Source organism: Oncorhynchus tshawytscha, unplaced genomic scaffold, assembly GCF_018296145.1.
Source record: "Oncorhynchus tshawytscha isolate Ot180627B unplaced genomic scaffold, Otsh_v2.0 Un_scaffold_1072_pilon_pilon, whole genome shotgun sequence".
Lineage (NCBI taxonomy): Eukaryota > Metazoa > Chordata > Actinopteri > Salmoniformes > Salmonidae > Oncorhynchus > Oncorhynchus tshawytscha.
In genome coordinates, this window is record NW_024609709.1 from 35754 (window position 1) to 170000 (window position 134247).

A 134247-nucleotide genomic window follows, 5' to 3' on the forward strand; every position below is an offset into this window, starting at 1 on the left:
GAGTCTTAATACTGATCCTGTAAGGTGAGTCTTAATACTGATCCTGTAAGGTGAGTCTTAATACTGATCCTGTAAGGTGAGTCTTAATACTGATCCTGTAAGGTGAGTCTTAATACTGATCCTGTAAGGTGAGTCTTAATACTGATCCTGTAAGGCGAGTCTTAATACTGATCCTGTAAGGCGAGTCTTAATACTGATCCTGTAAGGCGAGTCTTAATACTGATCCTGTAAGGAGAGTCTTAATACTGATCCTGTAAGGTGAGTCTGAATACTGATCCTGTAAGGTGAGTCTTAATACTGATCCTGTAAGGTGAGTCTTAATACTGATCCTGTAAGGTGAGTCTTAATACTGATCCTGTAAGGCGAGTCTTAATACTGATTCTGTAAGGCGAGTCTTAATACTGATCCTGTAAGGTGAGTCTTAATACTGATCCTGTAAGGTGAGTCTTAATACTGATCCTGTAAGGAGAGTCTTAATACTGATCCTGTAAGGAGAGTCTTAATACTGATCCTGTAAGGTGAGTCTGAATACTGATCCTGTAAGGTGAGTCTTAATACTGATCCTGTAAGGTGAGTCTTAATACTGATCCTGTAAGGTGAGTCTTAATACTGATCCTGTAAGGTGAGTCTTAATACTGATCCTGTAAGGTGAGTCTTAATACTGATCCTGTAAGGTGAGTCTTAATACTGATCCTGTAAGGTGAGTCTTAATACTGATCCTGTAAGGTGAGTCTTAATACTGATCCTGTAAGGTGAGTCTTAATACTGATCCTGTAAGGAGAGTCTTAATACTGATCCTGTAAGGTGAGTCTGAATACTGATCCTGTAAGGTGAGTCTGAATACTGATCCTGTAAGGTGAGTCTTAATACTGATCCTGTAAGGTGAGTCTTAATACAGATCCTGTAAGGTGAGTCTGAATACTGATCCTGTAAGGTGAGTCTGAATACTGATCCTGTAAGGTGAGTCTTAATACTGATCCTGTAAGGTGAGTCTTAATACTGATCCTGTAAGGTGAGTCTTAATACTGATCCTGTAAGGTGAGTCTGAATACTGATCCTGTAAGGTGAGTCTTAATACTGATCCTGTAAGGTGAGTCTTAATACAGATCCTGTAAGGTGAGTCTTAATACTGATCCTGTAAGGTGAGTCTTAATACTGATCCTGTAAGGTGAGTCTTAATACTGATCCTGTAAGGTGAGTCTTAATACTGATCCTGTAAGGTGAGTCTGAATACTGATCCTGTAAGGTGAGTCTGAATACTGATCCTGTAAGGTGAGTCTTAATACTGATCCTGTAAGGTGAGTCTTAATACTGATCCTGTAAGGTGAGTCTTAATACTGATCCTGTAAGGTGAGTCTTAATACTGATCCTGTAAGGTGAGTCTTAATACAGATCCTGTAAGGTGAGTCTTAATACTGATCCTGTAAGGTGAGTCTTAATACTGATCCTGTAAGGTGAGTCTTAATACTGATCCTGTAAGGTGAGTCTTAATACTGATCCTGTAAGGTGAGTCTTAATACTGATCCTGTAAGGTGAGTCTTAATACTGATCCTGTAAGGTGAGTCTTAATACTGATCCTGTAAGGTGAGTCTTAATACTGATCCTGTAAGGTGAGTCTTAATACTGATCCTGTAAGGTGAGTCTTAATACTGATCCTGTAAGGAGAGTCTTAATACTGATCCTGTAAGGTGAGTCTGAATACTGATCCTGTAAGGTGAGTCTGAATACTGATCCTGTAAGGTGAGTCTTAATACTGATCCTGTAAGGTGAGTCTTAATACAGATCCTGTAAGGTGAGTCTGAATACTGATCCTGTAAGGTGAGTCTGAATACTGATCCTGTAAGGTGAGTCTTAATACTGATCCTGTAAGGTGAGTCTTAATACTGATCCTGTAAGGTGAGTCTTAATACTGATCCTGTAAGGTGAGTCTGAATACTGATCCTGTAAGGTGAGTCTTAATACTGATCCTGTAAGGTGAGTCTGAATACTGATCCTGTAAGGTGAGTCTTAATACTGATCCTGTAAGGTGAGTCTTAATACTGATCCTGTAAGGTGAGTCTTAATACTGATCCTGTAAGGTGAGTCTTAATACTGATCCTGTAAGGTGAGTCTGAATACTGATCCTGTAAGGTGAGTCTGAATACTGATCCTGTAAGGTGAGTCTTAATACTGATCCTGTAAGGTGAGTCTTAATACTGATCCTGTAAGGTGAGTCTTAATACTGATCCTGTAAGGTGAGTCTTAATACTGATCCTGTAAGGTGAGTCTTAATACTGATCCTGTAAGGTTAGATCACTCCTGTTGGCCATGACAACGTCATCCGGTAATAGTGCCTTCAGAAAGACTTCACACCCCTTGACCTTTTTTTCACGTTGTTGTTACAACCTTATTACATTGAGATTTTGTGTCACTGATCTACATACAATACCCCAATGTCAGTGGAATTGTTTACAAAGGAATGAAAAACTGGTTATGGTAAGCCTAAATAATCACAAGTTGCATGGACTGTGTGTGCAATAGTGTTTAATATGATTTTTGAATGACGACCCCCACACACAGTTAACTGTAAGGTCCCTCAGTCGAGCAGTGAATTTCAAGCACAGGTTTACCAATGGTTCGCAAAGAAGGGCACCTATTGGTGGATAGGTTAAAAAAAAAGAAGCAGACATTGAATATCCCTTTGAGCATTGTGAAGTTATTAATTACACTTTGGATGGTGTATCAATACACCCAGTCACTACAAAGATACAGGCGCCCTTCCTAACTCAGTTGCCGGAGAGGAAGGAAACCGCTCCTCCCTCTCTTACTCAGTCTCTCCTTACACTAAAGAGGCCAGGCCTTTCACAGTGATACTCATGACTAGAGGAAGGTATCCAGGCTGTTCCTTCATCTCTGTCCTCAGTGTGTCCTCCTCTCTCTTCAGTGTAACTTTAGAGTGACCAAAGAGACTCTCTGTCCTCTGATACAGCTCCTCCTCAGTCAGAACAGCCAGACCTGCATCTCTCAGAGAGAGGGTCTCCCCACTCCCTGCTGCCACATGCTGCACCTGGAGGACAAGCAGCACAGGAATATGATCAGATACTGCTATGTCATGTCTAAGATGCAATGACAATTTCAAAATGGAGTGTTTATATTTGTCCTGTTACACACGTGTTGGTAATGGAAAGGTGTTTGTTGCATATCCCAACTCCCCCTGGGACACCCACAGGGAGTGAGGTCACGGCCAGGGTTACTGGCCCAACGCTCTAACTGCAAGGCTACCTGCCGCCCTTAATCTATTCCAAACAACTATTGAATTAATTGAACCTTTATTTAGCTAGGCCAAGTGGTGAACAGGCCAAGTGGTGAACAGGCCAAGTGGTGAACAGGCCAAGTGGTGAACAGGCCAAGTGGTGAACAGGTCACACAGTACTATATTTTTGAAGAAGTACACAGACTTGTTTACCAGACAGTGTAGTATTTATTTTTTACCCCCTTTTTGTCCCCAACTTCGTGGTATCCAATTGTTAGTAGTTACTGTCTTGTCTCATCGCTGCAACTCCCGTACGAGCTCGGGAGAGACGAAGGTCGAGAGTCATGCATCCTCTAAAAAACAACCCAACCAAGAGCGCATCCAACCCGGAAGCCAGCCGCACCAATGTGTCGGAGGAAACACCGTACACCTAGCGACCTGGTCAGCGTGCGCAGTGCCCGGCCCGCCACAGGAGTCGCTAGTGCACGATAAGACAAGGATATCCCTACCGGCCAAACCCTCCCTAACCCGGACGACGCTAGGCCAATTGTGCGTCGCCCCATGGACCTCCCGGTCGAGGCCGGCTGCGACAGAGCCTGGGCTCGAACCCAGAGTCTCTGGTGGCACAGCTAGCACTGCGATGCAGTGCCTTTGACGACTGCCTCCACCCAGAGGCCCATAGGTTGTTTGTAAGTGTACAGTATTTTTGAAGAAGTATAGACTTTTTTACCAGGCTAAGTGTAACAAAAGGAGAAGTGTGAACTCACCAGGATCTGCAGGGCCTGTAAGACTGGAGGACTGCAACAGGATCCCAACACAGAGAGACACTCATCTGTCATTCCTGAGAAATAAAGATTCACAGATGGTGTGAAACAGGAAGTGGTTTTCAAGGCATTGTGGGTTCTGAGAAAATAAAATGTTCATGAAGTGAGATGCCAGTTTTCCTGATAAATGCAGTGGCTGGAGACTGTTGTGACGAACTGAACTGGCACTTAATATTCAACTAGTCAACTAATATTCACTGCTCAGTGTCTCACCATCCATGGCACTGATAATGAGATGAGTGGCATTGAGGAGGGTGGGTGTCTGGCTGGAATCACTGAGGAGGGAGTGTGTCTGGCTGGAATCACTGAGGGAGGGTGTCTGGCTGGAATCACTGAGGAGGGAGTGTGTTGGGCTGGAGTCCGAATGCTCTAGAAGGTTCAGTATGGCCTGGACTGTCTGCATCTGAGACACTTCCTTAACCTCCCCCAGGTCAGCTGTCTTACCTGTGCACATCTGGTCCAGCTGTGAGAAGAGACATTATTAGACAGAATAGGCGAGATGTGTGGTTTGTTTTTTCCTGCTAAACTTAGTTGAATGTACTGACTAAGTCTCTCTGGATAAGAGTGTCTGGTAAATGACTCATAAGTGAAGGTTCGAGACAGAAGATATTTAGGATACTATGGGTGATTATAATGATGACAGACCGAACGTAATGAGAAGTTAGTATGTTCAGCATTTTCAGAAAGCTGCTGATTCTTGCCAGTAATCCGCTCATAGAAAATAACTGTAGGACTGTGTGTGTTTGTGCCCTGTTTCTGTACGCCTCACTCACCACACTCTCCAGCACACTGACTGCCTCTCTGTCCTCCATGGTTGTCTTGAGGAGCTGGAGCAGAGAGGAACGTGTGTCTGCTGACAGGACTGACAGCAGCTGGAAATGACCCCTCAGTTTCTCCAGTTCTGTCAACACACAAACACTTTGCATCTAGCGGAAGTTTGACTCAGCTGCCACCGTATCACAGAGATTTCACAACCAGAACACTATCATGTGTTTGATTTATTCTGCAACCACAATGGGACAAATGTATGAATATATTTTTTTAAATGAATTGTTAGAGGAAACAGTGATCTCTCCAAGGCAGTGCTATAACCTTTTACATGATCCTCCTGATGAGCTCTTGTTGATATGACCAATGTATTTATTTATCTAGGCAAGAAGGTGAAGAACAAATCCTTATTTACAACAGGATACGCTAGACATTGGCCCTGTACACACATGTATGTACAACAAGCTTTTCTGGACCAAAATAATTACACAAGTGTTGTGGACTGTGGAGCCACGGCACAATGATTGAGTAAACATTTCTGAGCAGACAATTTATCACAACAACCATTGTGTTAAATGTGTTGTAAATCAGTTCTACAACCTGAGTGTGACGGGATCATTGAGAGTTTCACATAAAGAACAACATGTAACATTCCATTCAGTATACGCCTTGCACCACTAGACCAGGGACGCCTTGTACCACTAGACCAGGGACGCCTTGTACCACTAGACCAGGGACGCCTTGCACCACTAGACCAGGGACGCCTTGCACCACTAGACCAGGGACGCCTTGCACCACTAGACCAGGGACGCCTTGCACCACTAGACCAGGGACGCCTTGCACCACTAGACCAGGGACGCCTTGCACCACTAGACCAGGGACGCCTTGCACCACTAGACCAGGGACGCCTTGCACCACTAGACCAGGGACGCCTTGCACCACTAGACCAGGGAGGCCTTGCACCACTAGACCAGGGACGCCTTGCACCACTAGACCAGGGAGGCCTTGCACCACTAGACCAGGGAGGCCTTGCACCACTAGACCAGGGAGGCCTTGCACCACTAGACCAGGGACGCCTTGTACCACTAGACCAGGGACGCCTTGCACCACTAGACCAGGGACGCCTTGCACCACCAGACCAGGGACGCCTTGCACCACTAGACCAGGGACGCCTTGCACCACTAGACCAGGGACGCCTTGCACCACCAGACCAGGGACGCCTTGCACCACCAGACCAGGGACGCCTTGCACCACTAGACCAGGGAGGCCTTGCACCACCAGACCAGGGACGCCTTGCACCACTAGACCAGGGACGCCTTGCACCACCAGACCAGGGACGCCTTGCACCACTAGACCAGGGACGCCTTGCACCACTAGACCAGGGACGCCTTGCACCACCAGACCAGGGACGCCTTGCACCACTAGACCAGGGACGCCTTGCACCATTAGACCAGGGAGGCCTTGCACCACTAGACCAGGGAGGCCTTGCACCACTAGACCAGGGAGGCCTTGCACCACTAGACCAGGGAGGCCTTGCACCACTAGACCAGGGAGGCCTTGCACCACTAGACCAGGGACGCCTTGCACCACTAGACCAGGGACGCCTTGTACCACTAGACCAGGGACGCCTTGCACCACTAGACCAGGGACGCCTTGCACCACCAGACCAGGGACGCCTTGCACCACTAGACCAGGGACGCCTTGTACCACCAGACCAGGGACGCCTTGCACCACTAGACCAGGGACGCCTTGCACCACTAGACCAGGGACGCCTTGCACCATCAGACCAGGGACGCCTTGCACCACTAGACCAGGGAGGCCTTGCACCACCAGACCAGGGAGGCCTTGCACCACTAGACCAGGGACGCCTTGCACCACTAGACCAGGGACGCCTTGCACCACTAGACCAGGGACGCCTTGCACCACTAGACCAGGGACGCCTTGCACCACTAGACCAGGGACGCCTTGCACCACTAGACCAGGGACGCCTTGCACCACTAGACCAGGGACGCCTTGCACCACTAGACCAGGGACGCCTTGCACCACTAGACCAGGGACGCCTTGCACCACTAGACCAGGGACGCCTTGCACCACTAGACCAGGGACGCCTTGCACCACTAGACCAGGGACGCCTTGCACCACTAGACCAGGGACGCCTTGCACCACCAGACCAGGGACGCCTTGCACCACTAGACCAGGGACGCCTCTGCACCACTAACGCCTTCTACCACTAGACCAGGGACGCCTTCTACCACTAACGTCTTCTACCACTAACGCCTTCTACCACTAGACCAGGGACGCCTTCTACCACTAACGTCTTCTAATACTAACGCCTTCTACCACTAGACCAGGGACGCCTTCTACCACTAGACCAGGGGCAGGAAACTTTATGAACTCATCCTGAGGGGTCGCAGTGGCTCGTGGGTCTGCCTACCCACATCCATTCCCACACATGCAGTCAGATTTTGCCCTAAGCAACAATGTTTGCAGTTTTTAATATGATATCTGAGTGAGAGTGACTAACCAAATCAATGGGGGTGCTTCTACACCTGCATTGCTTGCTGTTTGGGGTTTTAGGCTGGGTTCCTGTACAGCACTTTGATATATCAGCTGATGTCAAAGTTTAGACAGCTCGCTAGACTAATTTAGCAACCTAAAAAATGTTGATCCACAACCAATTGTGTATTCTACCTCTCAACAGTAAGTTGAGACCCCGACTGAGTTCCCCTGACAGAAATCGAATGATAATAACAATTTAAATTGGTACGTGGGCCTACAAAAGGAGGGGAACTTGCATGAGTCTCGTTACCTCTCTGAAAGCAGCTCTTCTTTGGGGTGTCGTCGCGAGCGCCAGACACCCCCACTAAGCTCTTCTTAACAGGCCCATCCACCTCGAACCCCCCAAGAGTGTCAGACATTAGGCACAGGTCTGAGGAACAAGAGTGTCGGACATTAGGCACAGGTCTGAGGAACAAGAGTGTCGGACATTAGGCACAGGTCTGAGGAACAAGAGTGTCGGACATTAGGCACAGGTCTGAGGAACAAGAGTGTCGGACATTAGGCACAGCTCTGAGGAACAAGAGTGTCGGACATTAGGCACAGCTCTGAGGACAAGACAAGGAGACAGTAGTATGAACCTATTAATACAGCCACTCATTCAAATACATTGGACATACTGAACATTAACAGAGACCATGCACTTGATAAGGCTTTGTAATATACAACCTACATGGTCTGATTTTGGGTCCAGGTGAGGGTTGACAGTTTAAAATAAAGGCTCCCTCACCATAGTGTCCGTTGAGTTTGATCTCCAGCTCTATAATGCCGTAAGCGATGACGGTGTGGGCAGGAATCTCCAGAGACACGTTGCTGTCTTTGTGCAGGCTGCTGTTCTCCTTTACAGACACCTGTGGAAAGTGGTACTTAAGTCATCTTTGGGGGTGTCTGTACTTTACTATTCATATTTTGACAACTTTTACTTTCACTTCACTACATTCCTGAAGAAAATAAGGTACTTTTTACTCCATACATTTTCCCTGACACTCAAACGTACTCGCTACATTTTGAATGGTCCAATTCACACACTTATCAAGAGAACATCCCTGGTCATCCCTACTGCCTCTGATTTGACACACTCACTAAACACCAACGCTTCATTTGTAAATTATTTCAGAGTGTTGGAGTGTGCCCCTGGCTATCTGTAAATTATTTCAGAGTGTTGGAGTGTGCCCCTGGCTATCTGTAAATTATTTCAGAGTGTTGGAGTGTGCCCCTGGCTATCTGTAAATTAAATTCAAAAAGAAAATGGAACCATCTGGTTTGCTTAATATAAGGAATTTGAAATGATTGATAGTTTTACTACTTAAGTATATTTTAGCAATTACATTTACTTTTGATACTTAAGAATATTTAAAACCAAATACTTTTAGACTTTTACTCAAGTAGTATTTTACTGGGTGACTTTCACTTGAGTCATTTTCCTTCAAACCAGTCAAGGGAAGTGAACAAGTGCACATGACGACATAGAATAAGAGCCTAACATAAGGCCGTGTTAATACATCCTGATCAGCCATTCATATGACTGATCTACTGTAGTAGTCTATCCACGCTTCACTACTCGTTTTGCTCCACATACATTAAAAATCATTCATCTGTGGCCTTGCTGGTCCAGCAGTAATGCTGCAGCCTCCAGCACACATAGGCCTGTCTGCAGTGTTGTCATAGGTCCATCCAGCCTCCAGCACACATAGGCCTGTCTGCAGTGTTGTCATAGGTCCAATCCAGCCTGCAGCCTCCAGCACACACAGGCCTGTCTGCAGTGTTGTCATAGGTCCATCCAGCCTCCAGCACACATAGGCCTGTCTGCAGTGTTGTCATAGGTCCATCCAGCCTCCAGCACACATAGGCCTGTCTGCAGTGTTGTCATAGGTCCATCCAGCCTCCAGCACACATAGGCCTGTCTGCAGTGTTGTCATAGGTCCATCCAGCCTCCAGCACACATAGGCCTGTCTGCAGTGTTGTCATAGGTCCAATCCAGCCTGCTGCCCTTTGAGTCAACCTCTTCCCTATTTTCCCTGCTTAAAGATTCATCTATACAGGGTAAACTACATGGTTAACTTCAACACTTGTAATATATAATATCCCAGCCTAACAAATAGAGATGATTAATGTAACAAATCCTACAACGCTCTTCATCTCTCTCCATCTACCTGGGTGCTCTTGGGCCCACAGAAGCTCAGCAGCTCCCCTAACTGCCCCCCCTCCTGGACCTCCTCTATGACCGAACACGGCTGGGTCGTCACAATCCTCTCCTTCACCACCGCAAACACCTCCCTGGACTTCTCACGGGTCTGCTGGATCAGACAGTGGGACATGTCCAAAATCCTGCAGGAGAGGCAAATAAATCAGATAGTTGTCATTTGAGGAGGGCAAAGATGATTCAAGTTATGTTTCTTGGATGATTATAAAGTAGCTTGGAGAAATCCAGTCTGTTTGGGACAACATTCCACTCCTCATTGTGCCAAACATGACAAGCAGTGGCAAGGAGTGGAATGCTGTGGGGTGGGGGCTGTGCTTTGGCAAAGTGGGTGGGGTTATATCCTGCCTGTTTGGCCCTGTCCGTGGGTATCATCGGGTGGGGCCACAGTGTCTCCTGACCCCTCCTGTCTCAGCCTCCAGTATTTATGCTGCAGTAGTTTGTGTCGGGGGCTAGGGTCAGTCTGTTATATCTGGAGTACTTCTCCTGTCTTATCCGGTGTCCTGTGTGAATTTAAGTATGCTCTCTCTAATTCTCCCTCTCTATCTCGGAGGACCTGAGCCCTAGGACCATGCCTCAGGACTACCTGGCATGATGACTCCTTGTTGTCCCCAGTCCACCTGGCTGTGCTGCTGCTCCAGTTTCAACTGTTCTGCCTGTGGCTATGGAACCCTGACCTGTTCACTGTGATTACTATTATTTGACCATGCTGGTCATTTATGAATATTTGAACATCTTGGCCATGTTCTGTTATAATCTCCACCCGGCACAGCCAGAAGAGGACTGGCCACCCTTCATAGCCTGGTTCCTCTCTAGGTTTTGGCCTTTCTAGGGAGTTTTTCCTAGCCACCGTGCTTCTACACCTGCATTGCTTGCTGTTTGGGGTTTAGGCTGGGTTTCTGTACAGCACTTTGAGATATCAGCTGATGTAAGAAGGGCTATATAAATTAATTTGAATGTTAGCACAGACAGACTGGATTTCTCCAGGCTACGCATAAAGCGGTGTTCAGCTTCATTAATACATTTACTGGTCTTATAAATCTATTTTTCTTTTTTAACTATAGCATACATATGGTGTTGGGCTGTCAGAATACAGTCCGCCCATATGGTGTTGGGTAGTTAGAATACGGTCAGCCCATATGGGTAGTTAGAATACGGTCAGCCCATATGGTGTTGAGTAGTCAGAATACAGTCCGCCCATATGGTGTTGAGTAGTTAGAATACGGTCAGCGCATATGGTGTTGAGTAGTTAGAATACAGTCAGCGCATATGGTGTTGAGTAGTTAGAATACAGTCAGCGCATATGGTGTTGAGTAGTTAGAATACAGTCAGCGCATATGGTGTTGAGTAGTTAGAATACAGTCAGCGCATATGGTGTTGAGTAGTTAGAATACAGTCAGCGCATATGGTGTTGAGTAGTTAGAATACAGTCAGCGCATATGGTGTTGAGTAGTTAGAATACAGTCAGCGCATATGGTGTTGAGTAGTTAGAATACAGTCAGCCCATATGGTGTTGAGTAGTTAGAATACAGTCAGCGCATATGGTGTTGAGTAGTTAGAATACAGTCAGCGCATATGGTGTTGAGTAGTTAGAATACAGTCAGCCCATATGGTGTTGAGTAGTTAGAATACAGTCAGCGCATATGGTAGAATATAGTCAGTGCATACAGTTTGCAAAGAAACACTGATCATGAGGAAAGATGCTGTGATATACAGTGCATTCGGAAAGTATTCAGACCCCTTGACTTTTTCCACATTTCGTTACAGCCTTATTCTAAAATTGATTAAATAGTTTTCCCCTCGTAAATCTACACATAATACCCCAGAATGACAAAGCAAAAAGTTGTTTTTTTAAATAAAAAATGTATAAAACATTAACTGAAAAATGCACAGTTAAAGGTAATCAGACCCATTACCCAGTACTTTGTTGAAGCACTTTTGGCAGAGATTACAGCCTAGAGTCTTCTTTGGGTATGACGCTACAAGCCTGGCACACCTGTATTTGTTGAGTCTCCCAGTCCCTGCTACTGAAAAACATACCCACAACATGATGCTGCCACCTCCATGCTTCACTGTAGGGATGGTACTTGGTTTATTCCAGACGTGACGCTTGGTATTCAGGCCAAAGAGTAAAATCTTGGTTGTAGCATCATACCCAAGACTCTAGGCTGTAATCGCTGCCAAATGTGTTTCAAGAAAGTACTGAGTAAAGGGTCTGAATACTTATGTAAATATCATGTTTTTATTTTTGAAAGTTTTATTAGCAAACAAAATTAAAAAGCTGTTTTTGATTTGTCATTATGGGATAGTGTGTAGATTGATGAGAAAAACAAACTATTGAATCAATTTTAGAATAAGGCTGTAACGTTTTTAAAAAATGTGGAAAAAGTCAAGGGGTCTGAATACTTTCCAACTGCACTGCACAGTCGTGGCCAAAAGTTTTGAGAATGACAAATATTCATTTCCACAACGTTTGCTGCTTCAGTGTCTTCAGATATTTTTGTCAGATGTTACTATGGAATACTGAAGTATAATTACAAGCATTTCACAAGTGTCAAAGGCTTTTATTGACAATTACATGAAGTTGATGCAAAGAGTCAATATTTGCAGTGTTGATCCTTCTTTTTCAAGATCTCTGGAATCTGCCCTTGCATGCTGTCAATTAACTTCTGGGCCACATTCTGACTGATGACAGCCCATTCTTGCATAATCAATGCTTGGAGTTTGTCAGAATTTTTGGGTTTATGTTTGTCCACCCGCCTCTTGAGGATTGACCACAAGTTCTCAATGGGATTAATGTCTGGGGAGTTTCCTGGCCATGGACCCAAAATATAGAGGTTTTGTTCCCCGAGCCACTTTAGTTATCACTTTTGCCTTATGGCAAGGTGCTCCATCATGCTGGAAAAGGCATTGTTCGTCATCAAACTGTTCCTGGATGGTTGGGAGAAGTTGCTCTCGGAGGATGTGTTGGTACCACTCTTTATTCATGGCTGTGTTCTTAGGCAAAATTGTGAGTGAGCCCAGTCCCTTGGCTGAGATGCAACCCCACACATGAATGGTCTCAGGATGCTTTACTGTTGGCATGACACAGGACTGATGGTAGCGCTCACCTTGTCTTCTCCAGACAAGCTTTTTTCCAGATGCCCCAAACAATCGGAAAGGAGATTCATCTGAGAAAATGACTTTACCCCAGTCCTCAGCAGTCCAATCCCTGTACCTTTTGCAGAATATCAGACTGTCCCTGATGTTTTTCCTGGAGAGAAATGGCTTCTTTGCTGCCCTTCTTGACACCAGGCCATCCTCCAAAAGTCTTCGCCTCACCATGCGGAATGCGTGCAGATGCACTCACACCTGCCTGCTGCCATTCCTGAGCAAGATCTGTACTGGTGGTGCCCCGATCCCGCAGCTGAATCAACTTTAGGAGATGGTCCTGGCTCTTGCTGGAATTTCTTGGGCGCCGTGATGCCTTCTTCACAACAATTGAACCGCTCTCATTGAAGTTCTTGATGATCTGATAAATGGTTGATTTAGGTGCAATCTTACTGGCAGCAATATCCTTGCCTGTGAAGCCCTTTTTGTGCAAAGCAATGATGACGGCACCTGTCTCCTTGAGGGTAACCATGGCTGACAGAGGAAGAACAATGATTACAAGCACCACCCACCACCCTCCAGCTTCCAGTCTGTTATTCGAATTCAATCAGCATGACAGAGTGATCTCCAGCCTTGTCCTCATCAACACTCACACCTGTGTGAATGAGAGAATCACTGACATGATGTCAGCTGGTCCTTTTGTGGCAGGGCTGAAATGCAGTGGAAATGTTTTGGGGGGATTCAGTTCATTTACATGGCAAAGAGGGACTTTGCAAATAATTGCAGTTCATCTGATCACTCTTCATAACATTCTGGAGTATATGCAAATTGCCATCATACAAACTGAGGCAGCGAACTTTGAAAATATATATAGTTGTGACACAAATATACAAGGAATAGGGTGCTATTTGAGATTCAGCCTGTGTGTTTTCCTTTCACTAACCACTGACTCTACTGTAGGAAGAGGTGAACTGAGTATACCCTAGGCCTACTGTAGGAACAGGTGAACTGAGTGTAACCTGGGGTTACTGTACGTACAGGTGAACTAAGTGTAACCTGGGGTTACTGTAGGTACATATTAGAGAGAGAGAGAGGAACTCACTTGTCTTTGGAGTCGCGCAGCAGCTTCTGTACATCCACCTCCTCTTTCTTCAGGCTGCCGAAGGACGACTGGAGTTTAGATGTGTCTTTCCCCTCCACTTTAAGGTTTACAGCAACCAAATTCGACTCAAAGTTTCCTGATTTGTTGTCACCAAATGTCCCTTGGTACTTTAGGAAATCAGTCTTGACCACAACTGTAGGAGAGGGAAGCAAAAAAAATTAAAAAATTATTCTAGCTCTGTCAAATTGTTTTTTGATCATAGATTTTAAAGTAGATTTAAGATAAAACTAACTCGGCCACTCAGTGACATTCACTGTCTTTTTGGTATGCAACTCCAGTGTTTATTTGGCCTTGTGTTTTAGGTTAGTGTCCCGCTAAAATGCGAATCTGCCTGTGCTTAGCTCGATTCTGTGTATTTTTTATCCTGAAAAACTCCCCAGTCCTTAACGATTACAAACATACCCATAACATGATGCAGCCACCACTATGCTGGAAAATATGGAGAGTGGTATTCAGTAATGTGTTGGATTGGATTTGCCCCAAACATAACAATTTGTATTCAGGACAAAAATTGAATTGCTGTACATTTTTTTGCAGTATTACTTTAGTGGCTTGTTGCATACACACTTCCTTCTTTTCACTCTGTCAATTAGGCTAGTATTCTGGAGTAACTACAATGATATTGAACCATCCTCAGCTATCTATTATCACAGCCATTAAACTCTGTAACTGTTTAAAAGTCATCATTGGCCTCATGGTGAAATCCCTGAGCAGTTTTCTTCCTCTCTGGCAACTGAGTTAGGAAGGGTGCCTGTATCTTTATAGCGACTGGGTGAATTGATACACCATACAAAGTGTAATGAATAACATCACCATGCCTAAAGGGACATTAAATGATTTTTTTTTTTTTTACCCATCTACCAATAGGTGCAAAATCTCCCTGGTCTTTGTGGTTGAATCTGTGTTTGAAATGCACAACTCGACTGAGGGACCTAACAGATAAACATAATTCCACTGTGACACCGTGGATTGATGGCAGCATTCGCGTGAAACTGAAAGCGCGAACCACTGCTTTTAATCAGGGCAAGGTGACCGGAAACATGACCGAATACAAACAGTGTAGCTATTCCCTCCGCAAGGCAATCAAACAAGCTAAGCGTCAGTATAGAGACAAAGTAGAATCGCAATTCAACGGCTCAGACACAAGAGGTATGTGGCAGGGTCTACAGTCAATCACGGATTACAAAAAGAAAACCAGCCCCGTCACGGACCAGGATGTCTTGCTCCCAGGCAGACTAAATAACTTTTTGCCTGCTAAGAGGACAATACAGTGCCACTGACACAGCCCGCAACCGAAACATGCGGACTCTCCTTCACTGCAGCTGATGTGGGGAAAACATTTAAACGTGTTAACCCTCGCAAGGCTGCAGGCCCAGACGGCATCCTCAGCCGCGCCCTCAGAGCATGCGCAGACCAGCTGGCTGGTGTGTTTACGGACATTTTCAATCAATCCCTATACCAGTCTGTTGTTCCCACATGCTTCAAGAGGGCCACCATTGTTCCTGTTCCCAAGAAAGCTAAGGTAACTGAGCTAAACGACTACCGCCCCGTAGCACTCACTTCCGTCATCATGAAGTGCTTTGAGAGACTAGTCAAGGACCATATCACCTCCACCCTACCTGACACCGTAGACCCACTCCAATTTGCTTACCGCCCAAATAGGTCCACAGACGATGCAATCTCAACCACACTGCACACTGCCCTAACCCATCTGGACAAGAGGAATACCTATGTGAGAATGCTGTTCATCGACTACAGCTCGGCATTTAACACCATAGTACCCTCCAAGCTCGTCATCAAGCTCGAGACCCTGGGTCTCGACCCCGCCCTGTGCAACTGGGTACTGGACTTCCTGACGGGCCGCCCCCAGGTGGTGAGGGTAGGCAACAACATCTCCACCCCACTGATCCTCAACACTGGGGCCCCAAAAGGGTGCGTTCTGAGCCCTCTCCTATACTCCCTGTTCACCCATGACTGCGTGGCCACGCACGCCTCCAACTCAATCATCAAGTTTGCGGACGACACAACAGTGGGCTTGATTACCAACAACGATGAGACGGCCTACAGGGAGGAGGTGAGGGCCCTCGGAGTGTGGTGTCAGGAAAATAACCTCACACTCAACGTCAACAAAACTAAGGAGATGATTGTGGACTTCAGGAAACAGCAGAGGGAACACCCCCATCCACATCGATGGAACAGTAGTGGAGAGGGTAGTAAGTTAAGTTCCTCGGCGTACACATCACAGACAAACTGAATTGGTCCACCCACACAGACAGCATCGTGAAGAAGGCGCAGCAGCGCCTCTTCAATCTCAGGAGGCTGAAGAAATTTGGCTTGTCACCAAAAGCACACACAAACTTCTACAGATGCATAATCGAGAGCATCCTGGCGGGCTGTATCACCGCCTGGTACGGCAACTGCTCCGCCCACAACTGTAAGGCTCTCCAGAGGATAGTGAGGTCTGCACAACGCATCACCGGGGGCAAACTACCTGCCCTCCAGGACACCTACACCACCCGATGTCACAGGAAGGCCATAAAGATCATCAAGGACAACAACCACCCGAGCCACTGCCTGTTCACCCCGCTATCATCCAGAAGGCGAGGTCAGTACAGGTGCATCAAAGCTGGGACCGAGAGACTGAAAAACAGCTTCTATCTCAAGGCCATCAGACTGTTAAACAGCCACCACTAACATTGAGTGGCTGCTGCCAACACACTGACTCAACTCCAGCCACTTTAATAATGGGAATAGATGGGAATGATGTCAAATATATCACTAGCCACTTTAAACAATGCTACCTAATATAATGTTTACCTACCCTACATCATTCATTTCATATGTATATACTGTACTCTATATCATCTACTGCATCTTTATGTAATACATGTATCACTAGCCACTTTAACTATGCCACTTTGTTTACATACTCATCTCATATGTATATACTGTACTCGATACCATCTACTGTATCTTGCCTATGCCGCTCTGTACCATCACTCATTCATATATCTTTATGTACATATTCTTTATCCCCTTACACTTGTGTCTATAAGGTAGTAGTTTTGGAATTGTTAGTTAGATTACTTGTTGGTTATTACTGCATTGTCGGAACTAGAAGCACAAGCATTTCGCTACACTCACATTAACATCTGCTAACCATGTGTATGTGACAAATACATTTGATTTGATTCTGATTTGATTTGACATTATGGGGCATTGTGTTTAGGCCATTGACAAAAAAAAATCTAAATGTAATCCATTTTAAATTCTAGCTGTAACACAACAAAATGTTGAAAAAGTCATTGGGTGTGAATACTTCTGAAGGTTCTGTATGTATCATGATAGGATCCTCTTCATAATCTTTCCAGTAGCATGGACAACAGAGTTGACGCTCAGATCTTTCACAAGGAACACATTCACACAGTATCACACTGAGGGAGAGAGGAGCCTATACCTGCAAACAAACAGGTAGCAAGTACAGGTGTGCAGCCTATCATTTCAACTGAGGGGCTGATCTTGTGTTTACCTGGGGTTAAGGGTGTGTCTCCAGTCAGCACATCACTGAGGGTAAAATCAGTGGGCAGGTACTTGGGTTTCTGCCAAATCCAAAAACGCTTGCGTTTCACAACCAGTGAGAGAGGGACCAGTTTGTCTGAGTCAATCAGACTGGACACAGGGATCAAACTGCCATCATCAATCTCCTCCACAAAGTTTCTTGTGGCCGTGGAAAACATCTTCAATGGGAGACGGACACAGAGATGGTCGAGGATGATGTCTCTGTTTGCAACTGATAACAAACACGACAAGAACACAAGATTAATAATACGATAATATTCACATTGAAAAAGTTCCCATTAATTTACTATCTAAAAAAATAAAACGTTAAAGCCATGACCTATGAGCCATATGAGTAGCAGACTGGATACGCTAAGAAATCAGACATTACACAGAGTCAAAACACTGTGGTTGTTATTCGTAAACGTTCATAGACGTCTATCTATGCGTTCATAATTCACGACTCAATATGTTCAAAATTGAAACTACTTCTACCTACAAGAGCAATATATTTTACCGTTTATCCTGGCTATGTCCTAGCCGAACGAGAAAGCCCGTTCCAAGTTAGAGTTATCGGTCTAGATAAAGGTAGACATTTCTGTCTCAACAGCGGAATAAGTACCGTGATAACAAAGAGGTTCGCTCCACCCCTTTCTCCAGCCACGTGCACTGGAAGTGTTTTGGGGGAACCCCCTCACGTTTGGTTCTATCTCTCTGTGCTTCCATCTCCACCTCCTGTCCAGGGCACCACCAGCTGCACAGTGAAACCAAACATGTTCTCATTGTTCTATCTGTGGTAAAACATTACAAAATAATGTAGCCATGATGATAATATTTTATTTCATGTAAAGGAACTTTCAATGCATAGCTAGACAAGCTTGGCTCCACGAAGACACCTATGATACATGTTAAAGTATAATTAAGTTAATTACGCCCCATCAAGAGCCCCCTTATTTACATAAGTATTCAGACCCTTTTGCTATGAGACTAGAAATTGAGCTCAGGTGCATCCTGTTTCAATTGCTTGTCCTTGATATGTTTCTACAACTTGATTGGAGTCCACCTGTAGTATATTCAGTTGATTGGACATGATTTGGAAAGGCACAAACCTGTCTATATAAGGTCCCACAGTTGACAGTGCATGTCAGAGCAAAAACCAAGCCATGAGGCCGAAGGAATTGGCTTTAGAGCTCCGAGACTCTGACAGAGCTCCAGAGTTCCTCTGTGGAGATGTGAGAATCTTCCAGAAGGACAACCATCTCTGCAGCATTCCCCCAAACAGGCCTTTATGGTAGAGTTGCCAGATGGTAGCCACTCCTCAGTAAAAGGTACATGACAGCCTGCTTGGAATTGCCAAAATGCACCTAAAGGACTCTCAGACCATGAGAAACAAGAAACCAAGATTGAACTCTTTGGCCTGAATGCCAAGCGTCACTTCTGGAGGAAACTTGGCACCATCCCTACGGTGAAGCATGGTGGTGGCAGTATCATGATGTGGGGATGTTTTTCAGGGACTGGGAGACTAGTCAGGATTGAGGGAAAGATGAAAAGAGCTAAGTACAGAGAGATCCTTGATGAAAACCTGCTCCAGAGTGCTTGGGACCTCAGACTGGGACGATGGTTCACCTTCCAACAGGACAACAACCCTAAGCACACAGCCAAGACAACGCATGAGTGGCTTCGGGACAAGTCTCTGAATGTCCTTGAGTGGCCCTGCGAGAGCCTAGACTGGAACCCGATCGAACATCTCTGGAGAGACCTGAAAATAGCTGTGCAGCGATGCTCCCCTTCCAACCTGACAGAGCTTGAGAGGATCTGTAGAGAACAATGGGAGAAACTCCTCAAATACAGGTGTGCCAAGCTTGTACCATCATACCCAAGAAGACTCAAGGCTGTAATCACTGCCAAAGGTGCTTCCACAAAGTACTGAGTAAAGGGTCTGAATACTTACAGTTGAAGTCAGAAGTTTGCATACACTTATGTTGGAGTCATTAAAACTTGTTTTTCAACCACTCCACAAATTTCTTGTTAATAAACTATAGTTTTGGCAAGTCGGTTAGGACATCTACTTTGAGCATTACACAAGTAATTGTTCCAACAATTGGTAACAGAGATTATTTTACTTATAATTCACTGTATCACAATTCCAGTGGGTGAGAAGTTTACATACACTAAGTTGACTGTGCCTCAGTAAAAGGAAAATTCCAGAACATGATGTCATGGCTTTAGAAGCTTCTGATAGGCTAATTGAAATAATTTGAGTACATTTGAGGTGTACCTGTGGATGTATTTCAAGGCCTACCTTCAAACCCAGTGCCTCTTTGCTTGACATCATGGGAAAATCAAAAGAAATCAGCCAAGACCTCAGGAAAAATTGTAGACCTCCACAAGTCTGGTTCATCCTTGGGAGCAATTTCAAAACACCTGAAGGTACCACGTTCATCTGTACAAAAAATAGTATGTAAGTATAAACACCATGGGACCATGCAGCCGTCATACCACTCAGGAAGGAGACGCGTTCTGTCTCCTAGAGATGAACGTACTTTGGTGCGAAAAGTGCAGATCGATCCCAGAACAACAGCAAAGGACCTTGTGAAGATGCTGGAGGAAACAGGTACAAAAGTATCTATATCCACAGTGAAACGAGTCCTATATTGACATAACCTAAAAGGCCGCTCAGCAAGGAAGAAGCCACTGCTCCAAAACCTCCATAACAATGCCAGACTACGGTTTGCAGCTGCACATGGGGGCAAAGATCGTACTTTTTGGAGAAATGTCCTCTGGTCTGATGAAACAAAAATAGAACTGTTTGGCCATAATGACCATCATTATGTTTGGAGGAAAAAGGGGAAGGCTTGCAAGCCGAAGAACACCATCCCAACCGTGGGGGTGCTTTGCTGCAAGAGGGACTGGTGCACTTCACAAAATAGATGCCATCATGAGGCAGGAAAATAATGTGGATATATTGAAGCAACATCTCAAGACATCAGTCAGGAAGTTAAAGCTTGGTTGCAAATGGGTCTTCCAAATGGACAATGACCCCAAGCATACTTCCAAAGTTGTGGCAAAATGGCTTAAGGACAACAAACTCAACGTATTGGAGTGGCCATCACAAAGGCCTGACCTCAATCCTGTAGAAAATTTGTGGGTAGAACTGAAAAAGCATGTGCGAGCAAGGAGGCCCACAAACCTGACACAGTTACACCAGCTCTGTCAGGAGGAATGGGCCAAAATTTACCCAACTTATTGTGGGAAGCTTGTGGAAGGCTGCCTGAAATATTTGGCAATGTTAAAGGCAATGCTACCAAATACTAATTGAGTGTATGTAAACTTCTAACCCACTGGGAATGTGATGAAAGAAATAAAAGCTGAAATAAATCATTCTCTCTACTATTATTCTGACATTTCACATTCTTAAAATAAAGTGGTGATCCTAACTGACCTAAAATGGGGAATTTTTGCTAGGATTAAATGTCAGGAATTGTGAAAAACTGAGTTTAAATGTATTTGGCTAAGGTGTATGTAAACTTCCGACTTCAACTGAATGTAAATGTAATATTTGCGTTTTTTAATCAATTTGCTAAAATACTGTGTAAAAACCTGTTTTTGCTTTGTTATTATGGAGTAATGTTTGTAGATTGACGATGGGAAAAAACTATTTAATCAATTTTAGAATAAGGCAGTAACATAACAAAAAGTGGAATGATTTGAATTCACAATTCATGCCTCAGTTGCCTCAAGGGTTGAAAATCAATCTTATCCTGTCTCCTCCCCTTCATCTACACTGATTGAAGTGGATTTAACAAGTCACATCAATAATTGATCATAGCTTTCACCTGGATTCACCTGGTCAGTCTATACGTCGTGGAAAGAGCAGGTGTTCTTAATGTTTGTACACTCAGTGTATGTTGGATTTATTCTTCTGGGGAGTGCCAATATGGATGATTGGTGGCTTCAAAGCCTTTCATTGGCCAATACATAGCATCAGCAATCCAAGGTTTATATACATCATTGGTTGTCATACACAGCCTAAAGCTAACCTACATCCTGATACAGCCATGCTAGTCTAGGACATAAACTAAAGGCTATAATTATGCTATTTGTAGCATATACCCAATGTTGCTAGTCTAGGAGATAAACCAAAAGCTAGAACTATGCTATTTGTAGCCTGACTGCATGTGTGTAATTTAATGTGAAAGGGACATATGAAAGTCTATATCTGCTGATCTCTTAGATCTGATCTCTTAGATTTAGAATTACAAAACAGACATTAAACAGCATTAGGAGCACATCATCCTCGACATCATGAAATATACTTCACGAAGTACACAAGTGCTAGTGTGCACATGTAGATTTGTGTTCACTGGTTACAGTACATCATTGGTTTAAAACAGTAATCTAACCCTGCTGTGTTCACTGGTTACAGTACATCATTGGTCTAAAACAGTAATCTAACCCTGCTGTGTTCACTGGTTACAGTACATCATTGGTCTAAAACAGTAATCTAACCCTGCTGTGTTCACTGGTTACAGTACATCATTGGTCTAAAACCGTAATCTAACCCTGCTGTGTTCTCTGGTTACAGTACATCATTGGTCTAATACCATAATCTAACCCTGCTGTGTTCTCTGGTTACAGTACATCATTGGTCTAAAACCATAATCTAACCCTGCTGTGTTCACTGGTTACAGTACATCATTGGTTTAAAACCATAATCTATGTATATACTGTACTCTACACCATCTACTGCATCTTGCCTATGCCTTTCGGCCATCGCTCATCCATATATTTATATGTACATACTCTTATTCATTCCCTTACACTTGTGTGTATAAGGTAGTTATTGTGAGATTACTTGTTAGATATTACTGCACGGTTGGAACTAGAAGCACAAGCATTTCGCTACACTTGCATTAACATCGGCTAACCATGTGTATGTGACCAATAACATTTGATTTGATCATCTAACCCTGCTGTGTTCACTGGTTACAGTACATAGTTGGTCTAATACCATAATCTAACCCTGCTGTGTTCACTGGTTACAGTACATCATTGGTCTAATACCATAATCTAACCCTTCTGTGTTCACTGGTTACAGTACATCATTGGTCTAAAACCATAATCTAACCCTGCTGTGTTCACTGGTTACAGTACATCACTGGTCTAATACCATAATCTAACCTTGCTGTGTTCTCTTGGCTATAGAGGTGCGTCACTTTGGAAAAGGTGGGTTAGAAAAAGCCCAGAGAGTCTGGAAAAGGGGGGGCAATGGTCGGCCATCCTACAGGTCCTCGGTCGTGTCGTTCCAAGAGGAATGCTCTCTTCATCGAGGTAATGATGCCCCCCCCTCTCTCTCCCTCTTTCTCTCTCTCCCTCTCTCTCATCAGTCAGAACAGCCAGACCTGTGAGAGAGATTATAATACCCAAAAAACACGAAAATGGTTCCAATGGTTTGTCTACCATTCCTTTTTCACTTAATGAATTTTATTTAAAAAATCAAAGTAATTATTTTTGATGTTGGCTTACCTTGGCTGTGGCGGATTTAGGCATAGGCGACATGGGCAGCCGCCCAGGGGGTCATTTTTCCGGGGGTGGCATGGGGTGCCGGCCAGGGGGTCATTTTACCGGGGGCGGCATGGGCAGCCGCCCAGGGGGTCATTTTGCCGGGGGCGGCATGGGGTGCCGCGCAGGGGTCATTTTACCGGGGGCGGCATGGGGTGCCGGCCAGGGGGTCATTTTACCGGGGGCGGCATGGGCAGCCGCCCAGGGGGTCATTTTGCCGGGGGCGGCATGGGCAGCCGCGCAGGGGTCATTTTACCGGGGGCGGCATGGGCAGCAGCCCAGGGGTCATTTTGCCGGGGGCGGCATGGGGTGCCGCCCAGGGGGTCATTTTACCGGGGGCGGCATGGGGTGTCGCCCAGGGGGTCATTTTACCGGGGGCGGCATGGGGTGTCGCCCAGGGGGTCATTTTACCGGGGGCGGCATGGGGTGTCGCCCAGGGGGTCATTTTACCGGGGGCGGCATGGGGTGCCGCCCAAGGGGTCATTTTACAAAAGAAAGACACATTTTTTTTCAATAAACTGTGAATTTAAAAATGTACAAATATTCAGAATGGTGACATTTGCGCGATCGGTTTTCTATTGCTCATTTGCACGTCACATCAATAATATCATGTCGCCATGTGGGATTGTGGGTCAATGAACCTTGTCGGAGTGGGCACCCTAATTCTAGTTTGTGAGCTAGGTAGGCTACTGCCTGGGAAGGTCTCCCACTCAGAAGTATGAGATGGGGAGGGGTGCGGGGGTAGGTTGACCTCAGGTCTCCCTACTGGAAGCCTGAGGTAGGGGGAGCGGGCGAATCTATCAAATAGCGCACCTCTAACTTTGTACAGTACTAATGCAATTAGTAATGCAATTAGTTGTGCAATTCAGTTTGTGTGTTTCTTGTTTGAAGTGTAATAATCAGGTGCTCTTGTTTATAAGTGTGTCTATTTGTGTATTTGTGTGATATAGGATTTGTGCATTTTAGTTGTATTTGTGTTTTGTTATTAACAGGGTAATAGTGTAATAATTCCATTCTCTTTTTTATTTGTGTTTATATACTACAATTTGTTTCTATTTGTCTTTGTTACTTCTTTTTGATATTTATGAGTCTTATTTTTGTATATGTATTTATATTTATATAGTTTTAAATGTTATGATTATTTATTTGTGTCTTTCCAAATGTCTGAATAAAAATTTACAATTAGTTCAGAATTGTGCTTTTAAAAAAATAATAAATTCCTCTCAATTCCACGTTTGGGTACATTCCAATAACGGAATTCCCAATACAATATTATCCCCCAGAATTCCTCAAATTCAATTCCCTCAGACTTTCAGGCTGATCATGTCACTGTTCAGACATCCTAGTTATACTGGAAATATAGAAATACAAGTTGAAATGATTTAAAACAAATTTGTCAGTAAAATGTTGCTACTAAGTGCATTAATTCCATTAACTGGATACATGTGCATCCAATTTCCTTTGATCATCCTTGAGACATCAATTCAATTCCATAATAACATATTTTTAGAATTCCAATTCAATTCTATAATAACATATTTTTAGAATTCCAATTCAATTCCATAATAACATATTTTTAGAATTCCAATTCAATTCCAATTCAAACTCTTTGTCTAAACATTCTAATTCTAAATAAATTCCTGTTAAAGATAGTGCTGACTACTGCCCCCTTTGGAGGAATTGCGTGCCATAGTAAACAGAAAAAAAATCTGTCAAAAATTGCTAATATATGCATATAATAATTATTATTGAATAGAAAACACTCTAAAGCTTCTAAAACCGTTCAAATTATGTCTGTATGTAAAGCAGAACTCTCAGGGCAGCCATTCTCCCAAACTCTCTCTTGTCATCATGAAAGTTGGCCCAACTTTGACGTCATCGCCCCCACCCTTCCCAACCAGCTACAGATCTGGGAACAGTTCCTATCTCTTCAGCGCAGTGTCCTCTTTCAGTGGGGCCTCTCATTGTGAGAATCACGTGCTCCCTCGAGTTTTGGCGGGCTGAAACCTCAGGGTCACGCGAAAATACATGTACTTTCATGCGCGCGTCGGGTCCGGAGCTCTCTTTGTTCCAGGTTTGACCAAACGATGTAGGTTTGTCTGTTCGAGCTAAGGATTGTTTTGCATGTTTAGAACATGCTAAAGTTTGATTCTGCACTTAGTTTGACCAGTTTAGTCGACATATGATATGTAATTTTGAAGTTTAGATGCGCATCCACTTGAATTTTGGTTGCATTTCAACCGGAATTTGTCGTGTTTGATAACCTAAAGACACAGACTTGAAAACCAAACGCAGTTTTTGGTAAGTATAACTCCTTCCACGTCTTCTGATCGAAGAACATCAAAGGTAAGGGAATATTTATGTGTTAATTTTGGGTTTCTGTGGACTCCAAGACAGCGGAGTCATATTGCTAATCTATGAGCGCCGTCTCATATTATAGCCTAGTGAACGAATTCTGTAACGTTAAAAATAAATGTAACACAGCGGTTGCATTAAGAAGAAGGTATCTTTCTAACTATATGTAGAACATGTATATTTAGTCAAAGTTTATGATGTGTATTGCTTGTTATCTGACGTTATCTGCCGGGGCTATCATCATTTCTCCGGACATTTGAGAAGCATTTTTTGAACATGGCGTCATTGTAAACAGAGATTTATGGATATAAATTGCATATTATTGAAAAAAACATAAATGTACTGTATAACATGTCATATTACTGTCATCTGATGAAGATTTTCAAAAGGTTAGTGAATTATTTTTCTTTTAATCCTGCGGTTGTTGATTGCATATTTTGTTCACCGTGGCTATTCAAATTAGCTGTGTCTTTGGTGGTGGTTTGACAAAAATATGTGCTATGTTTTCGCCGTAAAACATTTTAGAAATCTGACTTGCTGGCTAGATGAACAAGGTGTTTATCTTTCATTTGAGCTATTGGACTTGTTAATGTGTGGAGGTTAAATATTTCTAAGAATATTTTTGCGTTCCATGTGCCACGTTCCAGCTGAACGGGGGAGGGGTCGTTCCCAAAAGGGAACCCTAACCCGTCAACAGGTTTTAACTTGAAGATTGTTGAAATTAGAATTGAATTTAGTGTAAATTCTCCACTTCATTAGTGGATTAAATAATTGACTTGGAATTTTAAATTAAATTGTAATTGACCCCAACCATGCTATGTATACTTATACAATGTAACAGATAAGATAGTAGTTCATTAATTGCACCAGTCAATACATACAGTGCCTTCAGAAAGTATTCATACCCCTCGACTTATCCCACATCTTCTTGTTTCAGCCTGAAATTAAGATTGATTAGAAATGGATTGTTTTCATTCAGTCGTTTAACACAATACCCTCTCATGACAAAGTGAAAACATGTTTTTAGACATGTTTGCAAATTGATTGAAAATGAAATAAAGAAATATCTCATTTACATAAGTATTCAAACCCCTTTACTATGGCACTCCAAATTGAGCTCAGCTGCATCCAATTTCCTTTGTTCGTGTTTGAGTTATCACCACAACTTGACTGGCGTCCACCTGTGGCCAATTCAATTGCTTGGACATGATTTAGAAAGAAACACACCTGACTATATAAGTTCCCACCGTTGACATTGCATTTCAGAGCAGAAACTATACCAAGTCCAAGTAACTGTCCGTAGCTCTATGAGATGAGGCATATATCTGGGAAGGGTATAAAACAATGTCTAGAGTGTTGAAAGTTTCCAAGAGCACAGTGGTCTCCTTCACTGGAATATGGAACTACATAGGCTCTGCCTAGAGCTGGACGTCCGACCAAACTGAGCAGCCGGGCAAGAAGGACCTTGGTCAGAGAGGTGACCAAGATCTCAATGATCACTCAATGATGACTCTGACAGAACTACAGAGTTCTTTGGCGGAAATGGGAGAACCTTCCGGAAAGACAACAGTCTCTACAGCACTTCACCAATCTCTGCTTTATGGGAGAGTAGCCAGAAAGATGCCATTCCAGAGAAAGGCACATGACGGCATGCCTGGAGTTCACAATAAGGCACGTGAAAGACTCTGAGAGCATAAGGCAAAATATTCAGTGATCTGGTGAGACAAAAACGTGTCTCTTTGGCCTGAATGCAAAGCACTATGTTTTTAGAGAACCAGGCACAGCTCATCACCCGTCTAACACCATCCCTGCAGGGAAGCATGGTGGTGGCAGCCTCATGCTATGGGGATGCTTTTCAGCGGCAGGGACTAGGAGACTGGTAAGTATAGACGGAACAATGAATGGAGCCAAATACAGGCAAATCCTCTGATAACCTGCTTCAGAATGCAAAAGACCTTTGACTGGGGCAGAGATTTACATCCTAACAGGACAATGACCTGAGGCATACAGCCAAAGCAACGCTGGAAAGGCTTCAGAACAAGAATGTGAAAGTCCTTGAGTGGCATAGCTAAAGCCCAGACTTGAATCCCATTGAAAATCTGTGGAAAGACTTGAAGATTGCTGTTCTCTGCCAATCCCCATCTGACTTAACAGAGCATGAGAAAGTCCGCAAGGAACAATGGGAGAAAATCCTCAAATCCAGATGTGCAAAGCTGATACAGACATACCCATGACGACTCAAAGCTGTAATCGCTTCCAAAGGTGATTCTGCAAAGTATTGACTCATGTGTGAATATGTACAATATTTTCCACACTTTGTTATGCTACAGCCTTATTCTAAAATGTATAAAAACTTTTTTTTAATCCATTTTAGATACCCTATAATGACAAAGTGAAAACAGGTTTTTAGAAATGTTTGAAAATGTATTTAAAATAAAATCAGAAATATTTTATTTATATAATAAGTATTCAGACCCTTTGCTATAAGACTCAAAAAGGAGCTCAGGTGCATCCTGTTTCCATTGATCATCCTTGAGATGTTTCCAGAACTTGATTTTAGTCCTCCTGTGGGTAATTTCAAATGATTGGACATGATTTGGAAAGGCACACACCTGTCTATATGAGGTCCCACAGTTGACAGTGCATGTCAGTGTAAAAAATAAGCCGATGAGGTCGAAGGAATTGTCCGGAAAGCTCTGAGGACGGGATTGTGTTGAGGCACAATGGGGGTGGAAACTTAATAAACTATGGGGGTAGAAACTCAAACTATGGGTGTAGAAACTCAAACTATGGGGGTAGAAACTCAAACTATGGGGGGAAACTCAAACTATGGGGGTAGAAACTCAAACTATGGGGGTAGAAACTCAAACTATGGGGGTAGAAACTCAAACTATGGGGGTAGAAACTCAAAGTATGGGGGTAGAAACTCAAACTATGGGTTGGCATTTGGAATGCATCTCCTGTTTCATTGTTGTTTTTGTGAAAGATATTTGATTGTATTATTTATGTTAGTCTATGTCTGAATAGATTATGAAAATGATCATGTCATGGATGTGGCTGTTACAGATAGGTGTTTTGTGGCATAATAGAGTCCATGGTCACGGTGAACTTTCCCTCAGCTGGAGAGGAGAGTGACATTGTGGACTACAGTGGGACATTTGGTGACAGCGGAGAAGCCAGCGTAGACATGGGGACACAATTGGTGGTAGATGCAGTGGATTTAAACTTGAACACGTCTTCCACACTCGAGTCGTCCTCTGAAGAAAGAGGAAGTGAGACTGAAGAAAGAGGAAGTGGAAGTAAAAGGGTTACTTAACAAAGACAAGTAAGTTACCCTCTTATAAATGTGGAAGAGGACGTTTAAAAAGAAAAGTAGCATCTTTATAAACACACACTATATGATCGGTGAAAGCTGCTGTGCTGGTTTAAAGTACCAAAAGAGGGTGCATTTTTTTCAACTGAAAGCCGATGCCCAGAGTTACCCATGATGTTACACAGTGATTGAAGTCAATAATTGTCAGACTCAAAAGGAAACTGTGAAAAACTGTAAGTATTGAAGCTCTTGCAGGTTATGAAATACTACAATGAAATACTGCTCTTTCAGGTCATGTTTTGGATACATATATACGCTGGATAGCTGTGCCATCATTGATATTAGAATGTTGGAAGTTTAGCCACACACAGAAAAAGGTGCTATCTAGAACCTAAAAGGGTTCTTCGGCTGTCTCCATAGGATAACCCTTTGAAGAACCCTTGTTTGTTTCAGGTAGAACCCTTTTGATTCCCAGTAGGACAGTTTTAGGGTTCCATGTAGAAGCCTTTCTACAGAAGGTTCTACATGGAACCCAAAATGGTTCTACCTGGCACTAAAAAGGGTTCTATGGTGACAGCCTGAAGAACCCTTTTGGAATTTTCTTTCTAAGAGTGTAGATTTATGTGACTGGGTGTAGTCACACATGCATAACCACAGATGTAGGCTGTCTAAAGTGGTAGGCTATACTTCTGTGGTTAGCACAAAGCCTTAGTGTCAAGTCTGTGAGTTCACTAGTAACGGAAGTTGGACTGATATTTTCAACCACTCATTTGGTAGATAAGCCAAATTCAAAGGCGTTATCTTGCATCTTATCTATTAGTACAGTATCTGTTCATTGCTTATTTGAATCAAGATCAAACTATGTTCAACTCTCAAAGTAAAGGGTAAGAAGTGTGGTTATTTTAGTTTCCTCTGCTGGTTTATTTGATACCCTTTGTTGTCAGATACAAACAACTTTCATTACCAGTGAACATTAGATTGTTTGCTTTCTGTTGAATGTTAATAAAAAATGGTTCCTGACTTGAAATCCTAATTTAGGTGTCAGGTATTCAGCAAATTATCTATTAGGAACATTAGATAATGAGATGAAAAAGTAGTGGCATTCTCCTTTAAGTTTGTACAGGGCTAATGTCAGGGCTCAGATTATAATGGGTCCCTCCTGCAGAGTTCTGGACATGTCCCATCCTGTGATCAAAGAGACCCGCGTGAGTCCCAGGGCAGTGTTAGGCATCTTGACGGAGAGGATTATGACATCACTACCTTGGTCACAAAAAATGTTCAGAAGCAGTAACTTGGCATGTACCAAGAACCTAAACATGGATGACAGCCATTTCCCTGCACCCTGCATTTTAGAGATTCTAGTATGTAATTCTTAATAACAAACTGTATCTTTACAATTTATCAATGTCAAAAGGACCCAGAGGAAGAATACTAAAGCTGATTTTTGCGATATAAAAATGAAGTAAGAAAAATCTACAGCATGCTATGGATAGCCTTGAATGATACACAACCAATGTTTTTGACTGAAATTATATCCTGTTTGTGTTTATATCCTGTTTTCTGTCATGTCAAAAGCAATGCTACTCTGTTCTGATACACTCTTTTCCCAGGGAAAGTGAACCTTTCAAGGAGATTGTGTTTGCATTATTGAGTGTCATGACAACTGTGAAATGTATTTAGAATGCTCTTCTGAAGCTGTTGTATTGAGTGTTTGTGTGTTCATCTTAGTTTTGTTTCTTAGACATCTTTGTCATTTGTGTCTTTGTCATCTGCTGCAGCCAGAAACACGATCCATCACCATCTCTCAGATGTTTGCCAAAGCCACAAAAGCCTTTGTGAAGGACACAGATCATGCGGGTCGCCTGATCCCTGTGTCCAGTCTGAATGACACAGACAAACTGAATCTCCGATCACTCATTGTCAAGACCAGGCACAGATGCTTCTGGCAGGAACCCAAATACCAGTCCCCTGGCTTTACCCTCGGTGATGTTCTGGAGCCTGGAGAGCCTGGAAACACACCTTTAAGTCCAAGTAAGCACCAGAGCATCCCGCTAGTGACAAATAACTATGGGTTGTTGTTGTTCTAAAATATCTGACCATTGATTTAAATATTTATCCTACTCTTGTTTTCTGAGCAGAATAGGAAAATGATAATGTCATGGATGTGTCTGTTATAGATATGTGCTGTGGTATAATAGCATAGAGTCCATTCAAATGTTGAACTTTCCCTCAGCTGTCAAGGAGTCTGACTTTGTGGACTACAGTGGGACATTTGGTGACAAGAAAGAAATGAACGCAGACGGAAACGTGGAGGCAAAGTTGGCTGATTTCAACCTGACCGTGGGAGGGAAATGGTCCACCAAACAGAAGCTGTCCCTTGGCAGCCTGAACAAAGAGAAGGTTGATGTGAAGGACTTACACAGCTACTCAAAAAACAGGTGAGTTACCCTATACTATACATATGTTCAATACAGTCATAATACATCATAATACAGTCATAATACATCATACTTCAGTCATATACAGTCATCATACAGTCATCATACAGTCATAATACATCATAATACAGTCATAATACAGTCATAATACAGTCATAATACAGTCATTATACAGTCATTATACATCACAATACATCATAATACAGTCATAATACATCATAATACAGTCATAATACATCATAATACATCATAATGCATCATAATAGATCATAATACAGTCATAATTCAGTCATATACAGTCATCATACAGTCATAATAGTCATACTATGTCGTAATATAGTCATATATAGTCATAATAGTCTCAATACAGTCATATACAGTCATAAGAGTCATAATATAGTCATAATACAGTCATACTATAGTCATAATACAGTCATATACAGTCATCATACAGTCATAATAGTCATACTACATCGTAATATAGTCATATATAGTCATAATAGTCTCAATACAGTCATGAGAGTCATAGTACAGTCATAATAGTCATAATACATTCATATACAGTCATAATACGTCCTAATATAGTCATAATACAGTCATAATACATCATAAAAAAGTCATTATACAGTCATAATACATGACAATACATCACAATACAGTCATAATACATCACAATACATCATAATACAGTCATAATTCAGTCATATACAGTCATCATACAGTCATCATACAGTCATAATACAGTCATAATACAATCATAATACATCATAGTAGTCATAATACATCATAACACAGTCATAATTCAGTCATATACAGTCATCATACAGTCATAATAGTCATCATACAGTCATAAAACAGTCATAATACATTCATATACAGTCATAATACATAATACAGTCATAATTCAGTCATCATACAGTCATAATAGTCATACTACGTCGTAATATAGTCATATATAGTCATAATAGTCTCAATACAGTCATATACAGTCATAATAGTCATAATACAGTCATAACAGTCATAATACAGTCATAAAACAGTCATAATAGTCATAATACATTCATATACAGTCATAATACGTCCTAATATAGTCATAATACAGTCGTATACAGTCATAATACAGTCATAATAGTCATACTACATCATAATACAGTCATAATATGGTCATATATAGTCATAGTCATAATACAGTCATTATACAGTAATACTATAGTCATAATAGTCATACTACATCATAATACAGTCATAATACAGTCAAAATACCGTCATTATACAGTCATAATAGTCATAATACAGTCATTATACAGTCATAATACAGTCATACCAAGTCAAAATACAGTCATATTGCAGTCATATACAGTCATAATAGTCATACTACAGTCATAATAGTCACAATACAGTCATATGCAGTCATAAGTCATTATACAGTGATAATAGTCATAATACAGTCATAATACAGTCAAAATACCATCATTATACAGTCATAATAGTCATACTACATCCTAATACAGTCATAATATGGTCATATATAGTCATAGTCATAATACAGTCATTATACAGTAATACTATAGTCATAATAGTCATACTACATCATAATACAGTCATAAAACAGTCAAAATACCGTCATTATACAGTCATAATAGTCATAATACAGTCATTATACAGTCATAATACAGTCATACCAAGTCAAAATACAGTCATATTGCAGTCATAATAGTCATACTACAGTCATAATAGTCACAATACAGTCATATGCAGTCATAAGTCATTATACAGTGATAATAGTCATAATACAGTCATAATACAGTCAAAATACCGTCATTATACAGTCATATGCAGTCATAAGTCATTATACAGTCATAATAGTCACAATACAGTCGAATACAGTCATAATAGTCATAATACCGTTATATACAGTCATAATACAGTCATAATAGTCATAACACAGTCATAATACGTCATAATACAGTCATAATACAGTCATACCAAGTCATATGCAGTCATATTGCAGTCATAATTGTCATACTACATCATAATACAGTCATAATATGGTCATATATAGTCATAATAGTCATAATACATTCATACTACAGTCATAATAGTCATACTACAGTCATAATAGTCACAATATGTCATAATACAGTCATATACAGTCATAATAGTCACAATACAGTCGAATACGGTCATAATAGTCATAAAACAGTCATATACAGTCATAATAGTCATAGCACAGTCATAATACATCATAATAGTCACAATACAGTCAAATACAGTCATAATAGTCATAAAACAGTCATATACAGTCATAATTGTCATAACACAGTCATAATAGTCATAATACAGTCATAATAGTCATAATACAGTCATACCAAGTCATAATAATCATAATACAGTCATAATAGTCATATAACAGTCATAATACATCATAATACAGTCATAATACATCCTAATATAGTCATAATACAGTCATACACAGTCATAATAGTCATTCCACGTCATAATACAGTCATAATATAGTCATATATAGTCATACTACATCATAATACAGGCATAATATAGTCATATATATATAGTCAATAGTCATAACACAGTCATAATATAGTCATACTACGTCATAATATAGTCATAATAGTCACAATAGTCATAATACGTCATAATACAGTCATAATACAGTCATAATGCAGTCATATATATATATATAAACAATAGTCATAACACAGTCATACCAAGTCATATCGCAGTCATAATAGTCATACTACAGTCATAATAGTCACAATACAGTCATATACAGTCATACGTCATTGTACAGTCATAATAGTCACAATACAGTCATATACACTCATAATAGACATAATACAGTCATAAGAGTCATAATACAATCATTTTTATTCGTATACAGTCATAATACAGTCATAATACATCATAATACAGCCATAATACAGTCATATACAGTCAGGATACAGTCATAACAGTCAACATAGTATTAATACAGTCATAACAGTAATATATCATCTTTACAGTCATAACACTCATAATACAGTCATAATAGATCATAATACAGTCACAATACAGTCATAATAGATCATACAGCTCACCTTCCCAAGGAGTCCAAGACCCAAGACCAGTGAGCAAAACTGGTTGCAATGACATCAGGCAGGTCTTTTGTGTAAAAAGGTCATTTTCAGGTTGAAGTGATTTCAGACAAGAAAGAAGTGGAACTTAAACTACATCCTCACTGTTTTCACTACTAGCTTAGTTTAAAGGTACATCCATTTATTTACTTTTAAAGTTGCTTTCCAGTGTTTCCAGATTTCTATGAAATATGACCTAAAATGTGTCCCTCCTGCAGAGTTCTGGACATGTCCCATCCTGTGATCAAGCAGACCCGTGCGAATCCCAGGGCAGTGTTAGGCGTCTTGACGGAGAGGATTATGACGTCACTACCTTGCCCGGTCACAAACAATGTCCTTAAGCATGGCAATGTAGGAGCCAACGTGAGCGCCTGTGTGTTCCTGAGCGGGAAGGTAGGAGGAAAGATTACCAAGTGTTCTACTGAAGTGAATTATATTTCCTTCATATTTTACTGGTAACTCAGATTTAGATAATCTCTGTTGTAAAATAGATTTTTAATCTCAATAATCTCACTTCATGATAACTAGGCCTTCATAAATAAAGTCAATGTCAGGACCATATTGACAGATCACAGATGTCTGTTCAGTAGTGGTAATGCTCACAGATGTCTGTTTGGTAGTGGTAATACTCACAGATGTTTGTCTGTTCGGTAGTGGTAATACTCACAGATGTCTGTCTGTTCGGTAGTGGTAATACTCACAGATGTCTGTCTGTTTGGTAGTGGTAATACTCACAGATGTCTGTCTGTTCGGTAGTGGTAATACTCACAGATGTCTGTTCAGTAGTGGTAATACTCACAGATGTCTGTTCAGTAGTGGTAATACTCACAGATGTCTGTTCAGTAGTGGTAATACTCACAGATGTCTGTTCAGTAGTCGTAATACTCACAGATGTCTGTTCAGTAGTCGTAATACTCACAGATGTCTGTTCAGTAGTCGTAATACACACAGATGTCTGTTCAGTAGTCGTAATACTCACAGATGTCTGTTCAGTAGTCGTAATACTCACAGAGTACCTTTGATATTTTCAGTACAATTTTTCTTTTGAATAAAGACTTTCTAAAATGCCACAATTCAGCATTTTGACTGTGATTTCTGGAAAATGTTTAACCCACTTATCCCAACATTTCTCCACGTTTTCACCATCATTGAAAAAGCCCTAGTTCTTTTGTTGTTTTGACAAAGTCATTTCTGAAGATTTGTATTTATTTACTGTGATTAATTTACGTCTGTCCATCTTTTTAAGGTCAACCCTGTTACGTGAACTCTCGTTTTAATATGGTGAAACTGTTTTCTAAAGAAATATTCAACATCTAATAGTTAAATCATGGTGTAAAAGCAGGTAAAAACTGTTTCTCCTCCTTTAGTCAATTTTCTGGTGTTTTGTGGTGGAAAACTGAGTGGGTTGAGCGTAACACTTCAAACCTGTTCTCCATAGATTTAAACAAATAAATGGGGAGCTTGCTTCCCATTGCCACTCCCTGCGAACAGGCTTCCATTACCCCTGTCACAAAGATATTTATGGCTGATTTAAAATGGTCAACCCTGATATGGTCAACGTTGTTACTTAATAGGCACTTACTATAATCATTAAAAAAATACCTCTTGAGATGGGAAAACACAATTTTTTAGGAAGTTGAACCTATGCTCTTTATGAGAGACTGTTCAAATGAGGTGAAATCCCAAAATAAATGTGAGCAAGTTACACTTCTCAAAAGGCAGCAAATTGTGTTTTTATCATTAGAACCACTTCCGGAAAATGTGGTGGTGTAGAATATGTGACTGTCTGGGTTAGAATCTGGCTCGTCTCTGACTAATTTAAAATGTTCTCCACAGGCCTCGATGAAGCAGATCGGCAGTACTCAGACAGAAAGTGATGTGTCACTGGGTATTCCTGCAAATACTGTCATGGCCTACAGTCTGATTGAGCTCTACGTCAAATGCAATGGACAGTTTGGTGAGGAAGTGTATGGTTTGTCAATCTCCCAGGTATAGCTGCATGGTTAAGTACCATGGTAAAGTACACAGCCAGCGTCTATGTTCCTCAGTGTATTTAGTATATCTCACTGTATTTAGTATATACAGTATAGCCACTGTATTTAGTATGGCCACTGTATTTAGTATGGCCACTGTATTTAGTATAGCCACTGTATTTAGTATAGCCACTGTATTTAGTATAGCCACTGTATTTAGTATGGCCACTGTATTTAGTATAGCCACTGTATTTAGTATAGCCACTGTATTTAGTACAGCCACTGTATTTAGTATGGCCACTGTATTTAGTACAGCCACTGTATCTGTCTGTGTGTGACTGGTTATGACTGTTGTCTGCTCTTGTCCACAGAGCTGTGCCTCATCCGCAACAATGGGGGCTTTGAAAAGGTTTGGTCAAAGGATGAGATTGAAGAGGATGGAATTATGGACCTGAGAGGCGACTTTGATACCAACAGCCCCTTAAATATGAACGAAGGTAATAATGCCAGTGGAGGGTAATGTCTCCTGTTTAGCGGTCAACATGTAGTCTACTGAATGGAACATCTGGTCAACATGTAATCTACTGAATGGAACGTCTGGTCAACATGTAATGTAGTCTACTGAATGGAACGTCTGGTCAACATGTAATGTAGTCTACTGAATGGAATGGAACTGAATGGAACGTCTGGTCAACATGTAATGTACTGAATGGAACGTCTGGTCAACATGTAATGTAGTCTACTGAATGGAACGTCTGGTCATGTAGTCTACTGAATGGAACGTCTGGTCAACATGTAGTCTACTGAATGGAACGTCTGGTCAACATGTAGTCTACTGAATGGAACGTCTGGTCAACATGTAGTCTACTGAAGTCTGGTCAACTGAATGGAACGTCTGGTCAACATGTAATGTAGTCTACTGAATAGAACGTCTGGTCAACATGTAGTCTACTGAATGGAACTTCTGGTCAACATGTAATATAGTCTACTGAATGGAACATCTGGTCAACATGTAATGTAGTCTACTGAATGGAACGTCTGGTCAACATGTAGTCTACTGAATGGAACGTCTGGTCAACATGTAATGTAGTCTACTGAATGGAACATCTGGTCAACATGTAGTCTACTGAATGGAACGTCTGGTCAACATGTAATAAATGTAGTCTACTGAATGGAACGTCTGGTCAACATGTAGTCTACTGAATAGAACGTCTGGTCAACATGTAGTCTACTGAATGGAACGTCTGGTCAACATGTAATATAGTCTACTGAATGGAACATCTGGTCAACGTGTAATGTAGTCTACTGAATGGAACATCTGGTCAACATGTAATGTAGTCTACTGAATGGAACGTCTGGTCAACATGTAGTCTACTGAATGGAATGTCTGGTCAACATCTAATAAATGTAGTCTACTGAATGGAATGTCTGGTCAACATGTAGTCTACTGAATGGAATGTCTGGTCAACATGTAGCCTACTGAATGGAACGTCTGGTCAACATGTAATGTAGTCTACTGAATAGAACGTCTGGTCAACATGTAGTCTACTGAATGGAACGTCTGGTCAACATGTAATATAGTCTACTGAATGGAACGTCTGGTCAACATGTAATGTAGTCTACTGAATGGAACGTCTGGTCAACATGTAGTCTACTGAATGGAACGTCTGGTCAACATGTAGTCTACTGAATGGAACGTCTGGTCACCATGTAGTCTACTGAATGGAATGTTCCATATTTAAATTGTTCTCTTTGATTCGTAATTACAATGTTTCCACACTTTCGGAATATAAAATTAAATGATTTGGTACATAAAAATAGGACACTTTGACAAAATTGTCTCTGTGTTGTTTGTGCGTTGATAGAACTGGACAAACTGAGTGGTCATTTACAGCTGCTGTCAGTCCTGCCGGTGGCCAAACGCTCCTCTCTGCTCCAGCTCCTCAAGACAACCATGGAGGACAGAGATGCAGTCAGTGTGCTGGAGAGTGTGGTGAGTGGTAGAGGTCTTCACGGGTCCAACAGATCTGAAATCCGACCCGGGACCCGAGTGGGTTCGGGTCCTAAATTCTGACTTTTGTCTCGGCTCTGGGTCGGGTCTGATCTAATTGCCACAGGTTTTTGGTATGTGTAATTACAATTGATTTACCGAATGGACCTGATTGGACGGCAAAGAGGAAGAGGACGGCTCTTGTTATCTGTTTCAGCCAATTGCAACTCAATAAAATGTATAGCTTATGTCCAACTGAAACTGATTCTGGCCGCTCACCTGACATGCCCCTGCTGCTGAGGAGAGATAGAGAGAGAGCGAGTGAGTAAAAGGAGACATTGTCTAGGCTACTGTTATTCCTGAAGATTGAGGCCTTTTTCAATGAAGTAAAGCGAAAGTTAGAGGAAAAAGCGTATTATCAGGATAAGGTAAGACCCCGAGTCGAAGTAACAATGTTTATTTCAGCAACAGAGGCAAAGGTACAGGACGGCAGGCAGGCTCAGGTCAGGCAGAGGTCGGAAATCCAGATAGGGGCAAAGGTACAGGACGGCAGGCAGGCTCAGGACAAGCAAGGGTCAAAAACCAGGAGGGCAAGAAAAATAGAGTCTGGGAAAAGACAGGATCTGACAGGACAAACGCTGGTAAGCTTGACAAACAAGACGAACTGGCAACAGATAAACAGAGAACACAGGTATAAGTACACGGGATAATGGGGAAGATGGGCGACACCTGGAGGGGGTTGGAGACGAGCACAAAGACAGGTGAAACAAATCAGGGCATGACAGAACCCCGCCCTCTAGGAGCGACACCTGGCGCCCTACATGGGCGCATACCTGGTTGACCGGGGTGCCAGCGGTGGAGATCGGCGATGAGGGCTGGGTCCAGAATGTCTCTAACAGGGACCCAGCAGCTCTCCTCCAGGCCATAACCCTCCCAGCCCTATAGTAGTAGTCCTATAGTAGCCCTATAGTAGTAGTCCTATAGTAGTAGTCATATAGTAGTAGCCACACACACCCCTATCTACCTACCCACCTACCTACCTACCTACCTAATGGCAGGAATGAATATATTCCTCTCTCTCTCTTTTGTCACAGCTGGATCAGATGTGTGAAGGTGAGACTCCTGACCTGGGTGACCTGGAAGAGTCTGAGAGGGAAACAGTCCAGGCCATACTGGATCTTGTAGACCAATGTGTTGGGAAGGATGAGGACGAGATCAGATCCTCACTTCTCAGTGCCGTCCACCTCATTGTCAGTGCCATGGACGGTGAGATAGAGAGCAGTTTTCACAGGATTCTCCAGTTATCATTTGATCAGTTCCTGGGAAACTAGGTTCACTACTGTGGTTTTATGTGTGTATATTTATATCTTCAGGAATGACAGATGAAGGTCTCTCTGTGTTGGGATCCTGTTGCAGTTTTCCACTCTTACAGGCCCTGCAGATCCTGGTGAGTTCACCTGCTTGATTGAGCCTCCAGTCCTGTATGACCTGGAGTTCATTTTTCTAGGTTTTTGTTTATGTAAATGTGTTTGGGTTTATGTAAATGTATTTGGGTTTATGTAAATGTATTTTGGTTTATGTAAATGTGTCTTCCCATGTTAAATAAACTAATATTTCTACCATTATGATAACATTGTACCACCAGTAGCAGTACTGACACCAATGACGGTAACCAGTGGCGATTTTTAACAAAAATATTGGTGGGCAAACTCAATGAAAAAAGTGAATACGCATCGATACATTACTACACTAAACATTGAATGCACCATCATAAATAACTACCAATCCCAAAAATTAGTTTTGAGCCACACACAAAAAAAGTTATAGCATAGCATGGAACCCAAACCGGCTGCGCGCATGCGCCATCGTGCATAAATGTCTTTTTGTCTCTCCACACCAAACGCGATCATGACACGCAGGTTAAGATATCAAAACAAACTCTGAACCAATTACATTATTTTGGGGACAGGTCGAAAAGCATTAAACATTTATGACAATTTAGCTAGCTAGCTTGCACGTGCTAGTTAATTTGTCCTATTTTGCTAGCTTGCTGTTGCTAGCTAATTTGTACTGGGATATAAACATTGAGTTGTTATTTTACCTGAAATGCACAAGGTCCTTTATTCCGACAATTAATCCTCAATAAAATGGTCAACCGAATCGTTTCTAGTCATCTCACCTCCTTCTAGGCCTTTTCTTCTCTTGACTTTATATTGCGATTGGCAACTTTCATAAATTAGGTCCATTACCGCCACTGACCTCGTTCGTCTTTCAGTCACCCACGTGGGTATAACCAATGTGGAGATGGCACGTGGGTACCTGCTTCTATAAACCAATGAGGAGATGGCACGTGGGTACCTGCTTCTATAAACCAATGAGGAGAAGAGAGAGGCAGGACTTGCAGCGCGATCTGCATCAGAAATAGAACTGACTTCTGTTTTAGCCTTTGGCAACGCAGACGCGCGTTGGCGCGCGTGAGCAGTGTGGTTACAATAATTTAATAATATAGATTTCTAAATGTATTTTGCAACGCTCGCGCACGTGACGTGAGCGGTGTAGTCAGCTGATTACAGGCTAACTACACCGCTTGCGTCACGTGCACGAGCGTTGCAAATTAAATTGGGTTCTGTGGGTTATGACCAGTGTATAGGCTACTGCCCATATCTTTGGCTCCTATTGCAAGGAAGACCACGGTAGTCCAGTCTATTTGACTTCAGAATCAATATCAGCATCGGTCTGCAATATTGCTAATCACTGTTAGAGTGATGGGACGCAGCAGAACACCATTCTGAGTGCAGTTGCCTCTGCCTGTCTGTTAACAAGATGCTCAGGTTATGAATTTAGCAACAATGTTTATAAAGCTACTCTCTGCCTCGCTTCAACCATTGCATAGATACTCTTCCATGGGTTTTTACATTCTGACATCAATCATTAACAACAACACGTAGTAGCTAGCTAGCTACCTCACACAGCAGCTGTTAGGCACCGCAAGTTCCATCCAAACCACTCATGTTTAATTATTTTCTAACTTGCTCTATTTTAACTGAGGTCTGTTCAGTGGTTGATGAGCACCAATATATTTTATCTCAACAAGTTTGAAAATAATTTGCTAGGAGATTGTTGACATGATTCATGATGCCTTTTCAGCTAGCTAGCTAGAAGACGATAAACAACTATGGGCGGGCACTACTAATGAATCTCTATAGCAGCACCCAAGTGGGCTACAGCTGACTGAGTCCCCAGGCTAGCCTCTCCATAACAGATCACTGAGGGAGGCTGAAACAGCTGCATTAGGGAGCTGCCTTTCCTCAAATCAAATTGACCAAAATAACAGTACAACAGGGAACATGTACTGTGTGCTTTATTAGCTCAAGCAATTACACATCAAATGTGTTTGAATGAAATCCAGAATTACATGCAGAACAGCGCCATCTCCCAGATAGTGGTGGGGCTGCCCTGAATGTGTATTGTATCAAAGTATAGGTCACATCAATTACACGTTTATAAGTAATTTAGGAGTTTCTTAAATGGAGGCCACCGATCTCAAATCTAAGGTAATTTAACCTTTAAAAGTAATTTACTTAATCATTTACTAAAGAGATTTGATTAATCATTTTGCTCAGTGTAATTTCCCTTTATTTAAATTGAGTAACACCAATTACACATTTTATTTAAACACACCAAATGATCACTGGAATCATAACATGTATGACATACTAAAAGGGTCTGATTAGCTAACCATTTTATTTAATATAGACCCCTCTCCTGATAACAGTTTGCCACTGGAAAGAATGCTTAAGGTCCTTGTATATCTTTGTTATGAGTGATCTACAAGGCTGTAACACTAATGATATGAAATACATTTGTTTATTTTATAGCATTCAAAATAATATATCTCTAAATCTCCAAAATAACTCTACTCATCAATACTGGGACAAGCCTATTTGCTTCTAAGTATTTTAAACAATGCATACAAAATAAGTTTTGCAGTATAAAGGACTTTCATTAAGTTTAAACATTGATAAACAGTTCAGTATCAATTAAAACATGCATCATGTCTAACTATTTGTCATTTTAAAGTGTTTTTCATTGTTGCAAATTCTAGGGATGCAGATGCCACATTAATTCCTGTGCTGCTTGTCCTCCAGGTGCAGCATCTGGCAGCAGGGAGTGGGGAGACCCTCTCTCTGAGAGATGCAGGTCTGGCTGTTCTGACTGAGGAGGAGCTGTATCAGAGGACAGAGAGTCTCTTTGGTCACTCTGAAGTTACACTGAAGAGAGAGGAGGACACACTGAGGACAGAGATGAAGGACCAGCCTGGATACCTTCCTCTAGTCATGAGTATCACTGTGAAAGGCCTGGCCTCTTTAGTGTAAGGAGGGAGGGAGAGGGAGAGAGAGAGAGACCATGCAACTTGTAAATCCCATTTGAACTGATACACTCAGTATTCCATTCCATGTCTTACTCCTGCACTAGTTGAGCCACAGAACTAGTGAACAACAGTGAATGTATCCTTGTAATGTTTTCAGTAAAGTTCAACAAACGACATCAGACGTCCTGACCTCCATTCTTCTAGTCATTAGATAATACAACATAAAGTGGGACATTACAGAGGGGGGTAGTTTATTAGGATCCCCATTAGATAATACAACATAAAGTGGGACATTACAGAGGGGGAGGGAGGGAGGGAGGGAGGGAGGGAGGATCCCCATTAGATAATACAACATAAAGGGGGTTTAGTTTATTAGGATCCCCATTAGACAATACAACATAAAGTGGGACATTACAGAGGGGGGAGGGAGGGAGGGGGGGGAAGGAAGGGGGGTGTTTATTAGGGAGAATCAGGGAGGGACATTACAGGGAAGGGACAAGGGAGGATTACAGAGGGGGGGGGAGGGAGGGAGGGGGGGTAGTTTATTAGGATCCCCATTAGATAATACAACATAAAGTGGGACATTACAGAGGGGGGGGAGGGGGGGGGAAGGGGGAGGGAGGGAGGAAGGAGGGTGTGGAGGGGGAGGGAGGGGGAAGGAGGGGGGAGGGAAGGGAAGGAGGGGGGTTAGTTTATTAGGATCCCCATTAGATAATACAACATAGTGGGACATTACAGATAATAATGATTCTATACTCAAAGATAACATCCCCAATGATGAATATGTGGAGTCAGTATGATGGTCCATCTCTTTGATGTCTGTGAGATTCAGTGATTGAAGAACAAAGACATTTTGTCATCAGAAACCCTATGCGGTGTGTGTGTGTGTGTGTGTGGGTGAGAGGGTATGAGTGGGTGTATGAGTGGGTATGTGTCTATACATATGAATGGGGGAGTGAAGGAGGATGAATATGTGGAGTCAGAATGATGGTCCATCTCTTTGATATCTGTGAGATTCAGTGATTGAAGAACAAAGACATTTTGTCATCAGAAACCCTATGCTGTGTGTGTGTGTGTGTGGGTGTGAGTGGGTGTATGCGTGGGTATGTGTCTATGCATATGAATGGGAGAGTGAAGAAGGGTGAATATGAATATGTGTAGGAGGGTGGGAGAGAATGGGTGTGTAGAGGACTAAGCTATATGTTGTGTGTGAATGAAGGAGAATGGATGAGGAAGTAGAGGGGAGGTGGTGATAAACTGGTTCTGGTGGGTAAGAGGGTAAGGATGGAAGGGTGGGACAAGCTTGGCTTGGGGAGGCAAGGGGGAGTAATGATGGCAGATGGGGTTAAGCATGGCTTTGGTGGGGTTAAGGGGGGAGAACAGGGAGGGGGGGTGGAGAGGAATGGATATTGTTAGAGAGAGAAGGAACAACTTAATTATACTACGATGTCATTGCATTTCTTTCTTTATGACTTGTAAAACCGTTACAAAATAAATAAGAGTTCAGGACAGATTAGGAAAGGATGTCAAATCATTATTATTCCTTGTTTGTCATTACAACTAAGATGTAATGGTGGTTATTGGTGAGAATGGAGAGGGGCTATATCCAGGGGATTGGGATGGGGTGACTGGGAGGGCATTAGATACTTCTCTGAGGTGAGAGGGGCTATATCCAGGGGATTGGGATGGGGTGACTGGGAGGGCATTAGACACTTCTCTGAGGTGAGAGGGGCTATATCCAGGGGATTGGGATGGTGTGACTGGGAGTGCATTAGACACTTCTCTGAGGTGAGAGGGGCTATATCCAGGGGATTGGGATGGGGTGACTGGGAGTGCATTAGACACTTCTCTGAGGTGAGAGGGGCTATATCCAGGGGATTGGGATGGGGTGACTGGGAGTGCATTAGACACTTCTCTGAGGTGAGAGGGGCTATATCCAGGGGATTGGGATGGTGTGACTGGGAGGGCATTAGACACTTCTCTGAGGTGAGAGGGGCTATATCTAGGGGGATTGGGATGGTGTGACTGGGAGGGCATTAGACACTTCTCTGATGTGAGAGGGGCTATATCTACGGGGATTGGGATGGTGTGACTGGGAGGGCATTAGACACTTCTCTGATGTGAGAGGGGCTATATCTACGGGGATTGGGATGGTGTGACTGGGAGGGCATTAGACACTTCTCTGAGGTGAGAGGGGCTATATCCAGGGGGTTGGGATGGGGTGACTGGGAGGGCATTAGATACTTCTCTGAGGTGAGAGGGGCTATATCCAGGGGGTTGGGATGGGGTGACTGGGAGGGCATTAGATACTTCTCTGAGGTGAGAGGGGCTATATCTAGGGGGATTGGGATGGTGTGACTGGGAGGGCATTAGATACTTCTCTGAGGTGAGAGGGGCTATATCTAGGGGATTGGGATGGTGTGACTGGGAGGCATTAGATACTTCTCTGAGGTGAGAGGGGCTATATCTAGGGGATTGGGATGGTGTGACTGGGAGTGCATTAGACACTTCTCTGAGGTGAGAGGGGCTATATCCAGGGGATTGGGATGGTGTGACTGGGAGGGCATTAGATACTTCTCTGAGGTGAGAGGGGCTATATCCAGGGGATTGGGATGGTGTGACTGGGAGGGCATTAGATACTTCTCTGAGGTGAGAGGGGCTATATCCAGGGGATTGGGATGGGGTGACTGGGAGTGCATTAGACACTTCTCTGAGGTGAGAGGGGCTATATCCAGGGGATTGGGATGGGGTGACTGGGAGGGCATTAGATACTTCTCTGAGGTGAGAGGGGCTATATCCAGGGGATTGGGATGGTGTGACTGGGAGGGCATTAGACACTTCTCTGAGAGGGGCTATATCTGATTGGGATGGGGCTGGGAGGGCATTAGACATCTGATGTGGGGCTATATTACGGGGATTGGGATGGTGTGACTGGGAGGCATTAGACACTTCTCTGAGGTGAGAGGGGCTATATCAGGGGATTGGGATGGTGTGACTGGGAGTGCATTAGACACTTCTCTGAGGTGAGAGGGGCTATATCCAGGGGATTGGGATGGGGTGACTGGGAGGGCATTAGATACTTCTCTGAGGTGAGAGGGGCTATATCCAGGGGTTGGGATGGGGTGACTGGGAGGGCATTAGATACTTCTCTGAGGTGAGAGGGGCTATATCTAGGGGATTGGGTTGTGGTGACTGGGAGGGCATTAGATACTTCTCTGAGTTGAGAGGGGCTATATCTAGGGGGATTGGGATGGTGTGACTGGGAGGGCATTAGATACTTCTCTGAGGTGAGAGGGGCTATATCTAGGGGATTGGGATGGTGTGACTGGGAGTGCATTAGACACTTCTCTGAGGTGAGAGGGGCTATATCTAGGGGATTGGGATGGTGTGACTGGGAGTGCATTAGACACTTCTCTGAGGTGAGAGGGCTATATCCAGGGGGTTGGGATGGGGTGACTGGGAGGTCATTAGATACTTCTCTGAGGTGAGAGGGGCTATATCCAGGGGGTTGGGATGGGGTGATTGGGAGGGCATTAGATACTTCTCTGAGGTGAGAGGGGCTATATCCAGGGGATTGGGATGGGGTGACTGGAAGGGCATTAGATACTTCTCTGAGGTGAGAGGGGCTATATCTAGGGGATTGGGATGGTGTGACTGGGAGTGCATTAGACACTTCTCTGAGGTGAGAGGGGCTATATCCAGGGGATTGGGATGGTGTGACTGGGAGTGCATTAGACACTTCTCTGAGGTGAGAGGGCTATATCCAGGGGATTGGGATGGGGTGACTGGGAGGGCATTAGATACTTCTCTGAGGTGAGAGGGGCTATATCCAGGGGTTGGGATGGGGTGATTGGGAGGGTGACTGGGCTATATCCAGGGGGTTGGGATGGGGCATTGGGATACTTCTCTGAGGTGAGAGGGGCTATATCCAGGGGATTGGGATGGTGTGACTGGGAGGGCATTAGACACTTCTCTGATGTGAGAGGGGCTATATCCAGGGGATTGGGATGGTGTGACTGGGAGTGCATTAGACACTTCTCTGAGGTGAGAGGGGCTATATCCAGGGGGTTGGGATGGTGTGACTGGGAGTGCATTAGACACTTCTCTGAGGTGAGAGGGGCTATATCCAGGGGATTGGGATGGTGTGACTGGGAGTGCATTAGATACTTCTCTGAGGTGAGAGGGGCTATATCCAGGGGGTTGGGATGGGGTGACTGGGAGGGCATTAGATACTTCTCTGAGGTGTGTGTGGGGTCTCCACTCATCCCATTTCAGTCTCTCAGAGGACCCACTCACCCCAAGCAGTCCCACACCAGCCACTATACTTTCATTTACATTTATAAGGTAATACAAGCTGATAACAATACTTAAGTGGAAGACTTTCTTTAAATGTATGTACAGTGTATCCACAGTTTTTTGTTGTTGGTACATTAGGAGAGGCATAAAAAGGCATAGTGCTTCAAGTACAAAGAGATACTTTGGTTTGTTATGTATTATTGTATTTCTTTGCCCACATGCTCTAAATACAGTAGATGCATGTATAGATGCTCTTCAGTGCATTCTGAAAGTATTCAGACCCCTTCCTTTTTCTTCATTTTGTTACGTTAGCCTTATTCTAAAATGGATCAGATAAAAACATGTCCTCATCAATCTAAACACAATATGCCATAATCAGAAAGAAAAACAGGTTTTATTTTAATTTGAGCTAATTTATTTAAAAAAAATGAAAAACAGAAATACCTTATTTACATGAGTATTCAGAACCTTTTGCTATGAGACTCGAAATTGAGCTCAGGTGTATCCTGTTTCCATTGATCATCCTTCAGATGTTTCTTCAACTTGATTGGAGTCCACCTGTGTTAAATTCAATTGATTGGACATGATTTGGAAAGGCACACCTGTCTATATAAGGTCCCACAGTTCAACAGTGAATGTCAGAGCAAAAACCAAGCCATGAGGTCAAAGGAATAGTCTGTAGAGCTTCGAGACAGGATTATGTAGAGGCATAGATCTGGGGAAGGGTACCAAAACATTTCTGCAGCATTGAAGGTCTCCAAGAACACAGTGGCCTCCATCATTCTTAAATGGAAAAAGTTTGGAATCACAAAGAGTCTTCCTAGAGCTAGCCGGCCGGCCAAACTGAGCAATCAGAGGAGAAGGGCCTTGGTCAGGGAGGTGACCAAGAACCTGATGGTCACTCTGACAGAGCTCCAGAATTCCTCTGTGGAGATGGGAGAACCATCCAGAAGGACAACCATCTGTGCAGCACTCCACCAATCAGGCCTTTATGGTAGAGTGGCCAGACGGGAGCCACTCCTCAGTAAAAGGCACATGACAGCACACTTGGAGTTTGCCAAAAGGCACCTAAAGGACTCTGACCATGAGAAAAAAGGTTCTTGGGTCTGATGAAACCAATATTGAACTCTTTGGCCTGAACGCCAAGCACAACTTATGGAGAAAACCTGGCACCATCCCTACGGTGAAGCATTGGGGTGGCAGCATATGCTGTGGGGGTGTTTTTCAGCGACAGGGACTGGGAGACTAGTCCGGATCGAGTGAAAGATGATCTGAGCAAAGTACAGAGAGATCCTTGATGAAAACCTGCTCCAGAGTGTTCAAGACCTCAGACTGGGGTGAAGGTTCACCTTCCCAGAGGACAACAACCCTAAGCACACAGTCAAGACAATGCAGGAGTGGCTTCGGGACAAGTCTCTGAATGTCCTTGAGTGGCACAGCCAAAGCCCGGACTTGAACCCGATTGAACAACCCTGGACAGAGCTTGAGAGAACCTGCAGAGAAGAATGGGAGAAACTCCTCAAATACAGGTATGCCAAGCTTGTAGGGTCATACCCAAGAAGACTTGAGGCTGTAATCACAACCAAAGGTGCTTCAATAAAGTACTGAGTAAAGGGTCTGAATACTTATGTAAATGTCTTATTTTGAAAACATTTGCATTTAGAATACATTTAAAACTTCATGCACAGTGAAGAGTTTGTTGTTTGACTGAGGAGGGTGCAATTGCGGTCTGCAATTCCGGGCGGTCCTCGATTTGAGCATTCCTGCATCTGCAGAAACCCCTCTTTATACTTCTGTTGGTCCATATTTAAACCAGGACAGGCAGGAGATGGGGGCGCTCCAGTACAGTAGGTACCATGACTTTGGATGTCAACCACCGCCAAACCCCACAGATGAAGGAACCAATGGGATGCTTGAGGGGGGGAGTGCCCACATGGGATGCCCACATGCAGGAACGCCCCAAATTGCGGGCAACAATAACACGCTATTGGAGAGACGAGCCATGTGCAACATGCAATCCCCGTTACAAGCCTGCTAGAGTTTGCGGCAGGGGGACGACCAATATCCATGGATGAAGCCTGAGCTGGAATGTGAAGCTAACTCAAGCTGGTTAGCTTTAGAAGACCCTGAGTAGAACTAGCTTGCTTCGTAGGATACCCCTGGTGTGCAGCCTGCAGCAGCCTATCATTTTAACTGAGGGGCAGCTCTGTGTTGACCTGGGGTTCAGGGTCGGTATGTCTCTAGTCAGAACATCACGGAGGGTAAAGTCAGTGGGCAGGTATTTGGGTGAGGCTGCTGGATTTGTTTGGTGGCCATATTTATGTTTCATCACCATATGAAAAATGATTATGCGCTTGGACTGGCAGACCAAGAGGACAAGACGGAGATGCCCCTGAACTCGGTAAGTGGCTGTCTCCTGGACACATGCGCATCCATCATCGTCCTCAAAAGCTAATTTCTCAAGTAAATGCACACATTCATTCAGGTTACAGACCATGTAACTAGGCCTTGGACCCCTAGACATAATGAGTCAGGTTACAGACCGTGTAACTAGACCTTGGACCCCTAGACGTAATGAGTCAGGTTACAGACCGTCTAACTAGACCCCGACCCCTAGACATAATGAGTCAGGTTACAGACCATGTAACTAGACCTAGGACCCCTATACATAATGAGTCAGGTTACAGACCATGTAACTAGACCTTGGACCCCTAGACGTAACGAGTCAGGTTACAGACCATGTAACTAGACCTTGGACCCCTAGACATAATGAGTCAGGTTACAGACCGTGTAACTAGACCTAGGACAGACCATGTAACTAGACCTTGGACCCCTAGACGTAATGAGTCAGGTTACAGACCATGTAACTAGACCTTGGACCCCTAGACATAATGAGTCAGGTTACAGACCGTGTAACTAGACCTAGGACCCCTAGACATAATGAGTCAGGTTACAGACCATGTAACTAGACCTTGGACCCCTAGACATAATGAGTCAGGTTACAGACCATGTAACTAGACCTTGGACCCCTAGACGTAATGAGTCAGGTTACAGACCATGTAACTAGACCTTGGACCCCTATACGTAACGAGTCAGGTTACAGATCATGTATCTAGGCCTAGGTCCCCTAGACGTAACGAGTCAGGTTACAGACAATGTAACTAGACCTTGGACCCCTAGACGTAACGAGTCAGGTTACAGACCATGTAACTAGACCTTGGACCCCTAGACGTAACGAGTCAGGTTACAGACCATGTAACTAGACCTTGGACCCCTAGACGTAACGAGTCAGGTTACAGACCATGTAACTAGACCTTGGACCCCTATACGTAATGAGTCAGGTTACAGACCATGTAACTAGACCTTGGACCCCTATACGTAACGAGTCAGGTTACAGATCATGTATCTAGGCCTAGGTCCCCTAGACATAACGAGTCAGGTTACAGACCATGTAACTGTTATGAGAATTTTGTTCACAATGTTCATAAACTGAACTTCACTTAAACTACTCTGTCTGTTACTAAGAATTTGTAAGGTTCTTATTGAAATGAAACAGACAGAGGCCAGTCTACAATAGTCAGCATGTTTATTTACGAGAGCTCTGCTGTGCATATACAAAGATGTTACCTTTATAACTTTCTCTTAACCTACACACATACATACACACCAACATCAGGATTTTCTCATGAAGTCTCACCACAGTTTATTACCACTCAGCTGACAGTTCCAGTCTCCCCCAGATACGAGAAACCTGGAGGGGCTCTCCCTGTCCTATCTTATCTCCCCAGAGTTACAGCCGGGTCGGTTCAAACATAGGTTAATGCCCCTCTTCGTTCTCTTTCTACACACACATACATTCCTTTCTTCCTAGGTCTATGCTACATAACCTCTTTCTAATGAATAAACATTAGTTATCATTATAGAAAAACAGGGAAGAATTCTGTTAGTTATAGTTCTATGTTAAATGTATACATCATTTAGTCATTATTCATAAAATTCATATCAGTAACTAGGCCTAGGACCCCTAGACATAATGAGTCAGGTTACAGACCATGTAACTAGGCCTAGGACCTATAGGCATAGCGAGTCAGGTTACAGACCATGTAATTAGGCCTAGGACCCCTAGACATAACGAGTCAGGTTACAGACCATGTAATTAGGCCTAGGACCCCTAGACATAATGAGTCAGGTTACAGACCATGTAACTAGACCTTGGACCCCTAGACATAACGAGTCAGGTTACAAATCAAATCAAATTTTATTGGAAACATACACATGGTTAGCAGATGTTAATGCGAGTGTAGCGAAATGCTTGTGCTTCTAGTTCCGACCGTGCAGTATTCTAACAATTTCCCAACAACTACCTTATACACACAAGTGTAAGGGAATGATTAAGAATGTGTGCATATAAATATATGGATGAGGGATGACCGAACGGCATAGGCAAGATGCAGTAGATGGTATAGAGTACTGTATATGCATATGAGATGAGTAATGTATGGTATATAAACATGATATAAGGTGACATTGTTTAAGTGACTAGTGATACAGACCATGTAATTAGGCCTAGGACCCCTAGACATAACGAGTCAGGTTACATACCATGTAATTAGGCCTAGGACCCCTAGACATAACGAGTCAGGTTACATACCATGTAATTAGGCCTAGGACCCTAGACATAACGAGTCAGGTTACAGACCATGTAATTAGGCCTAGGAGGCCCCCTAGACATAACGAGTCAGGTTACATACCATGTAATTAGGCCTAGGACCCCTAGACATAACGAGTCAGGTTACATACCATGTAATTAGGCCTAGGACCCCTAGACATAACGAGTCAGGTTACATACCATGTAATTAGGCCTAGGACCCCTAGACATAACGAGTCAGGTTACATACCATGTAATTAGGCCTAGGACCCCTAGACATAACGAGTCAGGTTACATACCATGTAATTAGGCCTAGGACCCCTAGACATAACGAGTCAGGTTACATACCATGTAATTAGGCCTAGGACCCCTAGACATAACGAGTCAGGGTTAGGCCTAGGACCCCTAGACATACGAGTCCATGTAATTAGGCCTAGGACCCCTAGACATAACTTGGAGTCAGGTTACCATGTAATTAGGCCATACCAGGTTACATACCATGTAATTAGGCCTAGGACCCCCCTAGACATACCATGTAATTAGAGTCAGGTTACATACCATGTAATTAGACCTAGGACCCCTAGACTTGACCCCTAGACAGAGTCAGGTTACATACCATGTAACAGGTTAGGCCTAGGACCCCTAGACCAGGTTACCATGTAACTAGACCATAGACGAGTCAGGTTACATACCATGTAATTAGGGCCTAGGACCCCTAGACATAACGAGTCAGGTTACATACCATGTAATTAGGCCTAGGACCCCTAGACATAACGAGTCAGGTTACATACCATGTAATTAGACCTAGGACCCCTAGACATAACGAGTCAGGTTACATACCATGTAATTAGACCTTGGACCCCTAGACATAATGAGTCAGGTTACAGATCATGTAACTAGACCTTGGACCCCTAGACATAACGTTATGGGCTTCCTAACAATACATTAAAAAAGCATTATAACAACAATAAGCTATGCAAGTGACTCTGAAAATAGCCTTGTTGTTTTTGAATTTTGTACACTTTTTGAATGGTCTTCAATGGGCAAAAACTTCATTAAAGGCATCTGGCAGAAGTAAATACAACTGCGTTTTGATGAAAAGCCATTAACACGGAAATATGACGTAGGAATGTGTCATTAATTAATGTACAGTAGTGGGAATATTATTTTGTACATTTTTCTTCACACATGTGCATTATCTTGTTTTTGATATGTTTTACTCCTGCTCTCAGTCTCTTTGCAATCATCAACAATATGTTATCTAATGTGACATTTCTGAAATTCTTACCTGGCGGTGCAGTTCATATATCCACTTTGTAGCACAAGGAATGTTTCTATTCGGCTCAATCTATCCTAAAGAGGCCAGGCCATTCACAGCGATACTCATGACAAGAAGAAGGTGTCCAGGACACATAACTGAAGTCACTGTGAATTCTGCGTCCTCATTCAATCTTGCAAGTTCTACATTGGAGAGGGCAAAGAGACTCTCTGTCCTCTGATACAGCTCCTCCTCAGTCAGAACAGCCAGACCTGCATCTCTCAGAGAGAGGGTCTCCCCACTCCCTGCTGCCACATGCTGCACCTGGAGGACAAGCAGCACAGGCATAAGCTTACATGCACTCTTTTCTAAAAGGCCATATAGGACTAGAGGCTCAATCAAGCAGGTGTGAACTCACCAGGATCTGTAAGGCCTGTAAGACTGGAGGACTGCAACAGGATCCCAACACAGAGAGACCCTCATCTGTCATTCCTGAATAAATAAATATACACACATAAAACCACAGTAGTGAACCTAGTTTCCCAGGAACTGATCAAATAATAACTGGAGAATCCTGTGAAAACTGCTCTCTATCTCACCGTCCATGGCACTGACAATGAGGTGGACGGCACTGAGAAGTGAGGATCTGATCACGTCCTCATCCTTCCCAACACATTGGTCTACAAGATCCAGTATGGCCTGGACTGTTTCCCTCTCAGACTCTTCCAGGTCACCCAGGTCAGAAGTCTCACCTTCACACAACTGTTCCAGCTGTGATGAGAGAGAGAGAGAGAATATGAAAGACAGTGAGAATGTTACAGATATTCAGGGTGATATATTCATTCCTGCTATTAGTTGTGTGTGTGTGTGTCTACATTGTGTGTGTGTGTGTGTTTGTGCCCTGTTTCTGTACGTCTCACTCACCACACTCTCCAGCACACTGACTGTCTCTCTGTCCTCCATGGTTGTCTTGAGGAGCTGGAGCAGAGAGGACCGTTTGGCTGCCGGCAGGACTGACAGCAGCTGGAAATGACGACTCAGTTTCTCCAGTTCTATAAACACACAAACAACAGACAGACCATGTTACTTTGTCAAAGTGTGATCAGTTATTTTTTTTGTATACCAAAAGTGGTAACTTCGGAATTACTAATCAAAGAGAACAACTTAAAAATGGAACATTCCATTCAGTAGACTACATGTTGACCAGATGTTCACTTCTGTAGACTACATGCTGACCAGACGTTCCATTCAGTAGACTACATTACATGTTGACCAGACGTTCCATTCAGTAGACTACATGTTGACCAGACGTTCCATTCAGTAGACTACATGTTGACCAGACGTTCCATTTAGTAGACTACATGTTGACCAGACGTTCCATTCAGTAGACTACATGTTGACCAGACGTTCCTTTCAGTAGACTACATTACACGTTGACCAGACATTCCATTCAGTAGACTACATTACATGTTGACCAGACGTTCCATTCAGTAGACTACATGTTGACCAGACGTTCCATTCAGTACATTACATGTTGACCAGACGTTCCATTCAGTAGACTACATGTTGACCAGACGTTCCATTCAGTACATTACATGTTGACCAGACATTCCATTCAGTAGACTACATTACACGTTGACCAGACGCTCCATTCAGTAGACTACATTACATGTTGATCAGACGTTCCATTCAGTAGACTACATGTTGATCAGACGTTCCATCCAGTAGACTGCATGTTGACCAGACGTTCCATTCAGTAGACCACATGTTGATCAGACGTTCCATTCAGTAGACTACATGTTGACCAGACGTTCCATTCAGTAGACTACATTACATGTTGACCAGACGTTCCATCCAGTAGACTGCATGTTGACCAGACATTCCATTCAGTAGACTACATTACATGTTGACCAGACGTTCCATTCAGTAGACTACATTACATGTTGACCAGACATTCCATTCAGTAGACTACATTACATGTTGACCAGACGTTCCATTCAGTAGACTACATTACATGTTGACCAGATGTTCCATTCAGTAAACTACATTACATGTTGACCAGACGTTCCATTCAGTAGACTACATTACATGTTGACCAGATGTTCCATTCAGTAGACTACATTACATGTTGACCAGATGTTCCATTCAGTAGATTACATGTTGACCAGATGTTCCATTCAGTAGACTACATGTTGACCGCTAAACAGGAGACATTACCCTCCACTGGCATTATTACCTTTGTTCAGATTTAAGGGGCTGTTGGCATCAAAGTCACCTCCCAGGTCCATAATTCCATCCGCTTCAATGTCATCCTTTGATGTAACCTTTTCAAAGCCCCCATTGTTGGAGAAGAGGCACAGCTCTGTGGACAAGAGCAGACAACAGTCATAACCAGTCACACACAGACAGATACACACTATACTATACACTATACTAAATACAGTGGCTATACTAAATACAGTGGCTGTACTAAATACAGTGGCTATACTATATACAGTGGGATATACTAAATACACTGAGGAACATAGATGCTGGCTGTGTACTTTACCATGGTACTTAACCATGCAGCTATACCTGGGAGATTGACAAACCATACACTTCCTCACCAAACTGTCCATTGCATTTGACGTAGAGTTCAATCAGACTGAAGGCCACGACAGTATATTCAGGAATCTTCAGCGACACATCACTATCTGTCTGAGTACTGCCACTCTGCTTCATAGAGTCCTGTGGAGGAAATGTCAAATCAGTCAGAGACGTTTGGTGTCCAGACGACCCAGATTCTAACCCAGACAGTCATCTATACTACACCATTACATCTTCAGGAAGTGGTTCTAATGATAAAAACAGGAAATTATCTATGTGGGAGTTCAGGGATACATTATTCATCACTCCTGAACAGACATCTGTTATCTGTCAATATGCTCCTGACATTTATTTTATTTATCATAAAGTGTTATTATTGAGATTAAAAATCAATTTTAATCTTTTAATTTTAATCTTTTAATCTTTCTTCCTACCTTCACGCTCAGGGCACTCATGTTGGCTCCTGCATTGCCACGCTTCCGGACTTTGTTTGTGACCTGGCAAGGTTGTGATGTCATAATCCTCTCCGTCAACACCCCTAATATTGCCCTGGGCTTCTCCCGGGTCTGCTTGATCACAGGGTGGGTCATGTCCAGGCGTCTGCAGGAGGGACCCAAATAAATGATACAAAATATAGAGTGGACGAGGAAATATTATTTAAAGCTATTAGTTATGCTTCTTACTAGAGGGTTATTCTTGAACTGCATGTATTTTATGTCCTTCGCCTTTACAACCATGAAAAACACTGTTTGGGGTAAGGGGCAGCATTTTCACTTTTGGATAAATAGCGTGCCCAAATTTAACTGCCTCCTACTCTGTCCCAGATCCTAATATATGCATATTATTATTAGTATTGGATAGAAAACACTCTGAAGTTTATAACTGTTTGAATCATGTCTGTGAGTATAACAGAACTCATTTAGCAGGCGAAACCCCGAGGACAAACCATTCAGATTTTCTTTTTTTTTGAGGTCACTGTCTTTTCAATAAGTTTTCATGGGGAATCCAGAATTCTAATCGACTTTCCTGCCATTCCTACCGCTTCCACCGGATGTCACCAGTTTGTAGAAATTGGTAGAGGTTTTTCCTTTGTGTAATGAAGAAGTACCATAGCTCAGAATGAGAGTCACTTCATGTGTACCTTTTGATAGAGGTGCGGAACCAGAAAAGTAGCGTCAGTTTGTTTAGCTCCTGTATTGAACACAGATCATCCCGTCTTCAATTTAACCGATTATATACGTTTAGAAATACCTAAAGTTGTATTACAAAAATAGTTTGAAATGTTTTGGCAAAGTTTACAGGTAACTTTTGAGAAATTTTGTAGCGATGTTGCGTATGTGGCAGGGTCTACAGTCAATCACAGATTACAAAAAGAAAACCAGCCCAGTCACGGACCAGGATGTCTTGCTCCCAGGCAGACTAAATAACTTTTTTGCCCGCCTTGAGGACAATACAGTGCCACTGACATGGCCCGCAACCAAAACATGCAGACTCTCCTTCACTGCAGCCGAGGTGAGTAAAACATTTAAACGTGTTAACCCTCGCAAGGCTGCAGGCCCAGACGGCATCCCCAGCCGCGCCCTCAGAGCATGCGCAGACCAGCTGGCTGGTGTGTTTACAGACATATTCAATCAATCCCTATCCCAGTCTGCTGTTCCCACATGCTTCAAGAGGGCCACCATTGTTCCTGTTCCCAAGAAAGCTAAGGTAACTGAGCTAAATGACTACCGCCCCGTAGCACTCACATCCGTCATCATGAAGTGCTTTGAGAGACTAGTCAAGGACCATATCACCTCCACCCTACCTGACACCCTAGACCCACTCCAATTTGCTTACCGCCCAAATAGGTCCACAGACGATGCAATCTCAACCGCACTGCACACTGCCCTGACCCATCTGGACAAGAGGAATACCTATGTGAGAATGCTGTTCATCGACTACAGCTCAGCATTTAACACCATAGTACCCTCCAAACTCGTCATCAAGCTCGAGACCCTGGGTCTCGACCCCGCCCTGTGCAACTGGGTACTGGACTTCCTGACGGGCCGCCCCCAGGTGGTGAGGGTAGGTAACAACATCTCCACCCCGCTGATCCTCAACACTGGGGCCCCACAAGGGTGCGTTCTGAGCCCTCTCCTGTACTCCCTGTTCACCCACGACTGCGTGGCCACGCACGCCTCCAACTCAATCATCAAGTTTGCGGACGACACAACAGTGGTAGGCTTGATTACCAACAACGACGAGACGGCCTACAGGGAGGAGGTGAGGGCCCTCGGAGTGTGGTGTCAGGAAAATAACCTCACACTCAACGTCAACAAAACTAAGGAGATGATTGTGGACTTCAGGAAACAGCAGATGGAACACCCCCCTATCCACATCGATGGAACAGTAGTGGAGAGGGTAGTAAGTTTTAAGTTCCTTGGCGTACACATCACAGACAAACTGAATTGGTCCACCCACACAGACAGCATCGTGAAGAAGGCGCAGCAGCGCCTCTTCAACCTCAGGAGGCTGAAGAAATTTGGCTTGTCACCAAAAAGCACTCACAAACTTCTACAGATGCACAATCGAGAGCATCCTGTTGGGCTGTATCACCGCCTGGTACGGCAACTGCTCCGCCCACAACCGTAAGGCTCTCCAGAGGGTAGTGAGGTCTGCACAACGCATCACCGGGGGCAAACTACCTGCTCTCCAGGACACCTACACCACCCGATGTCACAGGAAGGCCATAAAGATCATCAAGGACAACAACCACCCGAGCCACTGCCTGTTCACCCCGCTATCATCCAGAAGGCGAGGTCAGTACAGGTGCATCAAAGCTGGGACCGAGAGACTGAAAAACAGCTTCTATCTCAAGGCCATCAGACTGTTAAACAGCCACCACTAACATTGAGTGGCTGCTGCCAACACACTGACTCAACTCCAGCCACTTTAATATAATGGGAATTGATGGGAATTGATGTAAAATATATCACTAGCCACTTTAAACAATGCTACTTAATATAATGTTTACATACCCTACATTATTTATCTCATATGTATACGTATATACTGTACTCTATATCATCTACTGCATCTTTATGTAATACATGTATCACTAGCCACTTTAAACTATGCCACTTTGTTTACATACTCATCTCATATGTATATACTGTACTCGATACCATCTACTGTATCTTGCCTATGCTGCTCTGTACCATCACTCATTCATATATCTTTATGTACATATTCTTTATCCCCTTACACTTGTGTGTATAAGACAGTAGTTTTGGAATTGTTAGTTAGATTACTCGTTGGTTATTACTGCATTGTCGGAACTAGAAGCACAAGCACTACACTCGCATTAACATCTGCTAACCATGTGTATGTGAAAAATAAAATTGGATTTGATTTGAAGTTGGAAGCGGTGTTTTTCTGGATCAAACGCGCCAAATAAATTGACATTTTGGATATATATCGATGGAATTAATCAAACAAAAGGACCATTTGTGATGTTTATGGGACATATTGGAGTGCCAACAAAAGAAGCTCGTCAAAGGTAAGGCATGATTTATATTTTATTTCTGCGTTTTGTGTCGCGCCTGCAGAGTTGAAATATGCTACTCTCTCATTGTTTACCTTTGTGCTATCATCAGATAATAGCATCTTATGCTTTCGCCGAAAAGCCTTTTTGAAATCTGACATGTTGGCTGGATTCAGTACGAGTGTAGCTTTAATTTGCTATCTTGCATGTGTAATTTAATGAAAACTTGATTTTTATAGAAATATATTTGAATTTGGCACTCTGCATTTTCCCTGGCTATTTTCCATGTGGGACACAAGCGTCCCGCCTACCCCAGAGAGGTTAAAGGCTCTCTTCAATCTGTAACACTGAAGCGTTAGACTTTTAAAGGTAATTTCTCTTTGAGCCGACATATGCAATGCTTAATGTGAATGCTGTCTCTGCCAAATACATTTTTTACTACTTAAAATAAAAAATTGTCTTTACATGTCAATCACACTGTAAAGCTGAATTTCCATGATGGGGATTGAGTACAGCCTTAAAATGAAAAATAGTTAGACATTATAAGTGTTTTAGTTGATATTGTATAGATCAATAAAAACCAAGAAGGCTATTAAAATACTTTTTATAACAAATATAATGTGTCCCTAAGTTTCATGTCATTAGTGTTCCCACCTTGTAAATCACTCATTAAAATAATATAAAAAGGACATTAAGCATTCTCTCAAGTGGCAAACTATGGGTCTAAATATTGACTCCTTGGGCAGGTGAACCGTATGATTGTAGTTAACATACCAACCTGGACTCCTTGGGCAGGTGAACCGTATGATTGTAGTTAACATACCAACCTGGACTCCTTGGGCAGGTGAACCATATGATTGTAGTTAACATACCAACCTGGACTCCTTGGGCAGGTGAACCGTATGATTGTAGTTAACATACCAACCTGGACTCCTTGGGCAGGTGAACCGTATGATTGTAGTTAACATACCAACCTGGACTCCTTGGGCAGGTGAACCATATGATTGTAGTTTACATACCAACCTGGACTCCTTGGGCAGGTGAACCGTATGATTGTAGTTAACATACCAACCTGGACTCCTTGGGCAGGTGAACCCTATGATTGTAGTTAACATACCAACCTGGACTCCTTGGGCAGGTGAACCATATGATTGTAGTTAACATACCAACCTGGACTCCTTGGGCAGGTGAACCGTATGATTGTAGTTAACATACCAACCTGGACTCCTTGGGCAGGTGAACCCTATGATTGTAGTTAACATACCAACCTGGACTCCTTGGGCAGGTGAACCGTATGATTGTAGTTAACATACCAACCTGGACTCCTTGGGCAGGTGAACCCTATGATTGTAGTTAACATACCAACCTGGACTCCTTGGGCAGGTGAACCGTATGATTGTAGTTAACATACCAACCTGGACTCAGGGATTGAAGTGAACGTAAATCTGTCTCTCTCCATTTAGTGTAATATGTTACGTTTCGTATGTATTCATTTGTGGATGTCCATCATTCATTTCGTATGATATGTTACGAATTACTATTCGTATGACATGTTACTAATTGCAATTCGTAAAATATGTAATGAATTTGCAATATGTATGATATGTTACGAATTTCACTTTGCTGTGGCTAGGTGGGCAATGTTAGCTAGGCGCTAGGGTTTAGGGGTTAGAGGTTAAGGTTAGAGTTAAGAGTTAGGGCTAGGAGAAGTGTTAGCTCACATGCTAAGTAGTTGCAAAGTAGCTAAAAGAAAGTAAGCAGTTGCAAAATTGCTAATTAGCTAAAGTTGTCCATGATGTGATTTGATGCGTACATTTTAAGTTGCTAGAAATTTAAATAGGAGGTGGTTTTCAAATGTTCTAATTAGCTCAAATGTTAAATTTGTCCATGATATGATTGAAACACACAACCTTTGGGTTGCTAGGCGTTCGTGTTATACGTCCTCCACCCCACCCTCTTTTTGTTTTTTTTCTTAAGTAATCATACATATCATACTAATTCCACAAATTAACTTTTAAAAAGGCACACCTGTTCATTGAAATGCATTCCTGGTGACAACCTCATGAAGCTGGTTGGGAGAATGCCAATAGTATGCAAAGCTGTCATCAAGGCAAATGGTGGCAATTTGAAGAATCTCAAATATAAAATATATTTTGATTTGTTGAACACTTTTTTGGTTACTATATGCTTCCATATGTGTTATTTCATAGTTCTGATGTCTTCACTATTATTATACAATGTAGAAAATAGTCAAATAAAATAAAAACCTTGAATGAGTAGGTGTTCTAAAACATTTAACTGCTAGTGTACACAATCCATGTGTCAATTGTCTTAAGACTTAAAAATCCTTCTTAACATGTCTCCTCCCCTTCATCGACACTGATGGAAGTGGATTTAACAAGTAACATCAATAAGGGATCATAGCTTACATCTGGATTTACCTGGTCAGTCTGTGATGGAAAGAGCAGGTGTTCTTAATATTTTGTACAATCAGTGTATGTACAGTATAGGGCAACTCACTTGTCTTTCGAGTAGTTAACCACCTCCTTAACTTTCACCTCCTCTTTCTTCAGTCTGCCAAAGGACGACTCTTGTTCGTTAGAGTATTTTAAGGCCACGTTAAGTTTTAAATCAGCCAACAATCCCTCCACATTTCCTCCTGCCTTCATTTCTTCTATGTCACCAAATGTCCCACTGTGGTCCACGAAGTCAGACTCCTTGACATCTGAGGGAACATTCAACATTAGAACCTTATGCATTTATAACACAGCACATATCTAAACTCAGCAAAAAAAGAAACGTCCTCTCACTGTCAACTGCGTTTATTTTCAGCACACTTAACGTGTAAATATTTGTATGAACATAACAAGGTTCAAAAACTGAGACATAGACTGAACAAGTTCCACAGAATTGGAATAATGTGTCCCTGAACAAAGGGGGGGTCAAAATCAAAAGTAAAAGTCAGTATTTGGTGTGGCCACCAGCTGCATTAAGTTCTGCAGTGCATCTCCTCCTCATGGACTGCACCAGATTTGCCAGTTCTTGATGTGAGATGTTACCCCACTCTTCCACCAAGGCACCTGCAAGTTACCAGACATTTCTGGGGGGAATGGCCCTAGCCCTCACCCTCTGATCCAACAGGTCCCAGACTTGCTCAATGGGATTGAGATTCGGGCTCTTCGCTGGCCATAGCAGAACACTGACATTCCTGTCTTGCAGGAAATCACGCACAGAACGAGCAGTATGGCTGGTGGCATTGTCATGCTGGAGGGTCATGTCAGGATGAGCCTGCAGGAAGGGTACCACATGAGGGGGGAGGATGTATTCCCTCACAGTGTTGAGATGGCCTGCAATGACAACAAGCTCAGTCTGATGATGCTGTGACATACCGCCCCAGACCATGAAGGACTCTCCACCTCCAAATCGATTCCGCTCCAGAGTACAGGCCTCGGTGTAACGCTCATTCCTTCGACAATAAACTCGAATCCGACCATCACCTCTGGTGAGACAAAACCGTGACTCGTCAGTGAAGGGCACTTTTTTGCCGGTTCTGTCTGGTCCAGCGACGGTGGGTTTGTGCCCATAGGCAACGTTGTTGCCGTGATGTCTGGTGAGGACCTGCCTTACAACAGGCCTACAAGCCCTCAGTCCAGCCTCTCTCAGCCTATTGCGGTCTGAGCACTGATGGAGGGATTGTGCATTCCTGGTGTTACTCAGGCAGCTGTTGTTGCCTTCCTGTACCTGTCCCGCAGGTGTGATGTTCGGATGTACCGATCCTGTGCAGGTGTTGTTACACGTGGTCTGTCACTGTGAGGACGATCAGCTGTCCGGCCTGTCTCCCTGTAGCGCTGTCTTAGGCGTCTCACAGTACGGACATTGCAATTGATTGCCCTGGACACATCTGCAGTACTCATGCCTCCTTGCAGTATGCCTAAGGCACGTTCACGTAGATGAGCAGGGAACCTGGGCATTATTCTTTTGGTGTTTTTCAGAGTCAGTAGAAAGGCCTCTTTAGTGTCCTAAGTTTTCATAACTGTGACCTTAATTGCCTAACGTCTGTAAGCTGTTAGTGTCTTAACAACCGTTCCACAGGTGCATGTTCATTAATTGTTTATGGTTCATTGAACAAGCAGCATGGGAAAAAGTGTTTAAACCCTTTACAATAAAGATCTGTGAAGTTATTTGGATTTTTACAAATTATCTTTGAAAGACAGGGTCCTGAAAAATTGACGTTTCTTTTTTTGCTGAGTTTATTTGTTAATTAATTAAAATCAGTCCGTGCATGATATAGCCTAGCTGTTTGAGCCTAAATGGACTAATTTGCCTTGATGCTAGATTAGCATACTTGCTTGAATACTGACTAATTTCACAATAACACCATGTATTCTTGTAGGCTAAATGTTTTAGCCTAGTTGACATTTAGGTTTCCATTGTATTGCTAATTGTTCTTGTGGTTGTGTGATACATTCATCCTGTTGGTTACAGCCCCATAAGGGAGTGGATGTCCTGCTTGCAGACATTTGCCACCTCAGGGGTTTGGCCTGTCGATGCGGCAACATGCCAGCTCCGAGGAAGAAAAGGTGGCATGACCTCTTTCAGAAGGTACTGTATGTATTATGACGAGAGATAATGGCCATGCATAGGCCTATGACATTTGAACTTTGTGTTAATCTAGAAAACAGACTATATGACTAGAAATACCTGTCATTAAATGTAGGTATTAAATACTAATGAACAGAAACTTTATTACAATATTAGGCCATCAAATTGTCATGGCATATTGTTACAAAGAGACTATACACAGTATCAAAGTCTCAAGCTGTGATCTTATCAACCAATCACGACAGGTTAAGGAAAGTTCCAGAGAGAGCTGGAGATCATCACCCCTTGACTCCCGGATTTGGGTGTGTGAGAGGCGTAGTGGGGCGAGCCGCTTGAGAGTGGTGTGAGATGGTGAAGTTACCAGCAGAGGACTTCCTAACACATGCTTCCTTACGTATTGTTACAGGTAGAGAATTGCCCAATGTAGGTCTGTGGACAACTCTGCTCGGGGGGCTTCAGAGAGGGGCTTCAGAGAGGTGTCTGTGGACTTCACCCCAGGAGGTAAATTAAAGCTTTTAAGCTAAAACAACGTTTATTTTTCTGATTTACTGAAATTAGATACCATATGGTAGTGTATTTTTTAAGCAGGTCTCTACCTGTGGACCTGCTGGGCCAGCACCTACAACTCCACCTGCACCTAAAACTCCACCTGGAACTCCATCGGCGCCTACAACTCCTCCGGCGCCTACAACTCCACCTGCACCCACAACTCCACCTGAAACTCCACCGGCGCCTACAACTCCTCCGGCGTCTACAACTCCACCAGCGCCTACAACTCCACCAGCGCCTACAACTCCACCTGCACCTACAACTCCTCTGGCGCCTACAACTCCTCTGGCGCCTACAACTCCACCAGCACCTACAACTCCACCAGCACCTGTCTGCTTGAGGGGGAATGTACACAGCTGTGACTATAACTGCCGAGAATTCTCTTTCTTGGTAGGTAAAAATGGCTGGCATTTGATTGTAAGGAATTCTAGGTTGGGTGAGCAGAAGGACTTGAGATCCCGTATGTTATGATTACACCATAAGTCGTTAATCATGAAGCATACACCCCTGCCCTTCCTCTTCCCAGAGAGGTGTTTATCTAATACCTATTTTTTACTTAAAAATTGCACTGTTGATTAGGGCCTGTAAAGTAAGCATTTCACTGTAAGGTCTACCTGTTGTATTCGGCTTCCTTATAACAACAACCTGAATTTCACTGTACCCTACAATTACATATGTTACATGTTACTTATAAACTCAATCTATCTAAGCCATTGTTATTGTACCATAAAACGTCAATTGTTAGCCTGGGTGTTTATTTGCTTATATCATTGAACACAACAGGTGCTTATTAGAGACAGGCCTTTTTTTGCCAGGTGTCTATTTCCTTAATGCACACAACTTTTGCTAGTTTGCATACTGATAGTTAATTGTTTAATTCCAGTATTCACTTCCAGCCTTTTTATCAATTTCTTCATTTTCTGCAATAATGTATTGTCATTTACACACTGTTACATTCATTTGGTCTTAGTATGCCACTATTTCTATTTGTTTTCTTATTTTCCTTGAATGAATCGATATTTTCCTCTTTGACTGTGCATAGTGGTCAGCATTTTCGCCAGTTCTTTTTTCGTTAATGAATGGCAATCGGCCGATTTCTGGGGGTTTGTACTCCTAAAGTTCTTGCCAGTTATCTTGCAGTTCTCAGCTGTTGCAGGCAATGACTAGCAGTTTCTTACTGGCAATAAAAACGGACGATTGCCACCATTTCCCCCGAGTCATTACTGAATTATTTAATGTAACAAATCAAACATAACACCTTGTAAACAATTCATTTATATTACACTTGGCGTCGTTTTTTTTCTGAAATGTGTGCCATTGCCAGGCTATTAAAGCTATTTCAGACCGCGTTTAACTGAAGTTTTACGGTAATACAAAGAGGATATTGTAAGCAAATTGTTCCCGGAGGTCAGGGTTGCCATGTCCGTTATTTCCATATGAGGACGGCCGTTGCTGAGAGAGTGGTGGGGAGGACCGGACAGGTGTGTGTGGGTTGAGAGAGAACTGCAGCAGGCAGCTTAGTCTACTATTGGCTGAGACGTGAGTGAAAGGAGGTTGAGCAGCACCCTCGTCGTGACAACTTTTTACTAGTTGTCGGTTGGCTATTTAGAACGTCATTATGGAGACAACTATATATTAACACGCTAGAACTGATGCGGACCAAGAAATAAGGGCGACAAAACACTGGAAACGACTTTGGGAGCACTAGAGCGCCATGGAAGCAAGTCGGTCGGAGGTGGTTTAAACTCGATTCTAATGTCATCTTTGCTTATGGAAAACTGTATCAAGCATAGTGTTTTACAGATGCTCAGTTCTAGGGTCTCGGGGGCTGCGTGAGTGGAAATGTGAAATAGAAGTTATGGAACTGCCTCGCGTGATTCTGTTGTGGGGAAAATTCCACAATGAAACTGGCATTAAATGTGGAGAATTACACATTTGCATCTGTTTGCCATCAAGTAGCCTATTAATTGATATGCCATTGCTGGCTACTGTAGAATATCATTTGAAAAAATAAATATGTTGAAATTGAGTTGCTGGAGTCAATGCAAATCAATTTGTGCCACTTGTGCAGCCTACTTGGAGCTGGAACACGGATTTAATAAATAGCCTGTACCTTCAGTTTATTGTTGTTATAGCCTTGTGTTATTATGAAGTTATTAATGGCCATGTTTAGTTTATTAAATTGTAAGTTATCAAAGCTCTATCGCAATTGTCATTAATTGTTAGAATGCATTAGATTGAAGTTAACAGTCAGTCAGATTAGGCTACAGGTAAACAAACACTGGCTGTTGTTGACAAGCATAGTCAGTTCATATACATATTATTCATATTTAATTCAGTGATTGAAATTATGACCACATCCCAAATAGCCTATTCCAGCAGGCTATTGGTTAACACAAGCACCCTGCCTGAGGGGCTGCTCTGGTGTTTACCTGGGTTTAAAGGTTCGTCTTCAGGTTCTCCGGGTTTCAGCACATCACTCAGGGAAAAGCCTCTGGACTGGTATTTGGGTTCCTGCCAGAAGCATCCACATCTGGGCCTGGTCTTCACAATGAGTGAGAGGAGATTCAGTTTACCAGAGCTGTCGTTCAGACTGGACACAGGAATCAGGCTACCGTTAGAATCTACTTCCTTCAACATGGATTTTACGGCCTTGGAAATCATGATGGTGGTGGATCGTGTTTCTGGCTGCAGCAGATGACAAAGACACAAATGACAAAGATGTCTAAGAAACAAAACTAGGATGAACACATAAACACTCAATACAACAGCTTCAGAAGAGCATTCTAAATACATTTCACACACATGAAAGATGGCAAGGCACTCAATAATGAAAACACAAGGTTCACTTTCCCTGGGAAAAGAGTGGATCAGAACAGAGTAGCATTGCTTTTGACAAGACAGGAATACAAACAGGAAATAATTTCAGTCAAAAATGTTGGTCATTCAAGACAATCAAAAGCATGCTGTCTTTTATTCTGATTGCAACACTGCTTCAATACCTGGTTCCCACTGCTTCTTCCTCTGGGTCCTTATGACTTAGAGATACGTTATGAATGAGATAGGAATATGTCTGAAATGCATTAGCTAAGAGTTCATTACATACTAGTAGGAGGAGTCTCTTTTACTGGGAAACTGTCCTGTTCCACTCTTACATTCCTGCTCTTCACTTCTGTTTTATTTCATGAGAAAATAACTTAGAGCTACTTTAGAGCTACATGCCACATTACTGGGAAGTATATTCTGGTTTGATGTGTTGTCATCCTCATGTCAGTGAAGCAGTTTTGGGGAGTAGTTCCTACATGCAATTCAACAAAGCACAGTTTAGTTCTTACAAGTACCTGGATGTTCGTATTGTTAGGTTCTAATTCTCAGAGTAAAAACTCGATGGACACTATGAAAGGTTAAACCAAGTTTATTCATCCCAAAGGATCAAACAGCTGTACAGGCAAAGACATAGTTTCACCCATTGTAGTATACATACCCCACTTTGAGTGGTCTCCTCCTTATCGCTAAAAATGGCATCTTTATTTCTAGGCAGGATGCTAAGTGATATGGGCAATACACGGTTCCTCCCCTTATCAGTACTGACACATATGAACGTGTTCCCTGCACTCAGCCCCTCCCAAGCGTACTTATGGCACCCCTCATGTCTCTATTATAACTAATGATTCATAATATAACTCATGATTCATGATATAACTCATGATTAATAATATAACCAACGATTAATAAAATAACTAATGATGAATAATACAACTAATGATTAATAAAATAACTAATGATGAATAATACAACTAATTATTAATAAAATAACTAATGATGAATAATATAGCTAATGATTAATAAAATAACTAATGATGAATAATACAACTAATTATTAATAAAATAACGAATGATGAATAATATAACTAATGATTAATCATTTAACTAGTGATTAATAATATAACTTATGATTAATAATTTAACTAGTGATTAATGATATAACTTATGATTAATAATTTAACTAGTGATTAATAATATAACTTATGATTAATAAAAGTTAAAGTTCAGAAATCCAAATCCATCAATATGAACAATGTGCTTAGCTGGAAAGTCCAAGTAGAGTGTCTGCTCCAGTGTCCAACAACACCTCTATTTCCTACACAGACTCAGGGTTATTAGAGTTACCAGAGAATAATGCTCCTGGTCTTCAGGGGAAAGCCCTCATTGATCTACTCTGGTTGTGCGCAATTGGCGCATTCACAATGGTTCGATGGGTGAGTGAATTCATTGGGACAGTGCAACAGCCGTACTGGGATAGTCAGTCAGCTGTAGCCCAACAGCACGTACTGGGGGACTCAGTCAGCTGTAACCCAACAGCACGTACTGGGGGACTCAGTCAGATGTAGCCCAACAGCACGTACTGGGATACTCAGTCAGCTGTAGCCCAACAGCACGTACTGGGGGACTCAGTCAGCTGTAACCCAACAGCACGTTCTGGGGGACTCAGTCAGATGTATCCCAACAGCACGTACTGGGATACTCAGTCAGCTGTAGCCCAACAGCACGTACTGGGGGACTCAGTCAGCTGTAGCCCAACAGCACGTACTGGGGGACTCAGTCAGCTGTAGCCCAACAGCACATACTGGGGGACTCAGTCAGCTGTAACCCAACAGCACGTTCTGGGGGACTCAGTCAGCTGTAGCCCAACAGCACGTTCTGGGGGACTCAGTCAGCTGTAGCCCAACAGCACGTTCTGGGGGACTCAGTCAGCTGTAGCCCAACAGCATGTACTGGGATACTCAGTCAGATGTATCCCAACAGCACGTACTGGGGGACTCAGTCAGATGTATCCCAACAGCATGTACTGGGGGACTCAGTCAGCTGTAGCCCAACAGCACGTTCTGGGGGACTCAGTAGCTGTAGCCCAACAGCATGTACTGGGGGACTCAGTCAGCTGTAGCCCAACAGCACGTTCTGGGGGACTCAGTCAGCTGTAGCCCAACAGCATGTACTGGGATACTCAGTCAGATGTATCCCAACAGCACGTACTGGGGGACTCAGTCAGATGTATCCCAACAGCATGTACTGGGGGACTCAGTCAGCTGTAGCCCAACAGCACGTTCTGGGGGACTCAGTAGCTGTAGCCCAACAGCATGTACTGGGGGACTCCGTCAGCTGTAGCCCAACAGCACGTTCTGGGGGACTCAGTCAGCTGTAGCCCAACAGCACGTTCTGGGGGACTCAGTCAGCTGTTACCCAACAGCCGTACTGGGATACTCAGTCAGCTGTAGCCCAACAGCACGTACTGGGGGACTCAGTCAGCTGTAACCCAACAGCACGTACTGGGATACTCAGTCAGCTGTAGCCCAACAGCACGTACTGGGGGACTCAGTCAGCTGTAGCCCAACAGCACGTACTGGGGGACTCAGTCAGCTGTAGCCCAACAGCACGTACTGGGATATTCAGTCAGCTGTAGCCCAACAGCACGTACTGGGGGACTCAGTCAGCTGTAGCCCAACAGCACGTACTGGGGGACTCAGTCAGATGTTTCCCAACAGCACGTACTGGGGGACTCAGTCAGATGTATCCCAACAGCACGTACTGGGGGACTCAGTCAGCTGTAGCCCAACAGCACGTACTGGGGGACTCAGTCAGATGTTTCCCAACAGCACGTACTGGGGGACTCAGTCAGATGTATCCCAACAGCAGGTACTGGGGGACTCAGTCAGCTGTAACCCAACAAAACGTTCTGGGGGACTCAGTCAGCTGTAGCTCACTTGGGTGCTGCTATAGAGATTCATTAGTAGTGTCCGCCCATGAAGGCTTGATGTCATTTGCCACAGATAAATCGACATACCAATTTCATAGTTGTTTATCGTTTTCTAGTTAGCTAGTTGAAAAGTCATCATGAATCTTGTCAACAATCGCCTAGCAAATTATTTTCAAACTTGTTGAGATAAAACATATTGGAGCTCACCAACCACTGAACAGACCTCAGTTAAAATAGAGCAAGTTAGAAAATAATTAAACCTGAGTTTGGATGGAACTTTGGATGGAACTTGTGTGACGAAGTGAAAATGTTGTTTCCATCAACCTCACGCGCAATGTAGATATCAAAGAATGCCGCAGTTGGTGGGTAGAGTAGTGGGTGAAACCATTCACTTCAGGAAAAGGTGTGATATTGTTACCCTCCCAATGAGCTTATCATATAAACTACAACGCGAAAAGTACAGTTTACTTCACTTTTAATCATGTCAGCACAGGTAGCAGCCGTTTACAGTCTTTCTTTAGTTTTTGATCCTTACTCTTCCCAATCAGTGTTGCCAACTACTCAGTAAGGAAAGTAGCTATTGGCTGTCCTAAAAGTCGCTAGAAGTCGCTAAATGACGTCAGCGCTCAATTTGCATAATTGGCCATGTATATATAATTGTGATGTATGCTGTAGGAGAGAGGAATAACGTCGTGGGAGAGACACATATTTTTGGTAAAAAACACCCTGAATATGTTTATAACTACAAATGAACTTTCTTCTGTCGATTTTCTTTTTTTTATGTCACAATTCCAACCCTCTTCCTTTATCCGGGCTTGGGACTGGCAAAAGTGACCCAAAAGAGACACTCTGGCGAAGTTACTTTGTGGGTGTTTTTTGTTTTTAAGTTGAGTTTTTTACATTTACATCCCGCCCTGATTGTAAGCCAGGGCGGCTTCATTTGCAGTCTGGACGCGGAGGGGTGAACGTCTCCTGCTCTGACTGCAGCTGGGAGGGACTGCTGCGCGAGGACTAGGCCGCCTGTGAGTGCTTTGGGACCGGGGGTGGGGGGGCACCCGCTGCTCGTTGAGAAGAGAAATAACAATACGTGCTTCACGTCAGAGTCTCCAATAACACCAGAAAAAGGCGCTGGATTTGTCGCTAGTCGCTTTTTTGAAAATGTGTCGCTAAGGGGTCTGAATACTCGCTAAATATTGGCAATATTGTTCCCAATTCACTTAAACTATATTTCTTTATTTCCAATGGGCTTCACCAGAGTATCCCATAGTGTCTGGAATACAACTGTATTAAGCCCCTTACAACACCCCCCTGCAAAAACGACATGTTCTCTCAAACATTTCACTGGCCTCAAAACAAACAGAATATGTAAGTACTGGTCATGAGAACAATGGAGAAAACTGGCCTAACAGCCATATAACTATCTAGACGTGTCCCGTCTGCCTTTATGGGCAAAAACGCAACCCCCACTAAACACTATCACACTGACTAGTAAAGGTAAACGAGAAAATATATACACATCAGAACATGTCTAGTTGGTATCCTGATAAGAGCTTGGCAGCCCTAAAGTGTTATAGGTTAGAATTTCTCTGGGCCTACTCTGCGGGCTGAACGGAGGGGCAAGGTCATGGGTGACCCCAATGAATCAGTGTCCACTTCGTCATGAGAGGATTGAGTCTGCGTAGAGGTGGATCAAAGAATCACCAGCAGCAAGAGCGGCGACATTGGTGTATACAGAGAAGAGAGTCGGCCCGAGAATTGAACCCTGTGGCACCCCCATAGAGACAACAGGCCCTCCGATTTTACACCCTGACACACATTATCAGAGAAGTAGTTGGTGAACCAGGCGAGGCAATTATTTGAGAAACCAAGGCTGTTGAGTCTGCCAATAAGAATGTTGTGATTGACAGTCGAAAGCCTTAGCCAGGTCGATGAATACGGCTGCACAGTAATGTCTCTTTTCGATGGCGGTTATGATATCCTTTAGGACCTTGAGCGTGGCTGAGGTGCACCCATAACCAGCTCTGAAACCAGATTGCATAGCGGAGAAGGTACGGTGGGATTCGAAATGGTCAGTAATCTGTTTGTTAACTTGGCTTTCGAAGACCTTAGAAAGGCAGGGTAGGATAGATATAGGTCTGTAGCAGTTTGGGTCTAGTGTCTCCCCCTTTGAAGAGGGGGGTGACCACTGCAGCTTTCCAATCTATGGTAATCTCGGACGATACGAAAGAGAGGTTAAACAGGCTAGTAATAGGGGTTGCAACAATTTTGGCCGATCATTTTAGAAAGAGAGGGTAGGGAAGGATGAGGACGAGATCAGATCCTCACTTCTCAGTGCCGTCCACCTCATTGTCAGTGCCATGGACGGTGAGATAGAGAGCAGTTTTCACAGGATTCTCCAGTTATTATTTGATCAGTTCCTGGGAAACTAGGTTCACTACTGTGGTTTTATGTGTGTATATTTATATCTTCAGGAATGACAGATGAAGGTCTCTCAGTGTTGGGATCCTGTTGCAGTCTTCCAGTCTTACAGGCCCTGCAGATCCTGGTGAGTTCATACCTGCTTGATTGAGCCTCCAGTCCTGTATGACCTGGAGTTCATTTTTCTAGGTTTTTGTTTATGTAAATGTATTTGGGTTTATGTAAATGTATTTGGGTTTATGTAAATTTATTTGGGGTTTATGTAAATGTATTGGGGTTTATGTAAATGTATTTGGGTTTATCTGTGGCAAATGACATCAAGCCTTCTAATGCGGACACTACTAATGAATCTCAATGGCAGCACCCAAGTGGGCTACAGCTGACTGAGTCCCCAGGCTAGCCTCTCCATAACAGATCACTGAGGGAGGCTGAAACAGCTGCATTAGGGAGCTGCCTTTCCTCAAATCAAATTGACCAAAATAACAGTACAACAGGGAACATGTACTGTGTGCTTTATTAGCTCAAGCAATTACAAATCAAATGTGTTTGAATGAAATCCAGAATTACATGCAGAACAGCGCCATCTCCCGGATAGTGGTGGGGCTGCCCTGAATGATGTATTGTATCAAAGTATAGGTCACATCAATTACACGTTTAAGTAATTTAGGAGTTTCTTAAATGGAGGCCACCGATCTCAAATCTAAGGTAATTTAACCTTTAAAAGTAATTTACTTAATCATTTACTAAAGAGATTTGATTAATCATTTTGCTCATTATCTTTGTAATGAGTGATCTACAAGGCTGTAACACTAATGATATGAAATACATTTGTTTATTTTATAGCATTCAAAATAATATATCTCTAAATCTCCAAAATAACTCTACTCATCAATACTGGGACAAGCCTATTTGCTTCTAAGTATTTTAAACAATGCATAAAAATCAAGTTTTGCAGTATAAATGACTTTCATTATGTTTAAACATTGATAAACAGTTCAGTATCAATTAAAACATGCATCATGTCTAACTATTTGTCATTTTAAAGTGTTTTTCATTGTTGCAAATTCTAGGGATGCAGATGCCACATTAATTCCTGTGCTGCTTGTCCTCCAGGTGCAGCATTTGGCAGCAGGGAGTGGGGAGACCATCTCTCTGAGAGATGCAGGTCTGGCTGTTCTGACTGAGGAGGAGCTGTATCAGGAGTCTCTTTGGTTACACTGAAGAGAGAGGAGGACACACTGAGGACAGAGATGAAGGACCAGCCTGGATACCTTCCTCTAGTCATGAGTATCACTGTGAAAGGCCTGGCCTCTTTAGTGTAAGGAGGGAGGGAGAGGGAGAGAGAGAGACCATGCAACTTGTAAATCCCATTTGAACTGATACACTCAGTATTCCATTCCATGTCTTACTCTTGCACTAGTTGAGCCACAGAACTAGTGATCAACAGAGTATGTATCCTTGTAATGTTTTCAGTAAAGTTCAACAAACGACATCAGACGTCCCGACCTCCATTCTTCTAGTCATTAGATAATACAACATAAAGTGGGACATTACAGAGGGGGGGGGGTAGTTTATTAGGATCCCCATTAGATAATACAACATAAAGGCACATTACAGAAGGAGGGAGGGAGGGAAGGAGGAGGGTGGGGATCCTACGTTTTAGCATTTTCAAGTGACCCACATGTCAAGAACAGAAACAGAATCCTGTTCAAAATACTGTTAACCAGAATCATGTCCCAAAAACAAGTCTGTTATTCTTCTAGACTCATTTGAAAGTGTAAACTTTCTCACATTACTGTGCTACCAGGTTCAAAAAGTGTACTTCTTAAACAAGTCCAGCACCCTGGTAATCTTGATGTCTAGAATACCAGGGTGATGAAGATGTTATTCTTTTTAATAATTATTGTATACGCAAAGATAACATCCCCAATGCTGAATATGTGGAGTCAGTATCATGGTCCATTCCTGTGATGTCTGATTCACAGTGTTTGAACAACATAGACATTTTGTCATCACCTATGTGATGTGCGTGTGTGTGTGTGTGTGTGTGTGTGAGAGAGAGAGAGAGAGGGTATGAGTGGGTGTATGTGTGGGTATGTGTGCTTCTACACCTGCATTGCCTGCTGTTTGGGGTTTTAGGCTGGGTTTCTGTACAGCACTTTGAGATATCAGCTGATGTACGAAGGGCTATATAAATAAATTTGATTTGATTTGATTTAGAGGGGTGTACAGTAGATGTGTGTGAGAAGAAGGGATGGGGAAAGACGGAGGTGCTGATAAACTGGGTCTGGTGGGTAAGAGAGGACAAGGAGGGGAGGTGCTGATAAACTGGGTCTGGTGGGTAAGAGAGGACAAGGAGGGGAGGTGCTGATAAACTGGTTCTGGTGGGTAAGAGGGGACAAGGAGGGGAGGTGCTGATAAACTGGGTCTGGTGGGTAAGAGAGGACAAGGAGGGGAGGTGCTAATAAACTGGGTCTGGTGGGTAAGAGAGGACAAGGAGGGCAGGTGCTGATATATATATATATGGACTTGGTCTTTTACCAAATAGGGCTATCTTCTGTATACCCCCCACCTTGTCACAACACAACTGATTGGCTCAAACGCATTAAGAAGGAAGGAAATTCCACAAATGAACTTTTAAGGCACACCTGTTAATTGAAATGCATTCCAGGTGATTACCTCATGGCACTGGTTGAGAGAATGCCAAGAGTGTGCAAAGCTGTCATCAAGGCAAAGGGTGGCTATTTGAAGAATCTCAAATATACAATATATTTTGATTTGTTTAACACTTTTTTGGTTACTACATAATTCCATATGTGTTATTTCATAGTTTTGATGGCTTCACTATTATTCTACAATGTAGAAAATAGTACAACTTATTAAAACCCTTGAATGAGTAGGTGTGTCCAAACGTTTGACTGGTACTGTATATTTATTTGTTTTCATATTATATATATATTTTTTATTGCACTCAAGATAGAAAATGTATACATACGAACAACTACTAACAGGCGCACACAGATAATGACTACATCTCATCTGCCCAGACCTGCATGCTCACACCACCATCCCTTGTCCTCTCTTACCCACCAGCATGATTGTTTGCCACTTGGCCCTTAACGTGTTTTTCTCGTATGCCAAAGATGATTCAAATATATTACTTTTCTTGGATGATTATAAAGTATTCTGGAGAAATCCAGTCTGTTTGTGGCAACGTTCCACTCCTTGCCACTCCTCATTGTGCTAAACATGACAAGCAGTGGCAAGGAGTGTAATGTTAGCACAGACAGACTGGATTTCTCCAGGTTATTTATAACGCTGTATTCAGATTCATTAAGACATTTACTGGTCTAATACCTCTATTTAAAAAATAAAAAAAACTATAGCAACAACCAAGTATTTTGACTAATGTACTTTACATGACTAACCGCTCACGCCTGTCAGGCACTGTTTTTCCTGTTAAAACCTGTTGGGGCTAGGGGGCATCATTTTCACTTTTGGATGAAAGGCGTGCCCAGAGTAAACCGCCTCCTACTCTTTCCCAGATGGGAATATATGCATATTATTATTACTGGTGGATGGAAAACACTCTGAAGTTTCTAAAACGGTTTGAATTATGTCTGTGAGTATAACAGAACAAAAACCTGAGAAGAAATCCAAACAGGAAGTGAGAACTCAATTTTGAAAACAGTGCCATTTGATGTCCATCTTAGATATGGATGATCATGCACTTCCTAGGGCTTCCACAAGATGTCACCGTCTTTAGATTCTGGTTGTATGATTCTACTATAAAGGAGGGGCTCATAATAGCTCTTTTACTGAGTGGTCTGGCAGAAAGCCTCGGTCTCATTGCGCTCGGTCACAAGAGAGTGTTCTTGCTTTCCAATGCGTTTCTTCAGATAATGAAATTCTCTGGTTGGAACCTTATTGCTGATTAATGTTTAAAACATCCTAAATATGGATTGCATACATCATTTGACTTGTTTCTACGACCTGTAACAGAACTTTTTGAGTTTGTCTGGAGGAATTGCTCGTGCTTTTGAGGATTGAATGCTGGGCTGAATAAGCTAACAACAAGTGGCTAAATGGTGGGCTTTATGGAACAAATCAGTCATTTATTGTCGAACTGAGATTCCTGGAACTGCCTTCTGATGAAGATATTCAAAGGTAAGTGAATATTTATCGTGTTTTTTGTAGCTTCTGTTGACGGCAAAATGGCGGCTATTTCTTTGGGTTCTGAGCGCTGTTCTCAGATGATTCTTTTTCCGTAAAGTTTTTTAAAAATCTGACACAGCGGTTGCATAGAGGATACGTTTATCTTTAATTCTGTGAATAACACTTGCATCTTTTATCAATGTTTATTGTGAGTATTTCTGCAAAATCACCAGATGTTTTGGAATCAAAACATTACTGCACATAACGCGCCAATGTAAACTGAGATTTATATATATATATCTCTCAGTTTACATTGGCGCGTTATGTGCAGTAATGTGTGTATATATATATATATGCACATTATCGAACAAAACACACAATACATGTGTAACATGATGTGCTATGAGTGTCATCTGATAGAGATAATCAAAGGTTAGTGATTCATTTTATCTATATTTCTGCTTTTGTGACTGGGAAAAATGGCTGTGTGTGTTTTTGAATTTGGTGGTCATCTAACATAAATATATGTTGTGTTTTCGCTGTAAAACATTCTAAAAATCGGACACGATGGGTAGATTAACAAGATGTTTATCTTTCATTTGCTGTATTGGACTTGTTAATGTGTGAAAGTTAAATATTTTTAAAGAATTTTTTTTTTCAGCTGAATGGGAGGAGGTGTTCCCTTGGAACCTTGCCATAACAAGTTTAATGATGGCGAGGGCAGGTGTTTGGCAGGCATGAGCGAAGGACACTGTGTGCTAACTAGCTAGTCCGTGGAGGATTCCGGTACACAGCAAGGGTAAGGCTTGGGGTGACACCGTGTGCTAGCTAATTAGATAACTAGCAAGCTAACTAGCCCATTGTGTCGCAAGCTAGCTAGAACACAGTGATGCCCCAGCCTCCTGCCCGCTGTGTATCGGAAAAACTAGTGGGAAGCGGAGACAACAGTAGACAGTGTCCTTTGCCTGTGCCTGTCTGGCAGTGTTTTCCCCGCAGTTCTGTTAGCGACGGCGAGGACAGGTGTTCTGCAGGCGGGAGCGAAGAACACTGTCAACCGGTGTCACCCGTGCCTCCCGCTAGCTACTAAGGAGGACTCCGGTACACATCAGGCAGGGCAAAACTGTGGAACACTCTGGAACACAGCAGGCAGGGAGACACTGTGTGTTAGCTAGCAGGACTCCGGTACACAGCAGACAGGGCGACACTGTGTGCTAGCTAGCAGGACTCCGGTATACAGCAGACAGGGTGACACTGTGTGCTAGTTAGCAGGACTCCGGTACACAGCAGGCAGGGCGACACTGTGTGCTAGCTAGCAGGACTTTGGAACACAGCAGGCAGGGTGACACTGTGTGCTAGTTAGCTAGTTAGCTAGCAGGACTTTGGAACACAGCAGACAGGGTGACACTGTGTGCTAGCTAGCAGGACTCCAGTACACAGCAGGCAGGGAGACACTGTGTGCTAGCTAGCAGGACTCCGGTACACAGCAGGCAGGGGGACACTGTGTGCTAGCTAGCAGGACTCCTGTCCTGGTCATTCCCTGGATGGGAGACCAGATAGTGCTGGAAGTGGTGTTGGAGGGCCAGTAGGAGGCACTCTTTCCTCTGGTCTAAAAAAATATCCCAATGCCCCAGGGCAGTGCCCCCAATATAACATAGATTTAGATTTCTTTAACACCTTTTTGATTACTACATGATTCCATATGTGTTATTTCATAGTTTTGATGTCTTCACTATTATTCTACAAAGTACAAATATAGAAAAACCCTGGAATGAGTAGGTGTGTCCAAACATTTGACTGGTACTATGTATATATTTATTTGTTTTCATATTATTATTATTTTTTATTCCACTTCCAGATAGAAACTTATATATACGAACAACAAATTACAGATGCCCACAAACAATGACTACATCTCATCTACCCAGACCTGGATGCTCACACATCCCTAGTGTCTGCATTAATGTTTGCCACTTGGCCTGAAATTGTACCAATTTGATTTTCTCGGTTGCCCATGCTAAATCAATGATGGCCCCCTGGTCGGTAATTCAGACCATGATTACTACAAGTTTAGATAGCTGGCTAGACTAATTGACTAATCAAAAACATGTTTGCTGACATGGGTAAGTGACTGTCAGTGACTGAAATAATAAGAAGAAGACTGCTGATGCAAAACCACATTTCGAAATTGCACCTTGTGTATTCTACTATTCCAAGCCTATTCCCTATATAGTGCACTACTTTAGACCAGAGCCCTATTCCCTATATAGTGCACTACTTTAGACCAGAGCCCTATTCCCTATATAGTGCACTACTTTAGACCAGAGCCCTATTCCCTATATAGTGCACTACTTTAGACCAGAGCCCTATTCCCTATATAGTGCACTACTTTAGACCAGAGCCCTATTCCCTATATAGTGCACTACTTTAGACCAGAGCCCTATTCCCTATATAGTGCACTACTTTAGACCAGAGCCCTATTCCCTATATAGTGCACTACTTTAGACCAGAGCCCTATTCCCTATATAGTGCACTACTTTAGACCAGAGCCCTATTCCCTATATAGTGCACTACTTTAGACCAGAGCCCTATTCCCTATATAGTGCACTACTTTAGACCAGAGCCCTATTCCCTATATAGTGCACTACTTTAGACCAGAGCCCTATTCCCTATATAGTGCACTACTTTAGACCAGAGCCCTATTCCCTATATAGTGCACTACTTTAGACCAGAGCCCTATTCCCTATATAGTGCACTACTTTAGACCAGAGCCCTATTCCCTATATAGTGCACTACTTTAGACCAGAGCCCTATTCCCTATATAGTGCACTACTTTAGACCAGAGCCCTATTCCCTATATAGTGCACTACTTTAGACCAGAGCCCTATTCCCTATATAGTGCACTACTTTAGACCAGAGCCCTATTCCCTATATAGTGCACTACTTTTGACGGGTCCATAGGGCTCCATTGAAGGGAAAAAGCCAAAGGAAACACTGCCTTCTTTCATTGGTCTTGTTACCTCTCTGAAAGAAGCTTTTCTTTGGGGTGTCGTCGCGGGTGCCAGACCCCCATTACGCTCTTCTTAACAGGCAGCTTCCACCTCAAACCCCCCAAGAGTGTGGGACATTAGGCACAGCTCTGAGGAACAAGAGTGTGGGACATTAGGCACAGCTCTGAGGAACAAGAGTGTGGGACATTAGGCACAGCTCTGAGGAACAAGAGTGTGGGACATTAGGCACAGCTCTGAGGAACAAGAGTGTGGGACATTAGGCACAGCTCTGAGGAACAAGAGTGTGGGACATTAGGCACAGCTCTGAGGAACAAGAGTGTGGGACATTGGGCACAGCTCTGAGGACAACAGTGTGGGACATTAGGCACAGCTCTGAGGAACAAGTGTGGGACATTAGGCACAGCTCTGAGGAACAAGAGTGTGGGACATTAGGCACAGCTCTGAGGAACAAGAGTGTGGGACATTAGGCACAGCTCTGAGGAACAAGAGTGTGGGACATTAGGCACAGCTCTGAGGACAACAGTGTGGGACATTAGGCACAGCTCTGAAGACAACAGTGTGGGACATTAGGCACAGCTCTGAGGAACAAGAGTGTGGGACATTAGGCACAGCTCTGAGGAACAAGAGTGTGGGACATTAGGCACAGCTCTGAGGAACAAGAGTGTGGGACATTAGGCACAGCTCTGAGGAACAAGAGTGTGGGACATTAGGCACAGCTCTGAGGAACAAGAGTGTGGGACATTAGGCACAGCTCTGAAGACAACAGTGTGGGACATTAGGCACAGCTCTGAAGACAACAGTGTGGGACATTAGGCACAGCTCTGAGGAACAAGACAAGGAGACAGTAGTATGAACCTATTAATACAGACACTCATTCAAATACATTGGACATACTGAACATTAACAGAGACCATGCACTTGATAAGGCTTTGTAATATACAACCTACATGGTCTGATTATGGGTCTAGGTGAGGGTTGACAGTTTAAAACATGTGTTGTTGCCTGAGAAACTGGAAAATAAAGGCTCCTTCACCATAGTGTCCATTGAGTTTGATCTCTATCTCAATAACGCAGTAAGTGATGACAGTATGGGCAGGAATCTCCAGAGACACGTTGCTGTCATTGAGCAGACTGCTGTTCTCCTTCACAGACACCTGTGGGTTGACAAGACAGAAACCTCACATCTGGGGTACTGTGTACTGGTACATTTGAGAATGCCTTTCACACTCATTCAATTCAATTCCACGGGGGGCAGATGAGGTCTAAAGCTATAAATTAGATCCTGGCAGGATTAGAGTCATGTATTTTTGATGGTCCACTCTCAATGAGAATGTGGATTGTATCAATTATATCTATAAAAAATCCACAGCGCTTCACCAATTATATCAGAGATCAGAGATGTAATGAATGGTTTGGCAGAATAGAATAGTCTTGGATGTTTGCTGGCTGAGTGTATGGAGGTAATTTGGACTCCGGGGATACAGTTTCGGATGGATCAGTGACCAAGGCCTTGTCTGGTTTACACACCCTAGTTCACGAGTTGGCAGTAAACTCAGAGGTGGTGTTTATTGATGACATTCTGATTCTGATATATTCCGCTATATGCGCCGAGCATGTGTCCCCGGTGCGCAGGGTGCTTGGTCGCCTGTTGGAGCATGACCTGTACATCAAAGCTGAGAAGTGCTTGTTCTTTCAGCAGTCCGTCTCCTTCCTCAGAGGTGGAGATGGAGAGTGATCGCATTTCAGCAATGCGTAATTGGCCGAGGTACAGCGGTTCTTAGGGTTTGCCAACTACTACCGGAGGTTTATCCGAGGTTTTGGTCAGGTAGCGGCTCCCATTACCACACTGCTGAAGGGGAGCCCGGTACGCTTGCAGTGGTCAGCTGAGGCGGACAGGGCCTTTAGTCACCTGAGGGCTCTGTTTACCTCGGCTCCCGTGCTGGCCCATCCGGATCCCTCTTTGGCGTTCATAGTGAAGGTGGATGCGTCCGAGGCTGGGACAGAAGCCGTGCTCTCTCAGCGCTCCGGTACGCCACTGAAGCTCCGCCCCTGTGCCTTCTTTTCAAAGAAGCTCAGCCCGGCGGAGTGAAACTATGACGTGGGGGACCGGGAGCTGTTGTCAGGGCCTTGAAGGCGTGGAGACATTGGCTTGAGGGGGCTAGACACCCTTTTCTCATCTGGACTGACCACCGCAATCTGGAGTACATCCGGGCAGCGAGGAGACTGAACCTTCGCCAGGCAAGGTGGGCCATGTTTTTCACCCGTTTTGTGTTTACCCTTTCCTACAGACCAGGTTCCCAGAACGTTAAGGCAGAAACATTGTCCTGACTGTATGACACAGAGGAGCGGCCCATGGATCCCACTCCCATACTCCCCGCCTCCTGCCTGGTGGCGCTGGTAGTGTGTGAGCTGGACACGGACATTGAGCAGCCGTTACGTGCAGATTCCGCTCCCGTCCAGTGTCCTGCTGGGCGTTTGTACGTCCCGTCAGCTGTTCGTGACCGGTTGATCTATTGGGCCCACACGTCACCCTCCTCTGGTCATCCTGACCTAAGGGTTTATGTTTCCTCCTGTTTGGTGTGCGCCCAGTGTAAGGCTCCGAGGCACCAACCCAGAGGTAAGCTACACCCCTTACCCATTCCACAGCGGCCTTGGTTGCACCTGTCAGTGGATTTTCTGACTGATCTTCCACTCTTACAGGGTAACACCGCAATCCTGGTTGTTGTGGATCGTTTCTCTAAATCCTGTCGTCTCCTTCCTCTGCCCGGTCTCCCTACGGCCCTACAGACTGCGGAGTCCTTGTTTACACACGTCTTCCGGCACTACGGGGTGCCTGAGGATATAGTGTCTGATTGGGGTCCCCAGTTCACATCTAGGGTCATGGAACGTCTGGAGGTCTCGATCAGTCTTTCTTCAGCGTTTCACCCCGAGAGTAATGGGCAGGTGGAGAGAGTGAACCAGGATATGGGTAGGTTTCTGTGGTCCTATTGCCATGACCGGCCGGGGGAGTGGGCGGCGTTCGTGCCCTGGGCCGAGATGGCACAGAACTCGCTCCGCCACTCCTCCACTAACCTCTCTCCCTTCTAGTGCATGCTGGGGTACCAGCCGGTTCTGGCGCCTTGGCATCAGGGTCAGACCGAGGTTCCTGCGGTGGACGACTGGTTCAGGCGCGCGAAGGAGACATGGGAAGCCGTCCGTGTCCACCTTCAGCAGGCCATGATGCGCCAAAAGAGGAATGCAGATCGCCACCGCAGTGAGACCCCGGTGTTCGCACCGGGGGACCGGGTCTGTCTCTCAACCCGAAACCTGCCCCTCCTCCTGCCCTGCCGGAAGCTGGGTCCGCGGTTTGTGGGGCCATATAAAGTCCTGAGGAGAGTGAACGACGTTGTTATAGGTTACAGCTTCCCCCTGATTACCGTATTAACCCCTCGTTTCATGTGTCACTCCTCAGGCCAGTGGTGGCTGGCCCGCTCCAGGAGTCTGAGGTGTGGGAGGTTCCTCCGCCCCCTCTGGACATCGGGTGGGCCCCGGCGTACTCCGTTTGCTCCATACTGGTTTCGAGGCGCCGGACGAGGGGCCTTCTTGTGGAGTGGGAGGGGTACAGCCCGGAGGAGAGGTGCTGGGTTCCGGTCGAGGACGTGTTGGACCCATCTATGCTGCAGGAGTTCCACCGTCTTCGTCCAGATCGCCCTGCGCCTCGCCCTCCGGGTCGTCCCCAAAGCTGGTGTCGACGTGCTGCTGGAGCTGCGCATCAGGGGGGGTACCGTCACGACTTCCTTGTTCGGGTGGCGTTCGGCCGTCGAAGTCACCGACTTTCTAGTCATCGCTGATCCTCTTTTCATGTTCCTTTGGTTTTGTCTTGTCTTCCATCACACCTGGTTCCAATCCCATCGATTACATGTTGTGTATTTAACCCTCTGTTCCCCCTCATGTCCTTGTCGGTGATTGTTTATTGTAAGTGCTTGTGCACGTTTGTCCTGGTGTGCGTCGGGTTATGTACCCATTATTTTGTATTGCTGTTTTCCAGTGGGTTTTTGTTATTAAACTGCGCCGTTTAGAAACACCATTTTTTTCTCTCCTGCGTTTGACTTCTCTGTCGCCAGTACGCACTCCTTACAGTTTTGATGAAAAGCCATTATCACGAAGTATAACGTAGGAATGGGTCATTAATTAATGCACAGTAGTTGGAATTTATGTATTGATTTATTCATATTGTTCTATACATTTTTCTTTACACGTGCATTATCTTGTTTTTGATATGCTTTACTTCCTGTCGCTTTGCAATCATCAACAATATGTTATAAAATGTGACATTTCTGAAATTCATCCCTGGCGGTGCCAGTAGCACAAGGAATGTTTCTATTCGGCTCAATCTATCCTAAAGAGGCCAGGCCATTCACAGCGATACTCATGACAAGAGGAAGGTGTCCAGGGCAGATAACTGAAGTCACTGTGAATTCTGCATCCTCATTCAATCTGGTAAGTTCCACATTGGAGAGGGCAAAGAGACGCTCTGTCCTCTGATACAGCTCCTCCTCAGTCAGAACAGCCAGACCTGCATCTCTCAGAGAGAGGGTCTCCCCACTCCCTGCTGCCACATGCTGCACCTGGAGGACAAGCAGCACAGGCATAAGCTTACATGCACTCTTTTCTAAAAGGCCACATAGGACTAGAGGCTCAATCAAGCAGGTGTGAACTCACCAGGCTCTGCAGGGCCTGTAAGACTGGAGGACTGCAACAGGATCCCAACACAGAGAGACCCTCATCTGTCATTCCTGAATAAATAAATATACACACATAAAACCACAGTAGTGAAACTAGTTTCCCAGGAACTGATCAAGTAATAACTGGAGAATCCTGTGAAAACTGCTCTCTATCTCACCGTCCATGGCACTGACAATGAGGTGGACGGCACTGAGAAGTGAAGATCTGATCTCGTCCTCATCCTTCCCAACACATTGGTCTACAAGATCCAGTATGGCCTGGACTGTTTCCCTCTCAGACTCTTCCAGGACACCCAGGTCAGGAGTCTCACCATCACACATCTGATCCAGCTGTGATGAGAGAGAGAGATATTCATCCCTGCTATTAGGTGTGTGTGTGTGTCTGTGTGTGTCTACATTGTGTGTGTGTGTGTGTGTGTGTTTATGCCCTGTTTCTGTATGTCTCACTCACCACACTCTCCAGCACACTGACTGCCTCTCTGTCCTCCATGGTTGTCTTGAGGAGCTGGAGCAGAGAGGAACGTGTGTCTGCTGACAGGACTGACAGCAGCTGGAAATGACCCCTCAGTTTCTCCAGTTCTGTCAACACACAAACAACAGACAGAACAGAACGTGTTACTTTGTCAAATATTGATCAATGGGGTTTTTTATATACCAAAAGTGTGGTAAATTCATAATTACTAATCAAAAAGAACAACTTAAATATTGAACATTCCATTCAGTAGACTACATGTTGACCAAACCTTCCATTCAGTAGACTACAGTAGAGTAGACTCCATTTTGTTGATCCCTGCCTACAGACAGAAACTAAAACAAGAAGCTCCCACGCTGAGGTCTGTCCAACGCTGGTCCGACCAAGCTGACTCCACACTCCAAGACTGCTTCCATCACGTGGACTGGGAGATGTTTCGTATTGCGTCAGACAACAACATTGACGAATACGCTGATACGGTGTGCGAGTTCATTAGAACGTGCGTTGAAGACGTCGTTCCCATAGCAACGATTAAAACATTCCCTAACCAGAAACCGTGGATTGATGGCAGCATTCGTGTGAAACTGAAGGCACGAACCACTGCTTTTAATCAGGGCAAGGTGTCTGGTAACATGACTGAATACAAACAGTGCAGCTATTCCCTCCGCAAGGCTATCAAACAAGCTAAGCGCCAGTACAGAGACAAAGTAGAATCTCAATTCAACGGCTCAGACACAAGAGGTATGTGGCAGGGTCTACAGTCAATCACGGACTACAGGAAGAAACCCAGCCCAGTCACGGACCAGGATGTCTTGCTCCCAGGCAGACTAAATAACTTTTTGCCCGCTTTGAGGACAATACAGTGCCACTGACACGGCCTGCAACGGAAACATGCGGTCTCTCCTTCACTGCAGCCGAAGTGAGTAAGACATTTAAACGTGTTAACCCTCGCAAGGCTGCAGGCCCAGACGGCATCCCCAGCCGCGCCCTCAGAGCATGCGCAGACCAGCTGGCCGGTGTGTTTACGGACATATTCAATCAATCCCTATACCAGTCTGCTGTTCCCACATGCTTCAAGAGGGCCACCATTGTTCCTGTTCCCAAGAAAGCTAAGGTAACTGAGCTAAACGACTACCGCCCGTAGCACTCACATCCGTCATCATGAAGTGCTTTGAGAGACTAGTCAAGGACCATATCACCTCCACCCTACCTGACACCCTTGACCCACTCCAATTTGCTTACCGCCCAAATAGGTCCACAGACGATGCAATCTCAACCACACTGCACACTGCCCTAACCCATCTGGACAAGAGGAATACCTATGTGAGAATGCTGTTCATCGACTACAGCTCGGCATTCAACACCATAGTACCCTCCAAGCTCGTCATCAAGCTCGAGACCCTGGGTCTCGACCCCGCCCTGTGCAACTGGGTACTGGACTTCCTGACGGGCCGCCCCCAGGTGGTGAGGGTAGGCAACAACATCTCCTCCCCACTGATCCTCAACACTGGGGCCCCACAAGGGTGCGTTCTGAGCCCTCTCCTGTACTCCCTGTTCACCCACGACTGCGTGGCCATGCACGCCTCCAACTCAATCATCAAGTTTGCGGACGACACAACAGTGGTAGGCTTGATTACCAACAACGACGAGACGGCCTACAGGGAGGAGGTGAGGGCCCTCGGAGTGTGGTGTCAGGAAAATAACCTCACACTCAACGTCAACAAAACTAAGGAGATGATTGTGGACTTCAGGAAACAGCAGAGGGAACACCCCCATCCACATCGATGGATCAGTAGTGGAGAGGGTAGCAAGTTTTAAGTTCCTCGGCATACACATCACAGACAAACTGAATTGGTCCACTCACACAGACAGCATCGTGAGGAAGGCGCAGCAGCGCCTCTTCAACCTCAGGAGGCTGAAGAAATTCGGCTTGTCACCAAAAGCACTCACAAACTTCTACAGATGCACAATCGAGAGCATCCTGGCGGGCTGTATCACCGCCTGGTATGGCAACTGCACCGCCCTCAACCGTAAGGCTCTCCAGAGGGTAGTGAGGTCTGCACAACGCATCACCGGGGGCAAACTACCTGCCCTCCAGGACACCTACACCACCCGATGCTACAGGAAGGCCATAAAGATCATCAAGGACATCAACCACCCGAGCCACTGCCTGTTCACCCCGCTGCCATCCAGAAGGCGAGGTCAGTACAGGTGCATCAAAGCTGGGACCGAGAGACTGAAAAACAGCTTCTATCTCAAGGCCATCAGACTGTTAAACAGCCACCACTAACATTGAGTGGCTACTGCCAACACACTGTCAATGACACTGACTCTACTCCAGCCACTTTAATCATGGGAATTGATGGGAAATGATGTAAATATATCACTAGCCACTTTAAACAATGCTACCTTATATAATGTTACTTACCCTACATTGTTCATCTCATATGCATACGTTGATACTGTACTCTATATCATCGACTGCATCCTTATGTAATACATGTATCACTAGCCACTTTAACTATGCCACTTGGTTTACATACTTATCTCATATGTATATACTGTACTCGATATCATCTACTGTATCTTGCCTATGCTGCTCTGTACCATCACTCATTCATATATCCTTATGTACATATTCTTTATCCCCTTACACTGTGTATGACAGTAGTTTTTTTTGGAATTGTTAGTTAGATTACTTGCTCGTTATTACTGCATTGTCGGAACTAGAAGCACAAGCATTTCGCTACACTCGCATTAACATCTGCTAACCATGTGTATGTGACAAATAAAATTTGATTTGATTTGATTTGACTACATTACATGTTGACCAGACGTTCCATTCAGTAGACTACATTACATGTTGACCAGACGTCCCATTCAGTAGACTACATTACACGTTGACCAGACATTCCATTCAGTAGACTACATGTTGACCAGACGTTGCATTCAGTAGACTACATGTTGACCAGACATTCCATTCAGTAGACTACATGTTGACCAGACGTTCCATTCAGTAGACTACATTACATGTTGACCAGACGTTCCATTCAGTAGACTACATTACATGTTGACCAGAAGTTCCATTCAGTAGACTACATTACATGTTGACCAGACATTCCATTCAGTAGACTACATTACATGTTGACCAGACATCCCATTCAGTAGACTATATGTTGACCAGACGTTCCATTCAGTAGACTACATGTTGACCAGACGTTCCATTCAGTAGACTACATGTTGACCAGACATTCCATTCAGTAGACTACATGTTGACCAGACGTTCCATTCAGTAGACTACATGTTGACCAGACATTCCATTCAGTAGACTACATGTTGACCAGACGTTCCATTCAGTAGACTACATGTTGACCAGACGTTCTATTCAGTAGACTACATTACATGTTGACCAGACGTTCCATTCAGTAGACTACATTACATGTTGACCAGACGTTCCATTCAGTAGACTACATTACATGTTGACCAGACGTTCCATTCAGTAGACTACATTACATGTTGACCAGATGTTCCATTCAGTAGACTACATTACATGTTGACCAGACGTTCCATTCAGTACATTACATGTTGACCAGACATTCCATTCAGTAGACCACATGTTAACCAGACATTCCATTCAGTAGACTACATGTGGACCAGACATTCCATTCAGTAGACTACATGTTGACCAGACGTTCCATTCAGTAGACTACATTATATGTTGACCAGACGTTCCATTCAGTAGGCTACATTACATGTTGACCAGACGTTCCATTCAGTAGACTACATTACATGTTGACCAGACGTTCCATTCAGTAGACTACATTACATGTTGACCAGATGTTCCATTCAGTAGACTACATGTTGACCGCTAAACACGAGACATTACCCTCCACTGGCATTATTACCTTTGTTCAGATTTAAGGGGCTGTTGGCATCAAAGTCGCCTACCAGGTCCATAAATCCATCCTCTTCAATCTCGTAATTTGACGTAACCTTTTCAAAGCCCCCATTGTTGGAGAAGAGGCACAGCTCTGTGGACAAGAGCAGACAACAGTCATAACCAGTAACACACAGACAGATACAGTGGCTGTACTAAATACAGTGGCTGTACTAAATACAGTGGCTATACTAAATACAGTGGCTGTACTAAATACAGTGTATATACTAAATACAGTGGATATAATAAATACAGTGGCTGTACTAAATACAGTGGCCATACTAAATACAGTGGATATAATAAATACTCTGAGGAACATAGACGCTGGCTGTATACTTTACCATGCAGCTATACCTGGGACATTGATAAACCATACACAGTAACACACAGACAGATACAGTGGCTATACTAAATACAGTGGCCATACTAAATACAGTGGATATAATAAATACTCTGAGGAACATAGACGCTGGCTGTATACTTTACCATGCAGCTATACCTGGGACATTGATAAACCATACACAGTAACACACAGACAGATACAGTGGCTATACTAAATACAGTGGCCATACTAAATACAGTGGATATAATAAATACACTGAGGAACATAGACACTGGCTGTGTACTTTACCATGCAGCTATACTTGGGACATTGATAAACCATACACTTCCTCACCAAACTTTCCATTGTGTTTGACCTTGAGTTCAATCAGACTGAAGGCCACAACAGTATATTCAGGAATCTTCAGTGACACATCACTATCTGTCTGAGTACTGCCGCTCTGCTTCATAGAGGCCTGTGGAGGAAATGTCAAATCAGTCAGAGACGTTTGGTCCCCGTTTTCCACTCATGTGAAAAAACATAATTCACTTCAGTAGAACGCCTAGTAATCTTTCCTACTACCTTCACGCTCAGGGCCACACAGGCGCTCATGTTGGCTCCTGCATTGCCACGCTTCCGGACTTTGTTTGTGACCGGGCAAGGTTGTGATGTCATAATCCTCTCCGTCAACACTCCTAATATTGCCCTGGGCTTCTCCCGGGTCTGCTTGATCACAGGGTGGGTCATGTCCAGGCGTCTGCAGGAGGGACCCAAATAAATGATGTTATACAAAATATAGAGTGGGCAAGCAAATATAATTTAAAGGTACTAGTTATGCTTCTTACTAGAGGGTTATTCTTGAACTGCTATGTCTTTTACATCCCTCGCCTTTACAACCGTGAAAACCCCTTTCAAGGCTCTCTTCAATCTGTAACACTGAAGCGTTATGGATTACGCAAAATAAATGTAAAAGTAATTTCCGTTTGAGCCGACATATGCAGCGTTTACCAGGGAAATAATAATCATGCATTTCAATCACACTGCAAAGCTGAATTTCTGTGATCCGGATTGTACATGTAAATGTACAAATAAATGGACATTTTGGATATATATCGATGGAATTAATCAAACAAAAGGACCATTTGTGATGTTTATGGGACATATTGGAGTGCCAACAAAAGAAGCTCGTCAAAGGTAAGGCATGATTTATATTTTATTTCTGCGTTTTGTGTCGCGCCTGCAGAGTTGAAATATGCTACTCTCTCATTGTTTACCTTTGTGCTATCATCAGATAATGATGATAAGCGTCCCGCCTACCCCAGAGAGGTTAAAGGCTCTCTTCAATCTGTAACACTGAAGCGTTAGACTTTTAAAGGTCATTTCTCTTTGAGCCGACATATGCAATGCTTAATGTGAATGCTGTCTCTGCCAAATACATTTTTTACTACTTAAAATAAAAAATTGTCTTTACATGTCAATCACACTGTAAAGCTGAATTTCCATGATGGGGATTGAGTACAGCCTTAAAATGAAAAATAGTTAGACATTATAAGTGTTTTAGTTGATATTGTATAGATCAATAAAAACCAAGAAGGCTATTAAAATACTTTTTATAACAAATAATGTGTCCCTAAGTTTCATGTCATTAGTGTTCCCACCTTGTAAATCACTCATTAAAATAATATAAAAAGGACATTAAGCATTCTCTCAAGTGGCAAACTATGGGTCTAAATATTGACTCCTTGGGCAGGTGAACTATGGGTCTAAATACCAATTGACTGGGCCTTGGGCAGGTGAACTGGACTCCTTATGATTGTAGTTAACATACCAACCTGGACTCCTTGGGCAGGTGAACCGTATGATTGTAGTTAACATACCAACCTGGACTCCTTGGGCAGGTGAACCATATGATTGTAGTTAACATACCAACCTGGACTCCTTGGGCAGGTGAACCGACTCCTTATGATTGTAGTTAACATACCAACCTGGACTCCTTGGGCAGGTGAACCATATGATTGTAGTTAACATACCAACCTGGACTCCTTGGGCAGGTGAACCATATGATTGTAGTTAACATACAACCTGGACTCCTTGGGCAGGTGAACCATATGATTGTAGTTAACATATCAACCTGACTCCTTGGGCAGGTGAACCATATGATTGTAGTTAACATACCAACCTGGACTCCTTGGGCAGGTGAACCGTATGATTGTAGTTAACATACCAACCTGGACTCCTTGGGCAGGTGAACCGTATGATTAGTTAACATACCAACCTGGACTCCTTGGGCAGGTGAACCAACCTGGACTCCTTGGGCAGGTGAACCGTATGATTGTTAACATACCAACCTGGACTCCTTGGGCAGGTGAACCGTATGATACATACCAACCTGGACTCCTTGGGCAGGTGAACCGTTAACATATGATGAACCGTATGATCGTAGTTAACATACCAACCTGGACTCCTTGGGCAGGTGAACCATATGATTGTAGTTAACATACCAACCTGGACTCCTTGGGCAGGTGAACCATATGATTGTAGTTAACATACCAACCTGGACTCCTTGGGCAGGTGAACCATATGATTGTAGTTAACATACCAACCTGGACTCAGGGATTGAAGTGAACGTAAATCTGTCTCTCTCCATTTAGTGTAATATGTTACGTTTCGTATGTATTCATTTGTGGATGTCCATCATTCATTTCGTATGATATGTTACGAATTACTATTCGTATGACATGTTACTAATTGCAACCCAGATTCACCTGGTCAGTCTGTGATGGAAAGAGCAGGTTTTCTTACTGTTTTGTACACTCAGTGTATGTACAGTATAGGGCAACTCACTTGTCTTTCGAGTAGTTAACCAACTCCTTCACTTCCACCTCCTCCTTCTTCAGTCTGCCAAAGGACGACTCTTGTTCGTTGATGCATTTTAAGCCCAAGTTAAGTTTTAAATCAGCCGCCAATCCCTCCACATTTCCTTCTGAGTTCATTTCTTTCTTGTCAGCAAATGTCCCACTGTGGTCCACGAAGTCAGACTCCTTCACATCTGAGGGAACATTCAACATTAGAATAGACACATGATCATTTTCATAAAGGGGGAATTCAGACCCGAGTTACTCTGAAAAATAAGAACCTAACAGATGGCGCTGCGAGCAGAGTTCACCATGATTTGTCATCAAACCAAAGAGTCCACATCAGTGGAGCAGAGCTGGCAACAAACAAGGTAGGCTGGTTCCTATATCTGTTTCCACTCATTTTGACATCTTGGGGAGATGAGAATCGTTGGCTGAACTAATTATGGGATACGGACCTGGAGAGCCTGAGTTTAATTATATAAGCCCATTGTGTAACAACCGGTCGTAGCTTTATAGTAAATGGTAAGGCCCGGAAGGTAAACTCATACAGGCTGGTACCTGTAGGGTAAATCCTAGGGGGTAACTCCCTAGTGGGTTGGTTCCTGCTATTACTATAAAGTCAATAGTAAATCCCAGTGGGTTAATACCTGTGATTACTATAAATATAGGGTGAGTCCCGGAAGGTAAGCCCGCACAGGCTGGAACCTACGAAGGGTGAGTTCTAGGGGGTAAATCCCGGCGGGGTTGGTTCCCTGCATAGCTATAACGGGGTGAGTTGTATTGGCCATCAAAGTGTGTGTGAATGGAAGGTTAGTTGTGTGCCCTGTTGGGGTGGTAAACCATTGCAGATTATGTGGAAATAGGAAGACAAGTGTGAATTATTTTGATGATGTGGGTTATCAATAATAATGATATTTGAGGAAGTACTGGAATAGGACATAACATTATGTGGAAGGAAATAAAATTATGTGGATATATTGAAGCAACATCTCAAGACATCAGTCAGGAAGTTAAAGCTTGGTCGCAAATGGGTCTTCCAAATGGACAATGACCCCATGCATACTTCCAAAGTTGTGGCAAAATGGCTTAAGGACAATAAAGTCAAGGTATTGGAATGGCCATCCCAAAGCCCTGACCTCAATCCTATAGAACATTTGTGTGTGCGAGCAAGGAGGCCTACAAACCTGACTCAGTTACACCAGCTCTGTCAGGAGAAATGGGCCAAAATTCACCCAATTTATTGTGGGAGGCTTGTGGAAGGCTACCCGAAACGTTTGACCCAAGTTAAACAATTTAAAGGCAATGTTACCAAATACGAATTGAGTGTATGTAAACTTCTGACCCACTGGGAATGTGATGAAAGAAATAAAAGCTGAAATAAATCATTCTCTCTACTATTATTCTGACATTTCACTTAAAATAAAGTGGTGATCCTAAATCACCAAAGTAGGGGAATTTTTATTAGGATTAAATGTCAGATATTGTCACGCCCTGGTCTTAGTATTTTGTGTTTTCTTTATTACTTTGGTCAGGCCAGGATGTGACATGGGTTATTTATGCGGTGTGTTTTGTCTTGGGGTTTTTGTAGGTTATGGGATTGTGGTATAGTAGAGTTGTCTAGGTAAGTCTATGGTTGCCAAGAGTGGTTCTCAATCAGAGGCAGGTGTTTATCGTTGTCTCTGATTGGGAACCATATTTAGGCAGCCATATTGTTTGAGTGTTTCGTGGGTGATTGTTCCTGTCTCTGTGTTTGTTGCACCAGATAGGGCTGTTTCGGTTTGTATTGTTTGTTATTATCTTTATTAAAGATGTATTGAGATAACCACGCTGCATTTTGGTCCTCCTCTTTTGACACAAGAAAACCTTAACAGATATTGTGAAAAACTGAGTTTAAATGTATTTAGCTAAGGTGTATGTAAACTTCCGACTTCAACTATATATACAGTCGTGGCCAAAAGTTTTGAGAATGACATAAATATTCATTTCCAAGGTTTGCTGCTTCAGTGTCTTCAGATATTTTTGTCAGATGTTACTATGGAATACTGAAGTATAATTACAAGCATTTCATAAGTGTCAAAGGCTTTTATTGACAATTACATGAAGTTGATGCAAAGAGTCAATGTTTGCAGTGTTGACCCTTCTTTTTCAAGACCTCTGCAATCCGCCCTGGCATACTGTCAATTAACTTCTGATCCACATCCTGACTGATGGCAGACCATTCTTGCATAATCAATGCTTGGAGTTTGTCAGAATTTGTGGGTTTTTGTTTGTCCACCCGCCTCTTGAGGATTGACCACAAGTTCTCAATGGGATTAAGGTCTGGGGAGTTTCCTGGCCATGGACCCAAAATATCGATGTTTTGTTCCCCGAGCCACTTAGTTATCACTTTTGCCTTATGGCAAGGTGCTCCATCATGCTGGAAAAGGCATTGTTCATCACCAAACTGTCCTGGATGGTTGGGAGAAGTTGCTCTCGGAGGATGTGTTGGTACCATTCTTTATTCATGGCTGTGTTCTTAGGCAAAATTGTGAGTGAGCCCACTCCCTTGGCTGAGAAGCAACCCCACACATGAATGGTCTCAGGATGCTTTACTGTTGGCATGACACAGGCCTGATGGTAGCGCTCACCTTGTCTTCTCCGGACAAGCTTTTTTTCCGGATGCCCCAAACAATCGGAAAGGGGATTCATCAGGAAATGACTTTACCCCAGTCCTCAGCAGTCCAATCCCTGTACCTTTTGCAGAATATCAGTCTGTCCCTGATGTTTTTCCTGGAGAGAAGTGGCTTCTTTGCTGACGGCACGTGTTTCCTTGCAGGTAACCATGATTGACAGAGGAAGAACAATGATTCCAAGCACCACCCTCCTTTTGAAGCTTCTAGTCTGTTATTCGAACTCAATCAGCATGACAGAGTGATCTCCAGCCTTGTTCTCTCACACCTGTGTGAACGAGAGAATCACTGACATGATGTCAGCTGGTCCTTTTGTGTGGCAGGGCTGAAATGCAGTGGAAATGTTTTCTTGGGATTCAGTTCATTTGCATGGCAAAGAGGGACTTTGCAATTAATTGCAATTCATCTGATCACTCTTCATAACATTCTGGAGTATATGCATGTTGTCATCATACAAACTGAGGCAGCAGACTTTGTGAAAATGTATATTTGTGTCATTCTCAAAACTTTTGGCCACGACTATATATATATATGTATATATATATACATTATATACCATATATATATATATATATATATATATATATACAAATTATATACATATATACATATATTTCATATACATATACATATACATATATTTCACTGTGACCTGCTTCAACTGACTCAGTGAGGCAGGCTGTTGCTGAGTGAGTGAGTTAGGGGAGTGCTGGAAGTGTGTGTATATTGAGACACTGGATTAGGGTGGTTGAGAGATAACTGCTGCAGGCAGCTTAGTCCATTATTGGCTGAGTCACATGAGTGAGAGGAGACAAAGCAGCACACTCACACTTTATGACAACTTTTTACCAGTTGTAGGTAGGCTATTTAGAACGCCATTATGGAGTCACCTATTTTTTCCAACCATTTTTACAATAAAACATGTCACCACGCTACAACTGATGCGCATCAAGAAATAACGGTGACAAAACACAGGATAACCACTTTGGGCACCTTAGAATAATTCACGTGGAGGTGGTTTAAACTCCATTCTAATGTGGACTGGGTTTTACACATGCTCAGTTCTAGGGTTTCTGGGGATGTGCTAGTGGAAATCCTAAATGGAAGTTCTGGAACTCCCTCGCTGATTCTGGGAAAAGTCCTCAATGAAACAGACAAATGTGAAGAATGACACATTTGCATCCGTTGACCTATTAGCCTATTAATTGATATGCCATTGTAGGCTACTGTAGAATATCATTTGACAAAATACATATGTTAAAATGGAGTTGCTGGAGTCAATGCAAATCAATTTGTGCCACTTGTGTAGCCTACTTTAATAAATAGCCTGTAACTTCAGTTTAATGTTGTTATAGCCTTGTGTTATTATGAAGTTATTAATGGCCATGTTTATCATGTTAATGAAATTGTAAGTTATCAAAGCTCTATCGCAATTGTCATCAATTGTTAGAATGCATTAGATTGACAGTAAGATTCAGTCAGATTAGGCTACAGGTAAACAAACACTGGCTGTTGTTGAAAAGCATATTCAGTTCATATACATATTATTCATATTTAATTCAGTGATTGAAATTATGACCTCTTCCCCAGTAGCCTATTCCAGCAGGCTATTGGTTAACACAAGCACCCTGCCTGAGGGGCTGCTCTGGTGTTTACAGGGTAGCCTAGTGGTTAAAGTGTTGGACTAGTAACTGGAAGGTTGCAAGTTCAAATCCCTGAGCCGACAAGGTACAAAGCTGTCGTTCTGCCCCTGAACAGGCAGTTAACCCACTGTTCCTAGGCCGTCATTGAAAATAAGAATTTGTTCTTAACTGACTTGCCTAGTAAAATAAAATTTAAAAAATGGCCAATATACCACAGCCAAAGGCTGTATCCAGGCACTTGGCGTTTCATTGTGTGTTTAAGAACAGCCCTTAGCCATGGTATATTGGCCATATACCACATCCCCTCGGGGCTTATTGATAGGATCCCTGTCTTATAAGAGTTTATTGTTTATCTTGTCATTATTGTACTGCCGTGTATTGTTTATATGGTCTGTCTTTGAGTTTAATATCGACATCCATTGATGGAAAATTATCTGGTGAGTTTAATAAGGACAAATTATATTTTCTCTTGCGACATATTCAAATTCCTATATTCTATATCCTATCATGTTATAGTTTTATTATTTGGATAAAAAAGGTTTATTGCTGTAGGAAATAAAGGTTGGACTAGTTTTCAGGCCTTTTGGGTGGGTTTTGCGTAGTCAACGCCTGGGAATTTTTTTCTAGACCTGGCAACCCTGCCAGAGGGGCTGTTTTTATTTTTTTTAAATTTGACCTTTATTTAACTAGGCAAGTCAGTTAAGAACAAATTCTTATTTTCAATGACGGCCTAGGAACAGTGGGTTAATTACTTTGTTCAGCGGCAGAACGACAGATTTTTAACTTGTCAGCTCGGGGATTCGATCTTGCAACCTTTCGGTTAATAGTCCAACACTAGTCCAATGTTCTGGTGTTTACCTGGGTTTAAAGGTTTGTCTTCAGGTTCTCCGGGTTTCAGCACATCACTCAGGGAAAAGCCTCTGGACTGGTATTTGGGTTCCTGCCAGAAGCATCCACATCTGGGCCTGGTCTTCACAATGAGTGAGAGGAGATTCAGTTTACCAGAGCTGTCGTTCAGACTGGACACAGGAATCAGGCTACCGTTAGAATCTACTTCCTTCAACATGGATTTTACGGCCTTGGAAATCATGATGGTGGTGGATCGTGTTTCTGGCTGCAGCAGATGACAAAGACACAAATGACAAAGATGTCTAAGAAACAAAACTAGGATGAACACATAAACACTCAATACAACAGCTTCAGAAGAGCATTCTAAATACATTTCACAGTTGTCAAGACACTCAATAATGCAAACACAAGGTTCACTTTCCCTGGGAAAAGAGTGGATCAGAACAGAGTAGCATTGCTTTTGACAAGACAGGAATACAAACAGGAAATAATTTCAGTCAAAAATGTTGGTCATTCAAGACAATCAAAAGCATGCTGTCTTTTATTCTGATTGCAACACTGCTTCAATACCTGGTTCCCACTGCTTCTTCCTCTGGGTCCTTATGACTTAGAGATACGTTATGAATGAGATAGGAATATGTCTGAAATGCATTAGCTAAGAGTTCATTACATACTAGTAGGAGGAGTCTCTTTTACTGGGAAACTGTCCTGTTCCACTCTTACATTCCTGCTCTTCACTTCTGTTTTATTTCATGAGAAAATAACTTAGAGCTACTTTAGAGCTACATGCCACATTACTGGGAAGTATATTCTGGTTTGATGTGTTGTCATCCTCATAGCATCCTTCAACCAAGCAGACGTTAGTTCCTACAAGTACCTGGATGTTCGTATGAACAATGTGCGTCGCTGGAAATTCCAAGTAGAGTGTCTGCTCCAGTGTCCAACAACGCCTCTATTTCCTACACAGACTCAGGGTTATTACAGTTACCAGAGAATAATGCTCCTGTTCTTACATGTAATAACTCAGTAACTCATCCACTTTCACTTTCACTTCAGGCTACCGAAGCACAACTTTGTTTTTAAACTGCTGCTACTTCCTGTTTATTATCTATGCACAGTCACTTTACCACTACCTACATGTACAAATGACCTCAACTAACCGGTACCCCCTGTATATAGTCTCATTTTTGTTATTTTATTGTGTTACTTTTTTAATCATTTTTTACCTTAGTTTATTTGATAAACATTTTCTTAATTATTTCTTGAACTGCATTGTTGGTTAAGGGCTTGAGGTTAATAAGCATTTCACTGTAAGTCTACACCTGTTTTGTATTCGACGAATGTGACAAAGTTTGATTTGATGAGGAATGTTTCCTTTAAGGCCCTGTACACACTGAAGTTGTAGAACTAATAAAGCACATTGGTAATGCTGGTTGAATACAACAGAGTGTTTCTGCACAAACAGCGTTATGGAGACATTGTACAATGGTTGTGTGAAATATTTTGTGTAGATGAACTCTGTTATAGCAGAAGAATATCAGTATTCGCCTACTGTATTTTAAGGTTCCCGAGTGGCGCAGTGGTCTAAGGCACTGTATCTCAGTGCTACAGGTGTCACTGCAGACCCTGGACTGTATCACAACCTGCCGTGATTGGGAGTCACATAGGGCAGCGCACAATGCATCGTCCGGGTTAGGGGAGGCTGGGGTAGGGGATGCTGGGGTAGGGGAGGCTGGGTTAGGGGAGGCTGGGGTAGGGGAGGCTGGGGTAGGGGAGGCCGGGGTAGAGCAGGCCGGGGTAGGGGATGCCGGGGTAGGTGAGGCCGGGGTAGGGGAGGCCGGGGAAGGGGGGGGGGGCCGGGGTAGGGGAGGCCGGGGTAGGGGACGCCGGGGTAGGGGGATTCCGGGGTACGGGAGGCCGGGGTAGGGGATGCCGGGGTAGGGGATGCCGGGGTAGGGGATGCTGGGGTTGGGGATGCTGGGGGAGGCCGTCATTGTAAATAAAAAAAGTCTTAACTGACTTGCCTAGTTAAATCATTGTATAATTTTATAAAGTATCATTCACAACCTTTGTGTCCAACGTGTGGTAAATCAGTTGTCCAACCTGAGTGTGTACGGGGCCTAACTGTTACTACAGGGTCAGAAAGTCACATCCATATACTTCACCACTGTACCGTAGGAGAGTCCAACACCAACAGACACTTATCAGTTCCAATGTGCAACTACAGTTCTCAAGGTCAAGTGTTAGTTTCAGTTTGAACAAATCCCAGGAGCCTTGCAGTAATAACATACAGTAGTGTAGGGTTTCTGATGACAAAATATCTATGTTGTTCAAACACTGTGAATCAGACATCACAGGAATGGACCATCATACTGACTCCACATATTCAGCATTGGGGATGTTATCTTTGAGTATAGAATCATTATTAAAAAGAATAACATCTTCATCACCCTGGTATTCAAGATTACCATGGTGCTGGACTTCCTCTTATACTTTTTGAACCTGGTAGCACAGTAATGTGAGAACGTTTACACTTTCAAATGAGTCTACAACAATAACAGACTTGTTTTTGGGACATGATTCTGGTGAACAGTATTTTGAACAGGATTCTGTTTCTGTTGTTGTCATACGGGTCACTTGACAAGGCTTGAAAATCGTCATTTAACCAGTCTCCTCCCCTTCATCTAGACTGACTGAAGTGGATTTAACAAGTGTCATCAATAAAGGATCATTCACCTGGATTCACCTGGTCAGTCTGTGTCATGGAGAGAGCAGGGGTTCTTAATGTTTTGTCCACTCTGAGAATAACTATTATGTTAATGTAATGTAATGTAATATCTTCTGTTGTTCTTGTCTATAACCGTTCTGTAACTTGTAATGTATTTGTTGGTTTCATGTGGACTCCAGGAAGAGTAGCTGCTGCATGTGCAGTATCTAATGGGGATCCTAAAAAACTAACCCCCCCCCTTTAATGTCCCACTTTATGTTGTATTATCTAATGGGGATCCTAATAAACTACCCCCCCTCCCTCCCCCCTCCCTCCCTCCCCCCTTTAATGTCCCACTTTATGTTGTATTATCTAATGGGGATCCTAATAAACTCCCTCCCCCCTTTAATGTCCCACTTTATGTTGTATTATCTAATGGGGATCCTAATAAACTCCCTCCCTCCCCCCCTTTAATGTCCCACTTTATGTTGTATTATCTAATGGGGATCCTAATAAACTAACCCCCCTTTAATGTCCCACTTTATGTTGTATTATCTAATGGGGATCCTAATAAACCTCCCTCCCTTAATGTCCCACTTTATCCCTGTATTATCCTCCCTAATCCTCCCTCCCTCCCCCTTCTGTAATGTGTCTTTATGTTGTATTATCTAATGGGGATCCTAATAAACTAACCCCCCTTTAATGTCCCACTTTATGTTGTATTATCTAATGGGGATCCTAATAAACTAGCTCCCTCTAATGTCCCCTAAACTTTAATGTCCCTTTATGTTGTATTATCTAATGGGGATCCTAATAAATAACCCCCTTCTTAATGTCCCACTTTATGTTGTATTATCTAATGGGGATCCTAATAAACTAACCCCCCCCCCTTTAATGTCCCACTTTATGTTGTAATGTTCCACTTTATGTTGTATTATCTAATGGGGATCCTAATAAAGTAACCCCCCCTCCCCCTGTTGTATTATCTAATGGGGATCCCTAAACTCCCTCCCCCCTCCCTCCCTCCCTCCCTCCCTCCCTCCCCTCCCTCCTTCTGTAATGTGTCTTTATGTTGTATTATCTAATGGGGATCCTAATAAAGTAACCCCCCTTTAATGTCTCACTTTATGTTGTATTATCTAATGGGGATCCTAATAAACTAACCCCCCCCCCTCCCTCCCCTTTATGTTGTATTATCCCTCCCTCCCTCCCTCCCCCTCCCTCCCTCCCTCCCTCCCCTCCCTCCCTCCCTCCCTCCCTCCCTCCCTCCCTCCCTCCCTCCCTCCCTCCCTCCTTCTGTAATGTGTCTTTATGTTGTATTATCTAATGGGGATCCTAATAAACTAACCCCCCTGTAATGTCCCACTTTATGTTGTATTATCTAATGGGGATCCCAATAAAGTACCCCTCCCTCCCTCCCTCCCTCCCTCCCTCCCTCCCTCCCTCCCTCCCTCCCTCCCTCCCTCCCTCCCTCCCTCCCTCCCTCCCTCCCTCCCTCCCTCCCTCCCTCCTTCTGTAATGTGTCTTTATGTTGTATTATCTAATGGGGATCCTAATAAACTAACCCCCCTGTCCCTCCCTCCCTCCCTCCCTCCCTCCCTCCCCCTCCCTCCTAAAGTAACCCTCCCTCCCTCCCTCCCTCCCTCCCTCCCTCCTTCTGTAATGTGCCTTTATGTTGTATTATCTAATGGGGATCCTAATAAAGTAACCCCCCACCCTCCCCCTCCCTCCCTCCCCCTCCCCCTCCTTCCCTCCCCTGTAATGTCCCACTTTATGTTGTATTATCTAATGGGATCCTAATAAAGTAACCCCCTCCCCTCCCTCCCTCCCTCCCTCCCTCCCTCCCTCCCTCCCTCCCTCCCTCCCTCCCTCCCTCCCTCCCTCCCTCCCTCCCTCCCTCCCCTCCCTCCCTCCCTCCCCCTCCCTCCCTCCCTCCCTCCCTCCCTCCCTCCTTCTGTAATGTGCCTTTATGTTGTATTATCTAATGGGGATCCTAATAAACTACCCCCCCTGTAATCCCCCCTTTATGTTCCCTATAATGGGGATCCCTCCCTCCCTCCCTCCCTCCCTCCCTCCCTCCCTCCCTCTGTAATGTGCCTTTATGTTGTATTATCTAATGGGGATCCTAATAAACTAACCCCCTGTAATGTCCCACTTTATGTTGTATTATATAATGGGGATCCCAATAAAGTAACCCTCCCTCCCTCCCTCCCTCCCTCCCTCCTTCTGTAATGTGCCTTTATGTTGTATTATCTAATGGGGATCCTAATAAAGTACCCCTCCCTCCCTCCCCCACCCTCCCTCCCTCCCTCCCTCCCTCCCTCCCCCCTCCCCCCTCCTTCCCCCTCCTTCTGTAATGTCCCACTTTATGTTGTATTATATAATGGGGATCCCAATTACTCCCCTCCCTCCCTCCCTCCCTCCCTCCCTCCCTCCCTCCCTCCCTCCCTCCCTCCCTCCCTCCCTCCCTCCCTCCCTCCCTCCCTCCCTCCCTCCCTCCCTCCCTCCTTCTGTAATGTGCCTTTATGTTGTATTATCTAATGGGGATCCTAATAAAGTAACCCCCCCCCACTTTATGTTCTATTATCTAATGGGGATCCCCCTCCCTCCCTCCCTCTCCCCCCCTCTGTAATGTCCCACTTTATGTTGTATTATCTAATGACTAGAAGAATGGAGTTCGGGACGTCTGATATCGTTTGTTGAACTTTACTGAAAACATGACAAGGATACATTCACTGTTGTTCACTAGTTCTTCAGCTCAAGTTTCATAATATATGCCATTTAGCAGACACTTTTATCCAAAGCAACTTACAGTCATGCGTGCATACCTGTTACCTTGCCAAAGCAAGTGAAATAGATAATAAACCAAATTTAAATAAACAATAAAAAATGAACAGTAAACATCACACTCACAAAATATTATGTAAGAATATTCGAAGATAAATACACAATGCAGGGAATTAACAATCAATGGAAATAGTTGTTTTTCAGTTCAACGTCTGTTTAGAATCTGCGTGTGGGATTCTAGTCCGGGACTCTCTGTCTCTCTCTCAGCTTAAACTAAAAAGGCCTTTCACAGTGATACTCATGACTAGAGGAAGGTATCCACGCTGGTCCTTCATCTCTGTCCTCAGTGTGTCCTCCTCTCTCTTCAGTGTAACTTCAGAGTGACCAAAGAGACTCTCTGTCCTCTGATACAGCTCCTCCTCAGTCAGAACAGCCAGACCTGCATCTCTCAGAGAGAGGGTCTCCCCACTCCCTGCTGCCACATGCTGCACCTGGAGGACAAGCAGCACAGGAATACATTGATATGCTTTATTTTCTGGGTCATTCTTGAATTAATGTGGCATTTGCATCCCTCGACTTTGCAACAATGACAAACACTTTAAAATGACAAATAGTTAGACATTATATATGATTTAATTGATATTAAACTGTTTATCAATGTGAAACAAAATGGAAGTCCTTTATACTGCAAAACTTTTATCTTAGTGGCATGTTTTTGGGATATATTATTTTGAGTGTTATAAAATAAACAAAAGTATTTAATATATTTTATAGATCAATGAAAATAAATATAATACTTTGTTAACCCCTTGAACATCACTCATTACAAAGACAAATATATATATATATATATATATATATATATATATATCTACAAAGTAAACTACATTTATGAATACACTGTATATAGATCAATAAAGCAAAGAAGGCCACTAATATATATATATATTTACAATTATTATGTGTCCCTAAGTTTTATGTAATTAGTGTTACCGCCTTAGGAGAGGGGTCAATATTAAAGAAGATTTTTAGCTAATCACACCCTTTTAGTATGTCATCAATGTTATGATTCCATAGATAATTGGTGTGTTTAAATAAAACATATCATTTGGTGTAACTCAATTTAAATGAAGGGAAATTACACTCTGAGCAAAATGATTCATCAAATCTCTTTAGTGAATGATTAAGTCAATTATTTTTAAAGGTTAAATGACCTTAGATTTGAGATCGGTGGGCTCCATTTAAGAAAATCCTAAAATACTTACAAAAAGTAATTGGTGTGACCTATACTTTGATGCAACACATCGTTCAGCTCCACCACTATCCAAGAGATGGCGCTGATCTGCATGTAATTCTGGCTTTCACTCATGTCACAACATTATATCAGAAGCAAACACATTTGATGTGTAATTGCTTGAGCTAATCAAGCACACAGTACGTGCTCGCTTCCCTGTTGTATTGTTATTTTGCCAAATGTTATTTGAGGAAAGGCAGCTCGCTAATGCAGCGGTTTCATTCTCACTCAGTGATCTGTTGTGGAGAGGCTAGCCTGGGGACTCAGTCAGCTGTAGCCCGCTTGGGTGCTGCTATAGAGAGTCATTAGTAGTGCCCGCCCATAGTTGTTAATCGTCTTCTAGTTAGCTAGCTGAAAAGGCATCATGAATCATGTCAACAATCACCAAGAAAATTATTTTCAAACTTGTAGAGATAAAATATCTTGGTGCTCATCAACCACTGAACAGACCTCAGTTAAAATAGAGCAAGTTATAAAATAATTAAACCTGAGTGGTTTGGATGGAACTTGCAGTGGCTATCAGCTGCTGTTTGAGGTACGTGTTGTTGTTAATGATTGATGTCAGAATGTAATACCCCATTGAACTGTATCTATGCAATGGTTGAAGCGAGGCAGAGAGTAGATTTATAAACATTGTTGCTTTATTCATAACCTGAGCATCTTGTTAAAACTTCTTTGGGACTGGGGGGCAGTATTGAGTAGCTTGGATGAATAAGGTGCCCAGAGTAAACTGCCTGCTACTCAAGACCAGTTGCTAATATATGCATATTATTAGTAGATTCGGATTGAAAACACTCTGAAGTTTACAAAACTGTTTGAATGATGTCTGTGAGTATAACAGAACTCATATGGCAGGCAAAAACCTGAGAAAATATCCAACCAGGAAGTGGGAAATTTGAGGTTTGTAGTTTTTATAATATAACTTTATAATATAACTTTTCGTCTGAATGTTCGCTTGGACTTGCCTGCGCGTTGTGAGATTGGATTGTGTACTAAACGCGCAAAGAAAAAGGAGGTATTTGGACATAAGCGATGGACTTTATCGAACAAATCAAACATTTATTATGGAATTGGGATTCCTGGGAGTGCATGCTGATGAAGATCATCAAAGGTAAGTTAATATTTATAATGCTATTTCTGACTTCTGTTGACTGCACAATAGGGCGGATATCTGTTTGACTGTTTTGTTGTCTGAGCGCTGTACTCAGATTATTGTAAAGCTTTTTTGAAATCTGACACAGCGGTTGCATTCAGGAGAAGTTTATCTAAAGTTCCATGTACGAGCCTCCCGGGTGGCGCAGTGGTTAAGGGTGTTGTACTGCAGTGCCAGCTGTGCCACCAGAGACTCTGGGTTTGCGCCCAGGCTCTGTCGTAACCGGCCGCGACCGTGAGGTCCGTTGGGCGATGCACAATTGGCCTAGCGTCGCCCCGGTTAAGGAGGGCTTGGCCGGTAGGGGAATTCTTGTCTCATCGCGCACCAGCGACTCCTGTGGTGCGCTAACCAAGATTGCCAGGTGCACGGTGTTTCCTCCGACACATTGGTGCGGCTGGCTTCCGGTTTGGATGGCGCTGTGTTAAGAAGCAGTGCGGCTTGGTTGGGTTGTGTATCGGAGGACACATGACTTTCAACCTTCGTCTCTCCCGAGCCCGTACGGGAGTTGTAGCGATGAGACAAGATAGTAGCTACTAAAAACAATTGGATACCATGAAATTGGGGAGAAAACGGGGTAAAAATATAAAAAATAAAAAGTTCCATGTACAACACTTGTATTTTCATCAATATTTATGATGAGTATTTCTGTAAATTGAAGTGGTTCTCTGCAAAATCACCGGATGTTTTGGAACTACTGAACATAAGAACACAATGTAAACTCAGATTTTTGGATATAAATAAGAACTTTATCGAACTAAACATACATTCATTGTGTAACATTAAGTCCTATGAGTGTCATCTGATGAAGATCATCAAAGGTTAGTGATTCATTTTATCTCTATTTCTGCCTTTTGTGACTCCTCTCTTTGTCTGGAAAAATGTCTGTGTTTCTCTGTGACTAGGTGCTTACTTAACATAATCGTTAGGTGTGCCTTTGCCGTAAAGCCTTTTTGAAATCAGATACTGTGGCTGGATTAACGATAAATATATCTTTAAAATGGTGTAAAATACTTGTATGCTTGAGGAATTTTAATTATGAGATTTCTGTTGTTTTTAATTTGGCGCCCTGCACTTTCACTGGCTGTTGCTGAGGTGGGACGCTACCGTCCCGAATATCCCAAAGAGGTTTTAACAGACAGGCAGAGGCAACTGCACTCAGAATGGTGTTCTGCTGCGTCCCATCACTCTAACAGTGATTACCAATATTGCAGACCGATGCTGATATTGATTCTGAAGTAAAATAGACTGGACTACCGTGGTCTTCCTTGCAATAGGAGCCAAAGATATGGGCAGTAGCCTATACACTGGTCATAACCCTTATGTTATAACGTTTGTGTGTGACTGATAAGTATTTATGATGGTGCGTCCATTCAATGTGTAGTGTAGTGTAGTAATGTGTTGATGCATATTCACTTTTTTTCATTGAGTTTCCCCACTAATATTTTTGTTAAAAATCGCAACTGGTTACCGTCAATGGTGTTACTACTGCTACTGGTGGTACAATGTTATCATAATGGTAGAAATATTAGTTTGTTTAACATGGGAAGATACATTTACATAAACCCAAATACATTTACATTAACCCCAATACATTTACATTAACCCAAATACATTTACATTAACCCCAATACATTTACATAAACCCAAATACATTTACATAAAACCAAATACATTTACATAAACCCAAATACATTTACATAAACCCAAATACATTTACATAAACCCAAATACATTTACATAAACCCAAATACATTTACATAAAACCAAATACATTTACATAAACCCAAATACATTTACATAAACCCAAATACATTTACATAAACCCAAATACATTTACATAAAACCAAATACATTTACATGAACCCCAATACATTTACATAAACCCAAATACATGTACATAAAACCAAATACATTTACATAAACCCAAACACATTTACATAAACAAAAACCTAGAAAAATGAACTCCAGGTCATACAGGACTGGAGGCTCAATCAAGCAGGTGTGAACTCACCAGGATCTGCAGGGCCTGTAAGACTGGAGGACTGCAACAGGATCCCAACACAGAGAGACCTTCATCTGTCATTCCTGAAGATATAGATATACACACATAAAACCACAGTAGTGAACCTAGTTTCCCAGGAACTGATCAAATAATAACTGGAGAATCCTGTGAAAACTGCTCTCTATCTCACCGACCATGGCACTGACAATGAGGTGGACGGCACTGAGAAGTGAGGATATGATCTCGTCCTCATCCTTCCCAACACATTGGTCTACAAGATCCAGTATGGCCTGGACTGTTTCCCTCTCAGACTCTTCCAGGTCACCCAGGTCAGGAGTCTCACCTTCACACATCTGATCCAGCTGTGACAGGGGGTGGGGGAGGGGGAGAGAGAGTGAGAGTGAGTGAGTGAGTGAGTGAGAGTGAGTGAGTGAGTGAGTGAGTGAGTGAGTGAGTGAGTGAGTGAGTGAGTGAGTGAGTAGAGAGGTGAGGGCCTTTGCTCTTGCAGGTGAGTGAGTTGAGTGAGGTGAGTGTGTGAGTGAGTGAGGTGAGTGAGTGAATGGTAAATAGAGACAAGGCAAGGTAAGGGCCTTTGAGTGTTGGGTCAGTAACCAGCAGGTAGACTAGGGGGTCAGTAACCAGCAGGTAGACTAGTGGTTAGAGCGTTGGGTCAGTAACCAGCAGGTAGACTAGTGGTTAGAGCGTTGGGTCAGTAACCAGCAGGTAGACTAGTGGTTGAGCGTTGGGTCAGTAACCAGCAGGTAGACTAGTGGTTAGAGCGTTGGGTCAGTAACCAGCAGGTAGACTAGTGGTTAGAGCGTTGGGTCAGTAACCAGCAGGTAGACTAGTGGTTAGAGCGTTGGGTCAGTAACCAGCAGGTAGACTAGTGGTTAGAGCGTTGGGTCAGTAACCAGCAGGTAGACTAGTGGTTAGAGCGTTGGGTCAGTAACCAGCAGGTAGACTAGTGGTTAGAGCGTTGGGTCAGTAACCAGCAGGTAGACTAGTGGTTAGAGCGTTGGGTCAGTAACCAGCAGGTAGACTAGTGGTTAGAGCGTTGGGTCAGTAACCAGCAGGTAGACTAGTGGTTAGAGCGTTGGGTCAGTAACCAGCAGGTAGACTAGTGGTTAGAGCGTTGGGTCAGTAACCAGCAGGTAGACTAGTGGTTAGAGCGTTGGGTCAGTAACCAGCAGGTAGACTAGTGGTTAGAGCGTTGGGTCAGTAACCAGCAGGTAGACTAGTGGTTAGAGCGTTGGGTCAGTAACCGAAAGGTTGCTACATCGAATCCCAGAGTAGACAAGGTCAAAATCTGTCGTTCTGAACAAGGCAGTTAACAAACTATTCCTAGGATGTCATTGTAAATAAGAATTTGTTCTTAACTGACTTGCCTGGTTAAATAAAAAAATGCCATCAAAATTTGACATACCAAATTTTGCTACAAATACTTGAATCAGATATAGAACCTGTTACCACTGGTTATGGTTGTGAGGTTTGGGGTCCGCGCACAAAATGGGACAAACACCAAATTGACACTCTGCAGAATTCTGCATCCTCCGTGTACAACATTAAATACCTAATAACACATGCAGAGCAGATTTAGGCAGATACCCACTAATTAAATTCTACAACCACCTAAAAGGAAGCGATTCCCAAACCTTCCATAACAAAGCCATCACCTACAGAGAGATGAACCTGGAGAATAGTCCCCTCAGCAAGCTGGTCCTGGGGCTCTGTTCACAAACACAAACAGACCCCACAGAGCCCCAGGACAGCAACAGCAACATAATTAGACCCAAACAAATCATGAGAAAACAAAAAGATAATTACTTGACACATTGGAAATAATTAACAAAAACTGAGCAAACTAGAATGCTATTTGGCCCTAAACAGAGAGAACACAGCGGCAGAATACCTGACCACCGTGACTGACCCAAAATTAAAGAAAGCTTTGACTATGTAGAGACTCAGTGAGCATAGCCTTGCTATTGAGAAAGGCCGCTATAGGCCGACCTGGATTTCAAGAGAAGACAGGATAGGTGCACATTGCTCACAAAATGAGGTGGAAACTGAGATGCACTTTCTAACCTCCTGACAAATGTAAGAACATATTAGCGACACATATTTCCCTCAGAATTTTAAAACAAATCCTATTTTGATAAACTCCCTTAACTATTGGGGAAATTCCACAGTGTGCCATCACAGAAGCAAGATTTGTGACCTGTTGCCACAAGAAAAGGGCAACCAGTGAAGAACAAACACCATTGTAAATACAACCCATATTTATGTTTATTTATTTTTGCTTTTGTACTTTAACTATTTGCACATCGTTGCAACATATTTTAAATGTCTTTATTATTTTGGAACTTTTGTGTGTGTAATGCTTACTGTTATTTTTTATTGTTTATTTCACTTTTGTTTATTATCTATTTCACTTGCTTTGGCAATGTAAACATACAGTACCAGTCAGAAGTTTGGACATAGCTACTCATTCAAGGGTTTTTCTTCATTTTTCTTATTTTCTATATTGTAGAATAAGTGAAGACATCGTAACGATGAAATTACACATATGGAATCATGTAGTAACCAAAAAAGTGTTAAACAAATCAAAATATATTTTAGATTCTTCAAAATAGCCCCCCTTTGCCTTTATGACAGCTTTGCACACTCTTGGCATTCCCTCAACCAGCTTTACATGGAATGCTTTAGTAGTTCCCACATATGCTGAGCACTTGCTGGCTGCTTTTCCTTCACTCTGCGGTCCAATTCAGCCCAAACCATCTCAATTGGGTTGAGGTCGGGTGATTGTGGAGGCCAGGTCATCTGATACAGCACTCCATCACTCTCCTTCTTGGTCAAATAGCCCTTACACAGCCTGGAGGTGTGTTTGGGGTCATTGTCCTGTTGAAAAACAAATGATAGTCCCACTAAGAACAAACCAGATGTGATGGAGTATCGCTGCAGAATGCTGTGGTAGCCATGCTGGTTAAGTGTGCCTTGAATTCTAAATAAATCACAGACAGTGTCTCCAGCAAAGCACCCCACACCATCACACCTCCTCCTCCGTGCTTTCCGGTGGGAACCACACATGCGGAGATAATCCGTTCACCTACTCTCTGCATCTCACAAACACACGTCGCTTGGAACCAAAAATCGCAAATTTGGACTCATCAGACCAAAGTTGTGACGTGATGAGGTTGGATCCAGGTGCAGAGAAGAGACCAGATGAGGAATCAGTGGTTAAACATACATACTTTACTGAGAAATGGTATCCAACGGATCACAGTAACAACAAACACTAAGTCTCAAAAAGTCACTCAGGAAACAAACGCACACGGTAAACAATTCAAACTTCAGCAAAGGAAACCAGAAAACACCCCTGTTTTAACAGGGACATCATAATGAATAATAGGACACAGCTGAGTGTTGTTAATGTCTCTAGGTGACAAGTGGAACCATGACAAAAGGACAGATTTCCACCGGTCTAATGTCATTCGCTTGTGTTTCTTATCCCAAGCAAGTCTCTTCTTCTTATTGGTGTCCTTTAGTAGTGGTTTCTTTGCAGCAATTTGACCATGAAGGCCTGATTCACACAGTCTCCTCTGAACAGTTGATGTTGAGATATTTCTGTTACTTGAACTCCATAAGCATTTATTTGGGCTGCAATTTCTGAGGCTGGTAACTCTAATGAACTTATCCTCTGCAGCAGAGGTAACTCTGGGTCTTTCTTTCCTGTGGCGGTCCTCATGAGAGCCAGTTTCGTCATAGAACTTGATGGTTTTTGTAACATTTTCCACATTGACTGACCTTCATGTCATAAAGTAATGATGGACTGTATTTTCTCTTTGCTTATTTGAGCTGTTCTTGCCATAATATGGACTTGGTCTTTTACCAAGTAGGGCGATCTTCTGTATACTACCCCTACTTTGTCACAACACAGCTGATTGGCTCATACTGTAAGGACCGACGCTGGAGTAGAGAAGCAGGTACGGGGAGTCAAACATTTAATCGGAACAGACATAGAACAAGACAGGAAGAGCATCAGCACAATGCTGAAGTAGGGAAAAGAGGGGGGGGGACAGACAGATATAGGGGAGGTAATGAAAGAGGTGATTGAGTCCAGGTGAGTCCAATAATCGCTGATGCGAGTGACGGGGGAAGGCAGGTGTGCGTAATGATGGCTGGCAGGAGTGCATAATGCTGGGGAGCCTGGAGCGGGAGCAGGCGTGACACAAAAGCATTAAGAAGGAAAGAAATTCCACAAATTAACTTTTAACAAGGCACACCTGTTAATTGAAATACATTCCAGGTGACTACTTCATGAAGCTGGTTGAGAGAATGCCAAGAGTGTTTAAAGCTGTCATCAATGCAAAGGGTGGCTACTTTGAAGAATCTCAGATATGTGTTATTTCATAGTTTTGATGTCTTCACTATTATTCTACAATGTAGAAAATAGTAAAAATTTAGATAAACCCCTGAATGAGTAGGTGTCTCCAAACGTCTGACTGGTACTGTATGTTTCCCATGCCAATAAAGCCCCTTGAATTGACATTGAATTGAATTGAGAGAGAGAAAAAGAGAGAGAGAGTATATTTAACACAGAGAGAATATTACAGATATTCAGGGTGAGATATTCATTCCTGCCATTAGTTGTGTGTGTGTGTGTCTACATTGTGTGTGTGTGTGTGTGTCTACATTGTGTGTGTGTGTGTTTGGGCCCAGTTTCTGTACATCTCACTCACCACACTCTCCAGCACACTGACTGCTTCTCTGTCCTCCATGGTTGTCTTGAGGAGCTGAAGCAGAGAGGAGCGTTTGGCTGCCGGAAGGGTTAACAGGAGCTGGAAATGACCACTCAGTTTCTCCAGTTCTGTCAACACACAAACAATACAGAAACCATTTTATCAAAGTGTCTTATTTTCATGTAACAAATCCATACATTTTTATATATTTCAAAAGTGTGGTAACTTTGTAATTACTAATCAAAGAGAAATATTGAACATTCCATAGACATTACATTTTGACCAGACGTTCCATTCAGTAGACTACATGTTTACCAGACGTTCCATTCAGTAGACTACATGTTGACCAGACGTTCCATTCAGTAGACTACATTTTGACCAGACGTTCCATTCAGTAGACTACATGTTGACCAGACGTTCCATTCAGTAGACTACATGTTGACCAGATGTTCCATTCAGTAGACTACATGTTTACCAGACGTTCCATTCAGTAGACTACATGTTTACCAGACGTTCCATTCAGTAGACTATATGTTGGCCAGACGTTCCATTCAGTAGACTACATGTTTACCAGATGTTCCATTCAGTAGACTACATGTTATATGTTGACCAGACGTTCCATTCAGTAGACTACATGTTGACCAGACGTTCCATTCAGTAGACTACATGTTTACCAGACGTTCCATTCAGTAGACTACATGTTGACCAGACGTTCCATTCAGTAGACTACATGTTGACCAGATGTTCCATTCAGTAGACTACATGTTTACCAGACGTTCCATTCAGTAGACTACATGTTTACCAGACGTTCCATTCAGTAGACTACATGTTGACCAGACGTTCCATTCAGTAGACTACATGTTGACCAGACGTTCCATTCAGTAGACTACATGTTGACCAGACGTTCCATTCAGTAGACTACATGTTGACCAGACGTTCCATTCAGTAGACTACATTACATGTTGACCAGACATTCCATTCAGTAGACTACATTACATGTTGACCAGATGTTCCATTCAGTAGACTACATTACATGTTGACCAGACATTCCATTCAGTAGACTACATGTTGACCAGACGTTCCATTCAGTAGACTACATTACATGTTGACCAGACGTTCCATTCAGTAGACTACATTACATGTTGACCAGACATTCCATTCAGTAGACTACATTACATGTTGACCAGACGTTCCATTCAGTAGACTACATTACATTTTGACCAGACGTTCCATTCAGTAGACTACATTACATGTTGACCAGACATTCCATTCAGTAGACTACATGTTGACCGCTAAACAGGAGACATTACCCTCCACTGGCATTATTACCTTTGTTCAGATTTAGGGGACTGTTGGTATCAAAGTCGCCTCCCAGGTCCATAAATCCATCTACTTCCAACCCCTCCTTTGACTTATCTATTTCAAAGCCCCCATTGTTGCGGATGAGGCACAGCTCTGTGGACAAGAGCAGACAACAGTCATAACCAGTCACACACAGGCAGATACAGTGGCTATACTAAATACAGTGGCTGTACTAAATACAGTGGCTATACTAAATACAGTGGATATACTAAATACAGTGGATATGCTAAATACAGTGGCTATACTCAATACAGTGGCTGTACTATATATACTAAATACAGTGGCTGTACTAAATACAGTGGCTGTACTAAATACAGTGGCTATACTAAATACAGTGGCTGTACTAAATACAGTGGCTGTACTATATATACTAAATACAGTGGCTATACTAAATACAGTGGCTATACTAAATACAGTGGATATACTAAATACAGTGGATATGCTAAATACAGTGGCTATACTCAATACAGTGGCTGTACTATATATACTAAATACAGTGGCTATACTAAATACAGTGGCTATACTAAATACAGTGGCTGTACTAAATACAGTGGCTATACTAAATACAGTGGATATACTAAATGCAGTGGATATGCTAAATACAGTGGCTATACTAAATACAGTGGATATACTCAATACAGTGGCTATACTAAATACAGTGGCTATACTCAATACAGTGGCTATACTAAATACAGTGGATATACTAAATACAGTGGCTATACTAAATACAGTGGCAATACAGTGGCTGTACTAAATACAGTGGCTGTACTATATATACTAAATACAGTGGCTATACTAAATACAGTGGCTATACTAAATACAGTGGATATACTAAATACAGTAAACTAAATACAGTGGATATGCTAAATACAGTGGCTATACTAAATACAGTGGCTGTACTATATATATACTAAATACAGTGGCTATACTAAATACAGTGGCTATACTAAATACAGTGGCTGTACTAAATACAGTGGCTGTACTAAATACAGTGGCTATACTAAATACAGTGGATATACTAAATACAGTGGATATACTAAATACAGTGGCTATACTAAATACAGTGGATATACTAAATACAGTGGCTATACTAAATACAGTGGCTATACTAAATACAGTGGCTATACTAAATACAGTGGATATACTCAATACAGTGGCTATACTAAATACAGTGGCTATACTCAATACAGTGGATATACTAAATACAGTGTAAATACAGTGGATATGCTAAATACAGTGGATATACTAAATACAGTGTAAATACAGTGGATATACTAAATACAGTGGCTATACTAAATACAGTGGCTATACTCAATACAGTGGATATACTAAATACAGTGTAAATACAGTGGATATACTAAATACAGTGGATATACTATATATCGACTAAATACAGTGGCTACACTAAATACACTGAGGAACATAGACGCTGGCTGTGTACTTTACCATGGTACTTAACCATGCAGCTATACCTGGGACATTGACAAACCATACACTTCCTCACCAAACTTTCCATTGCATTTGACGTAGAGTTCAATCAGACTGTAGGCCATGACAGTATTTGCAGGAATACCCAGTGACACATCACAATCTGTCTGAGTACTGCCGCTCTGCTTCATAGAGGCCTGTGGAGAAAATGTAAAATCAGTCAGAGACGTTTGGTACACAGATGACCCAGATTCTAACCCAGACAGTCATCTATTCAAAGGACCTTGCGCCCAGACAGACTAATTTACTTCTTTGCTCGCTTTGAGGACAATACAGTGCCACTGACACGGCCCGCTACCAAAACCTGCGGACTCTCCTTCACTGCAGCCGATGTGAGTAAAACATTTAAACGTGTTTACCCTCGCAAGGCTGCAAGCCCAGACGGCATCCCCAGCAGCGTCCTCAGAGCATGCGCAGACCAGCTGGCTGGTGTGTTTACGGACATATTCAATCAATCCTTATCCCAGTCTGCCGTTCCCACATACTTCAAGAGGGCCACCATTGTTCCCGTTCCCAAGAAAGCTACCGCCCTTTAGCACTCACTTCCGTCATCATTAAAATGCTTTTGAGAGACGAGTCAAGGACGATATCACCTCCATCCTACCGGACACCCTAGACCCACTCCAATTTGCTTAACACCAAAATAGGTCCACAGACGATGCAATCGCAACCACACTGCACACTGCCCTAACCCATCTGGACAAGAGGAATACCTATGTGAGAATGCTGTTCATCGACTACAGCTCAGCATTTAACACCATAGTACCATCCAAACTCGTCATCAAGCTCGAGACCCTGGGTCTTGACCCCGCCCTGTGCAACTGGGTACTTCTCCACTCCATTGATCTTCAACACTGGGGCACCACAAGGGTGCGTTCTGACCCCTCTCCTGTACTCTCTGTTCACCCACGACTGCGTGGCCACGCACGCCTCCAACTCAATCATCAAGTTTGCGGACGACACTACAGTGGTAGGCTTGATTACAATGACGAGATGGCCTACAGGGAGGAGGTGAGGGCCCTCGGAGTGTGGTGTCAGGAAAATAACGGAGATGATCGTGGACTTCAGGAAACAGCAGAGGGAGCACCCCCCTATCCACATCGACGGGACAGTAGTGGAGAGGGTAGTAAGTTTTAAGTTCCTCGGCGTACACATCACGGACAAACTGAATTGGTCCACCCACACAGACAGCGTGGTGAAGAAGGCGCAGCAGCGCCTCTTCAACCTCAGGAGGCTGAAAAAGTTTGGCTTGTCACCAAAAGCACTCACAAACTTCTACAGATGCACAATCGAGAGCATCCTGTATCACCGCCTGGTACGGCAACTGTTCCGCCCACAACCGTAAGGCTCTCCTGAGGGTAGTGAAGTCTGCACAACGCATCACCGGGGGCAAACTACCTGCCCTCCAGGACACCTACACCACCCGATGTCACAGGAAGGCCAAAAATATCATCAAGGACAACAACCACCTGAGCCACTGCCTGTTCACCCCGTTATCATCCAGAAGGCGAGGTCAGTACAGGTGCATCAAAGCTGGGACCGAGAGACTGAAAAACAGCTTCTATCTCAAGGCCATCAGACTGTTAAACAGCCACCACTAACAATGAGTGGCTTCTGCAAACATACTGACTAACTCCAGCTCACTTTAATAATGGAAATTGATGTAAAAAATGTATCAATAGCTACTTTAAACAATGCCACTTAATATAATGTTTATACCCTACATTATTCATCTCATATGTATATGTATATACTGTACTCGATACCATCTACTGCATCTTGCCTATGCTGCTCTGTACCATCACTCATTCATATATCTTTATGTACATATTCTTTATCCCTTTACACTTGTGTGTATAAGGTAGTAGTTGTGGAATTGTTAGGTTAGATTACTCGTTGGTTACAACTGCATTGTCGGAACTAGAAGCACAAGCATTTCGCTACACTCGCATTAACATCTGCTAACCATGTGTGTGTGACAAATAAAATTGGATTTGATTTGATTCTACACCATTGCATTTTCAGGAAGTGTTTCTAATGTCAAGAACAGGAAATTATGTGGTAACTAGAGCTGGGTCAGTCCACCAATTCGGTTTGAGAAGTGTAACTTGAAAAAACAAATTGCATCACAAGAGGTATCCTTCTTTTATGACTATAGTAAGTGCCTGTTAAGTCCCAAATAAAGTAAGGTTGAACATAACTAGGGATGTCCTTGTGACAGGGGGAATGTAAGCTTGTTGTTTGAAGGGATTGGCAATTGAATGCAAGCTTCACAAAAAAAATGAAAAATTGTTAAAACATTTCTAGCATGTCTATCTATGGTGCGTTGTGGTCCACCTGCTCAGTGTTCCACCACAAAACACAAGATAATTGGCAAAAATAATAAAACCAGCTGACCTGCTTTTACACTATAATTTGAATATTAGATGTTCAATATTTCTTCTGAAAAAAAACATTTAAAAAGGAATAGTTTTGAGAGTTCAGTTCACATAAAAGGGTTGACCTTAAAATGAGGGACGGACGTTAATGAATGCTGCATGGATGGACAATATGCTGAATGGTGGCACTTTAACAAGTCTTTATTCATATCAACAATCAGATTTATTGAATTCTCCATGTGGTCTATATTAATGAAAGGGCACTTCATTTCATTTAACATGCTTTTAAAATTCAATATTGGTGCACAATTTATTCTGGAACAACCCAGGTACAGCATTCTGACTTGAGCAAGAGACAGTATTACCACTACTGAACAGACATCTTAGAGTATTACCACTACTGAACAGACATCTGTGAGTATTACCACTACTGAACAGACATCTGTGAGTATTACCACTACTGAACAGACATCTGTGAGCATTACCACTACTGAACAGACATCTGTGAGCATTACCACTACTGAACAGACATCTGTGAGTATTACCACTACTGAACAGACATCTGTGAGCATTACCACTACTGAACAGACATCTGTGAGCATTACCACTACTGAACAGACATCTGTGAGTATTACCACTACTGAACAGACATCTGTGAGTATTACCACTACTGAACAGACATCTGTGAGTATTACCACTACCAAACAGACATCTGTGAGTATTACCACTACTGAACAGACATCTGTGAGTATTACCACTACTGAACAGACATCTGTGAGTATTACCACTACCAAACAGACATCTGTGAGCATTACCACTACTGAACAGACATCTGTGAGTATTACCACTACTGAACAGACATCTGTGAGTATTACCACTACTGAACAGACATCTGTGAGTATTACCACTACCAAACAGACATCTGTGAGTATTACCACTACTGAACAGACATCTGTGAGTATTACCACTACTGAACAGACATCTGTGAGTATTACCACTACTGAACAGACATCTGTGAGTATTACCACTACTGAACAGACATCTGTGAGTATTACCACTACTGAACAGACATCTGTGAGCATTACCACTACTGAACAGACATCTGTGAGCATTACCACTACTGAACAGACATCTGTGAGTATTACCACTACTGAACAGACATCTGTGAGTATTACCACTACTGAACAGACATCTGTGAGTATTACGACTACTGAACATCTGTGATCTGTCAATATGGTCCTGACATTGACTTTATTTATGAAGGCCTAGCTATCATGAAGTGAGATTATTGAGATTAAAAATCTATTTTACAACAGAGATGATCTAAATCTGAGTTACCAGTAAAATATGAAGGAAATATAATTCACTTCAGTAGAACAGACTAATCTTACCTCCTACCTTCCCGCTCAGGAACACACATCACGTTGGCTCCTACATTGCCATGCTTAAGGACATTGTTTGTGACCGGGCAAGGTAGTGACGTCATAATCCTCTCCGTCAAGACGCCTAACACTGCCCTGGGATTCGCACGGGTCTGCTTGATCACAGGATGGGACATGTCCAGAACTCTGCAGGAGGGACACATTTTAGGTCATATTTCATAGAAATCTGGAAACACTGGAAAGCTACTTTAAAAGTAAACAAATGGATGTAACAATCACAGATTGTCCCTTTAAGCTAAACTAGTAGTGAAAACAGTGAGGATGTAGTTTAAGTTTCAGGAAGTTGCTAAACCAGTACAGTTCCACTTCTTTGTTGTCTGTTTGTTGGTATATTGGTTTGTTGTCACTTCAACCTGAAAATGTCCTTTTTACACAAAAGACCTGCCTGATGTCATTGCAAAAGTTTTGCTCACTGGTCTTGGGTCTTGGACTCCTTGGGAAGGTGAACTGTATGATGTATTATGACTGTATTGTGACTGTATTATGATGTAATATGATGTATTATGACTGTGTTATGATGTAATATGATGTATTATGACTGTATTATGACTGTATGATGACTGTATATGACTGAATTATGACTGTATTATGATGTATTATGACATATTATGATGTATTATGACGTAGAGTGATGTAATATGATGTATTATGATGTATTGTGACTGTATTGTGACTGTATTATGACGTATTATGACTGTATTATGACGTATTGTGACTGTATTATGATGTAAGACCTGACTGTATTCATTGATGTATTATGATGTTACTGGTCTTATGTCTTGTATTATGATGTATTATGAGGTGTATTATGACTGTATTATGATGTATTATGACTGTATTATGACTGTATTATGATGTATTATGACTGTATTATGATGTATTGTGATGTATAATGACTGTATAATGACTGTATAATGACTGTATTATGACTGTATTATGACTGTATTATGATGTATTATGACTGTATTATGACTGTATTGTGACTGTATTGTGATGTATTATGATGTAATATGATGTATTATGACTGTATTATGACTGTATTGTGATGTATTATGATGTAATATGATGTATTATGACTGTATTATGACTGTATTGTGATGTATTATGATGTAATATGATGTATTATGACTGTATTATGACTGTATGATGACTGTATATGACTGAATTATGACTGTATTATGATGTATTATGACATATTATGATGTATTATGACGTAGAGTGATGTAATATGATGTATTATGATGTATTGTGACTGTATTGTGACTGTATTATGACGTATTATGACTGTATTATGACGTATTGTGACTGTATTATGATGTATTATGAGGATATTATGATGTATTATGACATATTATGACTGTATTATGACTTTATTATGACTGTATTGTGATGTATTATGACATATTATGATGTATTATGACTGTATTATGACTGTATTATGATGTATTATGACTGTATTATGACTGTATTATGATGTATTATGACTGTATTATGACTGTATTGTGACTGTATTGTGATGTATTATGATGTAATATGATGTATTATGACTGTATTATGACTGTATTGTGATGTATTATGATGTAATATGATGTATTATGACTGTATTATGACTGTATTGTGATGTATTATGATGTAATATGATGTATTATGACTGTATTATGATGTATTATGACTGTATTATGACTGTATATGACTGTATTATGACTGTATTATGATGTATTATGATGTATTATGACTGTATTATGATGTATTGTGATGTATTATGATGTAATATGATGTATTATGACTGTATTATGATGTATAATGACTGTATTGAACATATGTATAGTATAGGGTAACCCACCTGTTTTTTGAGTAGCTGTGTAAGTCCTTCACATCAACCTTCTCTTTGTTCAGGCTGCCAAGGGACAGCTTCTGTTTGGTGGACCATTTCCCTCCCACGGTCAGGTTGAAATCAGCCAACTTTGCCTCCACGTTTCCGTCTGCGTTCATTTCTTTCTTGTCACCAAATGTCCCACTGTAGTCCACAAAGTCAGACTCCTTGACAGCTGAGGGAAAGTTCAACATTTGAATGGACTCTATGCTATTATACCACAGCACATATCTATAACAGACACATCCATGACATTATCATTTTCCTATTCTGCTCAGAAAAACAAGAGTAGGATAAATATTTAAATCAATGGTCAGATATTTTAGAACAACAACAACCCATAGTTATTTGTCACTAGCGGGATGCTCTGGTGCTTACTTGGACTTAAAGGTGTGTTTCCAGGCTCTCCAGGCTCCAGAACATCACCGAGGGTAAAGCCAGGGGACTGGTATTTGGGTTCCTGCCAGAAGCATCTGTGCCTGGTCTTGACAATGAGTGATCGGAGATTCAGTTTGTCTGTGTCATTCAGACTGGACACAGGGATCAGGTGTCCCTCATGATCTGTGTCCTTCACGAAGGCTTTTGTGGCTTTGGCAAACATCTGAGAGATGGTGATGGATCGTGTTTCTGGCTGCAGCAGATGACAAAGACACAAATGACAAAGACTTCTAGGAAACAAAACTAAGATGAACACACGAACACTCAAAACATACAACATCTTCTGAAGAGCATTCTAAATACATTTCACAGTTGTCAAGACACTCAATAATGCAAATCTCTTTGAAAGGTTCACTTTCCCTGGGAAAAGAGTGGATCAGAACAGAGTAGCAAACAGGAAATACAAACAGGAAATAATTTTTGACCAAAATGTTGGTTATATATCATTCAAGACTATACAAAGCATGCTGTATATTTTTCTTACTTGTTTTATTTCAACGATCTGCAAGAGCTTCAATACCTGGTTCTCACCAATTCTTCCTCTGGGTCCTTATGACTGACAGGTTGTAGAGATATGCTCTTAAGAAGGAGATACTAGTATGTCTGAAATGCATTAGCTAAGAGTTCATTACATACTAGTAGGAGGAGTCTCTTTAACTTAACCCTTTACTGGGAAACTGTCCTGTTCCACTCTTACATTCCTGCTCTTCACTTCTGTTATATTTCATGAGAAAATAACTTCTCTAGAAGCAGTGAGAACTCAAGGATCAACATGCCTGTATTGTTTTGTGTTTAAGAGCAGGGATTGGCTGTCATCCATTGTTATGTCCTTGGTACATACCAAGTTGCAGGGAAGGATAATGTGGTTTGATGTGTTGTCATCCTCATGTCAGTGAAGCAGTATTGGGGAGTAGTTCTTAACATAGCACAGTTTAGTTTGTACAAGTACATGAGTGTACATATGGCCAAAGTGCTTAGCTGGAAGGCCCAAGTAGAGATTGTGCTGGAGGACCAAGTAGCTGGAAGGCCCAAGTAGAGATTGTGCTGGAGGACCAAGTAGCTGGAAGGCCCAAGTAGAGATTGTGCTGGAGGACCAAGTAGCTGGAAGGCCCAAGTAGAGATTGTGCTGGAGGACCAAGTAGCTGGAAGGCCCAAGTAGAGATTGTGCTGGAGGACCAAGTAGCTGGAAGGTCCAAGTAGAGATTGTGCTGGAGGACCAAGTAGCTGGAAGGCCCAAGTAGAGATTGTGCTGGAGGACCAAGTAGCTGGAAGGTCCAAGTAGAGATTGTGTTGGAGGACCAAGTAGCTGGAAGGCCCAAGTAGAGATTGTGCTGGAGGACCAAGTAGCTGGAACCATTGTGCTGGAGGACCAAGTAGCTGGAAGGTCCAAGTAGAGATTGTGCTGGAGGACCAAGTAGCTGGAAGGTCCAAGTAGAGATTGTGCTGGAGGACCAAGTAGCTGGAAGGCCCAAGTAGAGATTGTGCTGGAGGACCAAGTAGCTGGAAGGCCCAAGTAGAGATTGTGCTGGAGGACCAAGTAGCTGGAAGGTCCAAGTAGAGATTGTGCTGGAGGACCAAGTAGCTGGAAGGTCCAAGTAGAGATTGTGCTGGAGGGCCAAGTAGCTGGACGGTCCAAGTAGAGATTGTGCTGGAGGTCCAAGTAGCTGGAAGGTCCAAGTAGTGATTGTGCTGGAGGTCCAAGTAGCTGGAAGGTCCAAGTAGAGATTTACTCTCTCAAATGACACCTTCTTAATAATAATAACAGACTTCATAAAAATATCACCACTATGATATTTTAATAGATCTCATGGAGCATCTAACATACAATCCAGTTACAGTTGAAGTGGGAAGTTTACATACACTAGGTTGGAGTCATTAAAACTTGTTTTTCAACCACTCCACAAATTGGCTCTCATGTGGACCGCCACAGGAAAGGAAGACCCAGAGTTACCTCTGCTGCAGAGGATAGGTTCATTAGAGTTAACTGCACCTCAGATTACAGCCCAAATAAATGCAGAGTTCAATTAACAGACAGACACATCTCAACATCAACTGTTCAGAGGAGACTGCGTGAATCAGGCCTTCATGGTTGAATTGCTGCAAAAAAAACACTACCAAAGGACACCAATAATAAGAAGAGACTTCCTTGTGCCAAGAAACACGAGCAATGGATATTTGACAGGTGGAAATCAGTCCTTTGGTCTGATGAGTCCAAATGTGTCACGTTCTGACCTTAGTTCTTTTGTTATGTCTTTGTTTTAGTATGGTCAGGGCGTGAGTTGGGTGGGTTGTCTATGTTCCTTTTTCTATGATTTGGGATTTCTGTGTTTGGCCTGGTATGGTTCTCAATCAGAGGCAGCTGTCATTCGTTGTCCCTGATTGAGAACCATACTTAGGTTGCCTGGTTTCACTTTTGAGTTTTGGGTGATTGTTTCCTGTGTCTGTACCATACGGGACTGTTTCGATTTTCGTTTGGTCATTCACATTGTTATTTTGTATTTTTGCAGTGTTCAGTTTTATATATTAAAATGGATACGTACCACGCTGTACATTGGTCCTCCAATCCTTCATACTACTCATACTACTCTTCGTAAGAAGAGGAGGACAATCGTTACAAAATGTACGATTTTTGATTACAACCGCCGTGTCTTTGAGAGACACAGAGTAGGTGAACAGATGATCTCTGCATGTGTTGTTCCCACTGTGAAGCATGGAGGAGGTATGGGGGTGCTTTGCTGGTGACACTGTGACTTATTTAGAATTCAAGGCCCACCAGCATGTCTACCACAGCATTTTTACCAGCTATACGCCATGCCGTCTGGTTTCGGCTTAGTGACACTATCATTTGTTTTTCAACAGGACAATGACCCAAAACACACATCCAGGCTGTGTAAGGGCTATTTGACCAAGGAGAGTGATGGAGTGCTTCATCAGATGACCTAGCCTCCACAATCACCTGACCTCAACCCATATGGTTTGGGATGAGTTGGACCGCAGAGTGAAGAAAAAGCAGCAAACAAGTGCTCAGCATATGTGGGAACTCCTTCAAGACTGTTGGAAAAGCATTTCTCATTAAGCTGATTGAGAGAATGTCAAGAGTGTGCAAAGCTGTCATCAAGGCAAACGGTGGCAATTTTGAAGAATCTAAAATTAATTTTGTTTTGTTTAACACTTTTTTTGGTGACTACATGATTCAATATGTGTTATTTCATCGTTTCACTATTATTTACAAAGTAAACATTTGCAAAAATAAAGAAACTCTTGAATGAGTAGCTGTGTCCGAACTTTTGACTGGTGCTGTATATGCTCTGTATCATTCCAAAACACTATATCCACCAATTATTCACGTGCCTTTTTTAATCACAAATTATTGCTTATGGGTTCCTTCATGTGTGTGTAAAATATTACTGTTCTCAGATTTGTGATTAATAGACTTTATATGTATATATTTTTTTGTTGCTAAACGCTATTCTGTATATATCCATTGTTTAGCTAGAAAGGAATGTTGGTATCCTGTCTATTTGACTGTGATATGTGGTTGTCTCACCTAGCGATCTTATTAAGTTGAATGCTTTAACTAAGTTACTCTGGATAAGATGTCAAATGTAAATACTTTACGTACATACACAACATACACAAAAGTATGTGGACACCCCTTCAAATTAGTGGATTCGGCTGTTTCAGCTACACCTGTTGCTAACAGGCGTATAGAATTGAGCACACAGCCATGCCATCTCCATAGACAAACATTGGCAGTAGAATGGCCTTACGTCAGCATGAGAACGGTTCGTCGGGAGCTTTATGAAATGGGTTTTCATGGCCGAGCAGCCACACACAAGCCTAAGATCAACATGTGTAATGCCAAGTGTCGGCTGGAGGGGTGTAAAGCTCGCCTCCATTGGACTATGGAGCAGTGGAAAAGCGTTCCCTGGAGTGTTGAATCACGCTTCACCATCTGGCAGTCTGATGGATGAATATGGGCTCATGGGATGCCAGGAGAACGCTACCTGCCCCAATGCATAGTGGCAACTGTAAAGTTTGGTGGAGGAGGAATAATGGTCTGGGGCTGTTTTTCATGGTTCGGGCTAGGCCCCTTAGTTCCAGTGAAGGGAAATCTTAACACTACAGCATACAATGACATCCTAGACAATTCTGTGTTTCCAACTTTGTGGCAACACTTTAGGGAAGGCCCTTTCCTTTTTCAACAAATGGTTTGTTGAGATCGGTGTGGAAGAACTCGACTGGCCTGCCCAGAGCCCTGACCTCAACTTCATCGGACACCTTTGGGATGAATTGGAACGCCGACTGCAAGCCAGGCCTACAGTAATTGCCCAACAACAGTGCCCGACCTCACTAATGCTCTTGTGGAATGAGATGTTCCACGAGCAGGTGTCCACATACTTTTGGTTATGTAGTGTATCTCATATTATTATATTATTGATTTTTTTAAACCTTGTAAAAATATATAACATTTGTACAGTTCTCTATTAAAAATGTAGTTATTTGTCACATTTGACTGTGTAAAACCTAGCAATACTACTTATTTCTCTGAGACTGAGGTATATAGCGTTTTGCAACAAAACATGATTATTTGTTTCTCCCATTGTTCTCTGCAGATCCTCTCAAGCTCTGTCAGGTTGGATGGGGAGCATCGCTGCACAGCTATTTTCAGGTCTCTCCAGAGATGTTCGATCGGGTTCAAGTCCAGGCTCTTGTCCCGAAGCCACACCTGCGTTGTCTTGGCTGTGTGCTTAGGGTCGTGGTCCTGTTGGAAGGTGAACCTTCTCCCCAGTCTGAGGTCCTGAGTGCTCTGGAGCAGGTTTTCATCAAGGATCTCTCTGTACTTTGCTCCGTTCATCTTTTCCTCGATCCTGATCCTAGTCTCCCAGTCCTTGTCGATAAAAAACATCCCCACAGCAAGATGCTGCCACCACCATGCTTCACTGTAGGGATGGTGCCAGGTTTCCTCCCGATGTGACGCTTGGCATTCAGGCTAAAGAATTCAATCTGGGTTTCATCAGACCAGAGAATCTTGTTTCTCATGGTCAGAGTCCTTTAGGTGCATTTTGGCCTACTCCAAGCGGGCTGTCATGTGCCTTTTACTAAGGAGTGGCTTCCGTCTGGCCACTCTACAATAAAGGCCTGATTGGTGGAGTGCTGCAGAGATGGTTGTCCTTCTGGAAGGTTCTCCCATCTCCATATAGGAACTCTGGAGTTCTGTCAGAGTGACCATCGGGTTCTTGGTTACCTCCCTGACCAAGGCCCTTCTCCCCTGATTGCTTAGTTTGGCCGGGTGGCCAACTCTAGGAAGTCTTGGTCGTTCCAAACTTCTGTCATTTAAGAATGATGAAGGTCACTGTGTTCTTGGGGACCTTCAATGCTGCAGAAATGTTTTGGTACCCTTCCCCAGATCTGTGCCTCGACACAATCCGGACAATTCCTTCGACCTCAAGGCTTGTTTTTTTCTCTGACATGCACTGTCAACTGGTGGGACCGTATATAGACAGGCGTGTGCCTTTCCAAATCATGTCCATTGTCATTATGGGGTATTGTGGGGTATTGTGTGTGGATTGATGAGGAAAAACATTTATTTAATACAATTTAGAATAAGGCTGTAACATAACAACATGTGTAAAAAGTCAAGAGGTCTGAATACTGTATCTTTACCATAGATGAAAGTCAAGGGGTCTGAATACTGTATCTTTACCATAGATGAATGTCAAGGGGTCTGAATACTGTATCTTTACCATAGATGAATGTCAAGGGGTCTGAATACTGTATCTTTACCATAGATGAATGTCAAGGGGTCTGAATACTGTATCTTTACCATAGATGAATGTCAAGGGGTCTGAATACTGTATCTTTACCATAGATGAATGTCAAGGGATCTGAATACTGTATCTTTACCATAGATGAATGTCAAGGGGTCTGAATACTGTATCTTTACCATAGATGAATGTCAAGGGGTCTGAATACTGTATCTTTACCATAGATGAATGTCAAGGGGTCTGAATACTGTATCTTTACCATAGATGAATGTCAAGGGGTCTGAATACTGTATCTTTACCATAGATGAATGTCAAGGGGTCTGAATACTGTATCTTTACCATAGATGAATGTCAAGGGGTCTGAATACTGTATCTTTACCATAGATGAATGTCAAGGGGTCTGAATACTGTATCTTTACCATAGATGAATGTCAATGTCAAGGGTCTGAATACTGTATCTTTACCATAGATGAATGTCAAGGGGTCTGAATACTGTATCTTTACCATAGATGAATGTCAAGGGGTCTGAATACTGTATCTTTACCATAGATGAATGTCAAGGGGTCTGAATACTGTATCTTTACCATAGATGAATGTCAAGGGGTCTGAATACTGTATCTTTACCATAGATGAATGTCAAGGGGTCTGAATACTGTATCTTTACCATAGATGAATGTCAAGGGGTCTGAATACTGTATCTTTACCATAGATGAATGTCAAGGGGTCTGAATACTGTATCTTTACCATAGATGAATGTCAAGGGATCTGAATACTGTATCTTTACCATAGATGAATGTCAAGGGATCTGAATACTGTATCTTTACCATAGATGAATGTCAAGGGGTCTGAATACTGTATCTTTACCATAGATGAATGTCAAGGGGTCTGAATACTGTATCTTTACCATAGATGAATGTCAAGGGGTCTGAATACTGTATCTTTACCATAGATGAATGTCAAGGGTCTGAATACTGTATCTTTACCATAGATGAATGTCAAGGGGTCTGAATACTGTATCTTTACCATAGATGAATGTCAAGGGGTCTGAATACTGTATCTTTACCATAGATGAATGTCAAGGGGTCTGAATACTGTATCTTTACCATAGATGAATGTCAAGGGGTCTGAATACTGTATCTTTACCATAGATGAATGTCAAGGGGTCTGAATACTGTATCTTTACCATAGATGAATGTCAAGGGGTCTGAATACTGTATCTTTACCATAGATGAATGTCAAGGGGTCTGAATACTGTATCTTTACCATAGATGAATGTCAAGGGGTCTGAATACTGTATCTTTACCATAGATAAATGTCAAGGGGTCTGAATACTGTATCTTTACCATAGATGAAAGTCAAGGGGTCTGAATACTGTATCTTTACCATAGATGAATGTCAAGGGGTCTGAATACTGTATCTTTACCATAGATGAATGTCAAGGGGTCTGAATACTGTATCTTTACCATAGATGCATGTCAAGGGGTCTGAATACTGTATCTTTACCATAGATGAATGTCAAGGGGTCTGAATACTGTATCTTTACCATAGATGCATGTCAAGGGGTCTGAATACTGTATCTTTACCATAGATGAATGTCAAGGGGTCTGAATACTGTATCTTTGCCATAGATGAATGTCAAGGGGTCTGAATACTGTATCTTTACCATATATGAATGTCAAGGGGTCTGAATACTGTATCTTTACCATAGATGAATGTCAAGGGGTCTGAATACTGTATCTTTACCATAGATAAATGTCAAGGGGTCTGAATACTGTATCTTTGCTATAGATGAATGTCAAGGGGTCTGAATATGTTATCTTTGCTCTAGATGAATAGGGTAAACTTGTAATTATATTTGCTGACCCCTACAGTATCTATCTAGCCTAGCTATATAAACCCAACCCCTCCGCAAACTCGCCTTCTCCAATGTTGGTTCCCCGGCGGTACTTATGTAAATTAGGTAAGAGAATACAATGTTACCAGTGTTTGACATGGGGGAGGGGCCAGGAACTTTATGATCAAACTTGATCAATAAAGAAGCAACGGTCATTTTCATACTTTGGTCATCAATACTTTAATCTGGTTCCCTTCAAATATCATCCAATTTCATGAAAAACATGATTTTGACTGTTCATGACCTTTTAAACTACAAAAGCTAATTCACCAACATTTCTGAAAATGGATATATAGCATTTTTAGAATGAAACTTCAAATACATACTTCATTCTTTAAAGAATTCCTCCTCGCACGAAACACACGTGCCCTTCTGAAACATCTCAGTTTGTTTTTAAACAGAAATTAGAGTAAAACGTAATATAGTTCACCCAGTAAGGCATTAGACAGGTGCAGAATAAATATTGATACGTACACCTTCTCAACGGTGTTACAAGTACCATGGAATCTCATCTCAGAGGTAGAAAACCGCGTGTATTAAGACAGTGTTATACAGCCAACAGCTGTGTTAATGTAGACTAGTAGCTAAGTTAGCGAGGCGCGGCAATACAAAAAGGGAAGGATTATTCTACAGTCTTTGCAGAACCCACAAGGCTAGTAATTCATTCTTTAGTACCTTGTTGAAGTATACAGTATTTCTTATGTGTTCTATTCTGCACGATGAGACACCACAGGTGGAAAAACAGGACACCATTTTTGCATAATAGTCTCTGCAGTCGAAGGGTATGCTCGCAAAGACGCTACATTAATAGACTACTAGGATAAATGTTGTCTATTAAGGCAATGTACTGGATAAACTCTCAAATGAAAACAACAATGAATTATAAAGCAGCAACATGTGTGGGGGGTGGAAAGTAGATGGACATGTGTGTGGGGGGGTGGAAAGTAGATGGACATGTGTGGGGGGTGGAAAGTAGATGGACATGTGTGGGGGGATAGTAGATGGACATGTGTGGGGGGGATAGTAGATGGACATGTGTGGTAGGAAGTAGATGGACATGTGTGGGGGGGAAGTAGATGGACATGTGTGGGGGGGTGGAAAGTAGATGGACATGTGTGGGGGGGATAGTAGATGGACATGTGGGGGGGGATAGTAGATGGACATGTGTGGGGGGGATAGTAGATGGACATGTGTGGGGGGGGATAGTAGATGGACATGTGTGGGGGGAAAGTAGATGGACATGTGTGGGGGGAAGTAGATGGACATGTGTGGGGATAGTAGATGGACATGACATGGGGGGAAGTAGATGGACATGTGTGGGGGGATAGTAGATGGACATGTGTGGGGGGGGGAAGTAGATGGACATGTGAATGGGGGATAGTAGATGGACATGTGTGGGGGGTGGAAAGTAGATGGACATGTGTGGGGGGTGGAAAGTAGATGGACATGTGTGGGGGGGAAAGTAGATGGACATGTGGGGGGAAGTAGATGGACATGTGTGGGGGGTGGAAAGTAGATGGACATGTGTGGGGGGGGATAGTAGATGGACATGTGTGGGGGGAAGTAGATGGACATGGGGGGGATAGTAGATGGACATGTGAATGATGGACAGTAGATGGACATGTGGGGGGATAGTAGATGGACATGTGAATGATGGACAGTAGATGGACATGTGTGGGGGGATAGTAGATGGACATGTGGGGGGTGGAAAGTAGATGGACATGTGAATGATGGATAGTAGATGGACATGTGAATGATGGACAGTAGATGGACATGTGTGGGGGGGATAGTAGATGGACATGTGAATGATGGACAGCAGCTGGACATGTGAATGATGGATAGTAGATGGACATGTGTGGGGGGTGGATAGTAGATGGACATGTGAATGATGGACATGATGACATGTGTGGGGGGTGGATAGTAGATGGACATGTGAATGATGGACAGTAGCTGGATAGTAGATGGACATGTGAATGATGGACAGTAGATGGACATGTGAAGATGGATAGTAGATGGACATGTGAATGATGGATAGTAGATGGACATGTGTGGGGGGGTGGAAAGTAGATGGACATGTGAATGATGGACAGTAGATGGACATGTGAATGATGGATAGTAGATGGACATGTGTGGGGGGTGGAAAGTAGATGGACATGTGTGGGGGGGTGGAAAGTAGATGGACATGTGAATGATGGACAGTAGATGGACATGTGTGGGGGGTGGAAAGTAGATGGACATGTGTGATGGACAGTAGATGGACATGTGAATGATGGACAGTAGATGGACATGTGAATGATGGACAGTAGATGGACATGTGAATGATGGACAGTAGATGGACATGTGAATGATGGACAGTAGATGGACATGTGAATGATGGACAGTAGATGGACATGTAGATGGACATGTGAATGATGGATAGTAGATGGACATGTGAATGATGGATAGTAGATGGACATGTGAATGATGGATAGTAGATGGACATGTGAATGATGGACAGTAGATGGACATGTGAATGATGGATAGTAGATGGACATGTGAATGATGGACAGTAGATGGATAGTAGATGGACATGTGAATGATGGACAGTAGATGGACATGTGAATGATGGACAGTAGATGGATAGTAGATGGACATGTGAATGATGGACAGTAGCTGGATAGTAGATGGACATGTGAATGATGGACAGTAGATGGACATGTGAATGATGGATAGTAGATGGACATGTGAATGATGGACATGATGGATAGTAGATGGACATGTGAATGATGGACAGTAGATGGACATGTGAATGATGGACAGTAGATGGACATGTAGATGGACATGTGAATGATGGATAGTAGATGGACATGTGAATGATGGACATGATGGATAGTAGATGGACATGTGAATGATGGATAGTAGATGGACATGTGAATGATGTATGGATAGTAGATGGACATGTGAATGATGGACATGGATAGTAGATGGACATGTGAATGATGGACAGTAGATGGACATGTGAATGATGGATAGTAGATGGACATGTGAATGATGGATAGTAGATGGACATGTGAATGATGGATAGTAGATGGACATGTGAATGATGGACAGTAGATGGACATGTGAATGATGGACAGTAGATGGACATGTGAATGATGGACAGTAGATGGACATGTGAATGATGGATAGTAGATGGACATGTGAATGATGGATAGTAGATGGACATGTGAATGATGGATAGTAGATGGACATGTGAATGATGGATAGTAGATGGACATGTGAATGATGGATAGTAGATGGACATGTGAATGATGGACAGTAGATGGACATGTAGATGGACATGGATAGTAGATGGACATGTGAATGATGAATAGATGGACATGTGAATGATAGATGGACATGTGAATGATGGATAGTAGATGGACATGTGAATGATGGATAGTAGATGGACATGTGAATGATGGACAGTAGATGGACATGTGAATGATGGACATGTGAATGATAGTAGATGGACATGTGAATGATGGACAGTAGATGGACATGTGAAGATGGATAGTAGATGGACATGAATAGTAGATGGAGTAGATGGACAGTGAAGATGGACAGTAGATGGACATGTGAATGATGGATAGTAGATGGACATGTGAATGATGGATAGTAGATGGACATGTGAATGATGGACAGTAGATGGACATGTGAATGATGGATAGTAGATGGACATGTGAATGATGGAGTAGATGGACATGTGAATGATGGACAGTAGATGGACATGTGAATGATGGACATGTGAATGATGGATAGTAGATGGACATGTGAATGATGGATAGTAGATGGACATGTGAATGATGGATAGTAGATGGACATGTGAATGATGGACATGTGAATGATGGATAGTAGATGGACATGTGAATGATGGATAGTAGATGGACATGTGAATGATGGACATGTGAATGATGGATAGTAGATGGACATGTGAATGATGGATAGTAGATGGACATGTGAATGATGGATAGTAGATGGACATGTGAATGATGGACAGTAGATGGACATGTGAATGATGGACAGTAGATGGACATGTGAATGATGGACATGTGAATGATGGACATGTGAAGATGGACATGTGAATGATGGACATGTGAATGATGGACATAGTGAATGATGGACATGTGAATGATGGACATAGCTGGAAGTAGATGGACATGTGAATGATGGACAGTAGATGGACATGTGAATGATGGAATAGATGGACAGTAGATGGACATGTGAATGATGGACAGTAGATGGACATGTGAATGATGGACAGTAGCTGGATAGTAGATGGACATGTGAATGATGGACAGTAGCTGGATAGTAGATGGACATGTGAATGATGGACAGTAGCTGGATAGTAGATGGACATGTGAATGATGGACAGTAGCTGGATAGTAGATGGACATGTGAATGATGGACAGTAGATGGACATGTGAATGATGGATAGTAGATGGACATGTGAATGATGGACAGTAGATGGACATGTGAATGATGGACAGTAGATGGACATGTGAATGATGGACAGTAGATGGACATGTGAATGATGGATAGTAGATGGACATGTGAATGATGGACAGTAGATGGACATGTGAATGATGGATAGTAGATGGACATGTGAATGATGGAATGATGGACATGTGAATGCTGGATAGTAGATGGACATGTGAATGATGGACAGTAGATGGACATGTGAATGATGGATAGTAGATGGACATGTGAATGATGGACAGTAGCTGGATAGTAGATGGACATGTGAATGATGGACAGTAGATGGACATGTGAATGATGTAGATGGACATGTGAAGATGGATAGTAGATGGACATGTGAATGATGGATAGTAGATGGACATGTGAATGATGGATAGTAGATGGACATGTGAATGATGGATAGTAGATGGACATGTGAATGATGGATAGTAGATGGACATGTGAATGATGGATAGTAGATGGACATGTGAATGATGGATAGTAGATGGACATGTGAATGATGGACAGTAGATGGACATGTGCAAGACCGTACGTCCCAAATGGCACCCTATTCCCTTTAGCGTATGATGCACTACTTGGGCCCGCAGGGCTCTGGTCAAAAGCAGTACACTATGTAGGGAATAGGGTGCCATTTGAGCCGTAACCAATGAGACGGATAGAGCAGCAGGACTCCAGCCCCCAGAACCAGCCTGGGTCACAGTACAGACAGGAAGACCAAACAGGGTCGTGTTCATAAGTGCACACCGTAGCAAAACGTAAATAAAGTTTCTTATTGGACTGGAAGTTGCAGTCTGTTTTCTGCCTTTTGAACGCACAAGTGTTTCTTACTGGACACGTTCAGGTAGTCCCTCCCTGTTTCAGTCCTGGGCCTAATAAACATGACCCAGGTGTGTGACCAGTGGCCACAAAAGTCACACTAAGGGCACCACAACACAGGACAGTCAAGGTGGTTATAGCCTGGTTCCCTCCTCAGGGCACCACAACACAGGACAGTCAAGGTGGTGATAGCCTGGTTCCCTCCTCAGGTCACCACAACACAGGACAGTCCAGGTGGTGATAGCCTGGATCCCTTCTCAGGTCACCACAACACAGGACAGTCCAGGTGGTGATAGCCTGGATCCCTTCTCAGGTCACCACAACACAGGACAGTCCAGGAGATGATAGCCTGGTTCCCTCCTCAGGTCACCACAACACAGGAGGGTCCAGGAGGTGATAGCCTGGATCCCTTCTCAGGTCACCACAACACAGGAGGGTCCAGGAGGTGATAGCCTGGATCCCTTCTCAGGTCACCACAACACAGGACAGTCCAGGAGGTGATAGCCTGGTTCCCTCCTCAGGTCACCACAACACAGGACAGTCCAGGTGGGAAAAGCCTGGATCCCTTCTCAGGTCCCAGTAAGTGTTGTTGCTAACCCAGGTGTCGTCCTTTGATTTCCTGTGGACAACAGAAAGACATATTCTTTACCTGAACTGAATAAGGAAATACCTTCTAAAAAGAATCAACACAAAAAGATCATGATGCAAAACACAGCCTCGTCATCATCATCATCAGCCTCGTCATCATCATCAGCCTCGTCATCATCATCAGCCTCGTCATCATCATCTGCCTCGTCATCATCATCAGCCTCATCA

The 134247-nt window shown here is 42.8% G+C and overlaps 6 protein-coding genes and 2 long non-coding RNA genes across 18 annotated transcripts in view; 3 read left to right on the forward strand and 5 right to left on the reverse strand.

Annotated features, from left to right (window-relative positions):
* Positions 1 to 2666: 2666 nt before the first annotated feature.
* Positions 2667 to 18127, reverse strand: LOC121845602 (gasdermin-E-like). Of its 2 annotated transcripts, none has more exons than XM_042317143.1 (10): positions 18013 to 18127; positions 17362 to 17622; positions 13773 to 13965; positions 9534 to 9708; positions 8111 to 8231; positions 7634 to 7753; positions 4830 to 4957; positions 4270 to 4519; positions 4000 to 4073; positions 2667 to 3046 (listed from the first exon to the last, which is right to left on the reverse strand). In XM_042317143.1, exons 2-10 carry the CDS (start codon positions 17567 to 17569, stop codon positions 2819 to 2821), a joined length of 1497 nt encoding a protein of 498 aa, XP_042173077.1. In that variant the 5' UTR covers positions 17570 to 17622; positions 18013 to 18127; the 3' UTR covers positions 2667 to 2818. The 2 variants fall into 2 exon arrangements, with proteins under 2 accessions (XP_042173077.1, XP_042173076.1); XM_042317142.1 differs by having other exon boundaries at positions 17908 to 18066.
* Positions 18128 to 28397: 10270 nt separating this feature from the next.
* LOC112222652 (gasdermin-E) lies at positions 28398 to 64458 on the forward strand. Of its 7 annotated transcripts, none has more exons than XR_006082646.1 (12): positions 28639 to 28853; positions 30399 to 30651; positions 30854 to 31058; positions 34408 to 34582; positions 36026 to 36146; positions 36534 to 36659; positions 38028 to 38155; positions 39247 to 39418; positions 39526 to 39599; positions 63321 to 63437; positions 63844 to 63938; positions 64010 to 64458. XR_006082646.1 is itself a non-coding variant. In XM_042317151.1 (11 exons), exons 2-11 carry the CDS (start codon positions 30429 to 30431, stop codon positions 63862 to 63864), a joined length of 1362 nt encoding a protein of 453 aa, XP_042173085.1. In that variant the 5' UTR covers positions 28639 to 28853; positions 30399 to 30428; the 3' UTR covers positions 63865 to 63945. The 7 variants fall into 7 exon arrangements, 5 of the variants coding, with proteins under 5 accessions (XP_042173084.1, XP_042173085.1, XP_042173081.1 ...); XR_006082647.1 differs by having other exon boundaries at positions 64026 to 64457; XM_042317151.1 differs by lacking the exon at positions 64010 to 64458 and having other exon boundaries at positions 63844 to 63945.
* On the forward strand, positions 46516 to 47052 carry LOC121845605. Its single transcript, XR_006082651.1, has 2 exons — positions 46516 to 46634; positions 46767 to 47052. It is a non-coding gene; the product is annotated as an uncharacterized LOC121845605 (long non-coding RNA).
* LOC112222651 (gasdermin-E) lies at positions 52144 to 67229 on the reverse strand. Its single transcript, XM_042317146.1, has 10 exons — positions 66989 to 67229; positions 66419 to 66674; positions 61356 to 61560; positions 55747 to 55912; positions 55333 to 55453; positions 54963 to 55088; positions 53651 to 53778; positions 53326 to 53497; positions 53145 to 53218; positions 52144 to 53050 (listed from the first exon to the last, which is right to left on the reverse strand). Exons 2-10 carry the CDS (start codon positions 66648 to 66650, stop codon positions 52817 to 52819), a joined length of 1458 nt encoding a protein of 485 aa, XP_042173080.1. The 5' UTR covers positions 66651 to 66674; positions 66989 to 67229; the 3' UTR covers positions 52144 to 52816.
* A 3189-nt stretch (positions 67230 to 70418) lies between these two features.
* LOC121845604 lies at positions 70419 to 73651 on the forward strand. Of its 3 annotated transcripts, none has more exons than XR_006082648.1 (3): positions 70419 to 70763; positions 72213 to 72286; positions 73273 to 73651. It is a non-coding gene; the product is annotated as an uncharacterized LOC121845604 (long non-coding RNA). The 3 variants fall into 3 exon arrangements; XR_006082650.1 differs by lacking the exon at positions 70419 to 70763 and adding an exon at positions 70778 to 71106; XR_006082649.1 differs by lacking the exon at positions 70419 to 70763 and adding an exon at positions 71964 to 72105.
* A 9855-nt stretch (positions 73652 to 83506) lies between these two features.
* On the reverse strand, positions 83507 to 97895 carry LOC121845603 (gasdermin-E-like). Of its 2 annotated transcripts, none has more exons than XM_042317144.1 (10): positions 97674 to 97895; positions 96806 to 97061; positions 91622 to 91826; positions 89360 to 89534; positions 89132 to 89252; positions 88424 to 88549; positions 84498 to 84625; positions 84205 to 84376; positions 84024 to 84097; positions 83507 to 83929 (listed from the first exon to the last, which is right to left on the reverse strand). In XM_042317144.1, exons 2-10 carry the CDS (start codon positions 97035 to 97037, stop codon positions 83696 to 83698), a joined length of 1467 nt encoding a protein of 488 aa, XP_042173078.1. In that variant the 5' UTR covers positions 97038 to 97061; positions 97674 to 97895; the 3' UTR covers positions 83507 to 83695. The 2 variants fall into 2 exon arrangements, with proteins under 2 accessions (XP_042173078.1, XP_042173079.1); XM_042317145.1 differs by lacking the exon at positions 97674 to 97895 and adding an exon at positions 97367 to 97592.
* Positions 97896 to 102199: 4304 nt separating this feature from the next.
* LOC121845606 (gasdermin-E-like) lies at positions 102200 to 118156 on the reverse strand. The gene is made up of 7 exons (XM_042317154.1): positions 118102 to 118156; positions 114342 to 114462; positions 112805 to 112930; positions 111476 to 111603; positions 106930 to 107101; positions 106749 to 106822; positions 102200 to 102781 (listed from the first exon to the last, which is right to left on the reverse strand). The coding sequence occupies exons 2-7, from the start codon at positions 114454 to 114456 to the stop codon at positions 102554 to 102556; spliced, it is 843 nt and encodes a 280-aa protein (XP_042173088.1). The 5' UTR covers positions 114457 to 114462; positions 118102 to 118156; the 3' UTR covers positions 102200 to 102553.
* Positions 118157 to 132991: 14835 nt separating this feature from the next.
* LOC112241973 (oxysterol-binding protein-related protein 3-like) overlaps positions 132992 to 134247 on the reverse strand; it is a 128106-nt gene continuing 126850 nt past the window's right edge. Inside the window, 1 exon segment of the mRNA XM_042317155.1 lies at positions 132992 to 134050. Within this exon segment, the coding sequence (XP_042173089.1) occupies positions 133954 to 134050 (97 nt within the window). The 3' untranslated portion in view covers positions 132992 to 133953.

Coding starts and splice junctions, on each gene's coding strand:
- LOC112222652 (XM_042317150.1), top strand. CDS start 30,429: ATGTTTGCCAAAGCCACAAAAGCCTTTGTGAAGGACACAGATCATGCG. Junction 30,652..30,853: donor AAACACACCTTTAAGTCCAA/GTAAGCACCAGA, acceptor ACTTTCCCTCAG/CTGTCAAGGAGTCTGACTTT. Junction 36,147..36,533: donor CAAATGCAATGGACAGTTTG/GTGAGGAAGTGT, acceptor TCTTGTCCACAG/AGCTGTGCCTCATCCGCAAC.
- LOC121845603 (XM_042317144.1), bottom strand. CDS start 97,037: ATGATTTCCAAGGCCGTAAAATCCATGTTGAAGGAAGTAGATTCTAAC. Junction 91,827..96,805: donor AGACAAACCTTTAAACCCAG/GTAAACACCAGA, acceptor ATGTTCCCTCAG/ATGTGAAGGAGTCTGACTTC. Junction 83,930..84,023: donor TACAGGCCCTGCAGAGCCTG/GTGAGTTCACAC, acceptor CTTGTCCTCCAG/GTGCAGCATGTGGCAGCAGG.
- LOC112222651 (XM_042317146.1), bottom strand. CDS start 66,650: ATGATTTCCAAGGCCGTAAAATCCATGTTGAAGGAAGTAGATTCTAAC. Junction 53,498..53,650: donor TCAGTGTGCTGGAGAGTGTG/GTGAGTGAGACG, acceptor CTCTCATCACAG/CTGGAACAGTTGTGTGAAGG. Junction 53,219..53,325: donor CATTGTCAGTGCCATGGACG/GTGAGATAGAGA, acceptor TTATTTATTCAG/GAATGACAGATGAGGGTCTC.
- LOC121845606 (XM_042317154.1), bottom strand. CDS start 114,456: ATGAAGCAGAGCGGCAGTACTCAGACAGATTGTGATGTGTCACTGGGT. Junction 112,931..114,341: donor CAAATGCAATGGAAAGTTTG/GTGAGGAAGTGT, acceptor TCTTGTCCACAG/AGCTGTGCCTCATCCGCAAC. Junction 111,604..112,804: donor TCCCCTAAATCTGAACAAAG/GTAATAATGCCA, acceptor GTGTGTTGACAG/AACTGGAGAAACTGAGTGGT.
- LOC121845602 (XM_042317143.1), bottom strand. CDS start 17,569: ATGTTTTCCACGGCCACAAGAAACTTTGTGGAGGAGATTGATGATGGC. Junction 9,709..13,772: donor CTGCGCGACTCCAAAGACAA/GTGAGTTCCTCT, acceptor CCTCTCCTGCAG/GATTTTGGACATGTCCCACT. Junction 4,520..4,829: donor TCAGTGTGCTGGAGAGTGTG/GTGAGTGAGGCG, acceptor CTCTTCTCACAG/CTGGACCAGATGTGCACAGG.